Here is a 144,179-nt window from a genome sequence, read left to right as displayed (position 1 = left end):
TTATAGTCATGGCTTGTGAGTTAGTGATTATCATATGCTGAGATGGGAAACTATCAAGTCTGTTCTCAGCTGATTGGAAATTGCACTTAGAGTCTACAGGGTTGGCTACTGATGACAAGTTGGTATCAGATGACGTGGATTTGACAAAGTCCTGTGGTGTGACGCCACAGGCGGCTGCGGTAGCAGCAAGGATGTCATCCACATTTGACAGGATGTTCCTCTCATCTGCCAAAAGCATCGAGTCAGGAAAGCATACAGAACTGACAGTAAAGTTCTGCTTTGCGTCATGAGGATTTGATTGGTTAAAGTTGTCTTTTTGGGTTGGCTGCTGTTTAGTGGACTCTGTCGAGTTGGGCACTTGTTGCGAGACAACCTGCTGATTGTGATGCCCATTAATGGTCAAATTAACAGTGTCGCTATTCATTTGGATATACTGGACTGGTACAGACTGCATGCACATAGTCTGCTTGGACTGATTCTGGCCTGAGGGGAGTATAGGCTGTTGCAGAACGATCATGTGTGTAGGATCAAGCAGAACCTGGGCACTGGGAATTCTAATGAACTGTGTTTGGTCCTCAGACAGGTGTCTGGGATCTGTCGATTGAACTCTGATAATCTGACCCTGAAGGTTCTGCTGCTGAGAACTGGCCCCTTTTAGAAGTAGAGTGTGCTGTTTTAGCTGGTCTGCACTCAAGGGTGCATGGGTGGAGTGCATCAACAAAGGGTTACTCTTGGGGTCAAAGGGGGTATTGGCACTGGTATCAAGCTCCTTTGTGGTTTCCAAATGTGTAAGGATCAGCTCTTCCGTTTGGGAGTTACTACAAATTACACTTTGGGTTTTATGCCCGTCTTCCATTTTCAAAACTACATAAACGTCATCTTTTACGCTGTTCTCTGCTCTGACTTCATTGGCTGATAGGGTTTGAAAGGAGGTCAACATAGAGCCTTTCTGTAACGACTGCACATCCTCAAGAGGAAGCTCTTTTGAGGAAAGAAACATTCTTTCATCTTGTTGACGTGGTTTTAACTCAACAGAGGACTGGTTGTTTGGTAAAGCTTGGGTGTGAGTGGCTGGAGAGGAGGTTGATGATTGGACAGACGACAAGTACTTTTGCTGTAAAAGGGCACTGTCTGTCTTGGTACCAGAAGAAGAATGCATTAAGATATAGTCCTGTCCTGGGTTAGTGGATGATGAACTTCTGGCACGACTGGGTGAGAAGGAAGGGATGGGGGTTAGAGACTGACTTGACACATAGTTCTGAGATGCTATGCTAGCAGATGTCGGCCCCTGGGTATAGAAACTAATGGTTGGCAGGCCCTGAGAGTGGCTGGAAGAATAGCTTTGAGAAGGACTTCCTATGCAGAGAGTTTGCACTTGTGTCTAATACCCTTCCCTGTTTCCCGCAGGCGGTAAATCTTGCTGCTGATTAGAAGAATAAATAAGAGACTGGCTCACAGATGTCTCAGCTTCAGATTGATTAGCAAATGATGGGAGAGTCTTGTAAATTGAAGGAAGCTTCTCAGGCAAACTAGAAGAGATGGCTTGTGGTAGGCTGAGGTTGCTCGACAGGCTTTGAGATTTGATATAAGTCTGCGAGGCACTAATGGAGACCAGGCCTGGAAGCTGCGTGGATGTGTGTGGTTGTGACTGGCTAGCGATCACTGAGCTTTGTTTCTGGGCTGGGGAGGAGTAGATCTGCGGCTGCATGCCTGGAGAGCTTGCCTGGGCTTGAGTGTCTGTGTTCTCACTGGGATGTTGAGCCATTTTGGAAGAACTGACTTTAACCTTTACTCCAGATGAGCTGGAGAACCCAGGGGTGGGGGCAGAAGAAGCATAGGCCTGAGTTTGAGAAGTTGTCTTCTGTTGTGTGGAGCCATTTAGCAATGAACGGTCATCCGCTAGCCAGCTGCTCCTGAACTGGCTGGGTGCTAGAAGGCCGTTGGTGGTGCTTGATCACACTACATTCACGCTGAAGTGCTTGTTCAATGGAGCCTGAGAAAACTGGGCCACCGTAAGGCTGAGGGGCTTGCTGGGTGCTGCCCAAGGATGTGGACAGCAGGCTGAACTGAGGCTGAAGGAGGTGTGGGGCTGACTCTTGAGCGGAGCGATATGTGGAGGACTGGGGTGGCAAGCCAGCCCCTAGAGACGTACCACCAAAAGCAAGTGCAGTTGGCACAGTGTACTGGGAGGATTTGAGCTGCAGCAGAGGGTCATAAGGGGATAGCAGACCATTTGAAGTGCTGAAAGTGCTGTCCTGAACAGCAGGTGTTGATGTAGTGGAAAAACTTCTGGTAGGAAAGGCACTAGGATGCTGGTAGGATGAAAGCGCAGAAGGCGTCGGGAACGTTCCTGATGGATGCAAGGTTCTGTGAGATAAAGTTCTGTTGAAAGAAAATAAAAAAGTTTGACGCACTGCAGGCAGCATTTATAATTACATGACATCTCTAAACCAATTTACTTTTGCACTAAACCTGATTCTTCGATTCTGAATGTAATAACTTCAGCGGTGCATTTCACCCAGAATGTTTTGTGAACATGTCAAAATGTAATACAGGCTTTGCTATGAGACTGCTATTTAAGGATGGAACAGTGCAAACTATAATAGATAAAACAACATAATTGCAGCCTATGTGTAAGTGCAGCAATGCATAATTAATTTCACATTCAAAGGAGTTTATAAAACAGTCTTAAATGCGAGGCTGCAAAAATTTTGTTTAGTTAAAAATTTAATTTTAAGTGAGGGAGTGTTTAGTGAGGAAAATGTTAATGAAATAATAAATAGAGACCTACTTCCCCTAATGGAACATAGGGGAAATTACATTTTATTATTATTTTTTCTACCATCAGCTGGTTTATTTCATATAACCCCAACTATCTAGATCATGACTCTTTAAAGGGTTAGTTCACCTCATTTTCCTGACTATTCCAAGCTCTGTCATTGCAGTCAGTGGGTGTTGCAGTTGAACAGTCCACATGTGTCATCCTCCGGAACGGCTTCCACATATGACAGATACCGGAAGTGAGAGAAAAGTGTTTTATTACTGCTGCACATTTAATTATAGATGGGCGCACTTTATTTGACGACTTGTGGACTGTTCAACTGCAACACCCGCTGACTGCAATGACAGAGCTTGGAATAACCGGAACAATTTTTTAAATAACACCAATTTTTGGGTGAACTAGCCCTTTAAGTATCACTGGCAGCTGGAAAACTATAAGTTCTATTATCACTGATACGATGGTGCAGCAAAAACCTCAGTGGTTCCTCTAAATTAGAGACATAATACATATTTACCAGTTTGCCAGGATGGGCTTCTAAATGAAGGGAGAAGAGTGGAGCCAGCAGGTCCAGCCTGAAGGCCTCTAGATTCAATAGCGGAGAGGAAGTTCATGACTGATGATTCAGTAGTGTTGCTACTGGCTGTGCTGTGTGTTGAGTCAAACACTCCTAGGAGAGAGATATCATATGCCGCGTTTCCACCGAAATTACCCGGAACATTTGTACCAGGAACTTTTTTTCCCAGGAACTTTTTTCCCCCCAGACCTGTTGCTTTCTGCGTTTCCACCACGGTGTAAAGTACCTGGTAGATTAGGCAAATAGACTGGTGACGTAGGTCTGCGCGTTTCTCAATACAAAGTACGCTGATTTAAAAAAAAAAAAAAAAAAAAGGTACGCTGATTTTGGATGTGCATCATCGGTAGTTAGTTCAGACTTTGTGTATTCGACTGGGGAGTGTGATGTCAGCGACGACGCGAATCCTGTAATTTTCCTCTCTGTATATTTACAATAAAACAAAATAGGACCACTGCCTCCTTTGGTTTTCATTTAAGCATAATAACAGCTGCAGAAATGTACTTAGTTCAGGGATATGTGTATATGCAGCCATTACAATGAAAAGAAATATTATATAAATTTGCCTTTTTTATTTTCATTTTAACATATAGATAAATTTAATACAGACCAGATTTACCCCGCAGCTGAATTATGTTATGTTTAACCACTAAAGAGACATCAGAGCCAGCGGCACATATCAGAAAATCTATCTGAGACGAGGCTGCTCTCTGCGGATACATGCGGACTGAGCTCCCGCTGATCAAGTGGAGCTCACAGTCTACGAGATCGGCGAAACACATTTTTAAATAGGCGCTGTCTTTATAAATAAACCATAGATTTGAGTTTTAAACAACTACATTCTCACCTGAAATACTTTTAAAATTACATTTCATGACACAATAACAGTAATATTTGAAAATGATCCGAATAAATGGTGTTTGAACTCAACCAATGCTGCGTGAACTCAGATCGCTTTGGCTACTGTTATTTTCCCCTCAGTATATTTACAATAAAACGAAATAGGATATAAAATACCACTGCCTCCTTTCGTTTTCATTTAAACATAATAACAGCTGCAGAAATGTACTTAGTTCAGGGATATGTAATGTTATATACAGCCATTGCAATGAAACTAAATATTATATAGACTTGCCTTTTTTATTTTCATTTTAACATATAGATAAATTGAATACAGACCAAAGAAAACCTGTTAGATTTACCCCGCAGCTGAATTATATTTTATGTTTAACCACTGAAGAGACATCAGAGCCAGCGGCACATATCAGAAGGTCTATCCCAGGAGAGGCTGCTCTCTGTGGATACATGCGGACTGAGCTCCCGCTGATCGAGTGGAGCTCCGTCTCTGAGATCGGCAAAACACATTTTTAAATAGGCGCTGTCTATATAAATAAACCACAGATTTGAGTTTTAAACAACTACATTCTCGCCTGAAATACTTTTAAAATTACATTTCATGACACAATAACAGTAATATTTTGAAAATGTTGATTCGAATAAATGGTGTTTGAACTCAACCAATGCTGCGTGAACTCAACCAATCAGGATGTTTAGCGCCAAAGTCCCGCCCCCGAAAGTTCCTGAACTTTGAAAAAGTACCACCTCGCCAGCAGGGACTTTCTGAGGGGAATTTTTTTACCCAGAACTTTATTTAGTTCCTGGTTCCTGCGGTGGAAACACACCAAGTACCAGCCCAAAGTCCCTAATTCCTGGGTAAAGTTCCTGCGGTGGAAACGCGAGGATAGACAGACAACAGGCAGTCAATATGACTTCAAGGAGTAACAGGCTATATCCCATTACAGACTGAACTTCTAGCTCACCTGTGGGATGGTGGGTGGTGGTGGTGGTAAACGTAGGCTGGTGACTAGAGACAAAGGACTGCCGTTGGAGAAGCTCAGAGTCCAACTGTGTAGAACCATAACTAGAACTATAGCAGGGCTTGAATTTCGGTGCGGGAATGCGGGGATTGCGCATAATTTAAACCATTCCCGCAAGGTTAGCTTTTATAGTGCGAGAAATTCCCGCACAAATATATTTGCTTCATCTCAGAGCAAATTATTAAAAAATAAATTCACAAATGCGAGAAAAAATATGTCAAATTGTCTAGTCAAATTGTCTTTTATTTTCGAATTTAATTCCTCAATCAGCGCTGGACCGGCATTTTCTGTCTCAGCGCTGAGCTCATAGACAGTAAACGGCGGAGCCCTGGCTGCTGTAGACAGATCATGTTTCACGCTGTCAATGCAGCGGTCTGCGTTGCGCTGATCTTATTCACACTATCAAGTGTAGGTGCAGCATTCTAACATTTTGAGTCAAAATGAGCCGTTTGTGAAGAAATTATCCGCTTCCAAATTGTCGTTGTAATAACGAAACTGAAACATTAAAAAACATTTTGCTCTTTATGGTGTGCGAGTGATAGAGCGCGGCAGCAACGAACCAACTGATCAGCTTACAGCGTCACAACATTGAATGCTCGGCCGAACAGCTGATCATAGCTGTACAGGGCGCCTTTATTATTTTTCATCTCCATAAATATATCTATAAATATATCTAGTAATAAAGTTAATGCAAGGGCTAGAAATCAATTAATATTTTGCTGATCCTTCTTGTCATCATGGAGAGCGCAGTTGGTTGCATGGCAACGACAGACGCCACGAGAGTGCAAGCGCTTGTGGAAATGAGACTGCGGCGCGCGCGCCCGAGCTTTCCACTTGTTTGAGCATGTGACTGCGCGTTTCCCCTGGTTTTCTATTCATTATGCGCAGCATATTTCCCGCGCGTACAAACACGGCCACAGACAATGAATTGTTTGGTTAGCGTAGTAGTTTAAATATGGACCGTTGGCTGAAGCGAAAGACAAGTTCGGATGATGCAGATCACGATCCAAAGAAAAAAGTTTTCACTGAAATGGAGAGACTCATTCAGACAGCCATGGTCATACCAGTAGCGAGTGTGTCGTGTGAACGTGGATTCAGCACACAAAACAGGATCAAAACTAAATTCAGAAATTCACTGAATAATACAAGTCTCACAAATCTAATGATCATTTCAGAGCTTGGACCTTCCCTTCCCTACCTTTGACTTCAACAGAGCCATCATCAAATGGAAAGAAATGAAGATGAGGAGACAGATGAGAAACTTAGAATAAGTCACATGAAAAAAAGAAATGGAAAAAATGACTGAAATAGAACTGAAATGTATGAATGACATAAATACTTATAGTTTAAACTGAGTTCTTAATATAAATTTATGATATCAATATCAAAAGTAAAAAAAAAGCAAATTGAACTGAACTGAAACACATGAACTGAGATAGACATTAATATATAGCATAGGCCTAGTTTAAACAGAGGTCTTAATGTCAATTTGAAGAGCATGATGTATTTTGTATAGTTTACTATTTTTATAGTTTGTAAGTTTTTTTTTTTATTAGTTTTTTTTTTAACTGATTTGAGAACTGGAAATGCACAATTCATGCATACAAATCTGTAGATATTAATAAATGAACATGATTAAATTAGACCGATGCATCAAAAGTTATTCTCCCCCCCATAATCTTTAGATCCCCCCCATGTGACCCATGTAAGGGGGGAATTCCCCCCCAGTTTAAAAAACGAAATTCAGGCCCTGCTATAGTGTAAAAAGGTCACCTTTAGGCATTATATTTTTCTATTTAAAAAATTCAACCACAACCTTGATCTCATGCAAAAATCTTTAATCTTCAATTATTACAGGCGCGTTTATAAACAGTATATTCACACGTAACTAACTCTAGAGGTGTTAACTGTACATGTTTGCACAACTCTAAACTATTTAGTATTACAAAAACAAACTATTCCAGACATAATAGCAGATATTACTCGAATTCTCCGTGATGCAGACTAGTTTGGAAGTAGTAGTGTATGTAATAGGCCAGTAGTAGTTGCATAGATTGGTTAATTATATGTGCATATTTATACATGTTTTCTGTCATAATCACTATATCATCATCATTATAAATGTGCTATCTATACTTCACAGCTAATCAGACAAAGGAACAAGCTACAGAGACAATAGAAAGATGTCAAAGAATCATATGGAAAATATAGTATTTGGTTATTTTGACTGTTTTGATTTTAGCAATGCCACATCTCTTGCTAAAAAGAGGAAAGTCTGCATTATATAATTTGCCAAATAAACATCTGCGTAAGTAAAGGTCACAGCTGGGGAAGTTCTTTTGGATTTGTTTCCTGACTGATTTTGATGGTTTCAGTGTGGATGGCTGTACAGATCTTGCATAAACCAACAGAGTGAATATCCATCAGCAAGTTTTAGTCTGTTGGATTGCTATTAACTGTTCTATTTCAGTTAGTAGCACAGTCAGCAAACTAACTAACTAACTAACACAGTGTGGCAGAATACAACTGGAGGATCAGACAAAACCAAAATTTAGAGTCCCTCACTGGTGACTTACACTCAGATGTTAAACTTCAAGTGAAAGCTGATCATTTTAATGTAAAAGAAAGATAGTAAATGCAACTACTGAACAGACTTCAAGTCCCACTACAGTATGAATGCTGAACAACTTAATGTATGCTACCTACTGGAACTGATATAAAAAAAGGATATTATGGACAAATATTAAACTTGTGTCTATTTTTTACTGAATATATATATGAGTGAACAGAACTGTCCATGCAATTATTCACATGCTAGTACAGTGTAATAAACGTCCCTTGTTCTGTCTGGCAAACTACCTGGTGCTTTTATTTCTGACAAGATAATACACAATACAAGCAGGATTATATAACATGACAAGTTGCATTATAAATGCATTCCGATTACATTATAAAACAGCTAATGAGTTCTCATAATTATAAACATAGTTAAAATACACTACATTAAAATATAAATATATTTTAATAGTTTCCTGGCTGATGTATCATGTCATGTGTTATGGCATAGAAAGATTAAAGGGGGGGTGAAATGCTATTTCATGCATACTGAGTTTTTTACACTGTTAAAGAGTTGGATTCCCATGCTAAACATGGACAAAGTTTCAAAAATTAAGTTGTACGTTTTAAGGAGTATTTTTGTTCCAAAAATACTCCTTCCGGTTGGTCACAAGTTTCGGAAAGTTTTTTTCGAGTATGGCTCTGTGTGACGTTAGATGGACCGGAATTTCCTTATATGGGTCCTGAGGGCACTTCTGCCGGAAGAGCGCACGCTCCCGTATAGCAGAGCACTGAGAGCACAACAGACTTCACTGATCAGAGCGAGAGCGTCGTGAAATGTCACAAAAGTGTGTTTTTGGTTGCCAGGGCAAGACAACCCTGCACAGATTACCAAAAAAAAAAAAAACAGCATTAAGGGACCAGTGGATGGAGTTTATTTTTACAGAGCATCAACGGAGTTGTGCAAGTGTTTGTGTTTGTTCCCTGCATTTCGAAGATGCTTGTTTTACAAACAAGGTTTGACGCTGGATTTGCACATTGTTTATTTCTTAAGGATAATGCAGTCCCAACGAAAAAGGGTCACGATCGTGTGTTGCAACCACATGCGGTGAGTAAAACTGCTTCAAATATCTCTGTGTTGTTAACTTAGCTATCAGCGCGTAAGCACATCAAGTAAACAACATGCGATGTTGTCATCAAACTGCACTTTCCACATGTACAGCTTAAAAAAAAAAAAAAAAAGAAGACATAAAGTGGAATTTAGTCATTTTCCAAAACCGCTAAGCAAATATATACAGTTTCAGTACATAGAGACGTCGTTGCTGATGCTGCTCTTGTTAAATTTCAGCCTCTGGATCTGATTCTGGATCATAAATATACGCTGAATTTGACTGTTAGCCATGGTTTGTTTTGGATGTTTTTTTCCTCCTGAATGTCACAGTTTCCACATGCTCTCAACTCAAAAGCCTACTCGCGCTCGTGATTCTTTAGCTCCGCCCACACGTAAAGCCTCCAGCAACTCGTGTTTTTCTGGGAAAAATCGGTACAGACTAACTTTCTCTTATGAATATAATACAACTAAAGACTTTCTGGAGTTATGAAGGATGCAGTACTACTCTATAGGTACTCAAGATTAACAGGATATTGAGTGAAACGAGCATTTCACCCCCCCTTTAAAAAATAGTGTTCCATCTACCCCGTTTTGCACTTATGACAGATACCGGAAGTGAGAGAAAAGTGTTTATTACATATGAAACATGGATATGTTTCTTACAAAAATGCATTGATTCGCCACAGGAGGCCTTTATTCACCTCCCGGACACCTCTGCTGCACATTTCATTATGGATGGGCGCACTTTATTTGACGACTTGTGGAGTGTTCAACTGCAACACCCGCTGACTGCAATGACAGAGCTTGGAATAACCAGCACAAATTTTACTCTGACTGGATTCGTCTGAAAGAAGTCTTAGACCTACAATGGCTCAAAGGTGAGTAAAACAAGTTAAGTTTTCATTTTTTGGGTGAACTAACCCTTTAAGCATCACTGGCAGCTGGGAAACCATGAGTCCTAATATCGCTGATAAGATGGTGCAGCAAAAACTTCAGTGCAATTTTAATATGCCACACTTAAAGGTGCTGTAGGGGAAAAAGTACATACTTTTGAGTGTGTAGCAAAAGAGTATGCACGTTCTGGGACATACTTTGATGACGTCATGCAACGTGAACGACAACGGTTGCCTAGTTACGCACACCACAACTGTTAACGTTACATTCATTATTTATGTCCAATAAAATTTTATTTACTATTCCCATCTTTTTTTCTCATCGTTTTTTTTTCACAATACATTTTACAATGTGTTCTTCTACCAAGTTGAGGAGTGAAGAAGCATGGCTGCGTCATCGTAGAACCAAACGCAGGTGTGAGGCGGCTGGTTCTGACGTTCATGTTCAATGTGTGTAACGAAATAAAATATAACTTTAATTAGGGTTAAACATTTGAATTCTTACACTTAAAAGCTGAGGGCGCATCTCCGCTGCTGCACCCGGCTGCCATGTTTACATCACCGCAAAGCCATCGCAAAGCTCCTCCCTCCCGTACGCAATGGGTTGTGGGCAATATTAGCACTTAGAGTGTGCATTGATCTGCACTTCGAATTCTAACCGGAAATAGTAGACCATCCGGGTATCTTTGGAATACTCTTTTCAACATACTACGATTTGGGACGTACTAATTCTAGTTTCGCATACTATTTAGGACGGATAGTATGCGAATTGGGACTCAGCAAGATAATCTGTGAAAAAATCAAGCTCCTCTGGCTCCTCCCAGTGCTCCTATTGCCATTTGCAGAAACTCCATTGCTCCCAGTAAAAAATAACCAATCAGAGCAGCGGTCCATAACTTTGTTTGTGTTCAAAATGTAGAAAAATGTATATAATAAGCGAGTACACCATGAATCCATTTTCCAAACCGTGTTTTTGGCTTGTCCTGAATCACTAGGGTGCAACTATAATAAATGTTTATATTCGGACTATTTTAGATTGCTTCGGGGATACCGCGGCGGAGTAAACCAGTGCCTTTGTGATTCTTCATAGACATAAACAGAGAGAAGTAGATCCGGCTACAATGTTCTTCCGCAAGATGCAAGCAGTTCTGTTTATTAACCGCTAGAGCGTCAAAAGTTCCCTACTGCAGCTTTAATAAACGATTTGAAAACGGTACACCTGATAAAGGGAAGCAATTAATGCATATTAAAATTATGCATTTGTGCCACACGTGTGCAAGTTTAAGGCAAATCAGTGACAGCATAATATAAATCACTGTGTAAAGTTACCTGCACGTGGCCCTTCTGCAACACTGATCGATCAGGTGTTTACAAACCTCCTCAGTGTCTGCAAAGACATTCTGACTGCTGTGCATTGCGTGCAGTTTTAGATAGGAAACAACAAGCTTACACAGTCCTTAACCTGCACTTTCTGATGATTCATAGGCAAAACATACACCAAAATGAATAATTATGCGTAAGTGTTTTAAGTGCAGTGCGGGTTTAAAGGTGATTCAACAGATGTACATCAACACGGTGTATGACTGCAGCTGTAAACGCATTAACTCCGTTAAAACTATCTTAATATGTGTCTTAACACTTTTAGGTGTGTGTATGTTTGTGTCTTTCGCTAGGCCTTCTATCACCGGAGTTTTCTTCGGGAGGCGACACGCCCTCTCGTACCTGGGTTTGTAGGCCCAGTCCGGGCTCTGAGTCGCCGCGCTGCCCGTCTCTGTGGAGCTGGGGCTCGGGTAATTCCTCTCCATCATCCGCCTTGGATCGGGAATGACGCGCGTCCCCCGATACAGTTACACATTCAGCCGAGCGTGAGAAAATCACATATTCCTCTAAACATTCCGTGTCCTGCGGTGCTCCGAGCGCTGGTCCCGGGGGTCGGGCGGATGATTTATGCTGTGGTTCAAGCGCAGGGTGAGAATCGCTGCTCGTGTCCCCCAAACAGAATCACACAGAGAGGCAGAAGCGCTGCTGTCTCAAGTCCCCATGTTTGCGTTTTCTCCCCAACATTCACTTCCGACAAACTTTAGATGGAAGTTGCTCACCCCCCTCCACTTTCTCTTCACACATACACTCGCGCGCATCGTGTATACCTGTGGAGTTTAATATGTTACTAAAACTAATAGGCTACTATTATTACACCCTCCCCGTCAATAACCTTTGCCCAGAATACACCTTTTGATCAGGAACAGTTATCAGTATGAATATAACTAGGGCATGTCCCCTCAGGTTTTCCTTTTGTATACAGGTTTTATTTATGATTTGGCCCTATATAAATTTTCTTATTCTTCTGAGATTTTGAGAACTGTGCACCTCTAACATTAGCTAAATGTACACTGATCCATACAAGACGTCTTAAAGAGATATTTCAGCCAAAAAATGAAAATTAGATGTTTATCTGCTTACCCCTAGGCCTAGGGCATCCAAGATTAGAACACAAATTATGATTGTTAGCTCCAGTCATTGCAGTCTCTCAGTCGTACAATGCATGGCAAATGGTAACAGAATTTATGAGTAAATGCACAGACAAATCCATATTAAACCCTGTGGCTCCTGCCGATACATTGATGTGTAAAGACTCTAAATGATCGTGTCTTGCTGCTGTGAAGCGTGCTCACAAGAGTTTTAACAAGAGTTTAAGAGTTTTTTTTTAGACTGATATTATTTTGTGTAAGAAATTGTGTGGGTAATACATTAAAGAGAATGTACACTGACAGTCCAAAAGTTTGTAATAAGTACAATTTCTCAAGGATGCATTTACTTGCTTAAAAACAGTAATATTACGAAATATTATTACAAATTAAAATGTAAAGCTATTTTCTATTTGAATATATTGTAAATTGTAATTAATTTCTGTGATACAAAGCTGTATTTTTAACATTACTCCAGTCTTCAGTGTCACATGAGCCTTCAGAAATCATTTTAATGCTCAATAAATATTTCTGATTATTATCAATGTTAATAATAGTTTTTGGTGCTTTGTGGAAACTGTGACTATTCAAACGTTTTGGGAAAGTTGAAAAAAAGAAAAGAAAGTAATACTTTTATTCAGTAAGTATGCTTGATCAAAATTTACAGTAAAGGCTGTTATACACACACACACACACACACACACACAAACACAAATATTAGGCATCAACTTCTTTCGAAAACATCTTAATTTTCCCAAATCTCAATTATTACAAACTTTTCTCCAGTAGTGTACATAAAATTTGTTTGGGATTCTGATAGGCCTTATATAAATGTAAGTCACCCAACATTTTTGTAATCAACAACCATTAACCTGCTTAACATTTGCAAACAATATCTGACTCTCCATAGACCTTGAAATTGTATTATCATTTACCTGAAAATTATTTTGGTGTATTAGCTTTAGTGATATCTAAGCCAAGCATTTATCATCATGCACCAAAATGCAACAAGACAACACTTACATACAAAAATAGTCAACAAAGAAGAAAGTTTATTATAAAGTCTATTAATAGCCCTATGATAACATAGCCTTGCCACAATCATTCAAAAGGCATCAAAGAAGTGCTTCAGCCTCCATAAACCTCTTGTACATCTGTACAGTATCAACCGCTTGGCAAAATGCCCTTTAAAGCTGGGTTTTTATGCCAGTAGAATTAAATAAAATTATTAAATAAAATGATCAATAATAATCAATAAGATTAAAGCAACATAACTAGTTTATCTATACGCACAAGGTTTAGTGCAAAATCACAGCGTGACATACGTGCCCTGACATTAGAGGAGGTAATCTTGTTTTTGAAGTGCTGTTCACAGAATTATTTCTCAGAAATGTACAACAAACACTGATCCAGTCAGTACACAAATTCAAAGTCACACTCTAGATCATTATAATGGACTATAGCATACAAAAAAAAATTATACAATTATTTGTCCTTCATAAAAGCCCACCATATTAAATGAAATATTATTATCATCAATCAAAAGTAGATTTCAGTGGTTATAGTTTTAATTAAACACTATTAAAAATAATTTGAAAGAGAGTAAAAATGGTGATTAGGTTTTAAAGTTTATCTTGCTAGATTATTTCTAACTATCTACATACAGTATACAAAAATATGTTTTAATTAATTGCCTAATAAGACTTAAAGCTGCAATGCATTACCAAATTTTACCAATAATTATATTAGTGGGATATTCCAGGGAGTTACATCCGAATGGTTTAGCACATTTTCAGTTCAGTAAAAAAATAAAATAAAATGGTTTAGTCCATCCTGATTCAGTTTGGCAAACAATGGTGTAGTTATCGTCGGCTGCTGCCAGGCCTGGAACTGTGGACAGATATTAGATGTGTGGAGTTAGATATGAGACACTATTACACTATAAGAAACTAAAAACTGCAGAATAGAATGATGCTTGTGGAGGCAGCAACATTTTTTGAAAGCATAGTTTCAGCCGAAATGTAAATTTGCTCATCTTTTACTCACCCTGAGGCCATCTAAGATGCAGATGAGTTTATCTCTTCACAGGAACAGATTTGGAGAAAAGTAGCATTTCAACACTTGGTCATCAATGTATGCTCTGCAGTGAATGGGTGCCATCAGAATGAGAGTCCAAACAGCTGATAAACATCACAATAATCCACACCACTTCAGTCCATCAGTTAACATATTAAAAAGTGAAGTGCTGTGTGTTTGTGAAAAAAAACGAATCATCATTAAGATGTTTTCAAAAGCAAACCATTGCTTCTGGCTAAAATACAAAAACCTCTATCCATAATATTGCTTTCTCCAGTAAAAAAGTCTGCTTCTCTGAATCAAGAGACAAATATGCAAAGATCAAGCACTGTTTACTGGCGAAAACAGTCAAAAATAGTTCTAAACAAATATGTTTTGATGTGAAAGACCAGCAGTGGACGGAGTGGCGTGGATTACTTGTGGATCATTGAGATGTTTTTATCAGCTGTTTGGACTCTCATCTGGTGAGCAAGTAATGCAATACTTTATTTCTCAGATAAAGAAACAAACTCATCTGCATCCCAGATGACCTGAGAGGTGGGTAAAGATTACATTTTTTGGTGAAACAGTTATTACAACTCATTGCATTTATTTATTATGAAGAAACTCTAAATGGGTGGTAACAAGCAACTAAATGACATAATAATGGTGTGTTAAAAACGACAGAGAGATTACATAAGGGAACAGGGTCAAATGAAAATGCGTATTGGTACCCAGGATACGGCGGAGGCGGGGCATCATGTGGTCCGTTGATGGCAATGGCCTGTTCATAAGAAGGTAAACCATGAGCATCTGTGCTGGAATTGGAGCCCGTGTGAGGAATAGGATGCAGAGAGACCTCCTCCAGTCTCCGGATGATCACAGTGGCATTGCTTCGGCTGGATCGGCGTCTGATGGAGCTAAAATTAAAAAGCAAAACATTGCATTCACTCTCTCCGGATCCTACAGCAAATGATGAACTCTTAGAATAATTCTTTCAAACATAGAGAATGTGCTTCACACATCTTATCGTAAAGCCTTACCCTCGGAAGCCATGGTCTTTATTCCTCCCCTTGCAGAAGTACCAGAGAAGGAGGCCAACTATAACAATAAAGACTGCAGCGGAGATGATGCCCACCAGCAATGCTGTTACATCAACTTTAGATTGGGATTCACCCTGATCTATGAATACAGGTGGAAATAAGTGATCAAATAATACAGTTACCAAAAACCTAAAATACGATTTTTATTTGAGGAGTATTATTTTAATATCTGTTAGTTATGCATTTATTTGATCAAAAATACAATAAAAACTGTAAGCTTTTGAAATTTTATTACATTTAATAACCGTTTTCAATTTGAATATGCTACATCATAAAATGTAAATTATTCCTGTGATGTCAAAACTGAAATTTCGGGTGCCATAACTCCAGTATTGATCCTTCTCAAATCATTCTAATATCATTGTAATTATCATTGGGGCTCAATTATTAATAATGTTTCTGATTATAATTTAAAAACAGTTTTTCCCCTTAAATATGTTAAGGAAACTTTTTTTTAAGAATTCTTTGATGAATAGTAAGTACGAAAGAACAGCATTTAGTGAAAGTGAAATATACACTTTTTTAAACATTATAAGCGTTTATAAATTATAATCAATTATAAAACAATTTAATGCAGCTTTGCTTAATAAAAGTATTCTTTCCTTATTTAAATCTTTCTTCTAACTTTGAAATGGTAGTGTATCATGGTTTACACGAAAATATAAAGCAGCATAAACGGTTTTCAGCATTGATAATGATAATAAATGTGTCTTGAGCAACAAATTAGCATATGATAATTATTTCTGAAGGATCATATGAGACAGAGACTGGAGTAATGATGCTGAAAATTCAGCTTTGCATCATATGAATAAGTTACATTTCAAAATGTATAGTTATTTTAAACTGTAATAATATTTCACAATATTACTGTATTTTTTATTTAAATGCAAATCTTGGTGAGTGTAAGAGACTACTTTTAAAAACATTCAAATAATCTTAATTACTCCAAACATTTTACTGGTAGGTGATGAAAAAAAGTGGAACTTTGATGAACTGGGAATATTACATTAGTATAGAAGTCTGGATGAACAGGTTTTTTTTAGCAGATACATATTTGACTTAGAAGATGAAAAGATATCAGTGTTTTGTTTTTTTGCAGTTTCTGTTAAGGGTAAATCATTCAGGTGTATGTGTGACAAAAACTCACCCGCTGTATATATCTTCCAAAAGTTATTCTGTCAAATCAAAAAGTAAATGTGAATTAAAGTCCATTATGAAATTAACAAATGGATGTTTGTTAATGCATATGTGTATTAAGAACTGATAATCAGATGAATGCAGGGAGTGTGCTGTTCCAAACACACTTTGGTATCACTTTTTAATAATCATCCTCATTTGTACTGCCTAAAAATGAGAGTTGTCTGCCCAAATCCAACCCATGGGCAAGTACACATGACAAGGTCGTTTAACTAGGAGTGCTTGTCACTGCCTGTGTAATTAATAAAATCCATTATTCAAGTATAATAATGGGATTACTCAACTGTATCAGGGATATTCTCAAAGACTTCCCGAGCCTCCTCGTAATTGCATATCTCCTCGTAGCACTCACGTTCTAGATTACCTGGGGTGAAGATCTCAAAGTCGAAGCGGTTGAACAACAGGTGCCGTCCTAAAAATGTGTTGGCCTCCTGGTCCACAACAAACACTACAGGGCACCAATATCAATGTCAAATGTGTCAGAATCATAATCAAATAATCAAAGTATATACATATTATATATATATATATATATATATATATATATATATATATATATATATATATATATATATAATTATTATTAAAAAAATTTTTTTAATTTGATAAAAAATATAAAATAAATCTGCACATAACCATAAAAAATACTATGAACTAAATTAATGGACATCATTACTTTATAATTAGTCTCATAAACGTACACTTACATCTTAGATCATGACAGGATTTTAATTGGAGATTGTGCTTTCATTGTTGTGTTTAAAAACAAAATGTTATATATATATTGTTTTTAAACACAACAATGAAAGCACAATCTCCAATTAATATATATATATATATATATATATATATATATATAAGCATTGCTCACCTTTATTGTCTAGATCTGTTGGTGTTTGTAGGGTTTTTCTCATACACGCACAGTGTCCACATAAAGTGAAATGACACAGCAGGAGGACAAATATAAGCATTTCTGGTCAACTGTGAGGGAAAAGGACATCAATTCGAGCTACTCAACAAGGAACGATAGACTGAAACACACACCCATACAAGGAAAAAGACTAGCTTTGATGGTCGAGATCGAAAGAATGTGAAGGAAGATATCAAATGACTTACCTTTGAATATTAGTTTATACTTCCAAAATTAAGCGTTCCAACTTTATTTCATTTCCAGAGAGCACCTGAAGACATTCATGGCTTGGACCAAATGTCATTTATTGTTTCCAGGAAATGAGAGTTTCTGTTTACAGCACAAACACAAACTGTTGAGTTGGAAAACACCTGCTCAGACCCGACTAATCGATCGTCATACCTGTCCAGGAGTGAGAGAAGAACGAGAACAAGAGTCGAGCTCACGAAACCTACTATGGCAAAGGATGAGCTCGTGAATATATTTCACGTTTCATGACGTTTGTCCTGTACGCCTACCTGGTTTGACGAAACGCAGACGTTGTAAGCGAATTCCAAAGCTTTTCAAATGTATGTTAACTAAAATAAACAAAAACAAATAATAAGAATAAAACGTCACGTCACTGTATGCTCATATCATGTCAAATAATATTGGTTGTGGCCAGAAGAAACCGGAAGTTAAGAATAAATAGAATTTTCAACCTATTAGATTGTGTTTTATTAACGTCTACACCTACCCAAACTCAAACCTACCCTTACAATAATGCAAAAATCATTATTGTTGTACAGTGTGAGAAAAATTACGCTATATCGATGTGCGCATGCCCAGTTGTTTTTGCTGTATTCCTTGCCTTAACCAAGAATATTGAGTCAATTGGCTTCGCCATAGTAGGATACTTAATCTATTCCCAAGCGAAACTGGTTGTATGGTTGCTTTCTGTCACAAATTAGGGAAAGGAGGTTTACTTGAGTATTTTACATCTATTCTGTCAGTGCCAAACGTGCTGACATTCATGATTAGAGATGTATCGATTCACTTCACGATACGATTTTCTCGGGATTTTATTTGTATTTATTTGTTTTTTTAAGCCAAATCGTAAATGAAAGGTTTCCTAGTTTGAAAACAAAGCTGCACATTTCTTTGTGAATCAGAAATGTCAAATAACAAAACTAAAGTTACACTTTAAAACAAACCCCAAATCAAATAAATAAAGTAAAAAATAAATTAAAAAAAACAACTTCATATGAACAAAGGCTTTGCTTGTGCTCTTTCCATTCAAAATTAGAGTCAACCACTGTATTTGAATCACAATCCAAACAAAGATGCTGAATACAAGCAGCATAAGCAGTTTAAATCTAAATTAGATTGTATAATTTGACATTTTAAAACAAAAACAGAATGCTCTGACTTTAGTTTTGTCAAACTATACTACATAAAACATTTGCATGAAACAAAGACAGCAGAAGCTATGAATGAGACGCAGTTTCACTCTCTGGCAGCAGGTGGCGCTTATGGAACAGCAGCGTTTCTTCATGAATGCTGCTTAATATGCATTACACAGAGACCAGATGAAAATAAAATATCATCTAAACTTTTCTAAAGACAGTCAGTTTCCCTCAGAGATACATTCATATAAACTCCCACCCCCAAATGTAACATATCAACTGATTTAAATCGTCACATATTTGTATACATTTTCACCCGGCTTGCGATTAATCATTACATCCCTTTTCATGATGTTTGTGATTTTTGTAATGCTGAAGACAATTCTGATTGTAATTTTAACTTTAGTAGATATGTTTAGCAGACCAGTCCAGTATGTTTAGAAAGACATTATTATATTTTATGAAAACATAAGAGACAAGGATCTTGGAAATATTATTATTTTTTTATTTTGCAACAATGAATATACTATCTTAAATTATATATGTAAAAAAAAAAAAAAAAAAAAAAAAAAAAAGGTATAGTTAACCCAAAAATATTAATTACTTACCCTCAAGTTCCTAAAATCCTTTATGAATTTATTTCTTCTTTTGAACAAAAAATAATAATATGAATTAATAAATTAATGAAAGAATATGATTAACCAAACAGTTGATGGGCACCATTGGCTTCCACAGGAGGGAAAACAGATACAATGGATGTCAGCATTGATCATCAACTCTTTGGTTACACACATTCTTCGAAATATCTCCTTTCATGTTCCACAGAAGAAAGAAATACAGGTTTGGAACATCTTGAGGATAAGTAAATGACAATTTTATTATTATTTCTTTTCTGGGTGAATATCCCTTTAAAAAGTTTCAACCACAGCTAGATGTTACTTTAATGAACCACTAGATGTCACAGAAAACTTGGTGACCACAGATCATTTGTTGAAAGCTTTGAGCAAAAGTTGAATTTCATTTTCAGAATCTTGTGAAAACACGTGACAGTTGGTCCCAACCTTTCATTTATTAAAAACATAATTTATGAAAACAACTTTTAAACCTTTATTTTATAGTTTACTCTTGTCTGAATCAATGTTACTTTAATATCACTGAGATACTAGGTTTTAGTTAATACCCCCCCCCCCCCAAAAAAATGAAAATTTTCAGTCTTAAGACTTGATCTGACATTAAAAATTTAGATTGTAAACTGTATTTTATTTTATTTTTTATTTTTTTGCTGCGTTAGTACTATCCCGTATGGCAATCGTTTCTATACAAGTGATACAGGCTTGTAGTAATGACAAATTTACTGTCAGGAGACTAAAACCCTGGCTTTGACCCTTGAGGAGTGCAGGATATATTTATAGACTGCATGTTTGTAATTAACCTTGTTAGAACATTAACATTATCATTGTTAAATGTACAGAAGCACGTCTTTACCCATAAAAACATTCACCAGAACCATATGTATCTTCATGTCATCTATGAAACATCAACAAGGCTCTCAATGCATTACCATGCTGCAGCTGATAAGATGACTTCATGCTCCATGGAGACCAAAAAAATAAATAATCTTCTTATAAATATCTTGAACATAGCAAACAGCACAGACAAACCTCATCACTTCATAATCTGATCACCTCATATCTATGCTTTCTGGGGAAGACAACTCCTCCTCTGCCTCACCCAGATGATCTCCAGCAAGGAAAAGTCCCCAGTTTAACAGCAGTGATGTATTTGTGTTCCTCCTGGAGACTGGTGCTAATTGAACATTAATATGCTGGACTATTTCAGCAGGGGTCTGGAAACTGTTGCAGCAGCATACTGTGGCAAGCCATTTTTACATTTCATCAAAACCTACTACTATCTCTTCTGATGCTACTACTTATTTATTTTTTTTCTCTCTTTCTTTCTTTTTTAGATAACTATATTTAATTAGGTAGTAGTACTTAGCTCCTAGTGCCTATTCTTTAGGTACTAGTACTTATTAGATACTAGTTTGTATTTATTAGACACTAGTACTTATTTCAGTAGTGACTAGTAACTATTCTGCTGTCATTCATATATCATCTATTCAGTTCAACTACTCAGTATTTATTCCAATAATGACTAGTATGTTTTTTTTTCAATATATTACTAATAGGTATTCATTAGATACTACTACATATTTATTAAATACTATTACTTTTCATTAAATACTAGTAGATCTCAATAGTTATTCAATACTAGTACTTACTATACTAACTACTTATTTACCCAACTTATGTTATGTACTGGTCAGAATAGCCACTGTATTGTTCGATTAAAAATCTTACCAGCAACATTTGATATAAGCATCTTATAAATGTGTACAAGTATCTATTGAATAATAGCTAGTATCTAATGATTAAGTAGATAATAATAGGTACAAGTATCTAAAAAATTTAGTACTTAAGTTATAACTATTAGTACGTAAAAATATGGACTAGTCACAATTGGAAAACATAGTCAAAACTGAATAGTTATCAGAATGACAGATGCTCATAAAAGTCATTACCAAAAATTAGAGTGTTAGTCACTACTGAAATAAGTATTAGCATCTATTTAATAGGTAGTATCGAATGAATGAGTACTAGCATCTATTTAATATGAACTGTAGTATCTCATAAATAAGTACTATACCTAAAACAATAAGTAAAAATAAGTACTAGTATCTATTTAATAGGTACTAGTATAAAATAATATTGTAGAAACTTATTTTTCTGTAAATTAGTTTTGCAACGATTTGTATTGTGAAAAGCGCTATACAAATAAAATTGAATTGAATTGAATTAATGAACTACCTAACTATCTATTGTACTAGCATCTTTTAAAAAGTACTAGTATAAAGAATAAGCAGTGGTAGCCAACATATAAGTACTATTTCCTAATGAAATGGGATGAACTAGTAGCTTTGAGGGAAGTCGTGGCTTAATGGTTAGAGAGTTGGACTCCCAATTGAAAGGTTGTGAGTTCGAGTCCCGGGCTGGCAGGAATTGTGGGTGGGGGGAGTGCATGTACAGTTCTCTCTCCACCTTCAATACCACGACTTAGGTGCCCTTGAGCAAGGCATCGAACCCCCAACTGCTCCCGGGCGCCACAGCATAAACTGCTCCCACTGTGTGTTCACAGTGTGTGTGTGTGTGTTCACAGTGTGTGTGTGTGTTCACTGCTCTGTGTGTGTGCACTTCGGATGGGTTAAATGCAGAGCACAAATTCTGAGTATGGTACAATGGGGCTAAAGTCACCCCAGGTTAAAAGGCGCCTTTGATTTTATTTTCCTCTAAATCACAAGATGGCACAGCACTTTAGCACTTTAGGCATAGCACTTTCCAAAACAGGAAGCACATGCAAGGTACTTGACAAGATCGCAGGCAGCAGCAAAAAGTTGATTCTGTGCTAATTTGATCTAATATTTGATGTTTTTTAAAATGTTGTAGATTTAAGTAGCAACTGAGAATTGTTAAAATTATTGAATATATTTTGATAATTTAATATTTTGATAATAGGTAATCAAAGCAACAGTTTTCAATAACGGAAGAATATGTCAAAGTATGGTTTTTAGGGCGAAAGGCACAATTATTTACATGATAATAAATAGCTGGCTGACTTTTCCAATTGTTGACATGATTAGTTTCAGATGGTAAATATATATTATGTTCGTTGTCCATCTTAGAGATAATCACCATGTTTATAATGAAACCATCATATTTTATCATATTAATCATATAAAATAATAAAATGTTATTTGTTGTTACCATTGTAAATCTGTATTGCATTATGGGATCTCCTCCAATACTTTCACAATCTTTACTTTTTAAAATAACTTTGTTTCTGTGTTTTTAAAGTATTTTTTTTTGTTCCAATATATTTTAATGAATATTAAATGTATATATTTATTAAATATATTTATTGACAAAATAAGATGAAAATAGTACAACTTTGTTAAAGTGATTGTTTTGAACAAGTATTAAGATAGACATTATTCAAACCATTATTTTAGCTAAATTATGTGTATCAATACTGTATACCTTTTATCCGTGTGTGGGGTTAAAGTCCCTTGTTGACACCTCATACATGTATAAGATATTTAAACAAAACAAACCATTTGTACGAATTACTTCATACAAAAACTTTTGCTCCATAAATGTTCAATACAAAACATAAAGATTGTGATAGAGTGGGACACTCTGAATGGGATAATACTGGTCTGGTAGTTTCCTTTGACAGGGCTCCGGTCAGAGAGAAGGGCATGGAGAAATTATTCCAGCAAACTTTAATATTGTAGTTTGGGTACAAGCATTGGTGTACAAATAGGTAAATGTGTGGGTGTGTGTGGTCTATAAAAGAAACAAAGAATAAAATAATATACAAAAGTATAAAAAAATATGTACAAAGGTATACGGTAATATCCAATTCAATAATAAACATTGAATATAAGGTACAAAAGGTATGCCTTTAACCCCGTTGTTCACTACTAGTACGGTTTAATGATTAAATGTTAAAACCACTTGCCATAAACGGCCCGCTGCACTGAACGCAGTTAAGCAGCGTCTGTCCACACCGGTCCTGACAGAGAGCTGATATAAAAGTCACATTCCTGTCTTTATCTGCTGTTGTTAGTCCAAACGACGTTGAACTCGTCAGAACCCCGGAGGATTTTAAACATGCGTTTTCCTCTGGATGAATAATGACGGATAGGGGTCTGCTGCTGTAAACGCGATAATATCTCTACAATGGGAAATACCTCCTGCTAGCTTGCAGGATTCATGTTTTATAGTGTCGGACTCAGAAGTATGCCACATTTGAAAACGCATTCTGAGGAAAAGATTTATTCTGTTTATTTTGCGCTGAAATTATGATATCGACTTTCATCAGCTTTGGCAAATCATTTTAAGCTCAGCAGAAAATCACCCAACTATTACTCAACTGTAATACTTGAGTTATGAAAAACAAACAGGTTATCACACAGAACGTTATGAAATATGTACAGAGAGCCCCCCCCAAAAAAAAGGGAACTGGAAACTTTAGGTCATTTGTTTTAAATAAATAGCACAAGCAAAGCGTTTTGCAAAAATAAGTTTTGATCATAAATGGCATAAAATACAATTTTGGCATATTTAATATTTGGTCATTTGATCTGAATATAAACATTTGTGAGATTTAGTTAATCAGTTTTTTTTTTTTTTAAGTGAAAATATGAAATGAGATCTTTGAGTAAGATGCCTCAAGCCCACCTCTTCCTGGATGTTTTTAATTTATTACTTTAATATTATTTATGGGTTATTATTCAAAAGTTATATGTGCATTTCAGAAGGCTACATAATCTTCACTATTCATATAAACCTATAGGCTAATTTAATTAAATCATTAATTTGATTTCAAAGTGTTACCACATTTTTCAGTTAGTAACACTTTATGGTGCATCGTCATCCTAAAATAGCTTTATATAAAAGTTACAATTTCAAAATGTAACGAAAAAAAAAGTAAATGCACATTGTTTTCCCCCCTTTATTATATATAATATTAAGTGCCTGAATACTTGTGGGGCCACCGTATAACCAAAGAGATAAGAAACAGCTACCACTTCTCTCAGAGCAGAAATATGATTCACTTAAATCGCACACAGTGGATAAAGAAAAGGAGACATAACTGGTAGATCTCACACAACACATCGTTTGGGCATGAACTGTTCCCCTGGGATAGTACGTGCAAATGGAGAGGGGAAGGAAGAGGGAAATTTTGCACTTCATTGAAACATTTCTCTCACAATTCAATTCAAGTTTATTTTTATAGTGCTTTTTACGATAAAAAAGATTACAAAGCAACTTTAAGTTTCTACAATATTTAGTAGTAGCTTATAAGTTGCGACTGTCAATTTATGTGCACATGACAGGATTTTTCAGAAAAATTAATACAAGACATAGTCAACCAGATGATGAACATTATTAACAGCAATTATTATAATATGCAATCACACTTGTTAGTTCTGTATGTTGTTTCAGGGATAAGCATCATCTGGGGTCCTCTGAGGGTCAGCATCATCTCTTCTCAGGTGTTCTGGATCCAGACTGGAGCTTGTGTAAATCATAGTTACCACGGGATGTAAATCCTGTAGCGGAACAGAGAAACAAATAGAGACATCATTAGCGTAGCTGCTGTTCCAACAAAGTAAAATTAATTAGTTTAACCAAAGATAAAGAATAAGAATGCGCATTTGATCAGATGAAACTACAGTCACAAATTATGAGATGCATTATTCGAATGCTTGGCGAAAGATAAGTGTTTTTAATCTAGATTTAAACAGAGAGTGTATGTCTGAACCCCGAACATTATCAGGAAGGCTATTCCAGACTTTGGGATCCAAATGCGAAAAAGCGTTTTTGTGACCTTAGGAAGCGTGATGGATAGTAACGTGGTAGAAGGCTAGTTAGGTATGCAGGAGCTAAACCATTTAGGGCCTTATAGGTAAGTAATGATAATTTGTAACTAATACAGAACTCAATAGGTAGCCAGTGCAGAGACTAATTGTCATGATCCTGTCATGATCTTGTTTCTTTCTCTGTCTCCCTCTGCTGGTAACTCTTCTCCTTTTTCCCTTCACTCTCCGTTTCTTTACTACAGCTGTCTCCACTTCCCATTAGGATAATTTCCCTCCACCTGTTTCTCATCCTGTCTCATTATCTTGGCTACTTCTACCCTCTCTTTTTACTGTCTCTTTGTCAGATTGTTGTCACCTATGAGTATCATTCATTGGCGTCTGCACATTAGTTTGTCCTGTTCTGTCTTGTCGGGGTTTGGTTAGTAATTCACCACCACTGCTGGAATTACTCTGTGCTCACCATTTGCACCCACAGAACCTTACCTGCTGAATAATGCTTCGGCCTCCCCGCTCTGCGAGCACCGATCATCGGCTCCTTCGTGAGTCCCAAAAAGCCGTGTGGAGAGGCGTTTCGACCAACGGCACCGAGCTCACCGTCTGCAGGACACGCTCTTCTCTCCGCCTCTTGTCAGCTCCGCCAACTCTGATCCCGAACCCATGAAGCTGGGAGGTCTTCGTATCTCACACAATGAGCGTGACAGGAGGATTTCAAACCTCTGCATGTACTGTGCCAGCGCTACTCACTTTGTGTCAGCATGTCCGGTAAAAGCCAGCGCTCGCCAGTAAGAGGAGGGTTACAGGCGAGCACCATTACTAAGACCATCCCTTCTAGTTCCTGTACGACACTTCCAGCGCATCTCCAGTGGGCGGGGTCATCAGCTTTCTGTGCGGCCTTGATTGATTCTGGGGCCGAGGGGAACTTTGTGGATGAGGGTGGGCGCTCCAACAAGGTATTCCTCTCACACATCTTAAAGACTCAACCCCTCTATTTGCCCTTGATGGCAGTTCCCTACCTAGGGTACAGAAACAGACTATTCCATTGACTATATCTGGTAACCACAAAGAGACAATCTCCTTATTTTTTTTTAGTCTCCTTTTACTCCTGTAGTGCTGGGCCATCCTTGGCTAGAACTCCACAATCCTCACACTGACTGGGCTAAGGGGTCTATTTTGTCTTGGAAGTTGTCATGTCATGTTGAGTGTTTAGTCTCTGCTGTTCCCCCTGTGTCTTCTGTTTCTGTTTTTCAGGAGGAGACGGGAGATCTGACGGGAGTACCAGAGGAGTATCACGATTTGCGAGGGGTTTTCAGTCGTTCCCAAGCTATGTCTCTTCCGCCCCACCGCCCGTATGACTTTGCCATTGATCTTCTCCCGGGTACCACGCCCCCACGGGGTAGGCTCTACTCTCTTTCCGTTCCTGAATGGGAGGCTTTAGAGAATTATTTATCCAAATCTCTCAGCGCCGGCACTATTGTCCCGTCCTCGTCTCCCGCCGGTGCCGGGGTTCTTTTTAGTAAAAAAGAAACACAGCTCTTTGCGTCCCTGCATTGATTATCGGGGGCTGAATGACATCACCGTTAAGATTCGTTATGCCCTGCCGTTGATGTCTTCAGCCTTTGATATCCTGCAGGGGGCAAGGGTCTTTACCAAACTTGACCTCCGTAATGCTTATCATCTCGTGCGTATTCGGGAGGGGGACGAGTTGAAGACCGCCTTTAACACACCCCTCGGTCACTTCGAGTATAGGGTCCTCCCCTTCGGATTGGTTAATGCCCCCGCTGTCTTTCAGGCACTAATCAATGATGTCCTTCGGGATATGCTCAATTTATTCGTTTTTGTCTATCTCGATGATATTTAGATTTTCTCGCCCTCTCTCCAGATTCATGTGCAGCATAACGTTTCTGGGCTCCGTTATCTCCGTTATCTTAGTATGGACCCTACTCAGGTTCAGGCCGTGGTCGACTGGCCCGTTCCTGACTCTCGCATTTCGCTACAATGCTTTCTGGGGTTTGCTAATTTCTATCGTCGCTTTATACGCAACTTCAGCCAGGTGGCCGCGCCGCTAACCGCTCTCACCTCCGTTAAATCCAGTTTCAGATGGTCCGGCTCTGCGCAGGTGGCTTTTGACCGGCTAAAGACTCTTTTTACGTCCGCGCCTATCCTCCTCACTCCAGATAGCTCGAGACAGTTTATCGTCGAGTTTGACGCCTCCGAGGTAGAGGTTGGGGCCGTTCTTTCCCAGCGGTCAGCGTCTGATGGCAAGATACATCCCTGCACCTACTTTTCCCACCGTCTCTCCCCCGCAGAACGTAATTATGATGTCGGTAATCGCGAGCTGCTCGCCATCCGCCTGGCATTGGGTGAGTGGCGACAGTGGTTAGAGGGTTCTACTGTCCCTTTTATAGTTTGGACTGGATAGTTTGGCAATTTAGAATATATCCGTTCCGCCAAGAGATTGAACTCGCGTCAAACTCGTTGGGCTCTGTTTTTTACGCGATTTGATTTTGTCATTTCATACCGCCCGGGCTCTAAGAACGGTAAGCCGGACGCGCTGTCCCGGCTTTTCGATTCCTCAACCGCCTGCACCCCCCGGGATGAGATTTTTCCTAACACGCTTTTCTAAATCGGCTCACTTTATTCTCCTTGCCAAGCTTCCCTCTGCCAAGGAGACTGCCCAGATTATGGTTGATAATGTGTTCAAGTTTCATGGGTTGCCCACCGACGTCGTGTCCGATAGGGGTCCGCAATTCGCCTCACAGTTTTGGAGAGAGTTTTCCCGCCTCATAGGTGCCACTGCTAGTCTTTCCTCGGGTTTTCACCCCCAGACTAACGGTCAGGCCGAACGAGCCAATCAGATTATCACCCGCATCCTCCGCAGTCTAGCCTTTTGCAATCCCACATCCTGGGCTGAACAGCTCCCCTGGGCTGAGTATGCTCATAACTCTCTCCCATCCTCTGCCTCAGGTCTTTCAGCATTTCAGTGTTGCCTCGGTTATCAACCTCCTTTATTTTCGTCTCAGGAGACCGATTCTAACTGTCCGTCCGTTCAAACCTTTATCAGTCGCTGCAAGCGAACCTAGAGGAGGGCTAGAGCTGCCCTATGTCGTTCGAGAGGATGCATGTGTGTCGCTGCTAATAGATCGCGTGTCAAGAGCCCCCGTTATGTTTCTGGTCAGAGAGTATGGCTATCTACTTCCAATTTACCTCTCCAATCAGATTCTCGTAAACTGCCATTGTCAAGATCATTGATCCTGTCGCCGTCAAACTTTGTTTGCCACATAATCTTTGTCGTGTTCACCCGGTGTTTCACGTTTCTTGCATTAAACCGGTCTCCCGCTCCCCCCCTCCCGCGTCTTTCTCTGCCATTCGTATCGAAGGCTCCCCGGTCTACACTGTCCGCAAAATCATGGACATGCGCCGCCGGGGGCATGGGCACCAATATTTGGTCGATTGGGAGGGGTATGTTCCTGAGGAGAGAAGCTGGGTTTCTCCCAAGGACATCCTAGACCCCTCGCTCATTGATGATTTCCTCCGGTCTCGCCAGAATTCCCCCGCTGGAGCGCCAGGAGGTGCTCTTTGAGGGGAGGGTACTGTCATGATCTTGTTTCTTTCTCTGTCTCCCTCTGCTGGGAACTCTTCTCCTTTTTCCCTTCACTCTCCGTTTCTTTACTACAGCTGTCTCCACTTCCCATTAGGATAATTTCCCTCCACCTGTTTCTCATCCTGTCTCATTATCTTGGCTACTTCTACCCTCTCTTTTTCCTGTCTCTTTGTCAGATTGTTGTCACCTATGAGTATCGTTCATTGGCGTCTGCACGTTGGTTTTTCCTGTCCTGTCTTGTCGGGGTTTGGTTAGTAATTCACCACCACTGCTGGAATTACTCTGTGCTCACCATTTGCACCCACAGAACCTTACCTGCTGAATAACACTTCGGCCTCCCCGCTCTGCGAGCACCGATCATCGGCTCCTTCGTGAGTCCCGCAAAGCCTCCGCCTCACCAGTCTGCTGGTTACCCCTGCCACAGAGGTCGTCTAAGTTTATTTGTACTTCCCAGTCTACGGGTCATCTTCTGTTTATCTATTTCTCCTACGCCTTTGTTGGAATACCTGTGGCCAGACTTTGTTTCATTAAAGGACAAATGTCATTGCACTTGCATTTGAGTCCTCTCTCTCTCCATTACCACATCACACTAATAGCCAAGTAAAACTGGGGTAATATTATAATATTTTCGTGACCTGGTAAGGACTCTAGCTGCTGCATTTTGGACTACATGTAGCTTGTTTATTGAAGATGCAGGACAACCACCTAGAAGTGCATTACAATAGTCCAGTCTAGAGGTCATGAATGCATGAACTAGCTTTTCTGCATCAGAAACAGGTAACATGTTTTGTAGCTTGGAAATGTTTCTAAGAATGCAGTTTTTGTAATATGGGAAATATGGTTTTAAAAAGCCAAGTTGCTGTATAATATAACACCCAGATTTTTGACTGTAGAGGAAGTAACAGTAAATCCGTCTAGTTGCAAACTGTAGTCTACTAGATTCTGTGTACTGTTTGTTGGTCCAATAATTAATATCTCTGTCTTATCCAAATTTAATAGGAGAAAATTATTGGTCATCCAATCTTTTACATTTTTAACACCCTCTGTTAGCTTAGATAATTTAGAAGTTTCATCTGGTCTCGTTGAGATATATAGTTGAGTATCATTAGCATAACAGTGGAAACTAATCCCGTATTTTTTAATAATATTACCAAGGGGCAACATGTTGAAAATAGAAGGGGACCTAGGACAGATCTTTGTGCCACTCCATATTTTACTGGTGATAAATGAGATGACTCCCCATTTAAATAAACAAAAAGGTAGCATTCGGACAGGTAGGATCTAAACAACGCTATCTCATGGCCAATTCATACGTATTTTACGAAGTGGCTTATTCGTACGAATTTGTACGACCTCACTCTTACGATTTTATACGATTTGTCTAAACCCCAGTGATGGTTAGGTTTAGGGGCGGGGTTATGTGTACAGATATTTTTTTTTGCATAAAGGATCACTGTGACGAGTGGGGCAGGGCCGAGAGCCGTGGGAACGGAGCGAGGCCGGTGGAGTGATTGGAGATGAGCGACACCTGGCTTCTCTTTGTGCACGACAGTCGTCCGCGAGGGGCTCACGCTGTTTTGTCTTTATTTGATTATTAAAAGCTTCATTTTCATTGTCTGCCCATTTCAGCCTCCTTCTTCCTGTGATAATGAAGTCTTAATATTACTACAAGCACAATTGAGCAGACACAACTTTTTCTAAAATTTTAGACATAAATGGAAGATTTGAAATAGGCCTATAATTTGCCAGTTCACTATGATCTAGTTGTGATTTCTTAATAAGATGCTTAATAACCGCCAGCTTAAATGGTTTTGGGATGTGAACTAAAGATAACAACGATTTAATAATATTTAGAAGCGGTTCTTCAGCTACAGGTAACAACTCTTTCAGTAATTCAGTGGGTGATAATTTTATTTAGCTCTTCCTGTCCTATAGTTGTAAAGCACTGCAGTTTATCTTTGGGAGCGATGGATAAAACTGAAGTATTAGACGCTGCAGAATCTTCATTCGCTATTGTATTTCTGATTTTATCTATTTTATCAGTGAAGAAATTCATAAAATCATTACTATTAAACGTTGATGGAATATTTGAATCAGATAGCATCTGGTTATTTGTTAATTTAGCCACTGTGCTCAATAAAAACCTTGGATTGTTTTGGTTATTTTAAAAGAATTTGTGGATATGCTCGGTCCTAGCAGTTTTCAGAGTCTGTCTATAGCTAGACATACTGGAGATACAGTTTATCTCAACCTCAAAGTTTTCAGCGTCAAAATCAAATGTGCTGAAAAATGTTTTGAAACTAACTTATAGGTCATGCAACCATTAACATGTCTGCCGTCTGACTGTCTATGATCCTTTATACAGCACTGACAGTGAAGCAGAAACATGGTCTTCATGGGTGTTTTATTGGATGTATATAAAAACAGAAGCAGCTGTGTCAGGCAGAGGGAGAGAGCTTCTGAAGGCTGCTCTTTACAGAAGCCAGATTCGGTTTCCAGGACAGTTTGTCATGCAGCTGCTGCCACTGCTGTTTGCCAAAAGTGCGGTGTGCGCTGTGGCTACAGGAAGTGAGACACAAGCCAATCACGTCAGTATGGGCAGATTCTCAAACTCAACCCTTACTACTACTACTGCACACTAAGGGTGTACTCACACTAGGCACGGTTGCCATGAACCGGGCCCGAGTACGATTGTCCCCCCTCCCCGCTCCCCCTCTGGCCTGCACTCACATATAGCGTTTCAGCATTCGTGCCGGGGCATGCTTACGTCATTATGGTGCGACGGTTTCGGGATAAACAGGAAGAGCGGCGCTCTCTGAACGCAATGGAGTACATCGCTCTGTTTTCTTTGTGGATAATTTTGTTTCGTTTGGTCCACAGCCCTCTCACAGCCTGTTGTTAAACAGATGTGTCGCGAAAATTTTCACATAATCGCGCTGCTCGTATGAGGATGTTTGCAATGTACCAGCTGAAGTGCAGCAAGGACTTTGCAGTTTTTAGTTTTTATGCGTTTTGCACCTCTGCCGTAGACCAAAGCGACCCTTTCCCTGCCATGTTGGTTTTGGAGCGTCGCAAAACCGTGACGCAGCGCGTCCTTTTCCGTGCTCCAGCACGGTTAGCGCTCACACTGCATGCGAACCGCACCCGAGTCCAACTGAACCGTGCCCTGGCCCACCTCTTCCAAGCGGGCCAGGGCCGGCCAATCGAGCCGCGCCCGGGCACAATTCTGAGCACTCACACTAGTCAAACGAACCGCGCTTTGGTGGTCAAACGCATTGGCTCGATTGGCCGGCCCTGGCCCGCTTGGAAGAGCACCATAATGACGTAAGCGTGCTCCGGCACGAATGCTGAAACCCTATATGTGAGTGCAGGCCAGAGGGGGAGTTGGGAGGGGGGACAATCGTACTCGGGCCCGGTTCATGGCAACCGTGCCTAGTGTGAGTACATCCTAACTTAGTGCATTTGTGTGTTTTCAATTTGTCTGAAAGTAGGTAATGACTTACCTCAACCTTCCGCTGTGTCTGGTTGATCATACAATAAACCATTTTAGTCCGAATAGCTAGAAATTCACAGGAAAACACAATAGTATGTGTTGTTGTACAAGAACATGGATGCAATGCTTTTTTCAATGCTTTTTAAAGTTCAATTTACATAAACAGTTGAGTTTAGGTTGAAGGTTATACTTTATTGTCCCACTCAGGGAAATTTGACTCAGAACACAGAAGCCGAATCCATATATTAGCACATACAGACAGAGCATGGAATGGCAAAACAGTGACATTTAAAATAGACTTTAAATAGTCTGCAAAGGGAGTGCAGTGCCTACCGTCAATGACGACGGACTCCACATCTTCAGCACTGATCTGCAGCTCCTGCTGCATGTCAATGGATGTAGATGAAGATGATGCTGACGTAGACGGTTAATATTCAGTTCACCCTCTCAACAGAAAATCTGTTTATGTTAATTAAAAAAGAATCAAAATGAGAAGGTCAGTGAGCCGTTTCCTTTAGGGTTCAGAGGGAGGCGCAGCGGTGAACAGCTCACTGTTAGATCAACACTAACTAGTCTGAATTGGCTGTCGTTGGTCAGTGGCAGGGAGGCTCCTACTCTAATTAACGTTTGCCTTTTAAAAGAACCAAAACTGCTGAAACTCGAATTCCACCGACCCAGTGACACCACAGATAACAGACGTGTGTGTGAGCCTGTGCTCAACACTCCAGTGCATTTACAAACAAACAACAAAAGATGAGCAGCAATTCACAGAAGACAAGCAACCGCTTATTAAATGTTATTTTAAATGAAGCAACACCCAAAGCTCATTAACAGCAAATTTAAATGATAATAGATAAACCTCAGTTAAAAATAAATGCCTTTTTCTTTTATACAAATAAAAAAAATGGTTGAAATAGAACAAAAAACTATTCAAGTATTAATGTAACAATAATAAAATATTTTTAAGACATAGTGGACTCAAAAGAGCATAATAGTAGATCTTCATTTGATATTAAGAACTTGTGTGTAAGCATATAAATGTTTTTTTTTTGTTTACTAGAGTTTCCTGGTCATGACTGAATCAAGTAAAGACGTTCAGACTGTACTCACCCAGAGACTCAATGAAGTCTTTGTAGCTCCGGTAAAACTTGAGATAAACTGCAAGCTTTGCACTGACAAAGATAGTTTAGACCAGCTTCTCACACAAACTCTCAATGAGAGCTTCCTGCTTCTCCGTCTCCAGAATCAGCAGCAGGGACACGATGCTGTTCATCACACTCTCCACATCTGCAGAGGAACACCAGAGCGCTTGAAAATGTTCACACCATACACACACTGCTGGGATCAGAACCAGTTTTAATGTGTTTGAAAGACGTCTCTTCTGCTCATCAACTTTATAACTTTTTTTATGTTTTGATATACTTTGAAATAGAATTTACATATGTGATGCAGAGCTGAATTTTCAGTATCACTGAAGGATCTTCATATAATGTAACTTTGTAATGAACAAGGGAGGTCAAGCTCCAAAAGGGCATAGCACAGTGGTTTTCAACACTTTAGATGCCACGGGCCCTTAAATATGATCATCCTCATGACCCCATGTTAAAATTTAGGAAGCTAGATATTTTTATGTATAAACAAACAATTTATACTGTCGAATAAATTTATATGATTGTTTTAATCCAATTTCCATTCATTTTAATCATCGTTTTAATTTTTTTTTACTGTTCGTCTCAAAACATTTCCATGGATCCTCTATCATTTGTAGCTCTATGTTTGAAAACTCCTGCCATGATATATAATATATGTAACATTAGTCAGCATTGTGCCCTATATTCTTCAGAAACCATAGTGAAAGCTTTGTGTTTAAACCAACGTTAATTCACTGAGTGACTTCACTGAGTAAGTGAGTTGAACTTGAGAACAAAATTAGTGAATTACACTGAACAAAATTGTAAAACGCAACACTTGTTTTTGCCCCCAATTTTCATGAGCTGGACTCAAAGGTCTAAGATTTTTTCCATGTTCACAAAAAGCCTATTTCTCTCAAATATTGTTCACAAATCTGTCTGAAGCTGTGTGAAGTTGCTGGATATTGGCAGGAACTGGAACACACTGTCATATACGCCGATCCAGAGCATCCCAACCATGCTCAGTGGGTGACATGTCCGGTGAGTATGCTGGCCATTCAAGAACTGGGATGTTTTCAACTTCCAGGAATTGTGTTCAGATCCTTGTAACACGGAGTCATGCATTATCATGCTGCAACATGAGGTGATGGTCGTGGATGAATGACACAACATTGGGTCTCAGGATCTCATCACAAAATCTCTGTGCATTCAAAATGCCATCTATAAAATGCACCTGTGTTTGTAGTCCATAACATTCACCTGCCCATACCATAACCCCACTCGATCCACACACGCCCTGTACAGTGAAAACCGTGATTCATCTGTGAAGAGAACACCTATCCAAAGTGCCAGATGCTATTGAATGTAAGCATTTTAGTTACGATGATGAACTGCAGTCAGGTCAAGATCCCAATGAAGATGACGAGCAGCAGATAAGCTTCCCTGAGATGGTTTCTGACAGTTTGTGCAGAAATTATTTGGTTATGCAAACCGATTATTGCAGCAGCTCTCTGGGTGGCTGGTCTCAGATGATCTTGGAGGTGAAGATGCTGGATGTGGAGGTCCTGGCCTGGTGTGGTTACACTTGGTCTGCGGTTGTGAGGATGGTTGGACGTACTGCCAAATTCCATGAAACGCCTTTTGAGAAGTTTATGGTAGAGAAATGAACATTAAATTCATGGGAAGCAGCAATAGTGGACATTCCTGCAGTCAGCATGCCAAGTGCATGCTCCCTCAAAACCTGCAACATCTGTGGCATTGTTCTGTGTGATAAAACTGCTAATTTTGGAGTGGCCTTTTATTGTGACCAGCCTAAGTCACACCTGTGCAATAATCATGCTGTCTAATCAGCATCTTGATATGCCACACCTGTGAGGTGGACGGATTATCTCGGCAAAGTAGAAGTGCTCACTAACACAGATTTAGACAGATTCGTGAACAATATTTGAGAGGAATAGGCCTTTTGTGTTCATAGAAAAAGTCTAAGATCTTTGAGTTCAGCTCATGATTAATGGCTGCAAAGACAAAAATGTTGCATTTATAATTTTGTTCAGTGTATTTAATAAACATATTCGTTTTTTGAGCTGGTTCTATTTAATTACTTGGTTGATATATGTGATAAATTAAATAGTTTTTTGGTTTGATTAAATAAAGATACCAGTAATTTTAAACATATCAAATGTATTTTATTTATTATTGCATATTTTACATATTCATTTGTCTTGTTTAAAACATTTTTAATTAGGAAAACACATACTGAATGAGAAAAATCTTCCTGAATGAACTTAATTTGATTAGGAAAGAGCTGTTTGAAATATATATAAATACATGATTGCATCATCAGACTGCAAACTTAATTCAAACTGCTAACAGTAATTCAGTGTCATTTTCTGTGTTTAATGCATTGCTTACATTTTATAACCTTATGGTAGACATCATGTGTGCATTTTTTACAGATCCATAAGTACAGACAGCACTAAATTCATCGAAACGTATGTAAAAGCTTAAGTACTCAGCATTCAACAGTTCATTCTGGGTTTAAAGTTTATGAGTCACATCAGTCATCTGGCCCTAAATAAGGTCTATCTCAGTGTCTGAGTAATTCTTCCAGCATCCGGTTATCAAACTTGCAATTAAAAGATTAAAGCCAACCTGACCTTGGACACATAAAACAAATAAGGTGATGGTCTTTTAAAGTTAGATGATATTATTATATTTTGTGCGTATGGGACCACCTTGACAGTTCCTTGTATTCCTATCCAAGGATTTATGCGTGTTCCTCAGGTCAAGGCAAATCTATTTTCCAATCCTTGGATATTTCTTCCATGCTGTGTAGGTTTTCCTTACTGTTTTTCTGTAGAGAGGAGGTAGATTTAATAAACAATAAAGCTGTCTAAACGAACGATTATACTGTACAAGTGAGATACTGCTGATATCTAACATCATGCATGAAATAGTTTCCTTTGTCTGAAACCTGAAAACAGACTATTCTCAAAGAGTTTGAGTCATTGACAAGTTATGTTTACCCGAAGAGTGTTAGGGGCTTTTCAGAATTATTCACTGATGTTTCTGAAAAATTCAGTTTGATGATGTCGGATCTGTGTGGTGGACTTTTGCGTTGAGTCACAGGGAGCGGTCTGAGTTATTGACAAACCTATATGAGTGACCTCCATGCAATACCAGAGAGAATGTGGGAGCATTCACAGACAGCAGTGATGGACCAATGGTCACTAGTTTTAAAACTACTAAACACTTTTCTTTCATTTTCAATTTGATGCCACTTAGTCAATTTGTTGTGCATCGCTCCAGCACTTATGGAACATTTGTTTCAATATTAACAAAAATATTTTTATTACATTTGCTGAAATGTAATTTATTTGTATTATTATTGGTCTTGACTTCTGAAAATTTTAATATTTGAATAAATGTTTTTATAATGCAGTTAGATAGATGGATGGATAGATAAGTTTGTCAGAAGGTTTGAGTGTGAGATGAATCAATCTGATCTTTTGAGAAAATGTAAGTTTTAAAAAGGTTGAGATTTTGTATACATTTGTACAATTAAATTTTTTCATAAGAAATGGCCACCAATTTGCCAAAACATAAAATAGTTTTTTACTGTTTATTAACTTTGGTTTCAGAATGCAGTAGTCACTGAATCATGTTGGAGTCTACGACCGAAGTTTACCAGTGCGGTGGGAAACACATTCGAGGCTGACTGTTCTATGGAAAGACATACACCATGTTCCTGGATCTAATTAATGCTGACTTTATATTTATAAAAACAAAATGATGAAAACATCTGAAATTCCTGACTGGCTTATAATATTACTGTAAAGCCTCAGAGGTGACGGGAATCGATTCTGAATGTGTCTATGTGGGATAAACCCGTCCAAATGCAACTATTTTATGAAGTGCTGATATTGAATTATTACCATGGGATTTGTACAAAAATTACATAAATTACATTTTGAGAAAATTTCCACCCCCAAAACCTATATCCATCAATGGGGAAGATTGTATGAAAATATACGAATGAGACTGTATGAATTCATACAAATTTGTATATTAACAGACTGATTTAAACCATGTTCTGGGCTCTTTTTGCTCTTTTTGATGATTTCTTTCTGGGTTATGATGAAAATAGTTTTCTATTAAGTGTGAAAGATACAAAATAGAGCGTCCAGACTCTGGTTCCCACAGTCTGTGTTACCGCCTTCCTCACCTCCCCACCTCAGGACCGTTCTCCTCTGTTAGCAAGGTCACTGACCTCATCAGAAAGTGCCACGCCTGAGTGAAACACACACACCGTGGATGAACTGATTCTAGCTGCACATGAACAGACGGGGGCTGGACAGGAATGTGGCACAAATGCCCACTGCCAAAGGGGGGAAGATGTAAGAGTGCAATGAATATTAGATAGAATATGCATTTGGAAAGTATTGGCCTAATAGTTAGAGATTTGGACTCACAACCCACAAGTTGTGGGTTTGAGTCTTGGACCGGCAGGAATTGTAGGTAGAAGGAGTGAATGTACAGTCGTCTCTCCCACCTTCAATACCACGACTGAGGTGCACACTGCTCCTGATGTGTGTGTGCACTTTGGACGGGATAAATGCATTGCACTGATTCCGAGTATGGGTCACCATAATTGGCCACATGTCACATCACTTTTTTCAATATGACTGGAATTATTGGAGTTTCCATTCTGCATCATACATTAGCACCACATGTTTTTTTGTTTTTTGTTTTCTGGAAAGTGTGTGTACTGTGGGTATAAGATTGCTGTCTATATGCCGGCCAGATGACTAAAGTGACAACCCTGTTACTTAAGGGAATTGGATTGAGTGTGTGTTCTCTTGCTGGAAGTGTTTTATAAGTCACTGGGCATCCTCATTAAGAAGTAACATCTGCAACCTTTCTGTCATTAAGAAATCAAACTAAAAAGTCAAAGCAGGGCTCCAGACAAAAAACAAACAAACAAACAAAAACATTAGATTCATCGGCTCCTAAAATGACATTTATTATTGTTTTAGTTGTACTGCATAATCTTCGATCATTGATCGCATAGAGAAAAAAGAAAGTGACATACAGCCAAGTATGGTGACTCGTACTCATTATTCATGCTCTGCATTTAACCAGTCCAAAGTGTGCACACACACACACACACTGTAAACACACACTCAGAGCAGTGGGCAGTCATTTACACGGCACCCAGGGAGCAGTTTGGGGTTCAGTGGCTTTCTCAAGGGCACCTCAGTCATGGTATTGCCAGCCCAAGACTCGAACCCACAACCCTGGGATTAGGAGTCAAACTCTCTAACCACTAGGCCACAACTTCCTCTTAGCATCTTGCTTTAGTGATCACTGTTTTTTTTCTCCACTGCTGTGATAAGGGATATTTTAGTCTATCAACTGTAATAATTTAAATGTTTTCTAGTTGTATCTACTGTATTTAGGATATATTACTTTCAGTTTGATGCTCTTACTCTAGTGATCCTGCTAAAATGTTTTAATTTGTTAAAATAATAATTTAAATAATAAAAAAAAATAGTGTATGTATTTTCAGTAACATGTTTGTAAAGGTCCGTTCACACCAAGAACTATAAATACAACTATATTGACATCCACACTAAAATATGATAACATCGTGTTTATTAAAAATGCACACTTGCATTTATGCTCAAGCAGGATGGATTCTGATTGGCTGCCAGTGTTTTTATCATTCATCAGTTCTGAAAGTTCTCCAATGATATTGTTCCTCTGTGTTATCATAATAGCTGTGTGAACTTCCCTATTCTCAATATTAAAACATTATCATTCTTGGTGTGAAAAGGCCTTAAATCATTTGACTCCTATGTTCTACAAGTTTTAGGATTATTAAAAAAGGGTTCTTCAAGGTTACAGTCATGGTTGTAAAATGTAGCTGACAAAAAAAATAAATAAAAAAATAAGGTATACTGAGTAGCAATGTAGCACAGCTCACACAGAAGTCACTTTCAAACCAAACTGTTTTCTGTTGGTCACCATCTTGGACCTTGAAATCTGCTTGAGGAAATCTTTCTCCCTCATTCAAAATTCCTGATTGCATGAAATCATTGATTTTGGCATAAATATTTTAACAGTAAAGGTGACCACAGTTATTTTTGAGTGAATCAGTTCAATCCTGGACACAAGTCCAGAGCTGTTATAACTCGATAACATGCTCAAAAAACATTTATGAAGAATTTAAGATTTATGTATTTGAATTACAAATCAAATTTCCATTAATTTGAATTACAAAGTTTTAACATAAACTAATAAACTTCTTGTTATACCAATATCGAAGTCATACTTATAATGATACTGCTAAGATTTCACCACTCAAAATCCTGGCATAGTTTGACGATTAATAATTCGAATTGCTTAGAATCAGCATGAATCTGTTTTACATGTGAAAACAATTAAACCTATTCAGTTAAAATGAATATGGTTAAACATTGCTAGCTGTAAAACAATCAATATTCCATTGAAATATGTGATTTTGAAACAAATTGGTTTTATTAACAATAAATATAAATCCGGGTTATTGTGTATTTAAAACACACTGTAACAAATTTCCACCTACCTACTCCTTTTTGAATATAATCAAATTGGTTGTGCAGGTTATTTCAATTTAAATTATATTAAACGGACTTGTTTAAGCTGAAGGTTGAAATTAGTTAAATTATTTTGATGAGTTAAATGGTAATGAACTTGACATTTATTTGATAATTTTTACGTAGTTTTACCTGTTTCATTTATAAATCACTGACAAATATAATCCCTGTAATCCAAATGAATGGACATTTCATTTGCAAATATATATCAAATACATAAATAAATAAGTGATATTCAGTGTTCAATCTGGCAACATCCACTATACAGTATTTCCCAACTTTCTGTTTAGGATCTGTGGTAATTCAAATCACTCAGAATGGGGTTTTGGTTGAGTTCTCATGCTCTGTGCTGGGTGTGCAAGGGTGAAGATGCTGACGTCTTTACTGTGACTCAGCTGATCTGTGATCTTTTGGCCTCTGTGGACTGACTCACTTGCACCTGCTCTTACAGTAACATAGATAGCAGTCTTTACCACAGAGCTGAGACGGTCTGATGATGACCACAACAAGATCCAGGCTCTTCACACTCCGCTAACCCCAGGGACTTCAAGTTGTCTATAAACGATATAAGCATTCCTTTCCTTATGAAGTTTAGTTCTGCTGTCTGCTCTGCAAATACAATATAAGTACATATATGTACAATTCTCATATGAAGTAAATATATATGAAACCTTTTAGAAACTGGAACAACTTACATATATTACTATATACTGTATATATAGCTTTTTGGGAGATGTTATGTACATGTATATTTAACCTGTTAATGCATGTTTATATCATATAAGTAAATATAAATGATAGACTTTTAGAAAAAAGTATAACAAAAACAAAGGCATATATATATATATATATATATATATATATATATATATATATATATATATATATATATATATATATAAACATATAAACATACAGATATTTTTTTCATTTATGTTGTTGTAATAAAGTTTAAAGCTGCGGTAGGTAACTTTTGACGCTCTAGCGGTTAATAAACAGAACTGCTTGCGTCTTGCGGAAGAACATCGTAGCCGGAACTACTTCTCTCTGTTTATGTCTATGAAGAATCACAAAGGTACTGGGTTACTCCGCCGCGGTATCCCCGAAGCAATCTAAAATAGTCTGAATATAAACACTTATTATAGGTGCACCCTAGTGATTCAGGACAAGCTAAAAACACGGTTTGGAAAATGGATTCATGGTGTACTCACTTATTATATACATTTTTCTACATTTTGAACACAAACAAAGTTACGGACCGCAGCTCTGATTGGTTGTTTCTTAACGGGAGCGGTGTATTTCTGCAAATGGCAATAGGACACTGGGAGGAGACAGAGGAGCTTGATTTTTTCACAGATTATCTGTCTCATATTCTACTGTCAGGACATAATGACAGGTTTAATAAATATGTAAAAAATATATATATTTTTTTTACAAAAGTTCCCTACAGCACCTTTAATATTAAAAAAAAAAAAAATTGTTTACAGTATATGGTTGCTATATATAATACCATAAATTAGCAATATCACAAAAGTAGCACTGAGATTTGGCTTTATATCGGCACGGCCGTGATACATTTTTCAGTGCTTGAAGTAAAATAAATATTAACTAAAATAAATGAAAATATAAAGAAAATGAACTTATTTGATTTCAAAGCAACTTTCTCATTTTCATTGAATTAAACTTGAACTTAAATAACTAAAACAAAGCAGATAGAATTAACAAAAACTATATAGACAATTCAAAAAATATAAATAAAAATAACACAAAAAAGAATAAACTTAAATTAAGAAATGAACTAACATTGAAACAGAAATATAATTTTGTTTTTATACAATTATATTTTTTATAATGGTGTTGTATTTCTGATACTGCTTCCAGATCAATTTAGCGTTCAGCATGATACAGACAGACGTGATGAAAAGAGATGTTTAGATGAGTGTGAGAGGATAATAACGTCAGTGATTTGTGTGTATGTTTTTAGGAGCCTCCTCTCTGTTGCTTCGGTGACTATACTGTCATTTGATCTCTCTGCAGATGTAATCTCTCTTCGGTCTGATAGGCCCTGGATCATCTTGCGTATCTCAGATCTTCAGGTCAGCTCAAAAGACACTTTAAGAAGCAAACTCTTGTGCATGTTTAAAATCACTCACGAGAACTACTTGCTTTTTTTTTATTTTTATTTTTTGTATAAGACTGTAAAAATACTATTGTAAAAACCTGTGAAAAACTGTAATAGATAGAGCAAAGAACAAGTCAACTTATAATTTACAGTGTAAAATGTGACGCTTCACATTTGATGCCTTTTAACTGAAATTAGATTTCTTCATGTGGTATGCATCTGGTGGGTTTGCTGCCAAAAAGCTATTATTATTATTATTATTATTATTATTTTAGTTTCATCTGATAGAAGCCAGTCCAGTTTGAAGTTCCAGTCGCGTTTGATAACTGAATATTCTGGAGTTTGTTTCTGGATGAGTGAATAGGATTTTTCCTGAAAACCTCCCGTACAACATGTGGTGATTTAGGGGCTGTTTGATCTTTTTTTTTTTGGCTTTCTGACCTCAAGACTCCAATTATCTCTGCGATTCTCCAGCTGTGATCCTTGGAGAGCCTTTGGCCACTCAAACTCTCCTCCTCACAGTGCATTAGGACGATATAGACACACATCTTCATCCAGGAACTTCTTAATTATTATCCTGATGGTAGAAATGGGGATTTTCAATGCTTTAGATATCTTCTAACAACCACTTCCTATTTTGTGAAGCTCAACAATCTTGTGCATATCAGAACTATATTCTTTGGCTTTACTCCTTATGGATGAGTAAGGGGATTTGGCCTCATATTTGTGTTACTCATATTCATAATCCTGTGGTAAAGGAAGTCATGTCTGGACAGTTTCATACTCCTAGTCATCCTGGTGTGCTAAAAAAATTAAATATGAAAATACTTCAGAGATATTTTACTCTAGGGAAAATTTCTAGGGGTGCCAATAACTGTGACCAACATGCATTGGAGTTTCCCACTGTTTTCAATTGTGTTAATTCAATGAAAGGATTGAATTTTGCGCATTTTTCCAAAGAAAGATCAAAAAGATAAACAAATGCAGATTTATTTTCAAATGTCATTATACATATAAAGTACAGACCAAAAGTTTGGACACACCTTCTCATTCAAAGAGTTTTCTTTATTTTCATGATTATGAAGGCATCAAGGGCTATTTGAGCAAGAAGGAGAGTGATGGGGTGCTGCGCCAGATGACCTGACCTCCACAGTCACCGGACCTGAACCCAATCCAGATGGTTTAGGGGTGAGCTGGACCAACAAGTGCTAAGCATCTCTCGGGGAACTCCTTCAAGACTGTTGGAAGACCATTTCAGGTGACTACCTCTTGAAGCTCATCAAGAGAATGCCAAGAGTGTGCAAAGCAGTAATCAAAGCAAAAGGTGGCTACTTTGAAGAACCTACAATATGACATATTTTCAGTTGTTTCACACTTTTTTGTTATGTATATAATTCCACATGTGTTAATTCATAGTTTTGATGCCTTCAGTGTGAATCTACAATTTTCATAGTTATGAAAATAAAGAAAAATCTGTGAATGAGAACGTGTGTCCAAACTTTTGGTCTATATATATATATATATATATATATATATATATATATATATATATATATAAACTGTAAATTGAAATTGAGTCTGTAAAAGTGTAAGATGGCGCTACTGTATTTTGTGGTAAGGTTCTGACAGCCACAAATTAAATTTTTACCATACATTTTTTTTTTCATTATGAATAAATGACTTATGTGTCTTCTGGGTGGTGACTTGTGAGCTCAGTCAAAAGAGTCCACCCTATTCGGGTCTCTATTTATAATTTGTGTTCCTTCTTCAGTCTATTGGGCTTTCCCCCTTGATATTGTCCAAAAATCACAAATTTGATTATTTAGAAAAGTAATATAAAATCTTTCCCCAACAAGATGAGTTATGCATTGGAGGTTGATACTTTCTCTTTAGGGATAGCTCACCAGGAAAGGAATATTCTGTCATTATTTACTAACTCCTGCCATTCCAAATCCATTAATTTTTAATTCATCTTTGAAACACAAAGATATTTGAATGAAATCTGAGTGATTTATATCTCTCCACCGAAAGTCTGTTCCACCCAAATGCTTCAAAAAGTTCATTCAAGACATCGTAAAAGAAACCTTTAATTTTTATTTTTTTTTAAAGAACACCATCATGTCACATTGACCTTTGTGGACGTTTTGACATGTATAGTCACTGGATTAGGAAATCCTAGCCTATTCTATGGAGCCCAGAAGGCACTTCCTTAATTTTCTTATTCTCTCTGTTTTCCCTTCTTCTTTGCAGCATTTTTGAAAAGGGTAATTCCTCTGTTACAGGACATTGCAGAGCTTATATCGGTAAGTGTGACATGTGATTTTGATTTCAGAGATGTTGTAATATTTGTGCTCATGAACACTACAGAAGAAAAACGATCAGTGAGGTGACAGACAAGCAAAACAAGTCTCATAACACACGTTCAGTGAAAACAGAGTCCTGGCAGTGTTTCTCAGTGCGTTGTGAAGGAATGGGAAACATTGTGTTAGAAGGTTTCACACATGAGTGCAGAAGTGGAGGGAGGAAGTGAGTTATGTCTCCTTTAATGTTTCTGTTTAATGTTTCTAATCTTCGCTCATGTTTCATGCACAGAAATCTGTCCAAGGGTTTGTGTGAAACTGAATTTCTTTGACACATCTTTACAGTAAAAAATATATATATTTCACTCTCTTTGAATTTCTCTTAGATGTAAAAATGTCACATTTTATTAATGTTTAGCCACATTTATTTCATTTGAGTTTAATACCAATTGTTTTTAGAGCAGCTTCACATCAATAAAGCAGAAAATAACAGTGTTAACATTGTAAAATGAATGAATAAATTATGAAAAAATTTTTTTTAGCTCAATTAGTTCATTGTTTCAGTTCGGTTCAATAACAGTGTCAATGATGCAAAGTTTATCAGTTTTGAAACTGGTTCAATTCAACTAGGCAGCTCTACAGAAGTGAGTTCAATGTTGATTCAGTTCAGTTCAATAACAGTGTCAGTTCTTTCTTTTCAAATAGGCTTTTGCCACTTGATTAACACTAAGAACGTATACATTTATTTATTTAGCAGACACTTTTTTCCAAAGCAACTTACAAATGAGGAATGCCACAAGGAATTCATTAAGCGAAAAGAAATAGCCATTTTCCTGGACATCTTAAATTAATCGATTGTCATCTATACTGTTAGTGAACAGGGAGTTGTGATATTGGTTTTCCTTCAATTGGCCTCTTTAAGACCTTTTACCTTTCACTGGCCTCTATTACATCACTATTATTCCCAAGAGCTCCTCCAAGTGTAATGAAGCAATAAGATAGGGGAGGCCATATTACATGGTAAATATTGTCACAGTTTCACTTCTGCTGGCACGTTTTTTTCACATTATAGCACATCCTTGATTACAATTATAAAACAAATAATAAAGTAAACGACTAATTGTATTAATAATGTTGTATTATTAAGCTGATTTATAAGAGCCGTGTTTATTCCCTGATAAACTAACGTTAGTCGTAAGCCTCAAAGTGTGATTAAATTAAGTCACATTTATTTATATAGCTCTTCATACAGTGCAGATTGTTTCAAAGCAGCTTCACAGAAATAAATGAGATAATACGAGTGCTGCTAAATCCATAAAATATTATGAAATGACTTCAGTTTGATTCAGTCATTGTTTCAAAGTTCATCATTTATTAAACTCAATTAAAATTCAATTTATCTATAAAACAGCTCTAAAGAAAACGTATCATTAATCAACTCCATTTAGTTTAATTTAGTACAGTTCAGTGACTCAATGTTGCAAAGCTAATCAGTTATGAAAAAAATAATAATCATTTCAGCTTCAAATCATAAACACCCTGGATGGGTGGCCAGTCATCACAGTGTAACTTTGATAAGGTTGCTGAATTGCTAAATTATTTGTATACAAATGTGAAGTGAATCTGGTTTTAATGAAGGAATTCCCCCAATATATTTGGCTGTTATAAGGCAGATGATGCATGGATTGAGGAATCAGCTCTACTGGACTCTGTCTCACTCATACACCTCCAGTTCTCACCAAGCAGAGGTCAAACCGTTATTTACATGGTCAGAACAGCACTCCAGATGTCCATGGGTGAAGAGGTAAAGAAAGGATGATTGCTCAGACGGCTACTGGACTGAACCTTCTTCAAAAGACAATCATCATCATCATCATCATCACTGTGTGTGACTCTTCACTGGGACTGAACCTAAGCCAAATGGAGACATGTCCTGAGTAATTGGTTCCAGGAGTTGGTGGTGGTGATGTTAAAGTCAGCGTGAAACGGAAGTTGAGATTCTGTTCTTCCCTATTGTGATGTAGTCTATAAGCTATCCCTGTGAAATGCCTTATTGAAGAAGAAAAATATAGGCCTTCATCGGTGAACAGGACATCATGATTACAAGGGCACATGGATAAAAAAAAAAGTGCAAGAATAAATAAATTAGTTTTGGTTCAATGGTGCTTGAAAGCAATTGCATGTGTATTTTTGCGACTTTGGAGCCCCTCCCCCTGCTAAAAAACCCAGCATAAACCAGCAAAGGAGCACTGGTGTGAAAAGTATTCACATTCATTACTCGGGTATAGATACTAGGGTTTAAAAAGACTTTTGTAGAAGTTGAAGTATCAATAGTACTCAGTACTCATGCTTTTTTCTCAAGTAAAAGTGTAAAAGTACTGGTTTCAAAACTACTTAAAGTATAAAAGTAAAAGTAATGTAAGGGGAAAAAAATGCCATTAAGAACAAAAGCTTAGGCTGCTCCACAGGGGCCTATTGTGCACTACCCCACCTCCTCAAAATACATTTTTCTGAAGGCCATAGGCCAGAATGACTATAACGTTGAAAAATTTGGGATGCACTAGGCTACCTATTTCAGCCACATATATGACCATTGAAAATGAACGCACTTTAGTACAATGCAAATACATTAAAGAACTAGAGATATGATGACTAGTTGCCTATAAGTATTGTAATGGTGCAAAAAGTCAAATTTCAGAGGCATATCATCAATAACATTTAATGGAATGTAAATGTACATCCAAGTTTAGCTGCAGGAATCTGCGAGGGCAATGGACAAGAAAATAGGTGTACCCAGGGAAGGCTTAGTAACAATTACCCATGTATGGTTGTCTATTTACAATAAACATTAGTGCTGTCAAAATGAATGATTAATCCAAGAGATTAATCAAAAAATAAAAATGAAAAATAACTCATAATCCTGATACCTTCCTGTATACGTCTGCTATGTCCAGTGTTGGGGAGGGGAGGGGGGGTTTGTAACGAGTTACAAAGTTGGTATAGCCCAGTTATCACAACATTGTCAATTGCAAACGCTAATTTATTCAAACGTCTTGCTACCAAACTACCTACAGTAGCTTAATTTGCAGAGGGAGAAGAGAAAGCACTCATTTGATAAATTAGCCAGTTAAAACCTCTTAGCCTGCACCCCGACGCGGGCATTCTCAACACCTCTCAACTCACACGTGTCAATGTTTATGAATAGATTAAATGAAACAGGACAAATTTAATCTTGACAAACTATATATCATTATAAAGATCTAAACCTCAAGCATCGACGACAGACTGTTTTTCAATGGAAAGCTTATAAAGTCTGTATTTGCTAAATTTGTGTAAGCAGTACACATAAAAACATGAAAAAAAAAACACAGTACATGCAAGATCCGTTTTAATAATGAGTCATAAACACATCCACAGCTGTAAATCCCGGTTTAGTTAGAAAGGTAAGGGTCCACTGAACGACATCTCATGAAGCACGTTTAGCCCAACGAAGCAATAAGGTTGTATTATGGATCATAAAAACTCTCACTCAGAAACTGCATATTGGTAGTAAAAAACACAATGGTTTCGTAGTGTACAGTTTCATAAACAGAATGAGACTATCCACCAAAAAAAAAAAAAAAAAGAAGTGAGAGAAAAACTGAAGCTTTTTATTTGAATTCTGGCACTCTAGTGACGGCTCTTGATGCATACTCTGACGCATCTGTCATCTGATGGAGGTGGAACTAAGCGATCGCCTTTTCCTTGATTTGTTTTATATTTCAACATTTTTCATATATGTGTGAGTGTGTTTTATGCTGAATGTCCCCCATAATGGGGGTGCTGGCTAACAAGTTAAGTTGAGAAATAATAACTTTTAAGAAATATATTTTTTGATAACTGAACCCAACACTGGCTTTGTCCTTGCTGGAGTGTGATGTGATTTGTGTCACGTGCAGGTGTGATGGATCATGTACAAACCTATAGGGTGTCGGAATGGTATATGTTTATACTTCTCATCCAATCACAATCAAATTTACTTCATCCGGTTGGCGCGATTTATCTGGATAGTTTTATATTGGTGACAAGCCGTAACGAAACAGGCCGAAATGAAATAGCAGTAACGAACCTATTTTTTAAATGTAAGGAGTAGAAAGTACAGATAATTGCGTGAAAATTTTAGGAGTAGAAGTAAAAAGTTGGCTGAAAAATAATTACTCCAGTAAAGTATAGACACCCAAAAAGTAAGGTAACTAAGTATTTGTACTTCATTACTTGACACCTCTGCAAAAGACCAGCATAAACCAGTGAAGGACCATCATAAACCAGCAAAGGACCATCATAAACCAGCAAAGGACCAGCATAAACCAGCAAAGGACTAGCATAAACCAGCAATAGACCAGCATAAACCAGCAAAGGACCATCATAAACCAGCAAAGGACCATCATAAACCAGCAAAAGACCAGCATAAACCAGCAAAGGACCATCATAAACCAGCAAAGGACCATCATAAACCAGCAAAGGACCAGCATAAACCAGCAAAGGACTAGCATAAACCAGCAAAAGACCAGCATAAACCAGCAAAGCACCAGCATAAACCAGCAAAGCACCAGCATAAACCAGCAAAGGACCATCATAAACCAGCAAAAGACCAGCATAAACCAGCAAAGGACCATCATAAACCAGCAAAAGTCCAGCATAAACCAGCAAAAGACCAGCATAAACCAGCAAAAGACCAGCATAAACCAGCAAAGGACCATCATAAACCAGCAAAAGTCCAGCATAAACCAGCAAAAGACCAGCATAAACCAGCAAAAGACCAGCATAAACCAGCAAAGGACCAGCATAAACCAGCAAATGACCATCATAAACCAGCAAAAGTCCAGCAAACCAGCAAAGGACCAGCATAAACCAGCAAAAGTCCAGCATAAACCAGCAAAAGACCAGCATAAACCAGCAAAAGACCAGCATAAACCAGCAAAGGACCATCATAAACCAGCAAAAGTCCAGCATAAACCAGCAAAAGACCAGCATAAACCAGCAAAAGACCAGCATAAACCAGCAAAGGACCAGCATAAACCAGCAATCGACCAGCATAAACCAGCAAAGGACCATCATAAACCAGCAAAAGACCAGCATAAACCAGCAAAAGACCAGCATAAACCAGCAAAAGACCAGCATAAACCAGCAAAGGACCATCATAAACCAGCAAAAGTCCAGCATAAACCAGCAAAAGACCAGCATAAACCAGCAAAAGACCAGCATAAACCAGCAAAGGACCAGCATAAACCAGCAATGGACCAGCATAAACCAGCAAAGGACCATCATAAACCAGCAAAAGACCAGCATAAACCAGCAAAGGACCATCATAAACCAGCAAAAGTCCAGCATAAACCAGCAAAAGACCAGCATAAACCAGCAAAAGACCAGCATAAACCAGCAAAGGACCATCATAAACCAGCAAAAGTCCAGCATAAACCAGCAAAAGACCAGCATAAACCAGCAAAAGACCAGCATAAACCAGCAAAGGACCATCATAAACCAGCAAAAGACCAGCATAAACCAGCAAAAGTCCAGCATAAACCAGCAAAAGACCAGCATAAACCAGCAAAAGACCAGCATAAACCAGCAAAAGACCAGCATAAACCAGCAAAGGACCATCATAAACCTGCAAAGGACCATCATAAACCAGCAAACAGGCTCAGATAACTATATATACATATAACTATATATACACACATATATATATATGCTATACTCTGCAGATTAAAAGTTTGAGAGTCAAAAAGATACATATGTTTTACCAAATAAATACTTTCATTCAATAAATGCACATTAAATCGATCAAAAGAGATACATTTATAGGACATATAATGTGACAAAGGATTTCTGTTTCAAATAAATGATGTTCTTTTAAACTTCATTCATCAATCCTGAAAAAATATATTGCGGTTTAGTATAACACAGCAAAACTGTTTTCAACATTGATAGTAATCAGAGATGTTTCTGAAGCAACAAATCATCATATTAATGATTTCTGAAGAATTATAAAGACACTGAAGACTGGAGTAATGATGAAAATTCAGCTCTGGATCACAGAAAAAAAAAACATTTTAAAATATATTTAAATAGAAAAAAGATATTTTAAACTTTTATAATATTTAACAATTTTACAGTTTTCTGCTGTATTTTTTATCAAATAAATGCAGCCTTTATGAGCAGAAGTCTCTTTTTGTTTTTTCAAAAAATTGTAATTGTTTAAGACTAGTTTGTATGTGTTAATACATAAATGAGTTAAATGTTCAAACGTCTTTTTAGAGGAAGCATCAGGTTTTTACTAAAAAATAGATAAATTCTTATAAAAAATAAAAATAAAATAAAAATCCCCTTTTGCCTTTCATTGACATTTCTTTTTTTTTCAAACAGGCAACAGACGGTGCTGGTATTTCACAACAGTGTTGCCCAATCCCAGTGCACATCCATCAGCTTAATTGAATCTTCACTCTGACAGCACAAATCCCTAAGATAGCACTCATTTATACTTCCCCACAGAGAACACAGAGTCAACACTTCAGCTGGAGGAGACCCTTATCTGCATTCATTTCAGTACACTCTAAACATACAATGCACTTATATTTGAGATCCAAGGGAAAAGCAAATGGTGAAGAGTGGGCTTATTATATGCTCTTAAAAATTAAGCTTCATAAAGGGAACTTTTGCAGCTATGCTGAAGAAGAACCATTCAGATATGAAACTTATATCTTACTTTTTTCTTTTTCCACTCTGAAGAATATTTTGTGCATTGGAAAGTTTCCATGGATGTTAAAGATTCTTCATGGAACCATCAATTTATAAAAGTGTAACTTCAAAACTTGAATAAACATTTGAATGAAATTAAGTGTATATTTAGAGTAATTTAACAAAACAAGTTATCTGAGGAACATCATTTACACAATTAGGTTTCATGCTCACTAAACAAACAAACAGCCTCAACACACACATCCACCCACACACTCATATTCATACACACACGTCCAGGCTTTAGTCAGAAGTGGAGTAAAAGATGAGTAAGGTACACAAGAAGTGATTTTTTTTCACAACCCCGAGCTCTGACTCCTCCTCTGGAGATGGTGGGGTGGTTTTCAGAGCTGACAGACCCAGACAAATATACAAGAGAGAAGTTACTTCTGCTCAAACTCTCCAGTGCACTGCTCCAAACACCTCACCAGTGGTTTCCATCGCAGAAGCAGATAAACGCATATTCTGCTGGACCGGACACCTTCTGGAGATATTCAAGGGTGTCGCAAACAAAGAAAATCCTCCTAAATGCTGACAGAGCCTTGTGGCCCGATGGGATCGGACGTCAGAGACCTGAGCGCCCTGCTTCCAGCCGTCCCGAATGCAAACTGTTCCCTGCCCATCGGAGGAGCTCCGCAGTGGGGACCGATGCTGGACTTTCACCCTGCCTCCCCGTACGGATCTCTTCCCTCCCACTCCTTTATCAAACAGGAGCCAGGCTGGGGTCCCACAGACCCTCACGAGGATCCACACTGTGGTTTGGGGGCCTTCACCGTGCACTTTTCGGGGCAGCTCACAGGGATGCATGGCCCGTTTGCTGATTCTCCGTCCAGCCAGAGCAGGATGTTCTCCAGCGGGCCTTATCTGCCCGGCTGCATGGACAGCCCTCCTGCCCCGCGCACCCAGGGTGAGACCGCCGTCTCTCAGTCATGAGACACACAATCTGTCAAAACAACCAAAAAAAACATGAAACTTCAGAGATGATTGAGATTTTGCATTAAGCTGGTGTGTGATTGTCAAGTTTACGGAGCTGTTGACACCAAATTACTTATAGAGGATCTCTTATCACCCTCCAAATATTACTTCTGAAAAGTGAATGAATTATGCATTTGAATCAAATTAAATTTTAATGTCATACACATTAGTGAAAACGTATTTTTTAAAATGATCTTTATATTCTATTATAAATATAATAAAGTATATCAAGGAAAATCAAACACTTTTTTGATTTGAATGTAAAAGATACAAAACCATACTATTCAGCTGACATTTATATTTTTTTCCATTGTGCTCAGTTTTAGCTGCTTTAATGAAACGCATTCTGCATAAAGGCTTTATATATCTGTTGCGTCAGACGTAAATGTCCTGGATCTTCCGTTTGATCTCTCTTTTGCCTGATTGTTTTTATGAAGGGCACTTCGGACTTCCTTAAAACATTTGGGAACACAGCTGATATTCTAAAGGAAAGTCGATTAAAATGTGTCTTAAAGGGTTAAATTAGTATTTTTCATTAAATCAACCGGATTAAATTGTTTTGGACATAATGTGTTTATAAAAAAAAAAAAAAGTCAGTTGTATGAAATGACATTTTCTGTAGTGTTTTGGCTCAGTGGCTGATTAACACTGGACTTTATTAATTATTTCATGCAACAATTATTGCACGTGCTGAATGAGTCTCACACAAGGTCTGTCTCTGCAGTCTAGCATTCATTTTTCCTTTGTGTTGATGACTTACAGCACTATGTGAACATCTTGAAGAGCTTCTCTCCTTTAAATCTGAGCGCTCACAATACAAATGTCTGATGTGTTACAAAGATTCCCGCATCTACTTCTGTAATTTATCATTAGATGAACTTTAGGAGAAGTCACAACGACAAATTGATTCATTGGAAAAGCTTATTGGTCTCAAGTGGGTTTACGCACCAGATGAATTATAAGTCTGTTGGAGAGAGATGTGTATTTAATACATTTTGTCAGGAGTAGAAGTGGAACCTTTTCTGTGTTTATAGAAAAGTCATTTTCAGATGAATACTTGCATCAGTTAGAATTTTATTGTAATTTTTAACACTTGTTAACAATGAACAACTGGCTTCTTCAATAGGAATAATGGAGTCAGCTGAGAAAATGTGGATTTCACTGAGAACAAACACACTTATTAATATTTCTTTGTCTCTTTCTCTCAGGTTATGGTACAGTAGCATTAGATGGAGCTCCCAGTTACGGACACACACCTGCTCACCACACTCCACCGTTCTCCAACGATACCTTCAAACACGAGGACCCCATGTCCTCCCAAAGCAGCATGGGTCAGGGAATTATATTAAAGTGTACTTCAGTTTAAAATAAATGATTGTCAGTACAATCGTCAGTACATCTGAACCATATTCCAAATGACAATAGAAATAATTGCATGTTAAAACGGATTCGCTGAGTCATAACGATCACTCTTACATTCGGCTAATTGCACTGAATTTTTATTCTGTTGCAAATTGCATGTGAAAAGTGTCTATGTAGTCTTTTAAAGTATAAGATCTTTTTTTTTAAGTATGCTAAAGTGTACTTCTTTTTCAGAAGGGCTCTGCAGGACAGAGTGAATTTGTGAGTGAATTTAAGTATAGTATGACAAATAAGACAAATAGATATCTGGAGATCACTGGATCCGCAAGGATCATCTCCAGGTTAAGTGTCAGATGGAGTTTTAATGTTAGGGCAGTAAATACTATTTTTCCCCTCTCTGTCTCCTTTCTCAAACACTGAAAACACTGCATGCAAGAGTTTTTAAGTTCATTAAGCATAAATTACATTGGCATAAATGATCGCCACTCTTTTTCGGGCAGCTGAGTGGAAGAAGCAGAATTGTGGATGTGGAGAAGATTGTTTAGTGCTGCCGAGGGACTGATTCCCTGAGAAATGAACAGAGTGCTCTCAGAAACTCTGCTGACTTCTTTATGGTCGCAGGGAGGCCTGCGCTGTTTGGATAACCGCAGTAAAGACGAGGCCGAACTCTCTGTTAGCTCTGCTGTAAAACGCTTTGTTTCACTTCTAAACAGGAAAACTGAAGTATGAGGTCTATGAAGAGGACTTTCTTTAAGATATTTCTGATGCTCTCTGAGTGTTTTAATATGTGCTTTGTTTTTGTGAATATGCAGGTGAGCAGCAGTACTCCGTCCCACCGCCTGTCTATGGGTGCCACAGTCCTCCGGACAGTCTTTTGAGAAATAGCTTCAACAGGTACCTTCTTTACCGTTGATAGTTAGTGTAATAAGAGATGTAATTAAACATTACATTACATCCTAATTATGAGTTTTGACACTTTACTTTCCATTCCCAAGGTGTGATTCATCATGCATGAAATAATAACAATAAAAGTGCGGTAAACTGCATCATAGAGGCAGCAGCTGCGAATGACAAGAAGTTACAAAAATATGCCGAATTGTTTATGTAACTGTTGAAATAAAGGGATATTCCTGGATATTATCTAATGATAGCTTCTCAGACGTGCCACAGAAAACAATTTCTGCTTGACCCGCAGTCTGCAAAAACATGCAGAAATCTCAAAGGCATTCGGGAGGGTACAAACGCAGAAATTTTGTATAACGTCTAAATCTGTGGTTCTCAACCAGGGGGTCTCAGAAAGCTTCCAAGGGGTTGCTCAGAATTATTTAAAATAAGACAAATAGGCTTTAGATGGGTCATGGAATTTTATGTTTCTAGTGGTAAAGCTTATGAAGTTTTTTGCATCAAAAATATTTGTAAAGATGATCATTTTCTGTCGTAATTTTCACTCTCTGTCATGAACACACATTTCAAGGAATGTTGCCTCTTTCAGAGATGCAAGTGATTTTATTGTAAAGTAATTTCTTAGATGCGTAATTTCTCAAATGCGATTATATGAAAATGTCAAGGACACTTTGGTTTTCCGTGGCATGACTCCTTTAATATAGTCTACTAAAAATCTGTTTTTTTAAATTAATTTTTTATTCCAATTCACCCTCCATCAACTGTTTTGCCTTTGAAGAACCGGAATTCCCATTGATCATGCAAATTGTTTTACATATTATAACTGCATGGCCATGTTAAACATTTTTGTAGTTATGCCAAGCTCTAAAATATTTTATAGTGTAGAAATAGTGGGTAAAAGAAAGAAAGGTCATGCGGCCTTCAAATGTTGTTGTGGACAATGGCAGTCTTGCATGGAGACAAAAAATAAATAATAAATAAATAAAAAATTAAGAACAATGATCTAAATTATTGTTTTAGTGTAGTCACTTTAGATGGTTTAGTCTAATATGTCAAATCAAGTCAAATTTATTTAGTGCTTTGCACAATTCACATTGTTCACATCTTCATGCCTTAGTTGGTCCTTTACATGAAATCTGCTATAAGGACCATCATTTGCTATAATTTAAATAATTGCCTTTTTGTGCTCTAAAAACCTCCACTTCCTCCAGCACCACCTGTCTAGATCTGCTACGGTAATTACGAGTGTCTATTCATGCAGCAGCAGCATATCTTACATGCTCACAGTTGTGTATTTGTTCGCAGAAAGTCCATACTTGCTCAGCAGCAGCCAAAAACTGACACACTAACATGCTAAAGCTATTCAGATAGTTTCTGATTTTGTTTGAAATAGTTGTTAAATTGTCACACAGCATGTATGTATTCCCGTGGAATGCTTTGCCCCATAGATCTCCACTATGTGTCATACAAAAATGTCTTTTTTTTGCAGTTTTTACAGTTTCTTTTCTGTGGTAATTGACAGCACGTCATACAGTGTATGCTGTTGGTAGAGCAGAACTTGTATTGATCTCAGATCATTCTTTCAAAAAAGGCACATTAGTTAGTGTAAGAAGTAAAATATGTATAATGCTGATTTGTGTCAGCCCCCTCCGTTTTCTGAGTGACTGAAATTGAGTGTCAGTGAGGCCCAGTCTGGATGGATCAGTAAAATCCTGAGTAAGTCTGCAGTGCGTCTTGCTGTCTGCACAAAGGTTAAGAACAGCACAGCAGCTCTCAGCAGGCCAAAATACACTCACAATGATGTACTGCCCGTTTCCTCCAAATTCCTCTTCCCTTCTCTGCTTGGCCCTCCCCAGAGACAGGAGAGGATGGAGAGAAAGAGTTATGTATTCAAAAGATTAACTTTATTATAAGGAGAGCAGAGGAAATCAGAATATCAGTACATAACAATTGACACTACCATTTAAAACTACAGTTTTCAAAATCAAATATTTTGAAATATTATTACAATTGAAAATCAATGTTTTTTTATTTGAATATATGTTCAAATGTAATTTATTTCTGTGTTCAAAGCTGAATTTTCAGCAACATAACTCCAGTCTTTAGTGTCACATGATCCTTCAGAAAATATTCAAACACACACACTCACTTGAATCAAGCTGGTACTTTTGTAGTGTGTTCCGGTTATCTCACAAACCTCGATTTCTTGCCAATAAAGTGAGATTATAAGGGAGCGGAAGGGAAATTCCACCTTATTTTTCATCACTGTTTGGCCTAGAAACTCTCTTATGCATTTTGAAACACTGGTATGAGCTGTAATGGAAATCAATTTATTGGGAAGCGATGTGGCAACAAACCATAAAGTAATAATGAAACACAACCATGACTTCTTTATTTTCCGATTATTATATTATATTATATTATATTATATTATATTATATTATATTATATTATATTATATTATATTATATTATATTATATTATATTATATTATATTATATTATATGATTTAACTATAAATTATTTACTAACTAAACAATTTTAATTATTATTAGATCATCATTATTATTGTTAAATAACAATAAACAATAGTGAATAACTTGATACATTTTGTATCTAAAGGAAACTGTCTGACCTTCAAAAACTGCTACTTCAGCCCACAGAAAAGGGACAGACAGCATATGAGTCAAAATCATTTCCCCAAATCCTTCCCACCATACCCAGAAATCTCTGTGACATCACATTATTACGTGACTTGCCAGCCAGGACCACGTGAGATCGTGCTGAGATGCAACACTTCACAACATGTGGTGAAACACAGCGATGTGTGTGTTTCCACTGTGCCAGTTATGAATCAGTGCTGATGATTAGAAAGAGACATGTCTGCACTTCTAGTCAGCCTAGGAACCAGAAAAATAACATTGCATGAAAAAAATTTTTTCTTAAAAACAAAATTCTAAATTTCTTTCTGTGTCTTTTTGCTTTTTTCCTTCCTATTTTTGTTGTGTCCCCCTTTTTGTGCTTGTTGAGAAGCTGAGCAGTGAAAGTGAGGTCACATGACTGTGATTTATCTCTTCTGCCCTGGCAGTGATAATCTCTACCAAATGGCGTCTCAGTTGGAATGTGTTACCTGGAATCCTGTCAGCTCGCTTACACCCAGCATAAAGAGGTACAGACTCGGTCTCATATCAACACCTGTGTTTTTAAAAAGACTTCCCTGTCCTATCCCGTCCTGTGCTGTTCTGTCTTGTACTGTCCCTTCCTGTCCTGTGCTGTCCCGTCCTGTCCCATCTTGTGCTCTCCCTTCCTTTCCTCTGCTGTCCCGTGCTGTCCCGTCCTGTCCCGTCCTGTGCTGTCACTTCCTGTCCTGCTCTGTTCTGTCCCAACCTGTCCTGTGCTGTCCCGCCCTGTCCTGTCCCGTCCTTTTGTGTCCCGACCTATGCTGTCACATCCTGTCGTGTCCTGTCCCATGCTGTCCCGTCCTGTGCAGTCCTTTTCTGTCCCGACCTGTCCTGTGCTGTCATGTCCTGTCCTGTCCCGTCCTTTTGTGTCCCGACCTATGCTGTCACATCCTGTCGTGTCCTGTCCCATGCTGTCCCGTCCTGTGCTGTCCTTTTCTGTCCCAACCTGTCCTGTGCTGTCATGTCCTGTCCCATGATGTCCTGTGCTGTCCTGTCCTGTCCTTTATTAAACTTTCCTTTTCCTTTCCTTTCAAGTTATTTTTTACATCCTCCTCACCTCTCTTCTCATCTTCTTTTCGTCTTCTCTGCCGTCCTGTTCCCTATTCTAATTATCATCTGTTTTGAAGAAAGACCTTGCTGTCCTCTGATGTTGTACTGCACTTTGAAACAAAAGTACAGACTGAAGTAGGAGAATGAATCATGCTGTGGTGACAGCAGAGGAGATAGGAATGGATCCTGCTCAGTCGACCAGTCCAACCCAGATAGAGTGTCTGACCTTGGATGTGTTGAAGGGGCAGCCCAGGGTAGAATGATTTTGTGTGTGAGAGAGAGACAGAACGATGTAGACTAGCTGAAGGGCAGAGGGGAATGCCCCCAATGCACTGTGGGAAGTTTGTGTTGTTTTTAGTGATTAAGTGAATGTGTGCTTGTCTATAGGCAGATGAGTAGGTGACTGGGACGCTGGACAGAATATTTATGCCGGCTGTCCAGATCAAAGATCTGGTATCCACCTTCCTCACCCTCGATGCCATGACAACAGGGTGTTTATCTACTGAACGGATGAATGGTTGGGCTGTGGGAGGACTGGACCAGCAATGGCTGATTGTGTAGTCTTGAGTCGGACAAAGAAAAAGCTTTATAGGGCTTCAGCTCTTCATCTGTTACTGCCCACACTACGAATCCACCTCCAGACTATAATTTAGGACAGCATTTTTACATTTCTTTTTGGATATAGCACCATCCTTTTGTTAAAGGGATAGTTCACCCAATAATCAAAATGATGTCATTAATATCTCACCCTGATGTCGTTCCAAACCAGTAACACCTCCGTTTATCTTCGGGACACAGTTTAAGATATTTTGAATTTAGTCCGAGAGCTCTCAGTCCCTCCATTGAAGCTGTGTGTACGGTATACTGTGTCCATATCCAGAAAGGTAAGAAAAACATCATTAAAGTAGTCCATGTGACATCAGAGGGTCAGTTAGAATTTTTTGAAGCATCGAAAATACATTTTTGGTACAAAAATAACAAAAACTACGACTTAATTCAGCATTGTCTTCTCTTCCGTGTCTGTTGTGAGAGCGTTCAAAACACTGCAGTGTAGTGATATCCGGTTCACAAACGAATCATTCGATGTAACCGGATCTTCTTGAACCAGTTCACCAAATCGAACTGAATCGTTTGGAACGGTTCTCGTCTCCAATACGCATTAATCCACAAATGACTTAAGCTGTTAACTTTTTTAATGTGTCTGACACTCCCTCTGAGTTCAAACAAACCAATATCCCGGAGTAATTCATGTAGTCAAACAGTACACTGACTGAGCTGCTGTGAAGAGAGAACTGAAGATGAACACAGAGCCGAGCCAGATAATGACCGAAAGATTGACTCGACAACACATCCATCAGTGTTTTGAACTCTCTCTCACAAGAGACACGGAAGAGAAGACAATGATGAATAAAGTCGTAGTTTTTGCTATTTTTGGACCAAAATGTATTTTCGATGCTTCAAAATATTCTAACTGACCCTCTGATGTCACATGGACTACTTTGATGATGTTTTTCTTACCTTTCTGGACATGAACAGTATACCGTACACACAGCTTCAATGGAGGGACTGAGAGCTCTCGGACTAAATCTAAAATATTTTAAACCGTGTTCCAAAGATAAACGGGTTTGGAACGACATGAAGGTGAGTTATTAATGACATAATTTTGATTATTGGGTGAACTAACCCTTTAATAAAGGAGGAAAAGCATATTTAGCTTAGCTATTGACACAAGTTCAAATCTGTCTTTTCTGAGAATCTTACTGGTTATACGTACATGTCATACTGTCTCTCTGCTCTCTGTGACATTTACCTGCTCTGTGTCTTTGGATTTGTGTCCAGTCACAGTGGCGGATATGAGGCCGAAGCGTCTGCAGGAGCTCCGCTGGTCTACAGATGCAGCACTCAGTATCACATACACACACACAGCCTGTTCAGAGGAGTGCAGGTGGGTGATCGCAAAACACAGAGAGACATATCGTTTCTACCTGTACACACACAGATTGGATTCTCACAATAATATAACCATAAAGTGCACTGGTAGTATTTATTACTTATAATAAACACTATGTGTGTGTGTGTATAGAGCACGACAAAAGAGCTTTATATGCGTACAAGTCTTGAGCAGGTGAGGTATATAAGACTGACATTACTTCAGTCTGAAGTGTGTGTTTGGCCTGAATCAACATCCATCAGAGCTTGAGAAAGCTGATACTGTCCAGAGAATAGTGTTCATGTATGTATGTTTATAACATTAGTTTAAAGCTTTCCTCTAAAGGCTTTTAAAAGCTAAATTGATATTTAACAGACCACAAGATAAGAGGGTTTGTTCAGATGCACAACTCATCCGGGGTTTGGTAATGCAGAAGTTAAAACAAACAAAGGCTCAGAAGTGCAGGAGAATTGGCAAATAGAGTTTGTTGATTGGCAATTATTCCCGTTTTTTCCCTTCCAGGATGTGCGGAGTGTACCAGGCATCACTCCCTCCATTAAATCATCCGAGAGCAGTGAGAAACGGCCGTTCATGTGTTCTTACCCCGGCTGCAGTAAGAGATACTTCAAACTGTCCCACCTGCAGATGCACGGCAGGAAACACACAGGTGAGATGCCAACCAAAAAAAGTTTCACCCTGGGCCCACAAACAATCCAAACCGTTTTCATGGTCTAGATTGAGATCTTTTTTTCCTCTTTAAAAGAACAACAGGTGAGATTTACAGTGTTATGCAATACTCATAACAAAGTCATAATTCATACGTGATTGTGGTTCTTTCAGACCGCCAATAAGAGAAATTGATGGCAAGGAATTAAATTAGAAGAGGTGAAAATTTGTCCATAGCTCAAAAGCAGATCAGGTCCACAAACAAAAACACATGAGATGTCCCTGGATATTAGAAATCCAGGATTCTCAGGAATGTCTGATTTTATTCTAGTGACAGATTGAGTCTGATAACAGCCGTTATTCACAACCATGAATCAACACACACACACACACACTCCTCTAAAAGTACACATGGGGTCATTTAGGAGGCATTACTATAGCAACATGACTGTACTGTCTAAGCCACTCCCTGAAGAAGACACTTTACAGTAAACATAAGTCTTTGCAGGACAATTATTATTATTTGGAAAACATTTGAAAAATGGTTTCAACACCACCATTGTGGTACTACATAGAATAAGAGAAACAGAGGAGATGGGTGGAGGGATTCGGGAAGAATTGATGCTGGGACAGTACAGTGAGTGCTGCTTATATTGGCTCGTAATGATGATTGACAGGAATAAATGATTAGCCTCCTCCCAAACCTACATTAGGAACTTCATGTCAGTAACTAATGGGAATTGATTGTGAAGTGTTTACAGAAACGGATCTATTTCTATTATTGTTAATATTAGAATGAATTATACTTGGGCTAGACAATAATTCAGTTATCAATATAAAAATATATTTTTCCAATAATGGTGATATGATTTTTTAAACACATTTCTGATATTTCAGAATAGATTACCAGTGTTTCCCATGCATTGATTTATTTGTGGCAGTAACGTGTGTTTTTGTTGTTGCTCACTCGTTTTTCTGTTTTCTCCTCTGAACACTTTTCCTGTTCTTTATCTTGGATAAAGGACTTTTGTTTCAATCTGTAAGAATAATCAGCTTATGCTATAGTTTTATTATATATTATGCTATATCGTTTTATAGGAGGAGGTTTCCGAAGTTTGTAGGTAAAGACATTCGTTGTGGGCCTTCTTGGCAGTTTTTCTGAGGCTTTTTTAAATATTGTTCATATCGATATTAGAATGATATCGTATCATCAGAAATTAAGAAATATATCATGATATACATTTTTATCATCCAGAGCTAATTATATGACAGAACTGCATTATACATTGCTTTGGATAAAAACGTTTGCTAAATGAAAAAAAAATTAATGTTTTGTATAAAATTAATTTTATCTTTATCACAGAAAAACATGATTGTAATACTACAGTAAAACAGTAATAGATCAATATTACTGTGTAAATATCTTCAACCTGTGTAAAAATCGGTCAGTCTTTGTCATTTTTGTTTCATTTCTTTTGACGACACTGGTGGAGTATCTGTATTTTGGGTTTAATGTTACTATAGTGAATTATTTGTAAGAGCCTCCTCTGAGTTGCACAAGAATCACAAAAATGACTAAGAAACATCTGGAGTGAGTAATTTGTGACCTCATGACATGTACAGTTTTACAGATAAATGCATGATTTATGACACTATAACTGCTCAATTCAGACGGCGCCCCCTTGTGTTAATGGCAGAGACTCCAGTCCCGTTCACACACACTGATGTTTCTCTGTGTGCAGGTGAGAAGCCCTATCAGTGTGACTACACAGGCTGCGGCCGCAGGTTTTCCAGATCTGACCAGCTCAAGAGACACCAGCGCAGACACACAGGTTAGACACGGCTCTGCTCTTCAATACTGCTCATTAACATGATACACTTGGAACAATAAGGGTTCTTCATGGGCAGTGATGGTCCCATGAAGAACCTTTTACACCTATGGAAACTTTTAATTCCACAAAATGTGGGAATTCTTTTAGTGGAATTTTTATTATATAAAATTATATAAATATTATATAGAATATTATTAAAATGATCTTCACTCCAAGAAAAAATGGTTCGTTTAGGAACTGCTGTTCAATCAAAGGTTCTTTGGGAAAGTAACAATGGTTCTTCAATAATCACTGCAAAGCAAACAAACAAACAAACAAAACTTTAGGAAGCTTAGTTTACTCTCGTAACGGACACTTTTAGCATTTAGCCGTAAAAGCTATTAGACTGCAAAATTCAGTCTTTTTTCAAAAATGATGGTGACTCATCTTACACTTAGGGACGTATCCACACTTGTGTCCAATTAGATGCTTTAGATGGAGATTGCCCCACCCACTAGTTCCAGCTGTCATCACTTGTATAAAGTATGATAAGCCCACCTCAGCGGTCTCTCTGTCTCCTGCTTTGCTCCTGCAGGCGTCAAACCCTTTCAGTGTGAGACGTGTCAGAGAAAGTTTTCACGCTCGGACCATCTTAAGACTCACACTCGGACTCATACAGGTAAAACAAGTGCGTAAGCCTTTTTTCCAGATTTCTCCAAAACCATTTGATTCCATTTGATGCATATACTCTGATTTGATTAGAGCACATCAGTAAAATGTGTTGCTGTGTTTCGTCTCTGGTGGTCATCAGGTGAGAAGCCGTTCACGTGCCGCTGGCCCAGCTGTCAGAAGAAGTTCGCCCGCTCAGATGAGCTGGTCAGACACCACAGCATGCATCAGAGAAACGTGAGCAAACTCCAGTCTGCTGTTTGAGACTCTGTATATAACACACACACACACAGATGCTGAGACACTCTCATCAGCCAAGACCTGGCAGTCGCTGAACTGATAACATGAAGTCACAGCACGATGCTAATTTACTACATTATAACAGCGTCCATGTGAGAAGTAAATGGTGCTGAATGCAAAAATAAAGTTAGTTTTATTGTATTTGACACGGAACACTGCCATTTACTGAAGAATGTGTCTGGATCATCTCATTTTGTAAATAAGATTTGTGCTTCCATTCGTAATAGTCATTTTTCACATATATGGACGGTTGATTGCACTGGGTATGCTTTTTTTATTTTTATAAATGGCGTGATGTGCTGGGCCACTCTTTTGGAAAGTAGATTGTGGATGCTTGAGAAATAGCAAACGTAAAAATAAGATGCACTGTGATGCCTTTGTATATATGATTGTCAACTGACAGCAGTATTTCTTAAAATACCTTTTATAATAAATGACATTATAAACTCAAATGTATTCTTTTACACATACACACACACACACACACATATATATATATATATATATTAGTGCTGTCAAAATTAGCGCGTTAACGCATTCGATTAATTTGAAATTTTTAACGCGTTAAAAAAAACGCAATTAACGCGGTTGCAGTTTTTTATTTCCAGTTGTGGTCTATGTGTGTTCAACGTGCAAAGAAATATGGATAAGACCAAGGAAGGACTTTTAGACGGAAAGTTTCAGTATAAAACTCTGCCGGATTACTCTTCAGTCTGCCACAAGAAACATTACTCTTCATTTAGTCTGCCACAAGAAACAGCAACATTAAAATCATGAACTCAAATGTCATTGTTTAAAAAAAAACAAAAAAAACAATGACTTCAACAGTGCGTAAATCAGACCTTTCTGTAACGCTAACGTTAATAAGCTTAAACGAAAATAACTAAATAATTGTGTAGCGGAGTATTTTTTGTACACAGTGCTGCGAACTGTCAATCACTCCTGTGCGCGTGCATCACTGTCCTCCTCAGCTGCAGCAACTTGCGCTCTCTCTCTTCATCAAGCTTTAAAACAAAAAGGGGACAAAAAGATCATATTGTCTTTGTGCATAGGCTATAGATTAATTAGATAAATGAATATCTAAATTTGTGCCTTGCCGTCTACGGTATTTTTTTAGAACTTAGAAAAAAGATGCTGCAGCCAATGAGCAGCCAGCGGGGGCTGCAGGATGACTCAACCTCCGCAGACAGTTTTTAATGTTTATCAAACAATAAATACTCAAGATTTTGCTTTAGTATAACTCACAACGAGTTTCACACACCTTCTCCGGCCACGTTGAGTTGTTGACACTTACAGTGGGAAAGCGACACATGCGCTATTCACTTGTATATCTTAAGGGTGAATGGGTAATGTAGTTTCTGCTCTGGGTGGGATGAATTAGGAAGCTTGCATTGTGAAGGGCGCTCTGAAAATCGGCAGTGCAGGTAAAAGATTAAAACCTCTATTAAAACAGATGTCCAAATGAGTGTACCGGTACGCTACAAGCACGTTCTGGGCGCACGGAGAGGTGGCGGTACGCTCGAGCTATATTTGGAAGTGGCGGTACTGAGTACTGGTGCGTACTGGCCCACTTAAAGCACTGGCAATGACTATACTTTGGAATTTTTTTGCAGTCCACTTAGAATTCAACATGGAAATCATTTTTGTTTTTTATTGGCATTGATTGTTTTGAAATTCAAATGGTACTTACATGCCTGTGTTTTTATTTCTGTAATAAATATGGCTTTCAAGCCAACAGTTAATTTGGAGGATATTGATGGTTTATTGCAGGAATGTTGTTTACATGAGAAAATCTGTGTTACAAGTTAAATAAAAATTCCAATAAACAATCATATTTTGAATTTAAATAGTTTCTTTGTCTTGAGTTTACATTAATTATTTATATTTTACATTTACATATCCAAAAAGTTTCAGTCTTTTAATTGCGATTAATCGCGATTAATTTTTAAAAATTGTGCGATTAATTAATTTTTTTTAATCGATTGACAGCACTAATATATATATATATATACACACACATACACACACATGAAAGCATATATTATATAAATTGCATATATACATGCCATAGATGCATCAAAACAGGCAAATTGTAGCCAATTAAAAATACATGTTAAAAATGAACACCTTACTAGAAAAGAGATAGAGACCATAAATCACCCAATAGATGTCCAATGTGACATCTAAACTAAACTAACAAATTTGAAATGAGCAACAAAAGTACATTTGAATAATTTCTCCCAAAGTTTAGTTTGGAGCATTTATTAAAAACAGTGTACAAAAACAAAACTGCATACAAACCTACACCAATGTAAATACAAGCAAGCCCCCAGAAACAGTTCCAGATGAGTGTTAGTAGAGTGGGGTCACATGAAATGCACCTCTATATACAGATCTAGTCCTCGTCCGGTTGAGCAAACACTGTATACCGTCATGGTTTGACTGCACTTCACAAAAACTGAGCACTGAATGCATGCATCGTTCAAGAAGACGGTCCGGCTTTCAACGGCCTTCAAGCTTCTATTTACAAAAACGCAAAATGCTACTGAGATTTAAACATTTGCAGTATTTCATATTGCATCTGTGAAACACAGAACTGTTCAAAGCTTATGGGGTGTGACATTTTTACTTGTTCTTGCAAAAAAAAACAAACAAAAAAAAAACAAGATCTCTTCAAGATCAAGGAATAAAAATTAAAATCTTGCTCAGACACATGAATATATACACACACGTTCATTCAAGCTTCTAGAAACCAATCGCATTTACATAACATTAACATTACAAATGACAGCCTAGACTAGACTAAAGTGCGTTATTGCCCAGAAATACTTTGCCATAACAGAAGTATCTTCTCGTCCTGAGGCAGCAGGTGTTGTCGAGAGGTCAGCGGGAGAGTTGATCAGTTTCAATCACGTATCGTCACTGTAGAATTACATCAAGTGTCTCCAATCAAAAGGAAAATCACTTTAGCCATCATAGTTCACAACATCAACCCTGATTTGCCGGTTAAGCTCCTCCCCTGCAGCAATCAAGGTCTTCCATTGGTTCATTCAAGAAAGGAGCTGATTGGTCAAGAGGTTTTACTCACGCAGTCAACTTCGTTCGTCCTATAAATGAAAAAATAAGTTTGGGAATTAAAATGCGCATTGATGACTAATTCATCAAGTTTTTCTTGGACTTAGAAAGCATGTTGTTGCTATTGAAACCACACAATAGAGAATCATCATAATCATCATCATCATCATCATCCATTTAGATTCCACTTACTATCTTACTACAACTTCCGCACACGATTTTCACCGTGGGTGATATTTTAAGGCATGATAGTTCATTTCAACACAAACACAACCTAATTATGCAAATTTGAAAGGCAGCTTCATGTGTAGCATTTACAGAGAATATAAGATTGCCATTCACACCAAGATGAATATTGTGTAAAGTCTTTGTTAAACATTGTTTGAATTAATTACTGTTAATGTGTCCTATTAGACATTCCAAGAAGTCACTGCAACCAGTTGTTTTTTCAATTTTGTCAGAGAGTGAAACTGCATTGGTCTGAAAACAAATATCACATAAGAAAATCTGACCGAAATCACATACAGACCATTCAGGTTTGTGTGAACAGGAACATTAGCAACATGCTAACCTTAAAATTAGTTATGAGTCAAGTCTGATCATTATCATTCCAAACCAGTCACTTGTGAGCTTCAATGACCTCTTCAAACATGAACGTTAGAATTATATAATTCATACATTGTATGTTGACATCGAATGTTAATTTCTATATATTTTTGTAGGAAAATAATTGTAATTCTCACCTTGCACTTATAGTTCTAAATAATTTGCACGCAGCTCCTGTACTACTTCTCCACTGAAAACGTTTGTTGGAGGTAGTAGAAAAGTGGCTTTATTGCCTTTAGTTCGTTGTAGACACAGTGTAAGATGCAGCCATAGATAGGACTGCACACACACACTAGCTGGTGCAAAAAATGGTGTGTGTTTGAATGTTTTTTTGTTTGTTTTTTTAAACTATTTTTGGGGCAGTTCAGTTTTGTTGCTGATTTGAAATATATGTTATAGTGTGGTAAGTGGTTTTGGGGATTTCAGGATTTCCCCATTCAAGGAGATAGACTTTAGTCTTGGATACTCAAGAGGACTTTGGCGTCAACAAGTCAAAGTCTATCTAATGGCAGTGTCTCCGGGCACATGAACAAAAGTCTAAAATCCTAATGGTTGGACAGTTTTCTTTGCAGTTTCACGGAAAATAGATTTTTTAAAAATAAGTTCATTTCATTCTGAACAGGTGCATTAACAGCAGCTGTCAATATATTCATATTGAATATTCATTTTGTTTTATCAGAAGGCAGCTTACAACAGAGCTACTGTACCATAAACAGTACTGAACATTTCTGTGAATCCTATATCCTCACATGATAACAGATAAATCGATAGTTCACCCGAAAATGAAAATTATTCACCCTCAAGCCATCCTAGGCATATATGACTTTTCTTTTTTCAGACGAATGCAATTAGAGTTATATAAAAAAAATGCCCTGGCTCTTCCAAGCTTAATAATAGCAGTGAAGGAGGTCAAGATTTTGAAACCCAAAAAAGGCATCCATCCATCATACAAGTGCACTCAATCAATCACATTTGTCACAAGAATAAATGGTTTCATTTTTCACCACCACAGTACAGTCCAGCCAATCAAAAGCAGAGCTGTAGGTGAAGATATAAAAAATAAAATATTTTCACCACTATCTTTCTCACACACACACACAAACCGTGCACAGTTGCAAAAATCATAAGAATGGATGTAAATCATTTGGACAAATACAGTAAAGATTGTACAAGACCAAACAAAACTGAAAAGACACAAGAACAAAACAGCAGCTGAACCCAATTTACACGAACACACACAAACTTCCTGGGGTTAAAGGCGCTGTGTTAGATGGGTGGGCATCAATGAGGTGACGTGTGGTGCACCATGCCATGCTGAGCAGTTCATGCCAAGCGACCAACCACATAAAACCCCACCTACCTGCCCACGGTCCCCAACCAATGGGCTGCTTCTGTCTACCTGTCTATCTGGAAACAGTGTCACAATGCAAAGAACAGACGTCCCCTTCACACAGTGTGACCTGCACTCAATGCACCATGTCAGATGCTATATATAGCAAGGATTATTATATCAGATTACATAAGAGTCTTATATAAGCAGGTATCTCTGCGTCATGTGACCGTTGGTTTAACAGTGAAACTGGGGAAGTTTTTCTCTCTGCTCACCTGTGGACAGCTGACTGTGGGACCTCCGGCGGGTTGTGGGGGTTTTAGAGGTGGAGGAGAGGGTTGAACTTGCACTGCTAGCCCTTGAGATGGGGAGCGGCACAGGGGTCACGGGCGGAGAATCCAGCTACATGAGAAAAATAACGATTATTTTGTAATATGGAATGCATTTGTAGTGCGCCTAGGAAATCAGGTGGATTTTTTAACCAAACTTTTTCTTTTTTTATATTCATTGTAAGGTTAAATCAAATTGGCTAATTAAAAAGCATGTCTTATTAATTGAAACCATGAAACTTAAACAATTTAACAATTTATTAAAAGTTTTTTTTAAAAATGTTTTTTATAGCCAAGTGAAATCTATTAAAAAAAAAAATCCCCCCAAATTCCATTTTATTTTCCCCTCAATCTGTGCTCTACATTTTAATTTTTCAGTTTTAATGGTTTAGTTTACTTTTAATAAAAAGCATATCTAAATAATTGAAATCATGAAAATTGTGCAATTTATTAAAAATTTACCAAAAATACATTTTCGGGTCTTATGAAACTCATTCAATTTTGTTCTGAAAATTTAATTCTGTTCTATAATTAAAAAATGTATTAACATTATTAAAACTTATGAAATGTTCTGGGTTTTTTTTTTCAGAAATTCTGTGCCCATTTACATTTTTCTGGATTTATGATACAAATGTATAATCTAAAATGGCATAAAACATTAACAATTCAATTAAGCTTTTAAAACAATGTAAATCAAATGCCAAAAATAAAAGTTATAGTAACATTTTAAAACCAAATGCAACAAAACATTTGCCAGTTAACATTAGGTTGAAATTTGTGTTACTTATGTAAGAACCACAGTAAAATTTTCACACATAAATGACAGTATAAATATGAACAGGACAGGAGGAAAAGTGGAATAATGAGTGCATTGTGGCCACTGCATTAGTAACAGAAGTAAAGTTATGGGTGAAGGACAGATCTCAAAGACGTGGTTGTTTTCAGACATGAACACTGGAGGATGAGTGTGTTTGTGATGCTGTACCTCCGCGCTGTCATGAGTTGGAGAGGAGGATGTAGAGGAGTTCTCTGCTTGGCGGCGCGAGGAAGACGAGGGCCCGATCTCAACAGTACGAACACGCTGAGCGAACTTCAGAGAGCAAACCGACTCACTGACGTTACTCTCCAGAGGAGACACCTGAGATACAGAGAGAAGAATCCCAGAGTTGTGAGAAACCGCATCAGAAAGAGTGATCAACTACACACTAAACTAACATGATGTTCTGTAGGTAGAACATTTTGTATTCTTGTGATTGGAATCATAAAGAACTGAAGTAATATGGTTCCAATTGAGAAATTACTTAGTTGTGATTCCATCATTGATCCTTAAAAAACAAAAAAACTAACTAAACTAAATGTGCACTTTTTCTAACTTATCTAGACTTTGAGGTATTATGTGGAAACTCTGAAAGTGGCAGTGCCTTCTGCTTTAAAATCAAATTATATTTCTATTTAATAATACCTATATTTACCCTGGGGCGCCTCAGGGCTCAGTTCTTGGACCACTTCTCTTCTCGGTCTACATGACATCATTAGGTTCTGTCATTCAGAAACATTACTTTTCATACCACTGCTATGCTGATGACACTCAACTCTACCTGTCATTCCATGCTGATGATCAGACGGTAGCTATTCGCATCTCAGCTTGTCTTATATTATTATATTATTTAAAAGCCATGCTACGTGTACTGTGTTAACCTAACTGAGACTTGTTATAGCACATACATATATCATTGCTTTTTTTTGCTGTTTTTGATTGCTTCCACTGTCCTCATTTGTAAATCATTTTGGATAAAAGTGTCTGCTAAATGAATAAATGTAATGTCTTAATTTTGTATTATAAGGCATTGACAGTAACCAAATATTACAAGCATTAGACACACTATACGGTTTAACGAGCACAGAGTTGAGATACTAATGTAGATCTTCCCAGCATGTCATCAAGTATGACATGCCATGAATTGTGCATAAAATGACCAGGAGCATTTAATAGACTTTACGATTTCATAAGTCAACAACAGAGTTTGTTTTGCATGTAAGAGTTTTCATTAGTGATTAGCATAAAACAACAGGAGAGCGTGTGCACGAACGGTTTAAAATACCTTGACTGCTCGTGCTGTACCAAGTACAGTCTTTATGCCTAAATCCATTCTAATCCACTCAAAATGTGTGGAGGTTTAAAGTAAGCCTCTGCGCTCACACACCTGCACCATCATGAGGGTCTTGCTGTCTCCGCTGAGCGAGCCCTGCAGCAGGTAGGTGAGACGCGAGTTCCTGAAGGGCACGTGTGAGTGTTTGGAGCGCAGGGCATTGATGACGTCACCCAGCGCAGACAGTGATTTGTTGATGCACTGAGCCTCACGCAGACGGCTGCCCTCGGCGCCGGATTTAGTAATCCGCTCAGAACCAGCCAGATCCACCAGATTGAGTTTACCTGCAGAAACAAAGAAAACAAGATTTACATTTCTGTTATTTGTGTGTGAGGCAGTTTAGATGAACTGTGTGTGTGTGTGTGTACCTGAGGTGCGGTGGCCCGTGGAAGAGTTGAACCCTGCCACCGTGACGATCAGGAGAGCGTGAGAGCGAGAGCTGTGCTCGTTTAGATTAGTGCACGCTGTCGCCCTGTTCACGTGTCCCAGGTCAAACACCTGCAGGGTCAAAGGTCAGTGGTTACAGATAATGAATTAAACTGAAATGGGTTGATGCTCGTCTCCATGAAAGACCCAGCTGCAACACCGATAACTGAATTTTTAATACCCTTGAATTACCATCACAAGAAATGAACAATACTAAATTACTGTAAAAATAGCACGTTTTTAAGTGTCCTTGTTAAACTACAGTAATTACAGCAAATTATGCATAATTACAATCAACTGATCTTAAACCAAACTATAATCCTAACCTTATAGCAAGTACATGTTAATTAACAACTCAACTTACTCAGTAATTAATTGCATAATTTCACTATAACAAGGACATCTTAACCCTGCAAAATCATAATCAGAAATATTTTTCAAATGTTTAAATGGAAAAGCTTCACAAAAGACTGATGTATCATGTTTGATTCTTACATATTAACATGATTTCTATAAAAACAATGATGTGTTGACAATCAAGTAAACCTAAGCTGCTTTAGTCCAGTAAGTGTTCATCTTGAAATATTAAATATATATTAAAAACAATATAAAAGTTATTCTTGCTATAAATTTACTTTATAAAAATCATCAAGACACATGAACCACAAGCTGAAGGGGGCTTTTTATTTTTAGATTTATCAAAAAAGAACCATCAATCAGATGATATTGTGTATAATGTTTTTTTTCAGCAAAGTTTTGATAATTTAGAGGCCCTAGAAATGTGCTCATCAAATATGATAAAGAATTTATATTCTTAAAATAAAGAGTAAACTAATATTTCATAACTATTGTTGTGTGTGTACTTTTAATGAAAAATTTACATTTAATGAGTATTTTTTTTAAGAGCAGAGTTTGTCTGGTAAGACAAAACAAGCCAAGACAAATTGGCCCAACAAAACAACTTTGTTGCTTTACCCAGGAAATAATATTCTGTTAACTACGGTGGTGAAATCTGAACATTTGTGGAGTTCATGAAGCTGGCACTGAAGTGTGATGACAGCTAGCATAACTCTGGTTGGCTGCTGTGAGCTTCACCTTGTTAATGTCCTCCACGCTCTCCACGGTGAACTCGGTGAGTCCTGGCACGTACAGCTGTCCACTGCCGTCCGGACACATCTTTATATCCAGCTTCTCACTGGGATTATCGCCCAACAGATTCCTGTTGGAATCAGATAAATGCAAACTAATTCATTTTATCTGTTGACGTCAAGGAATGTGTCAAACTTTAAGTGGGACACAGATTAATATTACGCAGACAATCTTAATCAGCACATACACATCAGTTCAACTTACACAATACAGCAGGAGGCATGATGGGAAAAGTGAGGAACAGACAGTGCAGAGGGCAAAGTGTGACGTGTGATCTGTTTATGTCTTACAGATGGCCTGAGAGATTTTAAATCTAATCTGTTTTTACATAACTGCTGACCGGCAGAATCTGTGGCAGGTCACACACACACACACACTTCACTGTGACAATTATATAAAAGAGTGCTGAACAGTGATGTATCTCACCGAAGTGTCTCATTGTAGATTTCCACCATGCTGACGGTGATCTTATAGTCCCAGTCGAGCTTTTTCTCTGACACTTCAGAGAAGAGCAGCCGCAGAGCACGCTGGTTGATGCCAGGGTCTTCAGGGACACCCTGCATGAAACACAGAGACATGTTACGGCTGATAGTTGATAAAGATTCTATGCGGTTTAAAAAAAAAATTAAAAATTAAAATAATAAAATTGGTTTAAATGTAGGTAACACAACAATGTTTAACAGTATGAATAATTGATATTCATTTAAAAATTTTCTTTTTTTTTTTTTACAAAAGATTACATTTAACAGGGTTATTCAACTACACCAAGAATCATAAAAATGCAAAAAATTGACACTTGCTTTAAAAACTATTTCTAAAACTACCATATCTATTTCAAATGAACCTGATTTTTTTTTTTTTTTCAATGATCGAAAAATATTTATTGAGCAGCAAATCAGCATATTAGAATGATTTCTTAAGATTCATGCGAGACTGAATTAATGGTTTTGCATCATAGGAATAAATTGCATTTTAAAATAAACCATTATTTTCATAATTCTATTTTGTAAAAAAAAAAAAAAAACACTTAGTTTTTTTTTTATCAAATAAATGCAGTCTTAATGGAGCATAAGAGACTTCTTTAGAAATACAGGATAAAAATAAATAAATAAATAAATAAAAACACTTCGAATGCAACTGACAAATTTGAAAGGGACAGACATCATGGGCAATAAAAAGTACTGTTACAGTGTTAAAATGAATAAAATATTATAAGACAGTACAACAAAAACCAATAAACAATATCAAATATTATTTAACACAACAAATCCCACTAAATAAACAATTTAGTTTAAATATCTATTTTTTTGTTACACTTTAAGGTGTTCTTGTTACACAAATAACTGTTATTACTAAAATAAGTAAATGTATAACAAGTGAAGCTGCAAAAAAAAAAAAAAAAAAGTTTAAAAAGGTCACAAATATCTTGTAGGTCCTGATGAGCTTGGTTTACATTACAGACAATTTATTTCTTTTTTTAGTTTTTTTGAAAGTGAAACTTGGGAACATGTTATGTACCTCCATAGTATAGGTCTTTCCAGAGCCGGTCTGCCCATAGGCAAAGATGCAGACGTTGAAGCCATCAATACAGGAAGTGACCAGAGACTGCACTTCCTGGAACACCTGTCCAATCACAGGAGAGGGGACTGTGATATAATAACTGATAGGATATACAACAGTATGAGAAAACTAGCTCGGGCACTAACCTCCTCCTGACTGGCCTGAGTGGGAAAGACTTTGTCAAGTTCAAAGGTCATGAGCTTGCCCTTATTGGACAAGTACAGAACAGCATCATCATCAGGGTCAAAGGTCACTTTGTTTTTGGTGTCAGCAGCATCTGTTTCTCCAGCACACACGGGACGTACTCGGCACAGCACACGAATGTTTCCTGAAACACAAGATCATGACGTCTTTATAATTAAAATGTCTCATTTCATAGAATCGAACTACATGATATGAATCGAACAACACATTTCCCAGATATCTCTGCGGTCTCACCTTTGAGGCGCACCAGTTCGTTGTGGCACTTCTTCCTCAGGTTCATCTCCCGCTTGTATTTGCGCAGCAGCTCTTGGTTTGCACTGCTCACCTCTCCAATCACCTGACAGATCTGGAATCACAGACGGACACGACTGGTGAGCTGCGGTCGGTCAGGCTGATGTGTCGTCAGCTCGCGTGCCGTGCGCTCACCTCCTGCTTGGCCTCGGTGATGGCTTTCTCCAGCATGTAAGGGAAGTCCTGCACCTGTCTCTTCAGACAGTTGTAGTCACAGGTGAGGGTTCTCAGGGCCGGCTGCAGCGTCAGGAGGTTCATCCGCACACCTGTTGGACAACAATCAAAAACTATTCAAGTAATAAACTACGGCAGCAAAGCTCATTGATTATTACGCCAGAATGAGACTATGGTTCCTAGACATATCAGTCGAGAAAATCGTAACTTTTCTTTTTTTCTGTTGGTCTTAGTTCACGATGTAACTAGAGAGGAGTATAGATTTAAATAGGAAAAATATAGAAACTCTTTGGTCATTTTTGAACGAGATGCTAACGGTCTAATCAGATTCAATGATTTATGCTAAGCTAAGCTAAAAGTGCTACCACCAGACCATCGAAAATGGTTAAACAACTGTTTAACTCTGGGGGAGCTGGAAAATGAAACAAAAAAGGTGGAGTGTTCCTTTAAGAAACATTAATATTTTTGTATAGTTTGTCAAGATTAGTAAAGAAAAAAGAAAAAAAGATATATATATATATATATTATATATATATATTATTCAGTAAAAAAAAAAAAACACTAATATAATTGCAAAGATTATATATATATATATATATATATATATATATATATATATATATATATATATATATATATATATATTTATTTATTTATTTATTATTCAGTAAAAAAAAAAAACACACTAATATAATTGCTGTACTATATTTAAATGACTAATAAAATATGGCATAATAACATTTACATATTTTTTATAATTACTAAATAATTTTTATATAGAAAACAATACAACAAATAGAACTACAAGATGCCAAATACTGTAGTTTAAATGTTTTCTTGTTGTTTTATTTTTAGGTGTCCTTGTTTCAATTTAATTACACAAATTAGTATAGAGTAATATTAATGAACAACATGTACGATTATAGGGTTTGGTTTATGGTTTATGGTAATATGAATAACAAGGTCATTAAAGTAATATGAATATGAGGGGAAACATTATGAATGGTCATGAAAATCCTAATGGTTTTTTTTTTTTTTTTTGACCTGAGGGTGAAACAGGACCTGGACTCAAACACATGGTTTCACCTGCTAGGTTCTCGTGGACGGCCTTCATCTCACTCTCGGCTCTGATGAAAGCTTCCTCGATCACTCGGTTCTTCTCCTCCTCCAGACTCTGCATCTCTGCTTCCAGCTGACCCTGAGCTCTCTCCATCTCACCCTCATACACTAGGATCTAGCACACACACACACACACAATTTTTAAAAGATGATTTACATAAGGTATTATAAAAGAGCTTTTACAGTGACAGATTAAATCGGCAACACACTGCGTTATTGGTTGCTTGTAGATGTTTGTAACTGTATCAAGAACACGGTCAGTGTAAAACCCATCGATCATAAAACAGATCAGCACATCACAGATGATTGTAGATGCACAGATATCCTGCGCTCCACCTTATTTAAATAAGTGGCTTTACTTCTGGCCAACAAACACCGTATTAAAGACGTCATGAACTACTAACCAGGGTCATTAGTTACTGATCTAATGCAGTTAGGTAAGAGAAAGAAGACCTGTGGGGTGGGTGGAGGGCTGATGGTCACACATGGGAAGGGCATCTGGGGTCACGCACCATCAAAACATATGAAGGAGGGGAGGGCAATATACCAAGATTAAGCGGTAGAAATTTGTTAATCAGTAGAGACTATTTGTAATTCAGACTATTGTGTATGTTGAGCAGGATTGAGTTTTGTTTGCTGCTTTATAGGCTTGAAAGGTTAAATACATACTTTTATGTGTCAAAATGACTGTCTTTACAAATATCCTCGCAAACCGTAATTTAAGTCTTAAGTGAAAGCAAACAGCTGAGAAAGAAAACGTGTGTAACAATATACTGGAGGCGGGCAGCTCTTAAAGTGACAGTGTCTGTCATTCATGTTAATCAAACAACAAAATAGAGAAAACCTTTCACTGCTCTTTAATAAATCACTTTTGTAACTTTATTAAGAAGAAATATATATTTAAATTTACACAGTGAAGGATATGCAATGTTTTTATACATTTGATTACTTTATACAATGTAGCATTTCTTATTTATTGGTTCTACTATATATTTCTTTGTCCTATTCCTATGTAATAAGTTTCTTATTTAAATCGCTGACCGTTTACTTGTCTTCAGTGAGCTTGAGTTTTTTTTATTTTTTATAGATACACTAATATTAGTTTTTCTGTGATCGTAACACTGGTGACAGGAATCAAGAAATGTCTTTGGTATCAAAATGTGTTATCATAAATACCTTATTTAAAGCAAAATAATTATTTTAGTATATGTATTTATCATTACCATTAAATTAAATGACTCAATCATGATATAAGATTTTGGTCATATCACCCACCCCTAATATGAAGTACACAACAAGGGTGACATCAACTATTGTACCCTGAGGGGAATGTGAGCTAGTTACTCTGCAAAATTTCAGGGCTTTATAGGTCAAAAATGAGCATGAGCCAACATTAATCTACATTTTTGTTTAGCACTTAAAATGGGACACGGTCTCTGGTAGAAATCACTTCCTATACCCATGACATTTTTGACCTTTAACCCCTGCAGAGTAATCTGGACGACCTTGGATAGCCCGTGGGTGACCTCGGTGTTACCCCCACCCACCGCCTGGGACAGCAGACCATACAGACGGCTGCGGTCTGTCCTCAGCTGCAACGCAAGTGAAGAGAGAGAGCTGTTAACCTGCTCCGTCACGTCACCAACATCACAGAGGCCTGAAACTAGAGCCTTAGGAGTTCCAGAACGCAGAAGAAAATAGATGGAATCCAGTCATGAAAAACTAATTCACACAATTAATCAAGTAGCCAAATGGACTAGTGTTTGTGAATATTAATGCGCAAAAAGAATGCAATGTAAATATGAGGTCTGATGTTCTGAGCATCTCTGTGTGAATGAGTGCCAGTCTTGTCTACTACACAAACTTAAACACACGCAATGCTTGTAGTTCATCATCACCATTTCATTTGATCATCAGATACACAAAGAAGCTCAAAAGGTCTTCACTCCAACCAGCCAAAATAAAAGTTTGAATTAACTTGAAATTATGACAGAAATATATTACTACTGTACAGTAATATTTTTTATAAAGGAATATCACACTTGTTCACGTTTTAATTTAACATTTACAGGAAAACTCTGTTGTGCAGCACTTCCTTTGCCAAAAAAAGGATGTTTTCAAATTCATTTCATTATATTATGCAAGATTAATTAAATTGGTAGCTTTATACATTCATTTGATTACCAGCATTTTTGATAAACGTGTATTAAATGAAAAAAAATAAAAAAATCTAATTTCCGAAGGTAATGGCCTATTATTGTTAACATTTAAATTAAATAGTTAAAGTCTTTATTCATTTATTTTAATTAAACCATTAAAACGAAACCCAGAAAATGTAAAACAGAAAACAAAGAATTTGGAGGGGGATTTTTTTTGTTTTTAAGGATTTAATAAGGTCCTCTTGAACTTACATCAAATTAACTCCCTTATGAGAAGACATGAGATCAGCATGTGGTCCCATGATAATGGAGGAGACAGGAAGTGAGTGTGGTACCTGCTGGCGGAGCTGACTGCTGCTTCTCTGAGACTCGTGCAGCTGCTGCTCCAGCTCTCGGAGGAGCTGTCTCTGAACACTCAGCTGCTCCTGCAGAGCCTGGTTACGGCCCTGAGCCTCCAGTAAAGCCTGCTTACACTGAGCCGACTCCACTTCAACCGTCTGGAAGAGTGAGAAACAAACATTCAAATTACTTGAACTGGGATAAGAATACAGGTGGATCTCAATAAACTGGAATGTCATGGAAAAGTTCATTTATTTCAGAAACTCAAACTAAAATAGGAGGGTTTTTTTTTTTTAAATGTGAGCCAAAATCTCCACAATTAAAAGAACCAAAAGACTTAAACTACTTCAGTCTGTGTGCATTCAATCAACTTCATACATGAGTTTCACAATTTGAGTTGAATTACACGGCATTCTAGTTTATGGAGATGCACATGCAAATGTCTGTCTATCGCTTTATTTACACTACCAGTCAAAAGTTTGGAATAATTATGATTTGTTCAAAAAGGCGGCATTTCTATAATCAAAAATACAGTAAAACAGTAATATAAATATATACATTACAATTTTAAAAAGGCAGGTTTAACCAATGGACATTATTCCAACATTTGACTGGCTGAGTGAGTTGGTGGACATTATTCGTATAGAGAAAGTGTGATTTATCATTAATGACAATTGATAGATTTATTTGGGAAAATCTGTATTGGACTATTTGCCAATGTGATCATATTATATCTTTTTTATTGTTTATTTACTAATTTTCTTTAATGCTTTTAGGTTATCACCACTGGAATCTTTCGATTACCTTTCATTAATTTAATTATTAGGAACATTTTTCTTTGAAACACCTAACAATATTTTATGTCTACTTGGGTAAATTGAATTTTTTCTTTCTTGGGGGCTCATGCAGTTGTAGGTGCTTACCTTATTTTATTAAACTAAATAAAATCAGAAAAACTTATTAAAAAATGCATTTCACACATTTACAAGACAAATGTTCTGCAAAAAGTCTCTATGATCGAAGTTCAAGATTATATTTGAATAAAAAGCCTGCATTCTCTGAAGGTCACACCAGTCAGCTGTAGACATCATGGAGGCTGCCTCATTTAAGAAAAGTAACCATTACAATGCACAGCAAGAAAGAAATGTTAATAATTCAAGGCTCACCAGGAATACCAGTCTGTTTAAAATGAGAAATCCTCAATGAGATATGCAGCCGACTGATTTGACTTTGAAATGAATCATTATGACGGCTCACCTTGACCTGGCGACTCCTCACCTCCTCGCCGTCTCGAAGCCGTGAGGTCAGCTGCTGCTGGAGCTCGTGTCTGTGCTGCTCCGTCTCCTCCAGCCGCTGCTGCAGCTGAACTACTGTCCCCGTCCTCTCCTGCACCTGCTGCTCCAGCGCAGCCAGCCGAAGCTCCTGCTCACGGCTCTCCTCGTCCTTACGACACAGCTCTCCACGCAGGGCCTCCACATCCTGAGAGAGATGGAGCATTATAGAACAGAAACACCACTACATTCATCGCACAAGAGTTATCAAAGCATCAGGTAATTATGCTCCCATCATAGAACTGTTTGAGTGGTTTCTGGCTGTGAGTACCTGGCTCTGGTGGCAGCGGCCGGGAGAACAGCTGGTCTGGGTCTGACTGGTCCTCAGCTCCTGTTTGAGCCGCTGGTTCTCACTCTCCAGCACCTCCAGCTGTTTCTCCAGATCTGTCGCCCCCTAGACACACACACACAAACATTTATTTAGCTGAATGAGGACTTCGAATGGTTTTATTATAAATACGATTGACAAATTCAAACCCAATCATTATCCACACCCCCGAATCTAAACCACTGGAGTGGAACCAAGACCTCCCCCCCACCTTTTGTTAATTCATAAGTGAATATATTTGGATCAGTTGATATGAGGAAATGTTCATTGCAGTAATTACACTCACAGAAAATATATGTGCATTGTGCATTGCATATACATCTCTGGTCAGTAAGATTTCATCATTCTTTTTCTAAGGCTGCATTCATTTGCTTAAAAATGCTGTAGAAACAGTGATGTATTCAAATAATATTCCAATTTAAAGTAACTGTTTTCTATTTGACTATTTTCTAAAATGAAAATTTAATTTTCAGCATCATTACTCCAGTCTTCAGTGTCACTTGATCTATCAGAAATCATGATAATATGCTGATTTGGTGCTATAGGAACATTTCTTATTAATATAAATGTTGAAAACCGTTTTGCTGCTTAATATATTTGTGGAAAGGTGATTATTTTATTTTTCAGGATTACTTGAATAAAAGGTTCAAACAGAGAGTATTTATTTGAAATGGAAATCTTTTGTAACATTATAAATGTATTTACTGTCACTATTGATCAATTCAACGAGTCCTTGGTAAATAAAAGTATTAATTTCTTCTACTTTTAACTTTTAAACGGTTGAGTTATTTAACGGTTCTTTTTAGGTAATGCATTGACTGTCCTGATTTTGTTAAAGAAAATCTATAAATAAATGAAATGTTAATGATTTTCCAAAAGAGGAAGGTTTTATTATATTTCCCTTTCTTCTGGCGACAAAGTTCCCAGTACAGTTAAGAACACCCACACCCATCTCAAATTTGGAAATCTTCCAGGGCTGAAGAGATAAATTCCCTGGCTATCAACTGAACTAGATCACCAGGTTAACCCTTCCTTCCCCAGCCATCATGAAAATAAATCAGGACGGCGTAATAAAGCATGAGCTCTCTATTAAACAATAGAAATGTGGTTCAGACACGAGTGGTGACTTCAGCCCACCAGGATCAGGGGTGTCCCTAATAACTCCGTCTCTCACCAGCTCAGAGCGCAGTCTCTCCACCTCCTGCGTCTGATCCACTAGTTTCTCCTCCAGCTCCCTGACCTACAAAACCACAAACCAACAGCATTCAGCTGAATCCCTTTACAAAAATGAGTTTCATGCATCCACCCTCATGATGCATCGATCTATTTTAATCTAACCAGACAGAAACAATGAATATCAATGCATAAAAGGTCACAATACAGTATATTGTGGCTGAGGAATGTAAATGATCTGGTGGTGCTCTTGTGAGTCTGGCAGGAAAGCTGATCTCTATTCTGTGTGTGTGTGTGTGTGTGTGTGACGTACCTGTGTGCGCAGCCCTGTAATGAGAGCGGGTTGTTCTCCCTCGTCTTTTTGCAGTTGCTCCTGGGAGTGAACTTTACTGAAATCCACAGGCCTCTGTGTCAAAACACTAGAGCTCCTCACACCTACACAAACACACACACATAAATAAATACACACGCTTTATGGCAAGCAGGAAGCTTTTTCTAACTTTTAGGACATAAGATGAGTAATAAATAGATTTATTGCAAATGTATTAGTTATTAATAAAATATACAGAAATAATTAATAAAATGTATAGAAATATAAACTATTATAATTAAAATAATGAGGAATAATAACGTCTAATAATAATATTGTTGTTATTTTGTAATGATGTAACAGTTTCATGTCCAACTTGCTTTTTATAAAATAACACTTCACCAAATAAATAAATAAACCATAAATAATAATAATAATACATAAAAAATAATTTACTCAACCTACTAATTTCTTTATTTTGCCATACATGTAGCTTTATATTTAATAAATATTATGAAATAAATGTATATATTTTTACATTTCTAATAAAATGTATAAAAATAAGAATACAATTCTAAATTGTATAAATATTATAGCTTATAATAATAATAATATATATAAAAAATGACTAATTTAATTGACAATTCTAGTCTCTTGAATGTGAAGCGTTTCCTCTCTCTCACCTGTAGGGGACACAGCTTGGTGGAGCTGGCCGTCCTGCAGTCGGAGCTGCTCCTGAGGTTGGTTCAGGAGGTTGAGCTGCTGGTCGTGTGTCTGCAGTCGCTGTAGCACGAGTCTTCTGGCAGCGTCTTCACTGTGCAAACGCGCTTGGAACTCACAGACTCGCTCTTGCAGCGTCTGCACAAACACAAGAAATCATGAATGCCAGCTGTACTAAAGCACCTCACACATCCTCAACCATGAGGGAGAAACTAAAGCAGACGAACCAGAAGAACTGTTAAAGAGGAAAGGGGTAGGTATTTCTGAAATGAAACCAGTAGGTTGATTTTTTTCCCCATTTATGCATGTCATCCCTAAGCCATATGACTTAATACATTTTATAATTCTCTTTTAATTTAAATATCTAATATAAAGTGTTCAGGTCACTCAGACTTTTTAGATATTAATTTTTATCTGTTGGCTCACGGTATGATTCTGCATTAACAGAGTGAACAGACAGGAGATCAACACAAATATCTGATCAACAGAATAAAAGTTTGGAATCAGAGTAAATGAAGACAAAATGAAAGTATTCCTTTACCTTCACAGGTAAGAAGAATGCTTAATGGGCAAGTGGCTATTCCTACTGAATTTTTTTTTTTTATGAAACCCAGACGACTACAAAACCTCTAACAGACGCATTTAAGCAAACAGGGTGGAACTATGGACATAAGCGACTTTACTGTAGTACAGTGTGCTTTTGTGAAGTTGACGTCAGAACGAGGCAAAGTAGCTCACGGCTAAACACAAAGACAGAATCAGAGGGAAGTACACAGGCAGACGTCCAGGAACAGGACAGAGTAACCTTCTGTACAGGTCAAACTGTGAGAAGGCAGCACAGAGACACACAAATAAAGAACGAGAGGGGAAAAGGGGAGAAGAAGAGCATAAAAACAAGAAGATCGGTGGTGTGAAAGTTCTGAAACAGCAAATTTAACAAAATAACAACCTCAAATATCAGGAAAATGTGCCCATACCAACTCATTGAGATGAAGTCATACTTGAAGATTTGAAAATCCTGTATTTGGGTGATTCATTAGGCTGGAAATCATTGCACCTCTACAGGTAACACTGCCTGCTCATCACAGACAGATCTAGAGAAGCACACACAAAGCTATCTCATGTCTAAACTATTGTTTGTATTGAGAAGAGCCATCAATGCATTGAAAAGCTGCGGCTGGGACACACCATACATGTGATCTCCAGCCAATCAGATCTCTCCTGCACTCATGGTATGCTGAAAAGTGCACTCAAATCTCACTCAAGATTGTCCTGTTCAGAGATGTTGATCCACCCCTGGAGATGAATTAGAGGAGGGCTGCACTCTTAATGTTTCACTAACTAACAGAGGATGGTGTTTTGTAACTCCAGTCGTATCTTGGGAGCAGTTTCACCAGCAGTGTGCAACTTAGCCTAGTTTTGATGCAAAGAAGCACTACGTTACAAGTAATGCATTTAAACAAGCCTCCGACCAGGAGTAACGTTTGGAATAAAACAACAGATTGATTGAGTTGCATCATATACTCAAGTTATACTTGACAAACTTCAGTCTTTCACACAAACACTACCGGTCAAAAGTTTGGGATCAGTAAAGAAGTCTCTAATGCTCATCAAGGCTGCATTTATTGGATCAAAAATACAGAAAAGCCCAGTGATCTTGCAAAATGTTATTATAATATAAAAGAATGGTTTCCTTTTTAATATCATTTAAAATAATTTATTTCTGTAACGCAAAGCTGAATTTCCATCAGCCATTACTCCAGTATAAAGTGTCTTATGATCCTTAAATCATTCTAATATGCTGATTTATTATTTAGAAATATCAATGTTGGAAACATTCTTAAAAATGTAACATCCTTGCTGAATGAGTTTTAATTTCTTTTGTGCATTACTTTACAGAGAGTTTAAACCTATTAACTACAATGTACCTTAACAACTCCTCGAAATGCAACCGAACAAAGTACAGAATTACTTACAACCTGGCTAGTATTAGTAATCTCTAAGCCTCCAGTGTGGACTTTACGTTCCAGTTTAAGCAAGAACTTATGAAGGGATGGTGAAACTCGACCCAAAATATCAGAGACTTATTGGGAACTCATTTTACTTCTAAGCAACCAATAAAACCCCCCTGACACCAACTGGCCCACAGATGTTGCCCTGAGGGAATCTTACACTGAAACACACAGAGCCTGTGGTCATTTACAGAGAGCCTCGGAGAAGCTGATAACATTGTTTAAACACAGAGCACAAAGGCAGCGCTGCCTGTTAGCTGTGATTATTAACCCCGTGAAACCAATTACGCAAAGATCACACAGCTACAGAACAGACCAGTCACACAGAAACCAGCTCCTGAAGGATCTGGTGAAGACTGATTCAATCACAACACTATCAGAGAAACAGATGTTGAGGGTTTAATGCATATTTATATATCGTACCATTCGAAAGTTTGAGTTGGTGGCTTGTTTTAATGTTTCTAAAAGAAGTCTCTTTTGCTTGCCAAGGCTGCATTTATTTGATAAAAAAATACAGTAAAAACAGTAAATTTGTGAAATATTTTTACAATCTAAATAACTGTCTCCTATTCTGATTAATTAAAAAAAAAAAAAAAAAAATGTATTTCAAAGCTGAATTTTCAGCATTATTGCTCCAGCCTGCAGAAATCATTCTTATATGCTGATTTGCTGCTCAAGAAACATTTCTGATGATAAGTGTTGAAAACAGTTGTGCTGCTTCATATTTTTGTGGATGCATTGTTTTTTTTTATTTATTATCAAATAAACACACACACTATAATGGGCCGTTCACACGACAAAGTTTTTAGACAAAAACGTGAAACTTCTTATGCGTTTACTTGTGACTGATCGTTTACGCGACAATGGTGTTTTGGGGACAGAAAACGCGTATTTTTGAAAACGGGAATCAAAATGCAAGTTTCTGAAAATGCCACAGTTTTCTTTTCCGTGTAAACACCCAAACGGGAATCTTTGAAAACGGTGAAGTCATTTGCTTGCGTAGTTCATGTTAGGTATGTAGATATGTGCAGTATATGTTGATTTTAAAGGCAAGCGTGAACAAACAGGATATGGTACTGCTGCTGCTTCAAGAGTTTGCTAACGCTTCTTCTGCAAAGTGTGGATTTACTCTAATATTACAACCAACAGTGGAGACACATCATATACATCATATAATCATCACTTCCCTACAGGTACTGTTTACTAACAAGGTGACAGCGCCAACTACTGGCCTCGAATACATAATACAGCATTTTTGGACATTTTCGTGGATGTGTCACAGCAAAACATTTTGAAAACATTGTCGTGTTTAAATGAAACTTTTTAAAAACTTTTCTGTTTTTGCCTACACCATTGTAAATGTGTCCTAAATGTTTTTACTTTCATATATATATATATAAAATATTTATAAATAAAATCTTACCCTAAGCTTTTGAATGGTAGTGTAAATGGTCTACAGAGAATCTGAAAACAATGCGCTGCAGTAAATCCCTAAACCTAGTTATTTACAAATGTAACAGTGGTGCTTGCCTTTTTGAGCACAACTTACAATATGAAACTGCACAGATTAATACTGAATTACTGAATGGCACTGATAAAGTCTCAGAATGCTTATAAACAATCACACTGGTTGTGCTCATCTCCGGAGGTCGTACCTGTATGAGCAGCTGCTGCTGTTCTGAGGTGGCTGCTTCAGAGAGGTCAGAGGTCAAACAGTGGCGCTGAAGGACAGAGTTGGGCAACGAGAGGAAGGAGCTCTCCTCTTCACCATCACTCATCAGGATATCCACGGAACTCGCTGAAACTACCAAAAAAAAAAAAAAAAAGAGAATGCTGTTAATTATTAATATTAAATAAAAAATTACTTAAAAATACTAAAGCTGAAGCACTAAAATAAAACAACCAAAACTGAAGTAAAACTACAATACAAATTAAACAAATAGTAATATATATATATATATATATATATATATATATATATATATATATATATATATATATATATATATATATATATATATATATATCCAAACCAAAAATAAAAACCAATTCAAAATATTAATAAATACTACAATAGTAAATAATGGATACTAAGAAAATGCTGGTCCAGATGACACAATGGCTTTGAGGGAAAACCTGAGCAACTGAATCATCTAAAGCAGCAATAATGCCTCATTCAACGTTACTGCATAAAACCCATTTAATAATTTCTCAGTTTGTGCTACTTAATAGAAATAAAGTCCTTCAAGTTCAGAACAACAGAATGTTAAGATTTGGGTAAAGTAATCCTGAAGATGCGGAGAACACATCAATCTGGTAAAGGTCCTGCAGGCTTAAGAGAAACCATTAACTAATGAGAAGATCACAGCCTGCTGCAAGTGATGCATTAACCTGGATTTTAATATGACCCTGAACCTTATCAAAAAACGACACTTCCTGTTTTGTCTGTCAAACGGCTGTCTGTCACACTCACACGGATGAGATGTGCGGTGCGGTTTATGATGACACAGCAGTAGAGCCGCTTTCGTAGAAGAGCGTCAGCCTGAATGCAAATCGGTCACCGCATCACGGCAAAAACCAGCCGCCAACACTCAGCCTCGACATTTTCCTGATTTTCCTCTTTGTTTGCTTCCCGTTTTAGTCCTTTTTGGTCATTGTCTCTCACACAATCGCTGTGCCTGTTGTTCTAATGTCCCGTGCAGAACAGAGCGCACTAGCACACACACACACATTTTCTGTGGCACACACAACAGTCCTCGTGTTCAGGCTCTGCTCTCATCTGTAAGGAGATTTACCCTTCTGTACCGGCACAGAGCACATGGTGTTCTCCGTTCGGTCTGAAACAGTCTGACTGTGTTTCTCCTGCTCAGTGGATAAGAACACATCGCTTGCTCTCTCTCCGATGACTGAGCCAGCAAGGGCTTTCACACACACACACACACACAAACATTCAAACTGTCCTCAGAAAAATGTTGCCACACCGGTTTTGAAGTCCACTCATGTGACAGTGCTTACCATCCAATGAGAGGTCTTCGTTCCAGAGCTCCTGCAGGCAGGGGGTGTGGCTGACGTCCCAGGTCTTTCGTGTGCTGTACATGACCACAGGGCCGAGCAGACCACACCGCTGGACCGGCTGGAAACACAGACCACATTCAATCAACACCCGACTAATACACATCTGAGAGAATACAGCATTAACCCTGTAGAGCCTGACATCCCTACTGAACCTAAAAATAATTTAAGTTTGAATACATGTTTTTTGAGTATCATTTTAAAAACATCAGGCTTTTATGACTCTTATTGTATTGATATAATTAGAACATGGAGATCATAAAAAAGTGGCCCAAGCTAAACAAATAACAGACTACCTGCATAAAATGAATATCAATATCAGCTGTCACTCTAGATCTCCCAATAATATATGTCTTAGTAAAGTGATATTTCAATGTTTAGTATTATGATCAAAGTTTTGTAGTTTTCATTGTGGGCAAAATATATAATACAATGCAATTCAGTGATGACGAACAACTAAACATTCCTCAAAAGCCCGATGTATAATGTTTAACACATTTTACCATGATTTTTTCTAAAAATGATGTATGGATAATCAAGTTTCTTCAGTCCAGTCAGTGTTCATCTTGAAATTACTAACAATATAAACTTTATTTGAACATTTACTTTAAGAAAAGAAAAAAACTAAAGGATTTCACAGCAAAAAGACAAATTGACTTGCTAAAAATGTGTCAATTATCAATCACATGACAGACGGCATGTATTAGTGCAGTATAAAGTCCAAGATATCTACCATAGTGGGCTGTGCAACAAACAAACACACAAACAAAAATACCTGAGACCTGAACTAAAACAGCCTCTCTATATCTCTGCAGTCACATGACCAGACGCTCCAATGACCGGACTTCAGGGCCATAAACAATCAGTGTAACAACAAATGAGATTAGATTGATCAGCCACAGGTCACACTGACAACACAAGAACCTGGACACCAAATGATAATAATAACTCATAATAGTGTCTTCCAATCAGAGCCCATCTGCTCAGAAACACAGCACGAAGCCGAGAGGATGACAGCAGTGCCTCATGATTAATCCAGCAAACAACAACTCCTATAGAGCGCCACTGTCGCGGTTCAGTTTGTTAGTATTTGCATAAATATGCACATGCAAATGTATTTGAATGAAAATAACAAAAACATGTAAGGGTCATATTTCATCCCAAAAACAGAAATGGTTGGGGAACCTACAAACATGAATGTTGAACTTGTTTTTGTTTTTTTAAAGACACTACAAACGCTGTTCTTTTGACCTTTTTCTGCTCAAAAATATCTGAAAAATAAAGTATCAATAAATCAATAAAAGCAGCACAGCATTGATAAGAAATCACCAAATCAGCATATTTCTGAAGGATCATGGGACACCGAGAGACAGGAAAGGACTGGACACAGAAAACCACTCTGCCCCAGTACAAAGGGGTCTTTGGTTTTGGATCCAGACTTGCAGAAAATCAGCCAAAGTCAGAGGCTGAAATGTAGTGAGCTCTGAATAGCAGCACAATCAATGAGTCTTGAGCCAACAACAAACACTAGTCACGCTGTGTATCTGATCCTCTTTGAGACTGACTGCTGCTCTCTCTGACACACACACACACACTCCTCCCGCTGTACTGTACTATCGGTCCAGCTCTCCTACAGTCCTGATGAGGCGCAGGGCGGTCCCGGTCCAGAGATCCCACCCAACCCAGCATCTCGATCTGCTCCGCTCAAAACAATCAAATAAACTGCTCTCAACCGCTTTATCTTCAAAATGCTGCTCATGTTGATCACATTGTTAGAAAGAAAAAAGCGTGCATTTACTATCAGGTTAGTGAAGACGTCCCGTCTCTCCACTGCTCTCTGAACTTCATTTCACCCATAATCCTCTAAACTGTCAGCAGATGACCTCTTCAGCTCATATTTTGGAAAACACTACAAGCCGTTTGGCTCAAACAGTGTTCAGTCTGTAAGATTTATTAGTCTCTTATGGCTGCCAAGGGATTTATTTGATCAAAAATACATTAAAATAGCAATATTATGAAATATTATTTTCACCATTTTCTATTTGGAAATATAACATGAAATGCATTTTTATGAGGGCAAATCTGTATTTTCAGCATCATTCCGTCTTCAGTGTCACATGATCCTTCTGTAATCCTTCTGATATGCTGATTTTGCTGCTCAAGAAAAATCTTATCAATATCAATATATTTTTTAATGCTTAATGAATAAAACATTGAAATTGAAATCTTTTGCATCATTAAAAATGTCTTTACGGTCACTTTTGATCAATATAAAATATCCTTGCTAAATAAAAGTTGTATAAAATGTTTTAAAAATAATAATAATAATAAAAATAATAACAACAACAACAACATTTGTTTGCCATTAGGCACATTACAAATGCCTTAATGAAACTATATTTTACTAAAATATTAAGTATAATGTCACTATATTTTACTAAATGTCACTATTATGTCACTAAAATATTAAACCACGTTTCATTTATTTAAAAGCAAGAAAGTAGAGGCACAATACTTCACAAAAAAAGTAATAATAGGATTTAAATGATAAAACTATAAACACTGTTCAAATTATTGAGACATTGTGGTTTACAAAGAGTTATGTAAAATGATCCTGAACCTGCATTCATTTTTCATTTAAACAAGTATAAATGAGCTTCCGGCTCCCTATCGACCCAAAGATAGTCCTTATTCCACCGAAGAAGAATCCTAAGAGCTGAAATCAGGCTCAGAAAGCTTGTGGACTCTTACTAGTCTCTGGAATAAGGAAACATTTCTCTCTTTAATCAAGGGGTTTTGATTATCTGACCACCAGAGGGAGCAGTAAACAACACAACAGACCTCAGTCACTCTCTCCCAATCACTGGATTCATTTAACATGAGGAAGTACGGACAGATCTGACATGCACAAACAAATATAACCTCGAACTATCCAACAGAAGTCACAGTAAAGTACAAAACATCACAGCTTCTCAGTTACCCCAGAGCCATTCTCTCTAAATGATGTTTCAGCAGAGCTCATGGTGCTCATGATGAAACCACACACTACGGATAATCATGCCATCCAGTCCTAGCATCCAAATGCTGGTGAAAACTGCTGTTTAGTTGAGGAAGAGCCAGGTTTATCCATCAAACTGACATGGTGTTCATCTTCAGGAGCATACTTGCACACGGAGGAGTGTGTGAATCTCATTAGCCTACTTCTGCCTCTCTCCAACTCCCCTGTGTCTCATCTTCTATTTTAGTTCCGTTACCCACATCCACCAACAGACAGACAAAAAAAAAAAAAAAACTGTTTTTTGAAAAAAAAAAAAAAAAACTTTTCCAGAGAAACTGCACTTAAAACAGCATTCAGAGCACTACATGCATCTGAATGCACCTGCGTGAGACGACAAAGCCCTTGAAAAAAACTCAAAAGAATATACTGAAATGAAGCAGAAGATTTACACAACATGATCTCATATTGAAAAGTGATTTTTATCTGGAAAAGGTCCTTAAAAATCCTCCAAAAGGTGCTTATTGGATCAAACATGAATAAATGGAGAGAACTGACGCTTCTATAATTCTCTTCTACCTGTGCACAATATGGAAAAACACTTTAAACACATTATTATACAAGTTTTTTTTCTTAATTAGTTAAGAACAAAATTAATAAGTGGAAAAAATATAGGCTAATCTAGGCTTAATATAACATTTTAGCAAATGACTGCACTTGGGTCTTCAAGACACATGAAGAACGTGATGTATATTCATATATATTGCAAAACTTCTAAATTGGTTCATAATCAGTTTTTGGAAATTAATAAAAGGCATTAATAAATTAAAATTAGAAGTATGTTGATGCTTTCTTGCTGGTGTGAATACAGCAAGGTATACTTCGAATAGAATACCTGGAGAAAATAGATTTGACCGATCCAAAAAGACTTGGATTTATACACTGTAAAAAACAATCTGTTAAAATCATTCACAATGTACTATATTAATATAAAATATATTTCCATATTGATTTTACCTTTATTTAGAATTTTTGCACATCATGTTGCGTTTTAAGACTAATGGAAAAGTCTGTAAAATTAAGGGACAATGTCTTGGCAGGAAATTACCTGCACGTTTAAATGCAAAAACTAAGATTTTAGACCGTCTGTACCAAAATAAATAAATAAATAAATAAAATAAAAAATACACTAAATTAGCTTTCTACAGAAAGAATGTAAGTATATAGTATGACGTCATGTTTAGAGCAATGCAAATGAGTGTATCTGGTGCTCAAACTAATTAAGTGAATTCATCATTGAAATATAAAACAGAAGCTCTTATTAAACAATCCTCTCCATTAGTTTCTTTACTCTAGCCTACAGCATCAATCATTCATGCTCTATCCATCAATGCATGAACACACACACACACACACACACACACACACACACACACACACACTGTGGTCCAACAGTCTGTCTCGGTCCGTCTGATTTCCCTGTATCGTTCATTCATCTGCAGTCACCCCAGAGTGTCTCTCCATCTGTCTCTCCATCTGTCTGTCTGTCTGTCTGCAGTTTCTGCAGAGCTCTGTCTAAATCACTGTACAGTACAGACACAAGGAAGCCAGGGACACAAGCACATGCAACTTCTCTGCTATAAACAGTGCCACGAAACATTCATCTGAATCCAGTTATTACAGCTTCCCCATCCCCCCATTATGAAAGAGTAAAACCACCCTCTCCTTCCCTCCCTCCGCTCCTGTAAATCCCTCCATGGAGCTCCGGCACAAACATCTGTCTGTACTGGACGCCGTGTCATTAAACCGACATCACCAGACCTGCGCATGCATGTGATGTCTAATGAAAGAGAATAATGCGTTACATATTAGACAGGAACACGATCTGAATCCTAGTTCAGACGGGTGAAATACGAACAGAAAAACAGCACACTTGGTTTAAGTGGAATGTTTCAGCATCCTCTCCATCCATGAACTCACCTCTGTCCCTGCGGTCTCCGGCTGTTGCTCATACCTTCTTTATTTCATAGCATTTATTTGGAGCATGAGCACACACACACTCGTGTACACACACTAGCACTGATCTCTGTGCCTCTCACACACACTCGTGTCTGCATGCGGCTCCTCTCCTCACACACACTCGTTCTGACACAAACGCTGTTCTTCTTGTTGCTGTTCCTTGGTAACGATGGAATCTGAGCCGCACCCCCCCCCCATCTATCTATCCCACAATTCCCTCCTCCCTCCCTCTCCGTCGCGCGCCTGGCCAAACAGAAATAAATATTTCAGCATGCAAATGTAACGTGGTGCTGCTTTAACTCCACGGTCATTTGTGTGCATGTTTGTGTGTAGCATGTGTCTACTGTTTGGCACACGGATATGTTTTACATTTCTTCATTTGGTAAATGTGTTTATGCATTTATGTTGCATTTAAGGTATAAAGAATTAAACTCACAGCCTTGGTGTTTGCTAATACCAATTTATCTAAATTCATGGAATACATGCTTTTTGTGATAAACTGAAAACACACAGGTTAGGGTAATTAACAACAAAAGAAAAATACTATTCATAGAAGGAGTGTTTTTCGAATTACTGCATGTACGAATAAAACTAAATGTAGCTGAATAAATAAATGCAGACAAAAAAAATATGTTAATGAATATGGTAAAATCTGATAGTATTTCCTTAAATAAAAATTATAGATACAAACAGTTCAAAAATTGATGCTCCACTGAAATAAGCTCCCTATCAAACCAATGATTTCTGCTGATATAACAAGTGAAAGTGTACAATGGTAGACCGAGGGCATTCCTTACAAATTAAATTATGATTAAAGAGGACAGGGAGCTCTCGGATTAAACCACTGCTTACGTAACCTCAGGATTTATCCACTAAAACAGCCCAAACATCAGACAGCAGAGAACATTAGAAAAGGGAGAGGATGACAAACATTGTTCCAGGTGCATGAAAATCCCCTTTAAAAAGAACATGCTGATATTTACAAGTATTTAAATTGCTGAATTACTCCTCTAAAAACAGACAAGTGCACAAAACAGCTGAAAACAATTGGATGAGGGACGAAGTGTCTTGAAACACGTTCAATTGACTAAAAATAGTTCTACTAGACATCCAGCAGTGATAAAGTCACACACTCCAGTAGCCCAAAGAACAGGAAACTGAGCCCAAACCTTGCTAAATCAAGAATACAACACTCATAAATAATGAGAAGAAATCTATTAATAAATAGCAGCGTTTAGGATTAAATGGAGGTTTCACACCAGCAGAAAGACAACTTTTACATCAACATAATGTAGTGAAACCCTTTCAGCTCCTGAATGGATCAATCAAAAACAACGACCTTAAACTTCATTTGATGGTGATGTATGTATCAGCAAAGTAAAAAGAATTAAAAGATCAACTTCAAACTGTGGTTATATTTCCAGCACCTAACATCTACGTGCCTCACCTGTGTTCTCTTCTTCCTCTTATGCACATTATTCAAGTGAACCGATCTTCTTTTACTTGCACTACTGGGTCCATCGAGGCATCTTTTGAAGTCATGGGCTCTTGATGACTCTAGAGGTCCAGAAGCGTCATGCAAGGTGTGCTTGTTCCTCTTCTTGCGTCCCAGTTTGGCTTCCTCTGGTCTGTGCTGCTCAGGACCCTCGATAGCCTTGGGTTCTGAGGTGTCCAAGACCCTGGGTCTCCTGAACAGGTTTTGGAGAGACAGCAACACCAGTGTGCACAGCACATACATTGTGGCGCAACTGGGTCCACCAACACGATCAGTCAGAATCAGAGACGGAGTGATCCCGTTTCAGGATCGCAGCAAGCAGAGAACACAATCTTCTGGTTGAAGTTACAGTCGTGATCCCCGCTCTACTGCGCTGCGCTTGTGTTGTGCTGAGATTCTGTCAATCTTAAGTTGCAAAAGGAAGGGCAAATCCAAACAAGTTTTGGAATAAAGTCCACCATCAACAGTTGCTTTCTTGCTTCTTTGCCCACCAGTTCTCCGCTGTTTTCACACATGCCAAGACTGTTCAGAACATGCTATTCAGACATCTCCGAGCTCGACTTCTTCTAATGCTCCTTTATGCTGATGATCTGTCTGTGATCTGATCGGCAAATGAGATGGTTTGCTCTCCTCTCCCGTTCTGAGGGAGCACCGACTAATGCACACCTGCTTTTATACCCCACAAAGCCATTTTAACCTACCTGGACACACATAAAGACACACCCTGATAAACAAGCTTATGTAAGCCAATGCAAACACACACAAACTTGTAGAATAATAGAGGACTAGTTTGCTAATCAGTAATAGCTTCTGAAAGTTGGGTCCATATCAGTCATGTCTCCATGCCTCCTCTTTGGAGAACTTCCAATGTTAACCTGGATAACACAACAGGTGTATTCCACAGAAATCTCATCGATTGAATAATCATGAAACTCCTTATCAAACAGAGTCATAACCTCCACTGGCATAATCTGATATCCAACAAATCTTTGCCTCCTCTTGCGTCACTAATGGTTTTATGGTTTTGTTATTTTTACAGTCGCTGGATTGCAGGGATAAAACTCTCCCAGGTCAGCCCACTCCTTCTGTCATAGAGCCTGATTTTGATAGTCTTTATCCCAGTTTGTGGTCCATACTCCTGGGCAAACTCCAAACGGTCACAGTCCGGCCGATCCTGTGCTGAAGCCCCACACCTCTGCTGAAAGAGAAAATGCGTTTCACTCATTCTCCCTCCCTTTTCTCATGGGGTCCATCTGTCACTGCAGTAGAGAGTTAAGCGTCTCTTAGCGATGATGTAACAACTTTTTGCATCTATGCAAAAAGAAGAAAATCAACTTCAAAATGTACGGATAAAGAAGCCTGTCCATGATTGGTCATTGTCATGGTGAGATGACCTTGTCGAACTGCATTTTACAATGGTTCATCATGCTCCTGCTGTTTGACAATTAACTGAAAAAAAAAAAAAAAAAAACATAGAAATTGGCGACTAAGGGAATCTTGAAAGGCTTTAATATGATTTGTGGTCATAACAGATCACTGAAGCTTTGTTCTGGAACTTCAGGATAAAAGAGAAAAAGTGTCAAGTTCTCTACATGTGTGTAGACAAGCAAAATACTATCTTCTGGTTCATTACCCTTTATAGCAGCCTGTCTGTCACATAATTTATACCAAGAAAAAAATATATTAAATAAATAAATAGTGCCTTTTATAACCAAAGCAGTTAGTGCTCGACAGAATAAATGGCATACTACACATTTTATAAAAAATGTTCAGTATAATGCAAGGAAAAAAAAGCTTTAACACTGCAAATAATTTTACTAGATGAATGCATTATTATAGTGCAGGGGTGTTTAGCTCTAACACACTTGCCTGGCAGTTTCTTGTGAGTCTTACTTTGGTTTGTGTCTATATTAGGGTTAAAGCTAGTGCTGGGCAATCGGACCAAAAATCGGTTTCACCTTTTTTTTTGTGGGGATTTCACTGTTTATCACGTTTCTTTCTTGACTGTGCCTTTATGCGAATCAGAATCCATGAAACTGTTGCAAAACCACTGCATTTTAATCACGAACAGTTTTTGATGTAAAAATTTTTACAATTTCTTAATTTTACACAAAAACTGAATGGCAAAAATTAGCTTTGTGACATTATGCTACATAAAACATCTGCATGAATCAAAAACAGAAGATGGGCTGAATGAGATGTAAATTCACTCTCTAACAGCAGGTGGCACTTATGGAACAACAGCGATACAAAAGCAGGCTGTGCTTTTAAACACTACATAAATATGCAATATATAGAGGCAAGATGAAAAGAAAATACCATCTAAACTTTTCAGAAGACAGTTAGTTCCCCTCAAGAGATAGTCACATAATTCCCCATTCTCAATTCGGCATTGAGGATTTTCTTCCAATATTTTGTGCATGATGAAGTGAGTTTGCTCTGCCTCCTACAGTATTTTCTCCTCTTTGTGTTCATCTTTAGCATCTCTGGCTCAGTCCTAAAAGTTCTCCAACTATTAGTCTGCAGTTGACAGGATCCCCTTTCAATTCACCGGTTTACAGTTTGAACTGGTATATGACAGAGTTGGAGCAAAACTCTGCAGGACAGTGACCGTCCAGGAACAGGTTTGGACACCCCTCTTATAAAACAATAAGTAAAAGTGTTCTGTGATCAAACCGCTTAAAGGTACAATCAGATCAGGGTTATAAAAAGATAGGACTACAGGGAAAAACAAGAATGTGGCACCACTAGAACCTTACAAAAAATAAAAGTTGACACCAAAAGGTCATCTTACAAGAAATCCAGGACACCACGCAACCACAATGCGATTCAAAAGGAAACTACAGTATATAGGATCACCTCCATACTGTAGTACTGTATATTAGAACAGCATTCCATTACAAATGACACATGAATTAGTTCACAATCTATATATTAACATATGCAGAATCAGACCGCCAAATGACTAAAAGTTTGTATTCATTTATATACAGGCATGTTGTGATTCAGTTTCCCAACAATCCAAAAGCAAACTACTTTTAATGGATGTCTGCAGGCACTGGTGTTATGCATGTTGTTATGTGATATGTGAGCTGATAAAAAAGGCAATAAACATAAAACCACTGTATATGACCGGGTGAATAGTGTTGTTCCAGTATTGCTATGAATAAAATACAAATGCAATAAGGTGGATATCAGAGTACGGCAGTGTAAACAAATGGCCTCAAATGTCTTGACAAGTCTTCAAAATGATGTAACTTATATATGAATTTCTTTACTCCTTGAAATACAGTACAGTAAAAATCTGGAAGAACTGCACTACAAAGTTCTTTTCAATGAAAGTACAATGAACAGGCCACTTCTAATAATTCTGTGGCGTCTCATATTCTTTTTGATCCTTGAAGGCTTCAGTCTCTCCATTTATTGTAATTGAATAGCAAAGAAAGGCCAGTGCATGCTTCAAAATTTCTCCTTTTGTATCCCACTTCCAGCCAATCCTCCTTCAGTTCACCTCAGACGCAAATTACTCATCACATTAACAATGAACTAACTATCGAACAACTAGAGAGTGTTAGAAAACTTCTGGATTTCTTTTAAAAAACATATCTAGACCACATTTCACTTAAAGATGTGCTTGTTCTTTCTAATTAAAACCGAATTGCTTTATTCTCTTGTTATCCATAATGTAGTGAAATCCTAAATGCAATGCATTTTAAGTGCCCAAATGCTTTTTGGTGCAATTCTAGTTCTTCGCACAAGACATAAATGAACAAATCCTTGAGTGTAATCTTACATTTATCTTGATCTATTAATGAATTATGAAGTTTATGTGTGTAGGTGCCTTTCAATCACCCAGGTATGTGACTTTTAGTCAAGAGGTTAATCCGAACACAACCAAATCGGTTAATAAAATCCTACATGCACTAGACCAATATTTGCACAAACTTTCAGTGGAATCTTACTGTTAATGAATTATAAAGTGTATGTGGGCACGTGGCATGCAAACACTCAGGTATGCAACTTCTAGTTGAGAGGCTAAACTGAACACGACCACCTCAGTTAAGCAGCTTAGAGCAGAAATATTTCAGCAAAGTGAGCAGTGGGATTAGAAAAAGCTGACAGCTGCCACCACTCTCATTCAAACCCTTCCCAATTAATGCAACGAGAGGGAAAGTCGGCAGAGACTTGTACAACCGTGTCTCCAGGCAGAGATGAATTTAGTTTTGCTGCCACCCAATGCCTACAGTGTGTGCTATTTCTGAAGCAAATTACAGAGTACCAGAAAAGGACAGGAAACCTCAAAATTACAGGGTTAATGTCCACTTCTGTATGATGCAATACCTCAGCTTTCATCTTTTTGTTGGAGAAACGGCATGTGCATACATTTTCAAGGAACTGGTTTCTTTTGAGAAGACTTGTCTGGGCAGCATGGGCCAGAAAAGTGAAGATCAGTGTAAACCTTAAACAGTGGAAACACAGGTTTAACCCAGCCTTCTGCCAATGAGCAGTGACCTCATGAGTGAGTCAGAGTCTCCAGCAAAGCATACAGGCGTATATGTACATGCATGTGGTGAGACGACCATGTTCTGGGTGTCTGACATCTGTTGCATGCACTGTGCTTTACAGACCACCCAGCAAAGCTCAACTCAGCCCAGAGGATATCAAAATAAAGGGAAATAAATCAAAGCCTCTTAACCAGAACAACAGGGATTTCAGGCTATTATAACTCAAATGTGTCCTAATTTTATCTGTTAAACTTATTTATCACATTTTCTTTCACTTAGACAAACTCACAGAAATCTTTCCTGGGAATATTGAGGATTCGGGCCTATAAACACAGAGACCGCGGAGCACAGTGCCATCTGTTGGTCTGAGCTGTTTCTTGGATTCATTGAAATGATGTAACATGAAGTCTTCCTTGTGTTGCCAGTATACAGAGGGGTGTGACAGGGTGTCTCATTTCAGCTGTTTATGCAGCTCACCGAATTCATAATTAGGGAAAAGAAAATGATGGTAATGTGCAACACAGGATATCCCTTAAATACAAGACTAAACAAAATATAAATGTGATCCCATGAGTGATGTCACTTATTATCTTCTTAAAAATGCTCAATTTAAAGGCAGAGTCATGCAATAATAACTGGTGGCTGATAGCAGTGACAGCAGTGCCTCAAACTAAGTATCTTATTCCTAATCTAAAAGAAATCAATATTAAGCGACATCATGTTTTCTATTATTACACACACCATTTACTGGATGAGCTCATATTAGAAGCTGCATTGAATATCTGTGCATTCAAAAATGAACATGTCATACCACAAGTGAACTGCAAAAGTGCTACAAATCTAACAGCAGGAGAAAAAGAAAAGAAAAAACGCACACCGAACATATACCGTATTTTCCAGACTATAAGTCACACTTTTTTTTCATAGTTTGGCTGGTCCTGCGACTTATAGTCAGGTGCGACTTATTTATCAAAATTAATTTGACATGAACCGAGAGAAATGAACCAAGAGTTCACATTACCGTCTCCAGCCGCGAGAGGGCGCTCTATGCTGCTCGGTGCTACTGTAGCCTACACTGAAGACATAGAGCGCCCTCTCGCGGCTGGAGACGGTAATGTTTTCTCTTGGTTCTAAATAAATGCGACTTATAGTCCAGTGCGACTTATATATGTTTGTTTTTCCTCATCACGACGTATTTTTGGACTGATGCGATTTATACTCAGGTGCGACTTATAATCCGAAAAATACGGTAATCTTTTAATTAATTATAATTTTGACTTTTCTGATATGTGAGGTTTACCTTTATTTGAAACTTTTTCATTTAAACATTTACATTAGATATTTCAACATGCTATTAAACTGTTGTCAGTCATGTTGTAATTTAAAATCCAGACATCATTGGTAATGCTTTTGTTTTAGTGATTATGCAAACAGAATGTCATTTTATTTGCCGTTTGAGGATTTTTTAAATATAAAACTTGGTAAAGTGATTTGTGTTGGCATTTTTTGAACATCCCCAGCACATTTCAATAATACCGTGATAATACTGATAACCTTGATCATTTTTATCACTATAATCACGATAAGAAATGTTCATACCGTTACATCCCTAAACAGCAGTATTGGAATTACTTTGTTCAGCTTCATTTGCCTGAGGAAAAGACACAAAAGGCACAACAGACATCCATTCTCACAGCAAACAAGTGACAGTTGGTGTGTTTTCCACCTCAACACACCTCGTCAGTGCCATAGTCTATTCTCAATGACTCCTCACTGAGAAATGTACTTAAGGGCATATTCGGGAATCACAGAATACTAACTGGACAAGGCAGCCCAACAAGTCCACGCAAGTCAGTATCACACCCCGTCAAACACAAATAAAATGTCCACATTACCACCGTAATTATTGGAAGTTCTCATGGAAGTTGTGCAATTCTAGCATGTATGATTTGTTTCACTGGTTATTGTAAAAAGTCTCTTTGTAGAGCAGAGATGTCCAAACCAGGGACCAAGGATGGCCTATGATGACCTTTGATTTGGCCCACTGTGTCATATTGATTTTGTTTGTTGTAGTATTTTTGTATTGAAATGTAAAGAACGATATAAGATTAATTTAATATATAAGATACTGATTAAGAGTTAAATTTAAAAATCAATACATTTAAAATGGTAATTATTTGAAAATGACATTTTATACATTTTAATATAATACAGTTGGATTTAATTCAACATTTACAATATTATGCAACATTTCAAATAAGTTTATGGCCCTTTGTATTCAAATGTTGGGGCAACTCTGATGTAGAGATTCAATGAATATGATTCTTCAGAAATGCTCATGGCACAAGACAGAAAAACAAACAAACAAAAAATTTAGTTTTGGCACATGCAGTGTAGAGAAGCATTCACAATCTTGCATTCTTTTTTTTTTTTTTTTTTTTTATTACACACGTTCGATTTTCCCAAGTCTGAAGCCACAGAAGATTAAAAATAATTAAATAAATGATAATCTTTTGAGCTGTAAACTGGAGCTGTATTATGGAGCCTGTGAATACCGGATTAACCTAATTCTTGATCAAATCATTTTGACTTTTTTCTTTTAATGAACTCTTCCTTCAAGAACTGCATACTGAACCTTCTCTCATGAACATTCCATATAGAGTTACAGTGGGTTACAACAAGATTATGATTGAAATGTGACAAATAATAAACAACTCTTATCATATGGTTTCAGAAGAAACGTTATATGCAAAGTCAGTCACAGAGTTTTAACAATATGAAGTAATTATTATTATTTATTTTTTGGTAAACTGGACTGTACCAGAGTTTTTAAACAGTACGCACTGTCCTCGTGTCAAAGATTCATCAGCTCAGCCTTCACACTCAAGCCACTATCTTCCCAAACCAGCACTAGAGTGTCCCACGGCCCGTCTAAACAAACTCTGCTGATAGGACTTGTCCGAACTGGCATGATGACTAGTTCACTGAACACCCGCTGGATCTGCACCGGTGTTACGGTTTAACTGGTTACCGTGTTATCTGGTGACCAACTTCCTGTTTAGGTCTCCGCTGCAGATGTGCTGGAACGACGGCAGCAGATTCGCCGATTCTGAAAACACAAACTGACGTGATATTAAGTGCCTAATAAACGCAGACTTGCTCATTGCATGATTTTGATATTCTTGCAGAGATAACAAGTTATAGGTATGATCGCCCGTAGCGGCTGAAGTAAGTAGGATAAACAAAAAAATAAAATAAAGTACATCTGTGTTGGCACGGGTTTCGAACACGCGCTAAAAGACGACGCGCCGCGAGACGACACTCACGAACCACCGAGCCATCGATCTTTACATAAGCAGCTCCAGATCTCTGGATTCAACACAGGACTCTCGGCGTCACATCGTGAAACGGGCTGAATCAAGGAACTGTGACCGTGTTAACTTGTGACCTCTGTTTGCAAGCCAAAATCCAATTTTACTGTTGCTATAAGTTAACATTTCCAGCCAAAGCGCTTCTAATACTGCTAAATGATTTGATACGATCTGAAAATTACTCATCGTCAAAAATTACGAATCCCATTAATGTAAACATGCATAACAACAGCCCAACGTTTAAGTAGCTTAGTTCCCATTGGTTCATTGGCAAAACACATTCTTACAGTGGCAGGCTGCCCACATACACTTCTTGGCTATGAACTGCAAAACTAGATGTACAGAAAGCATCATTTCACTTTGAGGAACAATATTTAATAATAATAGGTTGCACTACTTTGCTGTAAAGTGTAATTTACTTTGTTTGAATAACTTTGCAACATATTTTTTCTGCTTGAATGGTTGTGATTGTATGCATCTGAATTGAAATCAACTAGACACAAAGCACAATTGACTACATATAATTATCATTAAAGACTTACATGCAAAGACCATCAAAGTTTTGATTGAACCCAAATGGCCATTTCCGTTACAACCATTAAAGCTTGTGAAAATGTTCTGTGATGTTTTTATTCAGGTTTTTCAGCAGCATTTAGGTAATATAATAGATAATATTTCACATAATCTTTATTAAACAAAATAGATGATAAACAAGTTAACACAGGCACATTGTCTTTAAAGTGCAACATGCATTCTTCACAGATTAATATCACATGTGACCTATGGTTTCACTGGAACTGTGTTGGTCAGCCTCCTATTGAGGAAGATTTGATTTGTCCTGCTTGTGTTTAAGTGTGTGTGTGGTAAAGCAGTGAAAAGTCCTCTAGAAGTGTTATATGAATTTGTTTTTTACCTTTGTTTATATAGTGCTTTATACAATACTGATTGTGTCAAAACAGCTTTACAGAGTCAACAGGAAAATGGAGAACAACAGTCATTTTTCAGCTAAAGTCAGTTCATTGATTAGTGATGGCATCGTCAAACCAATGAGCTTAGTGATTATGAACCAGTGAAATGAACCACTTCTGTGTACACTGTCTTTTGTAGCATGATTGATTTGAGCATTAACATTTCTTTGATTCATTTTGTTTTCTTTGTATTTTTCACAAATGTCTAGTACACCAAGATAAATTCCTTGTACCTATAAATCCATTGTATCTTACAATAAAAGGGATTGTGATGGTGAAAAATAACTTGTGGAGCATTGATTGAAAGATTTTGGAAATTTGTCATATACATATTTTGACATTGTGGCTGAGAGGTTGCATGGGAACAATGTCCCAACAGATATGGATCCATTTCGAAATCCTGATTTTTACTAGTGTTTTTGACACTCTTTAAAAGTTGTGGCTATTTAGTAACACTTTAAATGTTGTCTTGGATAGATGACAGGTGATATATATCTTTTTTATGTTGTAAAATAAGAAGTGTATGTGGGCAGCCTGCCACTGTAAGAATGTGTTTTGCCAATGAACCAATGGGAACTAAGCTACTTAAACGTTGGGCTGTTGTTATGCATGTTTACATTAATGGGATTCGTAATTTTTGACGATGAGTAATTTTCAGATCGTATCAAATCATTTAGCATCATTAGAAGCGCTTTGGCTGGAAATGTTAACTTATAGCAACAGTAAAATTGGATTTTGGCTTGCAAACAGAGGTCACAAGTTAACACGGTCACAGTTCCTTGATTCAGCCCGTTTCACGATGTGACGCCGAGAGTCCTGTGTTGAATCCAGAGATCTGGAGCTGCTTATGTAAAGATCGATGGCTCGGTGGTTCGTGAGTGTCGTCTCGCGGCGCGTCGTCTTTTAGCGCGTGTTCGAAACCCGTGCCAACACAGATGTACTTTATTTTATTTTTTTGTTTATCCTACTTACTTCAGCCGCTACGGGCGATCATACATATAACTTGTTATCTCTGCAAGAATATCAAAATCATGCAATGAGCAAGTCTGCGTTTATTAGGCACTTAATATCACGTCAGTTTGTGCTTTCAGAATCGGCGAATCTGCTGCCGTCGTTCCAGCACATCTGCAGCGGAGACCTAAACAGGAAGTTGGTCACCAGATAACACGGTAACCAGTTAAACCGTAACACCGGACACACCCGGACTTCAGACACACAAACCGTGATTTACCTCTTAAACAGCCATTCGATGGAAACATAGTACAGCTTGTATTTTAAGTCTTAAATACGTTTAAGGGGGATAATAATAATAACGGTTTAGACTAAATCAAATACAGCTGACTTCAAGTCACTCACCGCCTCTGCTTCGAGAAAACGCAAGCAGATAGTTTAATTAAAAAAAAAGAAAAAGGATGTTTATTTTATGTTTCAAGATGTTTTACAGATTATTAAATTAACTGCCTATAAACTGCACGTGTCTTGCACTATAGAGGGTTAATACAGCTCACAAGTGTAAAAAGCATGTGAAAGAATGTGCTTACGTCTCAGGCCAGCACGCCAAACGACTTCCTCCGCTGTTTCCTTCTTGATCCGTTTCCTTCTAGTTTTATTATCCCACTCTCCTTCTTTCCGTCTGTTGAAAAGCAGGGTTTTATCTCACACTTGGAAGAGTGTAAAGTTTTGTAGTCTCTTGTGAAGTGGAGATAAACGCGCGCGCACAGCTGACTGCAGTGACGCAAACAAACGCTCCTCCTGTTCACGCGAAGGAAAAATAAACGCGTTTCCCATCCTATTAGAGACAGACTTCAGGCCACCTCTCAGCCCTCATTAACTCAGTCAGACTCAGCCCTCCTGATGTCAAGAAGACGTGGAATAATACAAACTACAAGAACTTTCTTTATAGACAGGATACATGTCTTTAATTTAGATGCTTCCAGTAAAAATGTGGTCAAGGATGTTTTCAAAAGCATTTAACAAAAATCATGTTTGCGGATAAATTTGAAAGAGGCATGTTGTTGGACACCCTTTGTTTTAGAGTGGCCTACTTGTGCTTTTAAATAAGCTATTATATAAAATATAAAAAAGAAGAATTTTTCACTTTTGGACGTCATTGTACAGCAGGTCAATAAACATGTATATTACTTAATATTACTATAAAAGCAAAGTTATCTTTCTGAAATAGATCTTTTCATTTTCACAAGAGGCCACACGACTTTAAAGTGTGTTCCCAGGTGTTTAAGCTGAACTGTAAATAAATGATAAAAATCATTAACAATGAGAAGCTCAGTTTTACACCAAAGAATTATAGAAATGTTTCAAGACCAAACCTTTGGTTTTCAGACAGCAATCTGACTTATCATATCACTAAATCTGATTTATCATATCACTAAATCTGTTGGTTATATGTGAACTGTTTCTGCAATTTCTGGAGCAAACTCCCAAGAATTTCACTCACCAAGGCACATGTGCTGTGGTGATGTGACAATAAAAGTGATTTGACTTAACTTGACTTAAAACCTCCATAATTCATAATCGTCATACCCGATTTATGGCAGAAATTAGTTTAAGCTGCAAAATAAACAGCATATATCATATAACACTCTTTGGAGCTCACTGAATTCAGAAACATCTTAAAGAAATAGTTCAATAGACAAAGAAAGTCATCATTTACTGATCCTCATGTTGTTTCAAACCTGTTTTTTCCCGCCTGCAGAATTTAAAAGACTATTTTTTTTGTCCATACAATGAAAGCCAAACAGTCTAAAGCAACATTGTGCCTGTAACTTCAACAGAAATAAAAGAGTGTGAGTAAATGATGACATTTTCATTTTTAGGTGAACTATCTCAACAGCCCTTTTAGACTTGTTCAGCAGTCAGTTAGCAAAACCGGTATTGTCCCTCAGATTCCCGCCTTTACATATTTCCTGCGTCCGGTCTTGTGGAACAAGAAAGGAACAATGAAAAAAATGCTTGCTCTTCCTGTCAGTGTGGACAGAATAAATAATGTCCAGGGGCATTTAGACCTGTTTTACAAGATATCACTTTTATATGATTTTTTTTCCACATACATCCAGGGCTGTAGTTTAATTTCACAGCACCTGGGACGAAATCTTTAAGTGTAGGCCTCGTACCCTGGGAACAAAAGTAAGCTATACTGTAAGAGTAGTTAGTGGGCCCCTTCACAGGGCACAGGAATGCTTGCATGTTTGTATACAAAAATAGAACCGCTATTACATGCAATCAACCTAATTCCTGCCCATTCTTCTTCTAATCCCTTATGAAGAAATAAGCACTGTCTGAGACATTAATGAATGATTCTTGACAAATACAAATTAAAAGTATGCAGTAAGTTTCCATTTATAGATTCATTGGCGCCTGTTCACACTAGGAGTTCAGCACGAACTGACCTGGAAATACTGAAAAATCATTCACAATTGATTAAAACTCGTAGTACACATCAAAGCACATGGAAATATCAGCGGGGTATTTTTTACCATGTGACTTTCACAAGATCATAACAAATTTGGTCTAGTTTTCTAGACTTACCTTATAAAAGAAATAACAGTTATATTCAATAAAGCTTGAAAATCGCCTTCACATGTAAAAGCAACACAACATTACTTTGTAACATCACAGCTTATACAATGTTAAAGTGTATTAAATGCAACTAGACAGGGATGGTTCACACAAAAAATGAATATTCTGCCGTTTTGGTGACTATTGACTTCCATAGATAATAAATGAATAAATACATAAATTAACAACAGTCATTTCTCAAAATATTTGAATGGTTTAATGAATACATTTTTTAAATATTTTAAACAACATTAATGTTTCACAGAATAAAGAAAGCCAGACAGGTTTGGAACCACACAATTTTCATTTTTTTTGGGGGTGAACTATCCCTTTAACATGCATAATCTGATTAGAAATAATGTCACAAGGTCGCTGTAATATGCGTGTGTGTGTGTAAATGTGTGTACAAGAGACAGGAACAATAATAGACAGGCTGTATGAATAAGATGCAGAGCAGCAGACAGTCTTGGAATTAGAGCAGCGTGTGCTGTGGAAAATACTCCAGATTCGTTTCCATTACACAGAGAGTTCTGCTAAACCCTAATGGCTCTTCAATCCTAAACATCTATCAAAATCTTAAAGGGAAGTTAAAGGTGATGTGTGTCATTTTTAAATGCTAGAATATTTTACTTATCGCGGCATAACATACAGTGAAAACTATAGGTGAGCCAACAGGTTGATTCCACTGAAAGATGTAAACACTGTGGAGCTACAGTATCAGAACATTACTCTTTCAGCAACACTGGCCCAACCAATGGTGTGAGTTTGAGGCGGGGCTAGTTATTTATCTGGCCAATGGCTGTTTGAGGAAATGTTGTGGCTCTGGGGGGTATTCCAGAAAGCAGGTAATGCTACATACTTGGGTATGTTTATTGATAAGTAAAAACTTCAACTTTCAGTTCCAAAAACTGAAGTAACTTCCACGGTATGTAAGTAGCATTCTCTAAACATTCAGAGCATACATTCCCTATTACTGAGGCTTCAAGGGGAGTGTGTAGTCATACATTTTTAATTGTAAAGCAATATTATAACAAAGCAATGCTGTTTTTGTTTGTATTACCTTAGCTTTTGTTTACAGGACATTTTATATATAATGTATTTCTATAATAAAAGTATGTGTGTGATTTCAACTTACAAAAATGTGGAAGTAAAATGAACTCATATACCCACATATGTTTAACAATTTTTTGCAAGCACTGATTATTTTTAGTTCACAAATTTAGTATCAAACAATCAATATCACTCTTGAATAATTCTTCTCAGTAATAAAAATCTGATTAAAGATTAAAACATGAGATGATCGCAAAACCTCTCAAAGGTTAGGCCGTATAGGAGGTGTTATACCCTAACAATATGAATTGCCATTAAACAAAGAAGTATGGTGCACTTCTTCTTGGCATCCGTTTCCATGCTGATTCCTGTTGAGAAGATCTTTGTGTGTTTACCATGAACATATTCGACTGAACTTTGGAACCATTAACCACAAGAAAGTTTTGGGATTTATATGAAAGTTAACTCTTTTTTTTCTGTAGTACCGCTCAGAAGCTCACTTCACCTTCATATAAAAATATTTTGACCGTGTTTACACTTGGCAGGTTTGGGTTGGTTAAAAGGAAATCTGGTGCGATTGCTTTGTTAGAGCGGTTCATTTTAATAGGTGTGAACCCTGACAGTTAAACCTTGGGGCGCACCAAACAAGCCGATGATGAAGCCCTCACCTCGATCAACTTCCAGACAAACTCTGGTGCGGTTCAACTGAAATATGAGCACAACATGGACCAAAAACATATAAATGACATCTAAACAGTGTTAAAAATGACAGTGTGAAAGCTTAACAATCCAGGACTAAATGTATCATCTTTCAAATGCCTCAAAACCTTATGGTAACTACTGGAAGCCTAGTTCTCTTGCAGGAACTTACAGTACGGGTTTCTTTTTGAAAAGCTGGTTAGAGAGTCTCCAAAGAGTTTTTGCAAGAATCTTGAAAACCTGTTTGGCTTGACCTGGTTGAAGAACATGTGTAGGGCTTTCATCAACACACTAATTCAGACAGCATGACGAGGGATGTATGCATTGGGCTTTTCTTGAGGCTTTCTACCCTACTCCTACTCTGGTCTTTGTCCTTGCCCTCTTCCTCTCTCTCACTTGTCAGTAGTTTTGCTTGGATCTTCCGGCTTCGCCTCCATGCCCTCTCCAGGACTGACTTCCACAGATAAGATCTCCTCTCCCTCGACACGGGGAGTCATGCGGATGATCATGGTGCTGTCGGTGGTCTCCGATACCATGTCATCCTCATCTGGGATGCGAGGCCGGGGAATGGGTGAACGGCGGTGCATGGGTGACGGAGGGGGGACTGGAGCTGTGGAGGTCCTGCCGGAGGTGGGAGAGGACGGCTGAGAAAGAAAGAGACAGACGGGACAGACGAAAGAAGTAAGGGGCCTGACTGGTCAAATACAGTATCAACAAACTGTGCTACTTTAGACATGAAGAACTTTATCTGGACAAGAACAGAGCACTGTTATCATCAATTATCAAAAGAGACTCTCTGTTAGCGGGTTCAATGTAGTCACATACTAACTAAACATGTTAAAGTAATACTGTTTGAATCTACTATAACAGGATACAGGACTGTTTGTCACACAGTTTTAAAAGTTCCTGAAAGTTCTGGTGTCACAAAACAGTAATTCCCACACACATCTAAACTAAACAACCCATGCAATAACTACATTTGCAGAAAGCACATAGTTTGTGCTCAAAATTAGCATTAAAACATCTAATTAGGGATAAGCAAAGATCCACTTCCAAAAGCAAAAACATTAAATAACATTTAAAAATGTAAAATATACAGTGTATTAACAGTTTGTGAAAATGGAAATATTAAAAACAATTTTAAAAGGTTTAAAATAATCGTTAAAACATTATATCATATTTCCTGTTATTTATTTTGTCTATTATAAGTCATAACTTTGTTGTAAAATAATACTGTTTTGATCTGTTTGCTATATGAAATGGTGTGATTTTTGGTGAACCGTATTAAAACCATTTGGGGGTCAGTTTGACCCGCAAACATCATAATAATTATTAATGAAAATAATTATAAAAGTATATGGAACCCAAAACAATTACAAACAAAAACTTACAAAAGTGCATTGTCCCAATTTTTGATTCACATAAAATAACAAGCAAGATGACAATATGATGTTTAGCATAATGACTAGGGCCGGGACTCTATTAAAAAAATTAATCTAATTAATTAGAGGCTTTGTAATTAATTAATCGAAATTAATCGCATATAAATATTTGATCTGAGAACAGTGCGAAGTAATTTTTTTTTCACATGGATTTATAGTATACCATTGAATAATGACTGAATACATAAGCTTAAGCAACAAAATATTGTTTATTTTTGTTCAACCAAGTCTAGCAGACCAGTGCAATTTTTGCCATTAAGTGTAGCAATAGCATATTTAGAAACAATTTAGAAATTGTACATTTCAGAAATTCAGGAAGCTTATAGGTGCTGGAACCTTCTGTAAAGTGTTTTTAAGTAAAACACAATACTGTCAATTACATTCAGAACATTGGAAACACTGACTATTAGAAAACATCTCTCTGTTGCTTCAGAGGCCATAACATACTAAGTCCAACTCTCAATAACCTTGGCCAAAACAATAAAGTGTTTAACATAAAAGCTGCAGTAGGGAACTTTTGTAAATATATATTTTTTACATATTTGTTAAACCTGTCATTATGTCCTGACAGTAGAATATGAGACAGATAATCTGTGAAAAAAATCAAGCTCCTCTGTCTCCTCCCAGTGTCCTATTGCCATTTGCAGTTACTGACCGCTCCCGGTAAGAAACAACCAATCAGAGCTGCGGTCCGTAACTTTGTTTGTGTTCAAAATGTAGAAAAATGTATATAATAAGCGAGTGCACCATGAACCCATTTTCCAAACCGTGTTTTTAGCTTGTCCTGAATCACTAGGGTACACCTATAATAAGTGTTTATATTCTGACTATTTTAGATTGCTTCGGGGGTACAGCGGCGGAGTAACCCAGTACCTTTGTGATTCTTCATAGACATAAACAGAGAGAAGTAGTTCCGGCTACAATGTTCTTCTGCAAGACGCAAGCAGTTCTGTTTATTAACCGCTAGAGCATAAAAAGTTACCAACTTCAGCTTTAACTACTCAACTAATTTGGTCACCTTCTGTGGTCATTTTTTTTTCTTTTTTAAGCCGGTAACTGTCAAGGTGAAACAAATGTTTGAAGAGGATGTTGCTAACCATAGTTAAATCACTAAAAGTTAGTTAAACCTTTGATAAAAAAAAAATATTTTTTTGACATTTAAAGGGATAGTTCACCAAAGAAAAATTAAAAATCTGTCATTAATTACTCACCATCACGTCGTTCTAAACGCATAAGACCTTCATTCATTTTCGGAACACAAATTAAGATATTTTTGATGAAATCCGAGAGCTTTCTGACCCTGCATAGACGGAATGCATCTACCATGGGTCAAGGCCCAGAAAAGTATTAAGGACATCATTAAAATATTTAATGTGACAACAGTGGTTTAACCGTGATTTTATGAAGCTATGAGTACTTTTTGTGTGCAAAGAAAACAAAATTCCATGACACATGCGTGTGATGCTGCTGACGCAGGAGCCAACGTTTCATTTTGGGGTGAATAACAGTATCATAACAGGGGATATGAATACCTCTAGAGTTGCTCCCTTATATGCCTCCTTCAGCTTGGCAAAAGTCTGTCCTGTTCCAACCTCCAGTGCAGCCTTGAATAGTTTGGGTGTCTCCGGCCGCTGAGGGATGACCTCACCCGTCTCTTTAGCCTGGCCCTTCTCATCTGCAGGCTTCTTATCTTTGGTCAGCATTTTCCTATGGAAGAAGACAAACTCATTAGGATGAGAGGAAGTTGAGTTGTAAGCTAGCATGTGCATCGCTGAGACTCTAACAGGAAGTGGGTTCATAAGGTTTGAGATGACATCAGATTACACAACATCATTCACCACACACACACACATATACAGAGTAAATTTTTCCATGGGTGAATGCATTATGCGACTCATGTCTTACTACATTTAAGTTCTTCAGTATTTCAATTACTAACATAATCAAACACTAATCTCCCAAGTTCCTTGGGAGAGAAAGGAGGGAAAGAGAAGAGAAAGGAAGGGAAAGGAGGATGTAGAGAGAAAAACAGAAACAGTAGAAAGACAGAAAACATGGCTAATCTATAGAGATCTGTGAGTGTGATACAGAGCTTTAAATGGCTCAGACCACTGTGCTGGACGAAGAGTGTGTGTGTGTGTGTGTGTGTAAGGATTGCTGGGGCTCTTGGTTGAAGTTCGAGCTCCGATCCATCTCACTTGGCCTTCTTGCGCAGTAACTTCTGGGACTCGGGGTAGTGCACTAAGATCTCTGCCAGGTCCTTCTTATCCAGGATGAAGAGGTTAGCAAAACCATGGGCCTTTACGTTAGCTGTTCGTCGGTTCCCACCACCACCCGCCAGCAAACTGATGGAGTGAACACACACACAAAAACAGTCCAAGTTTAGCTCTTTATACATAAAGCATGATTTATCTTTCTCACACTAGCTAATTTTGCATCTAAATTGGCAGATTATCGCTTTAAACATTTGCGAATGAAGCACAGTTTCCATCCCATGTGTTCAAAAGAATAACAGCGTCACTTTCTGGGAAACTGGTGGAAAATGTCAATAATAAATATTAAAGTTGCTGCAGTGGGGAAGCCTGTAGCTCTCATTTCCTACATAATAAAAGAAGTTATCTTGCATTCGGATGCCCTATGTTTGGGAACGCAATCATGTGAGAGCTAATTACACCAAATCATTTTGACTTTGGCTCAGACATTTCAAAATGATTAAAATAACATTTGATGGTATGTGATGAGATCTGTGTGCTGGTTAGTTCAGTTATCCAGTCACATGATCTGTTGAGGCAAAGTCACATCAGTTTTTGGTTACACATTCATTGATTTATTTGGTAAATGTGTTTGCACTTTATGTGTTTGTCCTCTTATCAGATTAAGTATAAAAACCACACATTTTTATGTGCATTTTAAGATTTTATGTGCATTAAGTGATTGGTAATCAGGGTTCAAGTGATATCGCAAAAATTCACATAAAAAAAAAAAACATAAATGGAAACAAAATTGTCTTATCTTAGCATTCTAATCAAAAGTCCCAAAACTTTTTTTTTCTTTATTAAAACTGCATTTGATAATGCTTTATTCATCACTGTTAAAGGAATAGCTCACTTATAAATGAAAATGATGTCATCATGTACACCTACCTGTATGGATTTCTTTCTTCAGTGGAACATAAAAGAAGATATCATTGTTTGGTCACCAACATTCTTCAAAATATCTCTTATGTCCCAAAGAAGAAAAAAAAACGTATACAGGTTTACACAGTAATGCAGGAACAACATGAGGGTGAGTAAATGTTTACAAAAAGAAAATTTTTAGGTGAAGCATCCCTTTAACATGGAAGGAGAAGTTGAGTGCATTGCACTGTGGGATACAAAGTATATTTTGGCAAATGTACTAGGTAATGTTTTTTTAATAATTATCACTCACCTAATTTCCCCAAACACAGAGCCAGCTCTGAGGGTCACAAACACCGTCATCCCATCAGGTCCTCCAACCACCTGCACCTCTCCAGCTTTGATGATGTACATCTCTCGTCCGATCTCACCCTGACCGGCAGAGCCCAGCGGGACAAGAGTCAGTTCGGAAAGATAAAAGGCTCTTTCATGCTGGCTATTTGATGTGACCTTAACTAAGACAACCTTCAAATATACTGGACATACAGTATAACGAGATAATCTGTTGTAGGTTTTAAAATATTTGCAAGACAGCAGCAAAGCACATACAGTAAATCACAGAAATGACATATTGCTCACTTTTTTACAGACAAAATCTCCCGGAAGGTACACCACAGATTTTAGCCTCTTGAGCATGTCAAATATCATCTGTCTGTCACATCCCTGGAACAAACAAGAGACAAAGATTTTTCTACAGCCTCTGCAACCAGTTATCGGGTCATAGTGGGTCATTTTAAACAGATGAAACAGGATGTTCAAAGAGAACCTGAATGAGTTAATCCATTGGGAACGGATTGGATGGTGAAAAGTGATCTCTATATGACAGATGTTTAGACAGGAGGCATTCAAAAATACCAGCACTCCATCATGTTAGGAAAATTATTCGATTTTGATGAAAAATTACACTGAAACAATGGAAGAACACAGATTGTACATTTTACTCAATCATATTATTTGCGATAACGTGATCAAGTACTCAAAAGATTTTTGATGTTGTCATAATTAATCAGTAATTCCCAGCATCCTTTGCATGGGACTTAATGAGGAGAGTAAAAATGTTAAAATGAAGTATTTTTGGTATGTTTTTTTAGCAAGAAGAGAAAAGGGGAGACTTGATAGTGTTTAAGGTGTAATTATATTGGGATTTAGAAGCTTTTCAATTAAACTGGGTTAACAAATTATGTTTGTATTCTGATTCATGAGCAATTAAATCATGATTCATCATGTAAACACACTTTTCAGCGCATGGTCTTTAATACAAATAACCTTTATCCTATGTATGAATATTTTTTTATATGGGAAAATATGAAATCAATGAAAGGTTTGAACCAAACTATATACATAACTTAATAAAATACAAATAAAATTGACTGTAAAAAATTTAACAAATGAAATAAAAAATAAAGTTTCTAGAAAGATTGATGCATCAATCATATGACTAAGGCTTTGATATATCAATGCAACACATAAAAAAAAAAAAATCAATACACATTTTTCCGATTTAATTTATTCATTTATTTTTTTGTGGATGTCCTAAATAAGATTCAGAGTTTATTTAAATGTTCATGTTATTTTGGTTGCACTTTTGATTTAATCCAAATGTAACTGGTTGTGTAAAATAGGCACATAATATTGTAATATTGATCTTAGCTCCCTGAATCTAATCAAATCATAATTGTATCACAGCGTGTTTTAAAGTACTGTATCACTGTCTCAGATCATTTTGTGATGAAACGCCTGTTGTGAAGAAACAGAAACAGAGTCAATTTGATTTCAAGTTGAATTTATGTCTGGTACATTTGTTTTTGGTTTAAATCAGCTGAACGGTGGTTGTTTCAGTGGAACTTTGTTCAGCCTAGTAGATCATCTTGTTCTGGACCACGACTGCTTTGGACCAGCACCAAACCAGCCTTAAACTGGCATGATCTGACTGTCATTCTGTGTGTGTGTTCATGAAAGAAAGAGAAGACACTCACCTGAAAGAGCGCCACTTTACTGACAATGCTGTAGTTGACATCTGCAGCGATGTCCAGACGCATCTTATCTGGCAGCTGTATGAGTAACTCCTGCTCATCTGAAGACAGACGGATCATGAAACAGTTAAAACACACTTATCATATGCAAACATCTAATGCAATGGAAATCTGCTTACCCATCATGCCTTGCGACTTCCAGGTGTAATCGTACCAGATCTTGACGCGGTTCTGGACCTCGCGGGGGATCTTGTAGGAGCTCATGTATTTGACAGTGCTGTCCACACAGTGTCTGTAATAGGCCTCACCTGCAGTGGCGGCTCCAAAGACGTCTCTCATCTATGAGTGTACACACACACACACACACACACACACACACACACACTGCATGAAGTTTTATGATTGGATTGTTTTAAAATGGCATACAAACTTGTCTTTGAGTTTCCTGTCGATGATATGGAAAAACAGCTATATTAAACTAGAAGGTGAATTTCACAAATGATCAAGGCATGCAGATCAAAAATAAAACACAAATAAGAAATTATAAATTGCACGAAGACAAATTTTTTTCTTTTCTTAAGTCAAATATATATTTTAAATATTTTTGTTATGTTTTTTTTATTCAATATTTTTATTTCATTACATTCTATATTTCTACAAGTCTAATTAACCAAAATCTTTTTTTCTAATTTACCAAAATCTTTTTTTTCTTCTCTTCATTAGAAATAGAAAATCTCACTAGTGATTAGTGGTTCTCATTAGATACATGTGTGATTTTAGTATCATTTTATGCTTTAGTATTACATTTTTGTATATATTTTCTTTTATTATTTCTATTAATTATTGTTTTAGTAGTAGTTTCAGAACTTTTTAATATTTTTTGTCTGTTTTTGATATTATTATTATTACAATTTTTTGTCGAGACAGTTTTTTTATTTTTAGTTTTTTATTAGTTCATCAAGTTGAACTAAATTTTGGACATTTTAAAAATGTTGAAATAAATTTAGTTAAGGTTGATTTTATTTCAGAGTTTTGATGGTTTTAGTTTTAGTTACCTATACTAAGTCTGGTTAGGTAATATTATAATTGTTAAAAATAAAAAAAAATCTGAACTTAAAGTTAATTATAGTACAATATTTTGTTTATTTTCATACAATTACCCCAATTCTCAAAAAAAAAAAAAAAAAAAGTTGCTAAATTATTAATAAATATTTCAAGTATTTATAATTAAAAAATTTATCAGTTTTTTATATTACAGTAATGAGGTCTTATTTTTGAAAACTGGGGGAATTATAATGAAAATAACACTACTTTGTGATCCTAAATAAGTCTTATTTTCTTTGTGCAAAATGCTATTTTGTTTTAGCTCTTTCTTTTGATTTTGGGGTAAAATATGACCATGACATGTTTTTGACAATAAATGCGATTCATCCAGAATTTCTCATATCTCGTATGAGTCCCACCTGACCAATCATGATGGAGAAAGCAAAGACTCCCACGAAGTAGTTGAGCATTTGGAAGACGATTTCAAAGACAGTGGTGGGGTCCGGCAAACCTCCGATGGTGATCAGAGTCTTCACAGCAAAGTAGTAGCAGCGAATATAACTGTATGCCACAAACACAGCTTTATTATATTACAACATCTACACTGTGCACAATACACCACTGAGAAATCAGCCCGAGACTGAGAAGCTCACCTGTTTCCTTTGCCATTATAGACCCATTTAGTGGAACCCAGTCCTTCATAGTCAGAACCCCAATAGAAAATACAGGCGTTACAGTGCAGAGAGTACAGCAGGTATGCACTCGTCCGGATCACCCTGCAAATGAGTTTGATTTTAGTGTGAACTGTCCCTTTAAGAGGAACCTGCTTTGTGTCATAGTGACCTCTGGTGGTGGCTTCTGGTCTTACCTGTAAATGTAGGCTTTGCTCATCACAGCTTCCAGACGATCATTAAACTCAAAGAATGCATTGTACTACAAAAGAAGAACAGAATAAGTGTGAGTATTAAGGATGTGTGTGTGAAAATGCAAAGAGGTTAGGGTTGATGTTTTTTTTTTTTTACCTTTAGAAGACGAGGGAACCTCAAGAGCGATTTGACGCCTGTGAAGACATACAGCAAATCCAGTGGAAAGAGACTGATCACATCCATCTGAAACATCCAACATCAGTTTCACTAACTGACTCAAGTTATTTGTTCAGTGTCAAATCTTGATTTAGTAGACTTTTACTTTACCTTGAATCTCTCTGTTTGCCTGTAGTTGTCTCTCATTGCTTCTTTGTCACACTGAGCCAGACAAAATATAAAATACATCAATAGACATCGACAAAAACAAAACAAACCTCAAAAAAGATCCAGATACGTACAAATGTACTGCATTCATTTTAAAGAACATTTTAAGCATGGAAGCCTGTTTGATGCAAATAAAATGACTTTTTATTTCACAAATTCGGACCCATTTTCTTGCAAATTCTGGGTTTATATCTCACATTTTAATCTTTTATTTCCCCTCAACTCTGAGAAAAAAATTCTTGCAACTGAAATTTTTTTCTCAATTCTAAAAAAAAGACACTTTGTGAAATTTAAACTCATTTCTAACTCACATTTCTTACATTTCCCTAAGAATTTTTAGTATACATCTCGCAATTCAGTTTTTTTTTTGTTTCTGCCAAGGAATAAATAAAAAATAAAAAATTCAGAGTTCTGTGCAATTGCAAGTTTATATCTTTTCTTTTTAGAATTGCGATTTTATATCTCACAGTTCTAAGTTTATGTCTTGCATTTGCCATTTTTGTAAGAATTTTGAGACAAACTGCAAAAGAAAAGTCTGAATTGTAAAATAAAATGTCACAACAATTACTTTATTTTTTTTTTTAACTCTATGGCGGAAACAGTCTTCCACAATTTTTAAGCGAAACCTTTCACAAAAATACATTTGTGATGCTTGAAACACTAACATAGATACACTGTTCGAAACTACAACAGCAAGTGTTGCTAAAGCTTCTGGTTGTCAAAAGATAACAGACACTGTGTTGATCGCAGCGGGGGCTTTGGCTCACCACAATGTCCCCTCCTCTCACGAACTGCAGTCTGGGCTGCATAACGAAGATGTCCAGAATATAAATGCCATCACAGAAGTAGTCCATCAGCAGCCACCAGTGAATGTTCTCAGACGTCTGGTACGGAAAAGTGCAGCGTACAGGGATCAGCCAGACATTCCAGTTCCACGCGAGTGTCACAAAGAACAGCCACACCACGTAGATCAAGTCTGTGAAAGAGAATCAGCAGGCCTACAGTATACAGTACTGATACAGTCTTCAGAATCACATTTTGATGAGGTCCTAATGTACAGTACACGCTTTTAATCTTTATCCATGTAATCGGAAGTCTACTTAACAAAAAAGCTGCTCTTAGAGTCACTTCACCAGGATTTCAACAATTAATTTCATAAAAGCTATCGTCAGATACAAAGATACTCTTAATGACAACTCCTGTTAACTTGAAGAAATTATTACTAAAATATATTTCTATTGTACAGTTGCATTTACTTCTCGAATAAATAATAGTAATAATACAATTAGGAAAATATTTTAAGGAATAATACATTTTCTTCCATTCTTTAAAAAAAAAAAAATTTTTAACAGTAAACCTCTGTTGTTCAGCACTTTGTTTGACAAAAATGAAAGTAACTGTTACATTTAAATAGGATTTTTTTTTTTTCATTTTACATTTTGACTGGTTCATTAAATCAATGTTTTATATTTTCGTTTGACTACCACCATTTAGTATAATACATTTGTATTAAAGCTGCAGTAGGTAACTTTTGTAAAAATATATTTGTTTTAGTGCTGTCAAAATTAGCGCGTTAACGCATTCGATTAATTTGAAATTTTTAACGCGTTAAAAAAAAATAACGCAATTAACACGGTTGCAGTTTTTTTTTTATTTCCAGTTGTGGTCTATGTGTGTTCAACGTGCAAAGAAATATGGATAAGACCAAGGAAGGACTTTTAGGAAAGTTTCAGTTTAAAATTCTGCCGGATTACTCAGTCTGCCACAAGAGCTCATGAACTCAAATGTCATTGTTTAAAAAAAAACAAAAAAACAATGACTTCAACAGTGCGTAAATCAGACCTTTCTGTAATGCTAACGTTAATAAGCTTAAACGAAAATAACGAAATAATTGTGTAGCGGAGTATTTTTTGTACACCGCGAACAGTGCCGCGAACTGTCAATCACTCCTGTACGCGTGCATCACTGTCCTCCTCGCAGCTGCAGCAACTTGCGCTCTCTCTCTTCATCAAGCTTTAAAACAAAAAGGGGACAAAAAGATCATATTGTCTTTGTGCATAGGCTATAGATTAATTAGATAAATGAATATCTAAATTTGTGCCTTGCCGTCTACGGTATTTTTTTAGAACTTAGAAAAAAGATGCTGCAGCCAATGAACAGCCAGGGGGGGCTGCAGGACGACTCAACCTCCGCAGACAGTTTTTAATGTTTATCAAACAATAAATACTCAAGATTTTGCTTTAGTATAACTCACAACGAGTTTCACACACCTTCTCCGGCCACGTTGAGTTGTTGACACTTAACAGTGGGAAAAGCGACACATGCGCTATTCACTTGTATAACTTAAGGGTGAATGGGTAATGTAGTTTCTGCTCTGGGTGGGATGAATTAGGAAGCTTGCATTGTGAAGGGCGCTCTGAAAATCGGCAGTGCAGGTAAAAGATTAAAACCTCTATTAAAACAGATGTCCAAATGAGCGTACCGGTACGCTACAAGCACGTTCTGGGAACACGGAGAGGTGGCGGTACGCTCAAGAGCTGTATTTGGAAGTGACAGTACTGAGTACGGTGCGTACCGGCCCACTTAAAGCACTGGCAATGACTATACTTTGGAATTTTTTTGCAGTCCACTTAGAATTCAACATGGAAATCATTTTTGTTTTTTATTGGCATTGATTGTTTTGAAATTCAAATGGTACTTACATGCCTGTGTTTTTATTTCTGTAATAAACATGGCTTTCAAGCCAACAGTTAATTTGGAGGATATTGATGGTTTATTGCAGGTATGTTGTTTACATGAGAAAATCTGTGTTACAAGTTAAATAAAAATTCCAATAAACAATCATATTTTGAATTTAAATAGTTTCTTTGTCTTGAGTTTACATTAATTATTTATATTTTACATTTACATATCCAAAAAGTTTCAGTCTTTTAATTGCGATTAATCGCGATTAATTTTTAAAAATTGTGCGATTAATTAGTTAATTTTTTTTAATCGATTGACAGCACTAATTTGTTTACATATTTGTTAAACCTGTCATTATGTCCTGACAGTAGAATATGAGACAGATAATCTGTGAAAAAATCAAGCTCCTCTGGCTCCTCCCAGTGTCCTATTGCCATTTGCAGTTACAAACTTTGTTTGTGTTCAAAAAGTAGAAAAATGTATATAATAAGCGAGTACACCATGAATCCATTTTCCAAACCGTGTTTTTTTAGCTTGTTCTGAATCACTAGGGTGCACCTATAATAAGTGTTTATATTCGGACTATTTTAGATTGCTTCGGGGGTACCGCGGCGGAGTAACCCAGTACCTTTGTGATTCTTCATAGACATAAACAGAGAGAAGTAGTTCCGGCTACGATGTTCTTCCGCAAAACGCAAGCAGTTCTGTTTATTAACCGCTAGAGCGTCAAAAGTTACCGACTGCAGCTTTAAATCATAAATCCAGAAAAAATAAAAACAGACAACAGACTTTCTAAACACACACACAGAAACACAACTGGCTATTTTTGGTTTCTGTCTTTTTGAAATAGGAAAGATGTTAAAAACAAAAACAAAAAAAATTATTATAATGACACTTTTAGTAGTAATAAGGTAGTTTGCTTGTATATTTTTAGAACAATGGCCCATTGTGATCCATGTAGAACTCACTTACTTCACCTGGTGATAGATCTCACCTGTGAAGGGATCAATGCTGGATGGGAAACGGTATTCCAGTATGACTCTCAGCCAGTCAGGAATCTGGGGCATTCTGAACTGGGGAACTGGGATCTTGTATCCCATAAACTCATAGATTGTCACCTCCTCTTCTGCCTTCTCCTCGTCGTCTTTCTTTTCCTCTGGAGGAGGTGGTGGAGGTGGGGCTTCACCAGGCTTTTTGGCTGGAGCTACGGTTAAAAAAATCAAAGGTGAAGTACGATCTCTCCTTGACCTGACATCACTGAATTAATAGAGTAAAATAAACCGCAAATAAAAGTCTACTCACATGCCGAAGGGCTTTCATCATCAGACTCGTCTGGATCAACCAGCCTCTCTTTTGCACGGTCTTTGCGGTCTTTAAATAGCTTGACCAGCTCCTGCAGACGCTCATTCACAACAATACTTGTCTGGCTGGCTGCAGATGCAGGACGCTCAAGGCCTCTACAGGAAGTGACAACATTGATCGCAAGAAGTCTGACATCTCAGTATAAGAGTCTACGCAAGGGTTTTAGGATAAAAAACAATCCATTATTCGGATTTTAAAAAACTCACTCTTCTACAGCAAGTAGATCAGACTTGTTCAGGTCTTGTTCGTCTTCCTCACCAGGAAACATCTCTTCCTGCATTCTTTTGAGCAAAAACATACAACATCTTTACTATACCAGGTGCTGTTTATCTAAACTAGAGATTTGTAGATGAAGCACAACTTACTCTGAATCCACAGCTTTGCTGAGGGTGGAAAACAACAACAACAAAACCTTGACTTTCAGAGACACATCCTAAAAAATTAGCCTGTAAATCATATTAATAAATCAGATGGATAAACACCGACCTGTGAGAAATCAGATTTGTTACAGGAACAGCAAGGGTCATTGAGTCGAACTCTGAGGGGACGATGATTTTGGGAATGGTCAGCTCTCCATCCTCCACGTCCTCCACCTTCAGTGCTGGCTTCAGATGGGAGCTTTCTGAGAGCACACACAATCACATTTTAGTGCTGAAATCTTAAAAAAAAAAAAAATGGATGTGATCATGTGAAAAAATATTTAGAAATCCTATAATGGATTTTTTTTAAACACCAACTATGATCAGACACTCCAGAAAGAAACACATAAAATTATAGAAAAAAAAAAACATATCCACGGCATTGAATCATTCTGTGGATAATAAATCTTAAAACACAAAAGTTGTACATTCACATTTCACTTTCACCTTTTTCCATGATTTTTCAGATCAGGGCTTTATACCCACCTCCCCAAAGGAGCACATGGGCGACTAAGTTGAAAAATTAGTCTTCAAACTGTATTAAATTTTTTTTTTTCAGCACATTTATCATCAACAGGATGCAATATTGGAAGTCTTATTCATGTCAATGCGGTAGATTTTTGAAAAAGCCCTAACCTCAAGTGTGAAGAAATGGTACTTGCATTAACAACAAATAACTTGCACTAACAGACAGCAAAGCACAGCACAGCAGTATCTAGCACAGTCAGTCACCTGAGAGATCGCTGGAGGTTTGCTTTCTTTCTGGAACTGTAGGGCACTTCAAAATCATGTCTATAGGTGTCAAGCATGGGATGATCTGGATTTTAGGGCACTTTGGCTTGGGATGACAGTGGGTCTCTTGGGTGTTTTAAGAATAAAATCCACTAGCTACAGATTCTAACTCCAAGACTACATGCTGCTGCTGAGGAGTTCTACATGGGCTTGAGGATGTTGAGGCGATGGAGAACGTTCTGGAAGCACTGGTTGGCTTGTTTTGGAAGCTGGGAGATCTCCTGGTATAGCAGCAGGAGATCAGAGGGCATCTTGGGCAGGGAAACATTATTGTTTTTCAGCAGATGTAAGCTGCTCAGACATGTGGAAGCATGGGGGATGCGACGAATCCAGCTCTTTATGCCAGTACAGCTAGCAGGCACTGCAGATAGGCAGACCGCTTCAGTTACTGGACATTCACATTATATTGCATTGGTTATGTACAAACTGGATATCAGTAAGCAGTCACTGGATACAGTAATGTTCGTTTGGTTTATACTCGGTTTTATACAGCACATCCTTCATTCTTGTATAAATATAATGTGCATGTATGTGTGTGTGTTCATGTTCTCACTGACCTCCACATCCTTCTTCTGGAGGTTCCTCTTCCTGTAACAACAGAATCATATGGCATACATAAGACAACAAAGACAAATATGGCTTAACTTTAACTTTAACTTAAAAAAAAAAAAAAAAAAAAAAAAATATATATATATATATATATATATATATATATATATATATATATATAGTATATAGCTGCCATTCAGAAAAATCCCAACATAACACAATAATATTTTTTTTACAGTTTTTTTTTAAATTATTTTTGTTCACCAGGGTTAGATTTAATTGATCAAAATAATAATAAAAAAAAAAAATACAGAAAAGATTTATGATTGTACAAATCATTATTTCTATTTCACTTAAAAGCAAAATCTCTTTTAAAAGAATCCTCTGCTTGCTAAAATTACCATTAAGAAGGCTTATTGCATTCTTTCGTCTCGTTCATTAATTAATTAATTAATTCATTCATTCATTCATTCCATTAATTCAGTGGTTTCTAACGAAACAAATGAGCACATTACAAAGATTTTTCCTTTATGCAGCCGCTTTTTAGGGGTTCAAGTGTGTTGCTCAAGATGGACAAAATGCATGCCTTGGATTCGATTGTGCCCTGGGGGTCTGTAAGAGTTTGGAAAGAAATCAGCCGCTAGGTGTTGCTAATGAGTTTTACGCTTCTCTAATCACATGGTGTTTCACATATCAACTCATACTGAGCAACTGTGCCTCAAGAACCATCAATCAAATCATTCATTAAATATTCTCAATTATATATATAAAAATCCCTACTTTTGTGAACTAGTCCAAGGTTTTCTGCTTACCCTAGCACAATTCTCTAGATCAGGGTTTCAACCTGATCTAGAGCCCTGCAGAGTTTTGTTCCAACCTTGCCCCAACACACATACCAGGTAGTTATCAAATAAGCCTGAAGGACTTGATTATTTGGACCAGGTGTATTTAGGGTGGCCATTCGTGCCATTTTCGCAGGACACGTCCTGGCCAGGATTTCTATATTGCCTAAAATATCCACATTTTGGCTTTGTTTGAGCTGCACAGACCAATGGCTTCTTGTGCTTTTGAATCACTCTCACATTTCTTTGATGTCATACTTCAATCAGTCGGCTCAATGCTGCTTTCCAGTCCGACACTAGAATGTACACGTATTTGCATCGCTTTGACCTTCTCTGTAGATCCCACCTTCTCACGCACCACGATTGGTCGATTTACGTACAAAGTCTGCAGGTTATTGGTCAAATGATCATTACTGTCATGTTAACAGAAAACCAAAGCCAAAACCTGGATATTTTAGGCAATATAGAAATCCTGGCCAGGACGTGTCCTGCGAAAATGGCACGAGTGGCCACCCTAGGTGTATTTAGTTTAATTAGGGTAAAATCTAAACTCTGCAGGGCTCCGGTCCTCCAGGAATTGAGTTTGACACCACTGCTCTAGATAAATAATTATATATATATTTTTAAAAAAGTTAATTTTTATTCTTTGTGTAGCTATACCGGGTCATTACGAAAAGGGGTGTGATTAAATACACCCAAAAGCTTATATATCCTTAATCATAATGCAAAACATCATGATACTAGGTGAGCACATGTGACGGATGATTCTAAACAAGCATGCAAAGTTTCGGAGATCGAACCACAGCTGGTGCCAAAACAATTAAAAAAGCTTAAAAAAAACAATATCTCTATGGTAAATGACAAGAAAATTGAAAAAAAAAAATATCCTTTGCATTTGGACAGCTATAACAGGGTCATTTAAAAATATTGTCTTGAACTAGTGTGCCCCAGTGGTACCCCAGGACAAGAATGAAGAAACAGTACTATAGTTCTATGGTAAACTCTTTTAAATTTCAATTATAACCATTAAATTGAAGCAGAGGTTCACTCATTGAAATTCACCTCAAATCCTAAATGTGCGCTTTATGCATGTTTTGTGTACTTGACATTAATTGCATTGCATAAGTCACTATACAATATAAATCACATAATGTTTCCAATGATAAAACATGCGGCTTATATTCTGGAAAATATGGTAATAATGTTTTGGCTGTTTTTGATGAATTACAAGTTGTCTTGGTGAAAATAAATCAATTCCGTTAAAAAAACAAACATTATAATATCTTCCCAAACTTCTGAATAGAACTGTGCTAAAATGTTTTAAGCAATGCTACCTGGTCAGCATCAGGAGGTAAAGATGTGGCTCGCTGAGGCTGAGTGGTCACGGGCGGCGAGACCGGATCTGCTTGTAGTGCCTGATCTGAAACCTCAGACTCACCATGTGGTGAGGGCTCCGCCGGGCAGACGTCCATCAGGCTCCTGTAAAGGGGTTTGAGCAGAAGTCTAGTCATGGCTGCACAACCAGTCAATCAGAGGCTGGTAAGCCACCTACCAGATCTGTAGGCGTTGACCAGAAAAAGAAGCTGACAAGAATACATTACTGGATTAAGCAAATCAACCATTCTGAAAGACATTCATATTTGTACTCCCCTGAACGGATGTTTCTAAACCCAGCTTCAGTGAAAATGAATTTATTTATTATGTTTTTTTGTCTTTCATCAAGAGATTACAGTAACGGGAATAGTTTATCCAAAAATGAAAATATGCCGAAAATCTTCCAAGATGTAGATGTTGTTTGTTTTCTTCATCAGATCAGATTTGGAGAAACTGAGCATTATATTCCTTGCTCACCATTGGATCCTCTGCAGTGAATGGCTGCCATAAGAGTGCTAAAAACATCACAATAATCCACAAGTAATCCACTCGATTTATGATGCCTTAATGTCTTATGATCCCTTAATAATGCCTTAATGATGGATTTGTTTCTTACAAACACGTAGCTTTTCACTTCACAAGACATTAACTGATGGACTGGAGTGATGTGGATTACTTGTGGATTATTGTGATGTTTTTAACAGCTGTTTGGACTCTCATTCTGACGGCACCCATTCACTGCAGAGGATCCATTGGAAAGTGATACATTTCTCAGATAAAGAAACAAACTCATCTAGATCTCAGATAACCTGAGGGTGAGTAAATGTTCAGCAGATTTTTATTTTTTCTTGTTTACCAAGTTTATACCAGGTGAGGACTAAGGTAACAAGCAAATGCAACAAATTGTTTGATGGTGACAATGCTGGTCTCAACAGCACTTCAACTTCAATACTCCTTTCATCTTTTTTTACTTGTAAAGAAGGAAAGAGGAGTAATACATCCTCTGGCATGATTTGATTGTCACACAGAGTCAAGTAACTAAAAGTAGCAGTGCTGCTAACTTGCTTACCGCTGTTAGCCCAGTAGTGGTTTAGCATGAGGAAACTCTACCAGTAAATACTTTTTGTGGCATGTCTTAGATGGTGTTACAGTAGAATATGAATAGAATCCTAAATAAAAATAATATATATATTTAAAATACATTTATTTCTCACTTCATTCAAATCTATTAACACAATTACTGACATATCGCTCAAGACTTACTGATATAAAAATTACAATTCAACTTTATTTGGAGTACTACTTGTGCACAATTCACATTTCTTGATATTATACCTATAATGTGTAATCGATTATGATTGTATGATCTTTGAATGATATCGGTCTTCAAATGCAATATATTTAAAGTATACTTGCAATAGTTCCACTTTATCAGAATCAGATGTACTTCAGTATGTCTTTAGTTGGACTTCAGTACTACTTCCTCACAATTACAGTGCATTAAATACAAAATGAGTTGTTCCAATTTAGCTGACTTTAAGTATACCAGTTTAGTTAACTAAAAGTACAATTGCAGGGAACTTTTATTAAGTACATAATTATGTAAATGTAGTATAAATACATGTACTTCAATTACATTTTAGTATATGTATTTTTCACTAAGGATAAGGGGTAATGTAGGTAAAATCTATGTTTAATGTACACAAAAGAATGTAGGCCATTCTAACATACCTTTTCACATCAGCACTGTTTATAGGGGATGTCAAGTTGGTTGCAAAATGTTGAAAAAAAGTGCACATTTCAGTTTTATTCCATGAATTTCTGGCTTTCTGAATTCAGCACTGCAATATGCAGCAGCAGCGGCAGGAGCAGGTCTGAAACTGTGCTCTACTTCTACAGAAGTGCTTCGGCCTAAAAACTTTTTTGGCATGAGCTGTTCTGGTTTTCAGACAGGATGGTTCATAGTGACGTGGTAAAGCGGGATGAAGCCGAAATTAAGCATCTGACATCATGCCCAAAATAACACAATGTACTCAAAAGTGGGACACTTCTATTTTTGTAATGGCTTGTTTTTTACAGACTGAAACACTCAAACGAGGTTTGCTAAATTGCTTATTCTAATTATTATAAGTTTTTACTATCGGACAAAAGCTTCCAATTATTAAGATGTTTTTTTTTTTTTTTTAATATATTGAATATTAGTATCAGTGTTGAAATGATTTTTTTATGCATAAAATTTTTTTTGTGATCCATTATCATTCTACGGAGCCCCACACATGGCATGCAGGAAAAAATAGTAGACCAAATTGTGTGCACGATATACTAATTCATTCCCTCAATGTACTAAAACTAAAATTGTGCGCACGATTAAGCAAATCGAGGGAACGTAATAGTAATCATGTGCACATTTTAGTACATTAAGGGAACGAATTAGTAAATCGTGTGTACAATTTTATTTATTTATTTATTTTTTAATGCATGGTATGTGCGGGGCTCCGTATCATTCAAATGTTTGGAGTAAAACAGAAAACAAATTAACACTTTTATTCACCAAGGACGCAATCAATTGATCAAAAGTGTCAGTAAAGACACTGATAATGTTACAAATGTTTTCTGTTTTCACAAAAATGCTGTTCTTTTAAACTTTCTATTCAAAGAATCATGAAAATAATGCTTTATGGTTTGCACAGATATATTAAGCGTCACAACTGTTTTCAACATTGATAATAATATTAATAATACAAATAAATGTTTCTTGAGCACCAAATCAGCATATTAGAATGCTTTCTGAAGGATCGTGTGACAATAAAGAACATTTCACTGAAGAAAAACTCAGCTTTGTCTCTGAGGAATAAGTTAATAATAGATAAGTAATAGATATTTCACAATTACAGGATTAGACATAATAAACTTTTTAAAAACAATTGTATTGAGATGTTTACTGAAAATCAAGTGGAAGTTATTTAAGATATATTGTACTGTATATTAATATATATATCTGATACATAATACTGCCCAGACCTAAAGACAATATGAAACACTGCACAGTTTTTTATCTCAGGAGCACATGCTCTACTTTTATAGGAACAGTAGAGGCAGTGTGGGGACTGTGTAGATATAAACAGCAGCTATAGCATGTGTAGCTTTAATGATGTATAATGTGGCGCTGAAGGAACCTGCTATCACTGCTTGATTTATCATGTCAACTACCCATGTAGTGTAATGCCCAGGCTGCTAGATCTTTGCTGCTTAGCTCTGAAGATGAAGGCCTTACTCTGTGTTCTTACTATCCTCACTCTCCTCCCCACTCTCTTCACCGAGCGGCTGTAACCTGTATGGCGGGCCGGAGGGGACAAACAGCACTTCAGCAGCTGACACGCAGGAGAATAAAGTAACGGTACAGCAGTAAAAAGAAGCAAGCACAAGTTGTAACAGAGTTGTAACATTCACTCTGCTGTGAGGAAGCTTGCAGCACTGAAGGGTTTGAAGCAGAGTCCAAAATTAGGTTTTTGCCACACCTGCGAATGGAAAGTGTAATACTAGCCATGCATTATCCAGTGCATTTTCATTTAAATTTGATTAATTTAGTAATTCATTTTATTAAAAAAATCTGTAAATACAGAGTATATCTAAGATTTGGGATTATTAATCATACATTGTAAAAATATAAATGTTTTACAAGAATATACTATTGTTGTCTTTCTTCTGCAAATCTTTATGTGTACTTTTATGTTACCTGGAATTTCATTGTAATTATCCGCAAAATGTATCAATTTCTAAGTGAAAATGGTTTCTTCACCATTTAATGAATGAATGAATGAATTAATTAATTAATTTTAATTATTTTTACTGCAGATTAGTGACAGACACCGTGGGTCATTTGCTGCATCATATCATAATTTATTTATATTTACATCATATTTTATTTATATTTATATTGCATTATTTGGTATTACATCACATACAATTTACTTTAAGAAAAAATAAATAAATAAATGCTTACAATTAAATTAAATTAAATTAAATTAAATTATTATTTAAAAAAGAAATTCTTATATATACATTACGGTTAAAATATTTGGGGTCAGTCCTTTTTCATTTATTTATTTATTTATTTTCCTGAAAGAAACTATAACATATCTGAAATCTCTGTTTCAAATAAATGCTTTCTATTCATCGAAAAATCCTAAGAAATGATCATTGTTTCCAAAAAAATATAAGGCAGAACAACTGTTTCCAACACTGATGATAATAAATGTTTCTTGAGCATCAAATCAGCATGTTAGATTGATTCCTGAAGGATCACTGAAGACTGAAGTAATGATGCTGACAATGCAGCTATGCATTACTGGAATAACTAATATTTTTTAACTCTATTTTTGATGAACATAATGATCTTTCAAAAAACATAAAATCATACTTGCAAAACTTTTGAACAGTAGTGTGATTTTGGTTAAAATGATGAATATGCACATAAACTGTATGTAATGAAAAGTTATGTAATGAAGCATATACATTAGCGGACAAAAAGCTAATAGAAATACACAAAAAACTAACTCTTATTCTAGGCCAAAGACTATTATTATTGCTGTTTTTGTTATTTGGTGAGTGCTCATTTTGGACTCTGGCAGAAAGCACGGAGTGAGAGCAGAAGGGAGGGAAGACACTTACTCCGGATCTTCTTCATTCTCTTCCTCCTGGATATTTGGCAGTCTTTGTGAAACAAACAGTGAACAGGTCAATTTTGAACACTGTAAGTGTGTTTATGTGTGTGTGTGACAGAGAGAAAAAGGGATAGTATGAAAGATTTACAGACTTGACACAAAAAACGTTTGTAGCCACCTTGTGGTTTATCACACCCCAGATCTCAGTCTTCACAAACACAGAAGAAGGCAGGACCTCAGTTCAGAGTTTGTGGTGTGTTTGTGACTTACTGTTCCTCATTGTCCAGCTCTTCGGTTTTCGTGTCGATGATGATCTGTGTGGTGTGCTCTTCCTCCAACTGTCTGACGGCCAATTCTGCAGCCTGCCGGGCCAGATCCTCCGCCACACGAGCCGCTTCCACACGCTCCTGCTGAAGTCTACACACACACAATTGACATCATTGAGATTTTTCTAAATATTCAGATTTCAGGCCTCACATAGTCACTGGGATCCAAACCGCTGGCTCTCACCTCTCCTCCATGTTTGCTATGGCAGTCTCCTCTGCTTCCTTCTTGATGCTCTCAATGAGAGGTGTCCAGCGCTCAGTCTGGGTCTCTGCGTCCTCCTGCTCCTGCAGGGACAGCATGTGCGGCAGGATATTGGGCTGCACTTGTAGCAGAGATGAACCCTCCTGTGGCACCTGCTCCTCAGCCAGGACGTCCTGCCCTGAGCCCTGCTCCCTCTGCTGGGCTTCCCAGTCTGAGTCCACCTCCTCCAGCACCATATCACACGGGTCCTGCAGGATGCAGACTGCACCAACCACAGGGAAAAAACAAAACAAATCATGCTTCACAGGTCAAAGAGATTAGGCTGAGAATCGTATTATTCATTTATTTATAGTTATCGTTTTCTAATCAGTTTTTGTATCAATGGATCACAATTGATTTCTAAGAATCTCAAGCATGTAGATTCAAATCCAGTGGGAAAAACTGTGCATTATAGCACTGATCCTACTGGATCCCAAAATGGTTTGCCGGACTTCAAGTATGTCCATACAGCTAAGTATGGTCTGTTTAGGTTTTGGATGGTTTTTGAGGGGTTCTGGGCAATTGTCATGATCAATTGTTTTACTTAATTTATTTAATAAAAAAAAATTAATCCTAATTATGCATTTTTAATTCTGTATTATGTATCAAAAAACAACACATTTAGACCCCAACTGAAAAATGTGCACATTTTGTAATCTGTAAGAGCTGTTTAAAAATATATGCGATGCAGCATATGTCCTAAATATGTATTTTAAAAAAGAGTGAAATTATTTGAGCTGTAGTTGTACTGTAGTGCTTCTTCCACATACAATTTTCCAGGCATTTTACATCCTCTGACCACACAAGAAACAATCTGCTTTTTGAAATAATTTATTTATTATTGATTTCATACAGCAGACAAAGTAAGGTAGCTGCCTGTGTTGTGTTAGCAATAGCCTTTCACAAACATGAACATAAATAACATCAATATATATATGTAGCATAAGATTGTTCCACCTCGCAGTAGTGAAGCCGGATTGCTTTGCTAACATCCTCAGTATGGCAAATCAGCTCATGGCTTTTGTTTTTCAAAGCATTTATACTAACTCTTGCTTCTTATAGCAGGCAATAGATATTGGCAAACGCATTTAGTGGCATGGGGATTTATGGTTATTTCTTTTTTTTTTGTTTTTTTTTTTGTCTTATGCAATCAATATTACGTATAACTGTGCTCTTTGACCCTTCAAAAAAGATTTGCTTACTCAGCATTTTTTGTCTTGTTTTCCAGTACAAATATCTAAATGTTCTTGACTCAACATACATATTGAGTACAAGTTATCAAGTCTTACTCCAAAAATATTTTTACAAAATGAAGCAAGTTTATGCTTCAAACAAGAAAAACTATCTGTCAATGGGGTAAGAAAACTAAAAGTGTTTTCCTTTTGAATTACATTTATTTTTTCTTATCCCTTTGGCAGATATTTTTTCTCAATCTAATCAGAAATATTTTTTTTTGAAAACAAAGCTTATTATATTATGTTATTTTGCGTGTGTCTTTATTGAAGAAGGTTTAAGATATTTGTTCTGGAAAATAAGAAAAACGTTGAAAGCAGTCTTAAAGATGAAAGATTTTTATGTTGAAATACTTTCTCCTGTCCAGGTTTAACATTTATATAACATTCATAAGTTGATTTGCTCAAAAAGAGTGAACATTGTGGCTCCGTGATGCTTATGAAATCCAGCACGCAAGTTTGGGGCTAGACTATCTGACCATTCAAAGGCGGAAATGTTTAATGTTTAGTGACGCTCAGAGCACAAATGTAGACACAGTAAATAAGCAGTAAATGACATTGTAAACTCTGACTGGGCCACTGTGTGTTTACTGCATGTCTCTTTGAGGTAGCCTAATCATCAAAGCACTAAACAAGCATCACAATTAACAAGTCAGCATGCTAATCTGTAATATACAGTAGTTAACAGAAATCACCAAACAGTATTACATGGGAAAGCACTTTAAACTGCAGCAAATGTTCAAAGCTGATGTACAGTAGCTGTTTGGAACTAGAGGATTTATGTGTATGTGTGTGTCTGTCTGAACGTCTCTTGCTGTCTCTCTGTGGAGGTAATGACTCTCCCAGTCGTCTTCTACTTATGTTTAAGGGGCTTTAATGGCCTTCTCCCCTGAAACAGAAGGAGAAGATGAGCTGAGTTAACACCTCCACCTACAAATAAGCAGTGAGAGAATAGCAGTGCCTCTGATATATTCAAATATATAATCTTGTGGGACAAATCACTCTGTCCTACAAATCTGTCTGCACTCATTATATTTATGCGTGTGAAGACGTGTAAAAAAACTTACCGTTTTGAACGATGTCAGAGCTGCCCTGCAAATAAACACAGAGGAAATAGGTAAATGGAAGACTAGCAGTGTCTTTCTTTTTGCACACATTACACTACTTTAAAGGGGACTGTGTGCTTACAGCTTACCTCTTTTGGTTTCACTACTGGTTGTGGTATGATGCGTCCGAACCCCTGTACAAACCAGCCAACCATACTTGAAAGCAAAAGAAATATAGTGCATGTCATCAGACAAAATTATATGTAAAAACATTTTGCATTCATCAAAAAAATTAAGCACTTCAAATATATGTTATGTACATAAAAAATACAAAACCAAACAAAAAAAAGAAAAAAGAAAAAAAAGAAATGAAAAAACTAAACAAAAACAAAAAAACCCCACAAAAAACTAACAAAAGCTAACAAGCAAAACAAACCAAAATGAAAGCAAAAACAAAACAAAACACCCCCTAAACAAAAACACAAAACAAAAAACAAGCAAAAACAAACAAAATCAAAACAAACAACAATGAAAACAAAAACAAACATGAAAACGCAAAACACACACAAATCAAATAAACAAAACACAAATAAAAGCAATATAAAAAATTTAAAACAATACAAAATGAACACAAAATGACAAAAAACATTAAACAAATAATACAAATCCCCAACAAAATTAAACAAAAATAAAACACAAGGCAAAGACAAAACAAAAAACAAAACAATACCAACACAGAAAAACAAAAAACAATACAAACGAAGAACAAAAACCCAAAACCAAAAATAAACAAAACAAAAATGAAAATAATACACAAAACTGGAACAAACAAAAACAGAAAAAGCAAAACAAAGTGTAAACAAAAACAAAACCCAAAACAAAAGCACAACACTAAACAAACACTAAAAACACACAAAACATCTAAAACAAAAACAATACAAATGCAAAACATAAACAAATAACCCAAAAACAAACACAACAATAAACAAACAAATAAAAAACAAAACACAACAAATAACAATGTACATTTAACCAAGGTGTCAACGCTTGGTTGGTTAACATAGCTATAGACATTATAAGCGAATCAGATGGACACTTACTTTGTGCCTTTGGAATCCTCAGCTACTTTAGGTTGCTCCGGAGCTGCAGGTGCAGATGCAGGTGCGGGTGGGGCAACAGGTGGAGCTGCTGGTGCTGGCGCAGGTGCAGGTGCAGGCGCAGGTGCTGGTGGAGGTGCAGGAGCAGGTGTTGGTGCAGGTGCAGGTGCTAAATAGAAAAAAAGAAGTCACATGCAGACCCCTCAGTTGCCAAGGAAACCCAGCTGTCCATTCATTATTTTTTTTAAATGTTACCTGGCTCTTGTTTGCAGGGAGTCACAGGAGCAGAAGCAGCCTTTTGGGCAGGTGCCTCTGTAGCAGCGGGAGGACGAAGATGGACAGGAGAATGTGGAACTACCTTCTCAAAACCATGCTTAATCCATTCTATTACTCTGAAAGAGACAGAGACGGACAGATTAAAAGAGTTCAGCCAGAATGAGATTTCAGATTAGCGTCTGGCAGCTGATTAAGATATACCTGGGAGAGAAGGGCACATTAGCAGCGTCTGGGTCCTCATCAGACACAACCTCCACCACAGGAATATGAGGCAGCGGCTCAGCATCTGGTGAGAGCGAGAATCCTGTCACATGAGTTGTGTCTTCTCTCATCAGCTCTTCGTAATGCTAATTCTTAAAGCAAAAGTTTATACTGTTCTATATGAAGTGGCTACTAATTGTTGGACTCACCACGAACGTCTTTGACATCTTGCACCTGTAAAGAGACAAGAATCACAAAGATCTCTTACTGTACGGATCCCTGATTGAATATTGGTGTGAAAATTAAATGGCCAGCTGCTCTCGATTGGCTTGCATTTCAGATTTTATCTGTCTATGTTATTTCAATTGTCATTCATTTATAAAAATGCTTGCGAGAAGGTTTTTAAGTATATATTGGTGTTTCTTTAACCTCAGGAGCATGTAAACTCAGACACTGTGGAACATAGATGGTCACACTTTATTTTAAGGTCCAATTTTGCTATTAACAAACCATTAACTACAACTTTTGCCTCAATATACTCCTAATTTGTTGCTAATTAAAAGTTAGTAAGGTAATTATTAAGTTTAGGTATTGGGTAGGATTAGGGATGTAGAATATGTGCTGAGATGAGTAAAACAAAATATTCATAAAAAGCATTTGAAAAAAAAAAAAAAATACAAGAAAGCAATGAATAAAGTTTTATGTGATCTTCATTTAACAAAACATTAGTTGTAATAAAGTTTAAGGTTGAAGAAACACCACGTATATAAGCAAGCTTGCCCATTTTAAGCTGCTAGTCATGCAAGCATCTGATGTTTTTGATGCAGCAGGGTTTTACCATAGTTATACGAAGGCAAAGAAGCTCAAATTATGAGTATTTCTTGATAAGAGGGATTATTTTTGAAGACTCATTACTGGGCAAATCAGTCCTCAAAAGCTCAGTCCTGCAGCAATCAGCTTGTGTTTACAACAGTAATTTGTTGTAATACTGTATACTGTGATGATAACAGAGCTGTAACGAATGTAGCAGAACTAATTCATATTCAGCATTTTGGACTGGTTGTTATAAATGGTTCTTGCTTACATGTATTGAAAATGTGCTGATTACTGTGAGCAGACAGAAACGCAGGCAAGGAGCAAAGGAAGGTTAGTTGGTGCCCTATCAGCTCTCATTTTGACGGGACCCACTCTTGTGGTGGAGTTTGTAGACCAGATTACTGGAATCAATATCTCTGTATATCACCTGATTGTTGACATATGACATTTAATCCCTTTAAAGTTAACTTGTGGGACGACAGAGGAGGGAACAGCGAGCATGATCCTGACATGCTGGAGCTTGCTCTAAAAACACTGTACTTACTGGAGGATCCACTTTAACCACTGGAACTGCAGGCTAAATGGAAATGCTATGAAACTCTCACAGAAACTCACAGAAAACCTAAAGACAACTTTGAGACTGATGTCTGTGGCCCAGTGCTGTTAACTCTAAAAACTCTAGCTAAAACTCCATTAACATCAAAATACAATCTAAAGAAAATAAAGAAATAAACCAATAAATAAAATATATGTTAAATATCTTTGTAAAGTCTAATGTAGAGTTTAATTTAATAACAATAACTTTTTTTTATTTTTTTTGGTAAAGGTAAATCTTGTGTTCATAATAATTCACATTATATATATATATATATATATATATATATATATATATATATATATATATATACAGTCTTGTTCAAAATAATAGCAGTACAATGTGACTAACCAGAATAATCAAGGTTTTTAGTATATTTTTTATTGCTACGTGGCAAACAAGTTACCAGTAGGTTCAGTAGATTGTCAGAAAACAAATGAGACCCAGCATTCATGATATGCACGCTCTTAAGGCTGTGCAATTGGGCAATTAGTTGAATTAGTTGAAAGGTGTGTGTTCAAAAAAATAGCAGTGTGGCATTCAATCACTGAGGTCATCAATTTTGTGAAGAAACAGGTGTGAATCAGGTGGCCCCTATTTAAGGATGAAGCCAACACTTGTTGAACATGCATTTGAAAGCTGAGGAAAATGGGTCGTTCAAGACATTGTTCAGAAGAACAGCGTACTTTGATTAAAAAGTTGATTAGAGAGGGGAAAACCTCTAAAGAGGTGCAAAAAATGATAGGCTGTTCAGCTAAAATGATCTCCAATGCCTTAAATTGGAGAGCAAAACCAGAGAGATGTGGAAGAAAACGGAAGACAACCATCAAAATGGATAGAAGAATAACCAGAATGGCAAAGGCTCAGCCAATGATCACCTCCAGGATGATCAAAGACAGTCTGGAGTTACCTGTAAGTACTGTGACAGTTAGAAGACGTCTGTGTGAAGCTAATCTATTTTCAAGAATCCCCCGCAAAGTCCCTCTGTTAAAAAAAAGGCATGTGCAGAAGAGGTTACAATTTGCCAAAGAACACATCAATTGGCCTAAAGAGAAATGGAGGAACATTTTTTGGACTGATGAGAGTAAAATTGTTCTTTTTGGGTCCAAGGGCCACAGGCAGTTTGTGAGACGACCCCCAAACTCTGAATTCAAGCCACAGTACACAGTGAAGACAGTGAAGCATGGAGGTGCAAGCATCATGATATGGGCATGTTTCTCCTACTATGGTGTTGGGCCTATTTATCGCATACCAGGGATCATGGATCAGTTTGCATATGTTAAAATACTTGAAGAGGTCATGTTGCCCTATGCTGAAGAGGACATGCCCTTGAAATGGTTGTTTCAACAAGACAATGACCCAAAACACACTAGTAAACGGGCAAAGTCTTGGTTCCAAACCAACAAAATTAATGTTATGGAGTGGCCAGCCCAATCTCCAGACCTTAATCCAATTGAGAACTTGTGGGGTGATATCAAAAATGCTGTTTCTGAAGCAAAACCAAGAAATGTGAATGAATTGTGGAATGTTGTTAAAGAATCATGGAGTGGAATAACAGCTGAGAGGTGCCACAAGTTGGTTGACTCCATGCCACACAGATGTCAAGCAGTTTTAAAAAACTGTGTTCATACAACTAAATATTAGTTTAGTGATTCACAGGATTGCTAAATCCCAGAAAAAAAAATGTTTGTACAAAATAGTTTTGAGTTTGTACAGTCAAAGGTAGACACTGCTATTTTTTTGAACACACCCCTTTCAACTAATTGCCCAATTGCACAGCCTTAAGAGCGTGCATATCATGAATGCTGGGTCTTGTTTGTTTTCTGACAATCTACTGAACCTACTGGTAACTTGTTTGCCACGTAGCAATAAAAAATATACTAAAAACCTTGATTATTCTGGTTAGTCACATTGTACTGCTATTATTTTGAACAATACTGTATATATATATATATATATATATATATATATATATATATATATATATCACCTATATACCTATATCTCACAAAAATGTTGTCATTAATATGCATTGCAAAAATAATAAGTAGTGCTGTCAATCGATTAAAAAAAATTAACTAATTAATCGCACAATTTTTTAAAATTAATCGCAATTAAAAGACTGAAACTTTTTGGATATGTAAATGTAAAATGTAAATAATTAATGTAAACTCAAGACAAAGAAACTATTTAAATTCAAAATATGATTGTTTATTGGAATTTTTGTTTAACTTGTAACACAGATTTTCTCATGTAAACAACATACCTGCAATAAACCATCAATATCCTCCAAATTAACTGTTGGCTTGAAAGCCATATTTATTACAGAAATAAAAGCACAGGCATGTAAGTACCATTTGAATTTCAAAACAATCAATGCCAATAAAAAACAAAAATGATTTCTGTTATGTTGAATTCTAAGTGGACTGCAAAAAAATTCCAAAGTATAGTCATTGCCAGTGCTTTAAGTGGGCCAGTATGCACCGGTACAGAGTACCGCCACTTCCAAATATAGCTCTTGAGCGTACCGCCACCTCTCCGTGCGCCCAGAACGTGCTTGTAGCGTACCGGTACGCTCATCTGGACATCTGTTTTAATAGAGGTTTTAATCTTTTACCTGCACTGCCGATTTTCAGAGCTCCCTTCACAATGCAAGCTTCCTAATTCATCCCACCCAGAGCAGAAACTACATTACCCATTCACCCTTAAGTTATACAAGTGAATAGCGCATGTGTCGCTTTCCCACTGTTAAGTGTCAACAACTCAACGTGGCCGGAGAAGGTGTGTGAAACTCGTTGTGAGTTATACTAAAGCAAAATCTTGAGTATTTATTGTCTGATAAACATTAAAAACTGTCTGCGGAGGTTGAATCGTCCTGCAGCCCCCGCTGGCTGTTCATTGGCTGCAGCATCTTTTTTCTAAGTTCTAAAACAATCCCGTAGACGGCAAGGCACAAATTTAGATATTCATTTATCTAATTAATCTATAGCCTATGCACAAAGACAATATGATCTTTTTGTCCCCTTTTTGTTTTAAAGCTTGATGAAGAGAGAGAGCGCAAGTTGCTGCAGCTGAGGAGGACAGTGATGCACGCGCACAGGAGTGATTGACAGTTCGCGGCACTGTGTACAAAAAATACTCCTCTACACAATTATTTCCTTATATTCGTTTGAGCTTATTAACGTTAGCGTTACAGAAAGGTCTGATTTACGCACTGTTACAGTCATTGTTTTTTTTTTTGTTTTTTTTAAACAATGACATTTGAGTTCATGATTTTAATGTTGCTGTTTCTTGTGGCAGACTAAATGAAGAGTAATGTTTCTTGTGGCAGATTGAAGAGTAATCCGGCAGAGTTTTATACTGAAACTTTCCGTCTAAAAGTCCTTCCTTGGTCTTATCCATATTTCTTTGCACGTTGAACACACATAGGCCACAACTAGAAATAAAAAAAAAACTGCAACCGCGTTAATTGCGTTATTTTTTTTTTAACGCGTTAAATATTTCAAATTAATCGAATGCGTTAACGCGCTAATTTTGACAGCACTAATAATAAGCTTATGTAGAAAACTGTAGCAAATCCAGTAAACTTGTAGGAGGAAATATTATAAATATTGACTTGGTAAATAACCAAATAAATAATCAGAATGCAGAAAGCTTCAGCGTCTTATAGGATTAGTGAATGTGTGCAGTGTGTGTCCATACCTCAGTGACCTCCTCTGGCTCTGTGTGACCCTTATATTTCTCATCTGGCTGTGGAACCACTTTTCCCAGTCCCTGCACGATCCAGCCTATCATTCCAGCCCTGATGGAAGAAGAAATACAGTAAAGTCCATCAGCTGCTCTGGGCATTAATGAGGATGTGAATGCATTCAAATAAGCTGTAAGCTGCTTCGCCATAAGCTAACTCTAGATGGCAGCAGGGGAGTGTAAAAACAATCAGGTTGGCACAGCAGCACCAAGGAGGCAGTGACCAATGCTATAAAAAAAGGAAACAAAAAAAAAAAAAAAACAAGGATTTCTGTGGTGTTCTGTATATATATATATATATATATATATATATATATATATATATATATATATATATATATGAGCTGTAAATATGGAAATTCTCTTGTGTGTGTAGAATGCAAATAAGCTCCATGCTGGTCTGCATTAAACTTTGAATGTTTGTGCATGACCCAATATCTGCTATAAGGTACTCACTGATCTGATGTGTTACTGCGGTCCATGATACAGTGATGGAAAAATGTGCAATACTTATCAAAACATTCATTTAACAGGCACACGCACAGATGTGAAATACACAAGTATTCTCACATAATGAAGATGTGGAAAACAACATAAGCATTTAAAATAAAACTGTATCCATATGATTGAAACTATACCTGCTGCTCACTGCATTTCCCTCATGCTGTTCAATCCGTGGTAGAAAAAAGAAAGAAAAGAAAAACCATTATTAAATTGCTTGAAATTAATTCAAAATACTTGAAATTAAAATTTAAAACTAGAAAAAAAAGAAAAAAAGAAGAAATTTAGGGTGCGTTCCTTTGTTGGCTGTAAAAATATACTGATTAAATCAAGAAATGAAAGACCCTTGAGTTAAGTTCATTTATCTTCAGCCATGTCTAAAAATAGTATGCATTGCTTTATCTCAAAGTTATGTTGACTGAAGAAGGTGTCTCTTAATAATGACAAAGGACTGTATGAGTGTCATGGTACGGTCACCGTGATTTTGCCAAGTAAGACATGATCCTGGATAAACATTATTATTAAAAATATAGATTTAACCCAATCCCTACCCATAAACCTAACCCTACCCATAATTTATTCCTAAAATCAGTTGGAAATGATAGCTGATTAACAAGAGTGTAGGAGCACATAACCCTGATTGTAAGCCTAAAACAGATGTTTTCTGAAAAGTTATATCTGAATTCTGATTGGTTGATTGGAATGTTGTTCCAGGATCAACAAGGATGATAATCAAGGAACATGTACAAAAAAAAAAGGAACAAAAAAAATTATATCCACAATAAAACAACAAAAACAGCAACATTTTAAGACATAATAACCTGTAAAATATGTACTTTGCACACTGGCGATCTAAAAAAACCATTTTCCTTGCAAATATAATTAAGTAAGATCGCAAGTGTTGTGTTTCAATAGTAATTAAGTACAGCACATTATCTATAAACTGTAAATCAAACTAGGTTATGAAGTACTTGAATTACTCAAGAAACATATTGATTAACCTTAAATGAGGTTGTTCATTCATTTTAAAACCATCACTGATTTTGTGTCAACAAAAACATAGCTCAGATTAATGTATAAAATATATAAGAAATAACAAAATATTAATAATAATTAGATTACATTAAGAATTAAAGATGGTCAGACTATTTAGTTTTAATTAAACTAAAAAATATATCCTTTTAATAAGTATTTCTTTATGCATAACGATTTCAACAAATAGGCTTTTTTTTTTTATTTTTTTTTTTTTCAGTTTTATTTCTGTGAATGTACATGACAAGAGTCATGAAAATACCTTAACTTCACTGTTGGCCAGTTTAGAGGAGTTTACTGGCTGAGGGAGAGCACTGCTGAATCCATGAGAGAGCCAACTCAAAACCCCACTCTGAGAGCTGGAGAGAGAGAGAGAGAGAGAGAGAGAGAGAGAAGGAAGGATAGAGAGCAGTAATTAGGTCTGGCAGGATTACAGCATCTAAAGAGACTGAACATATGTCCCACACACACAAACACAGACACAAACATAACATCACCTGTTTTCCTCTGAGACCTCCTCCGTTGGATTGGAAGGTTCTGTAAAATAACATCATGAAAAATGAACGAACAGTTCTCTCAGGTCTGTGTTTTTTTCTGTGATTCATTGTTGGTCATTGTGCACAATTACCTTGTTTTACTTGCTCTTTTTTCGTCACATCCTAAAGAACAGGACAGGGACAGTGAAGGGATGCTTAAACTGGCAAAGGTGACTCAGTGTACACACATGAACTCAAACTCACACTCGCTGGTGCTGCAGTGGAAGCATTGGTCTGGTCCTCCTCTCCCAGTTTCCCAGGAGACGCTGGAGGCTGGGGAACAACCTTTATCACCCAGCTAAACATGCTGTCAAATACAGATTAACACAGCAGGTGTCAAAATCAAATAAGGATGTTTAAGATATCGAAAAAGAACCGTCCAAAAAAAGCAGTGTTGGGCGTACAAAAGCCTCAATATACTTTTTCAAGTAGCACGACCACAATTGTATTCAAAACAGAGATTCGAGTCTCTGTACTATGAAGCTATACTGCCATCGCATGCTGCTTGCAAAGTGATTATCCTCTGAATTTTTTACTTCTATGTATTAAATAGACTGTCAATCATTTTGCACGTTCGAGTTTGCTCATATGTCTTTGAGGGGATATGTTTTAGAGAAAAGTTATATGATTAACACAAATAAGTTGAAATTGCTTGGACCCTCTTGGTCACAAGGGCTTTGCGCCAGTGGGATCATGGCTGTTTGTGTGGGATTGTGTGACTGTTAATCACTTGTAAATGCATCTGACCCTAATCTCTCCTAGCTTGAACACCTGTGGAAACAGTCAAGGCCAGCTGTACCTGTCTGCCCACACTGCTCCACTTTTAAAGAAAGATGGACGCATGGAGAGCACTTTGCTTTGCGGTGGTCTTACTGGTGGGCTCTGTTAACTCAATTTGCTCACTCTAAACTCTATATTCCAGGTCAGACACTGCCCTGTACAACATCAGACATGTGATCTGCTTTGAATGCATTCAAACCAAGGCTATACACTCCCACAACTGCAGATTTTCAATCCTCATTCACTTAAAACTCCTCCAATCCGGTTTGTTCCAATGATCAGTTTTAGCAGCAATCCGTGTTTAGCCCAACCAATAGAAACACAACTTCACAAATACACCGAGCCAAACAGATAAGAACAGTTGCATGATTATGATTGAAATGCAGGATGCAGAAGGGTCTCTGAGCAGATGGGTGAAGACACTGAGCCATGGAGGAGATTGCTGTCAGGAGGTTCATATGGGTTGACATTTGAGGATAGGTGAGGAAATAAGCTGTGACCCACTTCAACTCAAGGATTCTCAAAAAATAAAACTGAATTACATTTCTGGATATTTTTTGCATGGAAATTCAGTTGAACCAAATTCTGGTAAATATTAGGCTAAAAATATAAAATGTAAAATATTAATATTAATATTTAGTTAAATATTGTTATATTAAAATGATTAAACATCATCATAAAATTTATTTTATTTTATTTCTATTAAATTACAATAACATTTTACAATAAAGGTTCAATTTTTTTATTAGTTACTTGTTAACGTGAACTAACAAGTACTTATTAAAATACTTCTAAAGCTTTTAATTGCAAGTAATTTACATTTAAACTTTTTTCTAATATAATATTAAAACCAAAAGTTGTTGTTTATATGTCTGAACTTACAATGAACTAACATTAACAAAGATTAATAAATATTGTAAAAGAAAAAAAGTCTACTGCATTGAATACTGCATTGCTCATTGGGACTTCATTGTAAAGCATTACCAGACTACTTTGTCTTTCTTTACCTTAACTTTTTCAAAAACTGGCCTGATTGTTTTGACCCACACAAATTTAATTAAACATGAAATTTAAACTGAAATATAATTTTCTCGTAAATCATACTCCAATAATCATATATTTATAAATTAGAACAATAATTTTTTACAGTGTTTAGGAAAATCAACCATAAAATAGTAAACAATATCCCATTCTTAAAAACAAACAAACAAAAATACAGTACTTACAAAATAAAAATGTGTGCCTATCAAATTGACATTAATATGAATATTTCAGAGTCTTGCCTGTTAAATATTGACAGACTCAGTATTTACCTGCAGTGTTCAGCAGAAGATGGTCATCCCAGAGAGAGACTGAGACTGAAGGATGGCCAGGTGGGAAGTGGAGGGATTATCCATGAGAAAGCACAGCTAACGGGATTAGGCTTTCTCTGGGACAGATACAGAGGGAGGACCTGGACTTGGACGTTATTAGCATCACACAATCCTTCTTGGAGCTCAGCCTATATAGAACCAAAGAGGAATATGTCTAGGACAGAGACTGGGACAGAGAAACCCCTCAGATAGTAGCCAGTGTAGTGCAAATATAAATTGTGCTTTATAGTTTGACGTGGGCTAGTTTGGTTGTCTCATTTAAGATTTACTTCAATGCATTATTATTATTATTAACATTTTCAAACTTGAACAATGTGAGTAAACCCCTTGCATATGCAAAAACATTTCACATCAGGCAACTAAAATTTTTCTATTTTTAGCCATTGGCTAGTGAATTGTTATATTTCACTTGTTAGTGTTTAGTAGTAGGAGAACTAGAAGTCCTATTTATACAGTATATTGTTAAAAAAACATTAAATGATCAGTCATGTTTAAAGCGTTATATTTCACATAGT

The 144,179-nt window shown here is 37.1% G+C and overlaps 4 protein-coding genes and 1 pseudogene across 16 annotated transcripts; 1 reads left to right on the top strand and 4 right to left on the bottom strand.

The window, feature by feature from the left end:
* Positions 1 to 12,130, bottom strand: part of LOC113061716 (glutamine and serine-rich protein 1-like) — a 22,076-nt pseudogene extending 9,946 nt beyond the window's left edge.
* Positions 12,131 to 13,287: 1,157 nt separating this feature from the next.
* Positions 13,288 to 20,696, bottom strand: LOC113061715 (transmembrane gamma-carboxyglutamic acid protein 4-like). Of its 3 annotated transcripts, XM_026231097.1 has the most exons (9): positions 20,591 to 20,696; positions 18,039 to 18,098; positions 17,727 to 17,922; positions 17,482 to 17,591; positions 16,895 to 17,058; positions 16,561 to 16,588; positions 15,354 to 15,492; positions 15,045 to 15,230; positions 13,288 to 14,145 (listed from the first exon to the last, which is right to left on the bottom strand). In XM_026231097.1, exons 4-9 carry the CDS (start codon positions 17,579 to 17,581, stop codon positions 14,118 to 14,120), a joined length of 645 nt encoding a protein of 214 aa, XP_026086882.1. In that variant the 5' UTR covers positions 17,582 to 17,591; positions 17,727 to 17,922; positions 18,039 to 18,098; positions 20,591 to 20,696; the 3' UTR covers positions 13,288 to 14,117. The 3 variants fall into 3 exon arrangements, with proteins under 3 accessions (XP_026086882.1, XP_026086881.1, XP_026086879.1); XM_026231096.1 differs by having other exon boundaries at positions 17,727 to 18,098; XM_026231094.1 differs by lacking the exon at positions 20,591 to 20,696 and having other exon boundaries at positions 17,727 to 19,174.
* A 30,973-nt stretch (positions 20,697 to 51,669) lies between these two features.
* On the top strand, positions 51,670 to 64,198 carry LOC113061714 (Wilms tumor protein homolog). 2 transcript variants are annotated; one of them, XM_026231093.1, is made up of 9 exons: positions 51,670 to 52,318; positions 53,595 to 53,717; positions 54,561 to 54,642; positions 57,740 to 57,820; positions 60,222 to 60,327; positions 60,835 to 60,979; positions 62,721 to 62,810; positions 63,385 to 63,468; positions 63,601 to 64,198. In XM_026231093.1, exons 1-9 carry the CDS (start codon positions 51,940 to 51,942, stop codon positions 63,720 to 63,722), a joined length of 1,212 nt encoding a protein of 403 aa, XP_026086878.1. In that variant the 5' UTR covers positions 51,670 to 51,939; the 3' UTR covers positions 63,723 to 64,198. The 2 variants fall into 2 exon arrangements, with proteins under 2 accessions (XP_026086878.1, XP_026086877.1); XM_026231092.1 differs by having other exon boundaries at positions 51,671 to 52,318; positions 63,385 to 63,477.
* Positions 64,199 to 66,004: 1,806 nt separating this feature from the next.
* LOC113061713 (kinesin-like protein KIFC3) lies at positions 66,005 to 104,729 on the bottom strand. 6 transcript variants are annotated; one of them, XM_026231087.1, is made up of 21 exons: positions 94,077 to 95,263; positions 87,559 to 87,676; positions 86,199 to 86,347; positions 82,495 to 82,669; positions 81,815 to 81,936; positions 81,503 to 81,568; positions 80,272 to 80,394; positions 79,927 to 80,148; positions 78,666 to 78,827; positions 76,139 to 76,286; positions 75,014 to 75,144; positions 74,822 to 74,933; positions 74,530 to 74,711; positions 74,342 to 74,446; positions 73,250 to 73,380; positions 72,770 to 72,893; positions 71,617 to 71,746; positions 71,303 to 71,532; positions 70,084 to 70,236; positions 69,045 to 69,171; positions 66,005 to 66,865 (listed from the first exon to the last, which is right to left on the bottom strand). In XM_026231087.1, the coding sequence occupies exons 1-21, from the start codon at positions 94,365 to 94,367 to the stop codon at positions 66,843 to 66,845; spliced, it is 3,024 nt and encodes a 1,007-aa protein (XP_026086872.1). In that variant the 5' UTR covers positions 94,368 to 95,263; the 3' UTR covers positions 66,005 to 66,842. The 6 variants fall into 6 exon arrangements, with proteins under 6 accessions (XP_026086872.1, XP_026086873.1, XP_026086871.1 ...); XM_026231088.1 differs by lacking the exons at positions 66,005 to 66,865; positions 94,077 to 95,263 and adding exons at positions 67,816 to 68,846; positions 104,510 to 104,729; XM_026231086.1 differs by lacking the exon at positions 66,005 to 66,865 and adding an exon at positions 67,816 to 68,846 and having other exon boundaries at positions 94,077 to 95,281.
* Positions 104,730 to 108,292: 3,563 nt separating this feature from the next.
* Positions 108,293 to 143,899, bottom strand: cngb1a (cyclic nucleotide gated channel subunit beta 1a). 5 transcript variants are annotated; one of them, XM_026231080.1, is made up of 40 exons: positions 143,605 to 143,899; positions 141,716 to 141,818; positions 141,604 to 141,634; positions 141,473 to 141,512; positions 141,238 to 141,334; positions 140,081 to 140,106; positions 139,899 to 139,913; positions 139,398 to 139,497; positions 135,645 to 135,677; positions 134,494 to 134,518; positions 134,285 to 134,369; positions 134,063 to 134,199; positions 133,811 to 133,976; positions 132,860 to 132,926; positions 132,732 to 132,756; positions 130,376 to 130,655; positions 130,136 to 130,282; positions 129,873 to 129,914; positions 128,476 to 128,532; positions 126,933 to 126,947; positions 125,162 to 125,306; positions 122,994 to 123,024; positions 121,712 to 121,847; positions 121,591 to 121,608; positions 121,432 to 121,506; positions 121,166 to 121,320; positions 120,858 to 121,067; positions 117,946 to 118,154; positions 117,122 to 117,172; positions 116,951 to 117,037; positions 116,797 to 116,861; positions 116,582 to 116,704; positions 116,348 to 116,489; positions 115,064 to 115,223; positions 114,888 to 114,985; positions 113,491 to 113,574; positions 113,165 to 113,283; positions 111,934 to 112,080; positions 111,268 to 111,442; positions 108,293 to 108,937 (listed from the first exon to the last, which is right to left on the bottom strand). In XM_026231080.1, exons 2-40 carry the CDS (start codon positions 141,815 to 141,817, stop codon positions 108,686 to 108,688), a joined length of 3,972 nt encoding a protein of 1,323 aa, XP_026086865.1. In that variant the 5' UTR covers position 141,818; positions 143,605 to 143,899; the 3' UTR covers positions 108,293 to 108,685. The 5 variants fall into 5 exon arrangements, with proteins under 5 accessions (XP_026086865.1, XP_026086866.1, XP_026086867.1 ...); XM_026231081.1 differs by lacking the exon at positions 126,933 to 126,947; XM_026231082.1 differs by lacking the exon at positions 135,645 to 135,677.
* Between the last annotated feature and the right edge of the window lie 280 nt (positions 143,900 to 144,179).

Source organism: Carassius auratus, chromosome 43 (assembly GCF_003368295.1).
Source record: "Carassius auratus strain Wakin chromosome 43, ASM336829v1, whole genome shotgun sequence".
NCBI classification, from domain to species: Eukaryota; Metazoa; Chordata; class Actinopteri; order Cypriniformes; family Cyprinidae; genus Carassius; species Carassius auratus.
The sequence above is the reverse complement of the archived record's forward strand: the minus strand, read 5'-3'. Positions and strand labels throughout refer to the sequence as shown.

Excerpts from the sequence above, each read along its gene's own strand:
- LOC113061715 (XM_026231096.1), bottom strand. The coding sequence starts at position 17,581 with ATGCTTATATTTGTCCTCCTGCTGTGTCATTTCACTTTATGTGGACAC. Across the intron at positions 16,589-16,894 it reads TTGAGAATATCCCTGATACA|AATAACTTTTGGAAGATATA; the intron begins GTTGAGTAATCC and ends TTGATTTGACAG. Across the intron at positions 14,146-15,044 it reads CCGCCTCCGCCGTATCCTGG|TTCCAGGCCTGGCAGCAGCC; the intron begins GTACCAATACGC and ends ATCTGTCCACAG.
- LOC113061714 (XM_026231092.1), top strand. The coding sequence starts at position 51,940 with ATGCTGACAGAGCCTTGTGGCCCGATGGGATCGGACGTCAGAGACCTG. Across the intron at positions 57,821-60,221 it reads CTTACACCCAGCATAAAGAG|TCACAGTGGCGGATATGAGG; the intron begins GTACAGACTCGG and ends ATTTGTGTCCAG. Across the intron at positions 62,811-63,384 it reads ACACCAGCGCAGACACACAG|GCGTCAAACCCTTTCAGTGT; the intron begins GTTAGACACGGC and ends TTGCTCCTGCAG.
- LOC113061713 (XM_026231086.1), bottom strand. The coding sequence starts at position 94,367 with ATGTATGTGCTGTGCACACTGGTGTTGCTGTCTCTCCAAAACCTGTTC. Across the intron at positions 74,934-75,013 it reads TCACCGAGGCCAAGCAGGAG|ATCTGTCAGGTGATTGGAGA; the intron begins GTGAGCGCACGG and ends CTGTGATTCCAG. Across the intron at positions 74,712-74,821 it reads CGAACTGGTGCGCCTCAAAG|GAAACATTCGTGTGCTGTGC; the intron begins GTGAGACCGCAG and ends CTTGTGTTTCAG.
- cngb1a (XM_026231080.1), bottom strand. The coding sequence starts at position 141,817 with ATGTTTAGCTGGGTGATAAAGGTTGTTCCCCAGCCTCCAGCGTCTCCT. Across the intron at positions 134,519-135,644 it reads TGGTTAAAGTGGATCCTCCA|GTGCAAGATGTCAAAGACGT; the intron begins GTAAGTACAGTG and ends GTCTCTTTACAG. Across the intron at positions 134,370-134,493 it reads AGATGTCAAAGACGTTCGTG|ATGCTGAGCCGCTGCCTCAT; the intron begins GTGAGTCCAACA and ends CGCTCTCACCAG.